General features: G+C 43.7%; 3 protein-coding genes across 3 annotated transcripts; all 3 read right to left on the bottom strand.

Annotated features, from left to right (window-relative positions):
- Positions 1-8,178: 8,178 nt before the first annotated feature.
- On the bottom strand, positions 8,179-57,478 carry LOC311135225 (protein MON2 homolog). Its single transcript, XM_084169164.1, has 33 exons — positions 57,018-57,478; positions 48,367-48,430; positions 48,026-48,153; positions 44,408-44,539; positions 43,874-44,003; positions 43,208-43,305; positions 39,954-40,079; positions 38,259-38,453; positions 36,330-36,454; positions 35,989-36,128; positions 35,587-35,740; positions 34,639-34,829; positions 34,237-34,318; positions 32,305-32,486; positions 27,709-27,821; positions 27,475-27,579; positions 27,138-27,218; positions 26,730-26,894; positions 23,555-23,656; positions 20,807-20,917; positions 20,307-20,482; positions 19,937-20,099; positions 19,425-19,718; positions 18,945-19,143; positions 18,016-18,671; positions 17,538-17,681; positions 14,833-14,961; positions 13,030-13,220; positions 12,352-12,412; positions 12,122-12,245; positions 11,624-11,831; positions 9,519-9,601; positions 8,179-8,961 (listed from the first exon to the last, which is right to left on the bottom strand). Exons 1-33 carry the CDS (start codon positions 57,123-57,125, stop codon positions 8,798-8,800), a joined length of 5,124 nt encoding a protein of 1,707 aa, XP_084025290.1. The 5' UTR covers positions 57,126-57,478; the 3' UTR covers positions 8,179-8,797.
- Positions 57,479-61,596: 4,118 nt separating this feature from the next.
- LOC311134549 (sodium- and chloride-dependent GABA transporter 2-like) lies at positions 61,597-82,601 on the bottom strand (the record flags this gene model as incomplete). Its single annotated transcript, XM_084168251.1, has 14 exons — positions 61,597-61,761; positions 61,986-62,156; positions 62,399-62,499; positions 68,816-68,918; positions 69,888-70,025; positions 70,307-70,419; positions 70,899-71,023; positions 72,164-72,267; positions 78,300-78,434; positions 79,205-79,337; positions 79,691-79,775; positions 80,181-80,321; positions 80,808-80,942; positions 82,406-82,601. 14 exons carry the CDS (start codon positions 82,599-82,601, stop codon positions 61,597-61,599), a joined length of 1,845 nt encoding a protein of 614 aa, XP_084024377.1.
- Positions 82,602-100,822: 18,221 nt separating this feature from the next.
- Positions 100,823-104,434, bottom strand: LOC311135450 (aldo-keto reductase family 1 member D1-like). The gene is made up of 8 exons (XM_084169412.1): positions 104,237-104,434; positions 103,572-103,739; positions 103,055-103,171; positions 102,839-102,916; positions 102,314-102,436; positions 101,929-102,204; positions 101,171-101,253; positions 100,823-101,084 (listed from the first exon to the last, which is right to left on the bottom strand). Exons 1-8 carry the CDS (start codon positions 104,327-104,329, stop codon positions 101,042-101,044), a joined length of 981 nt encoding a protein of 326 aa, XP_084025538.1. The 5' UTR covers positions 104,330-104,434; the 3' UTR covers positions 100,823-101,041.
- Between the last annotated feature and the right edge of the window lie 10,223 nt (positions 104,435-114,657).

Below are 114,657 nucleotides of genomic sequence, written 5' to 3'. Positions count from 1 at the left end.
TCCACCGTTTGTGTCCAGCATGCGCCTGGTGCATTTTCTTGGACAAAAGCAAGAGTATTGCGCTAGAGCAGCAACGACTCCTGCGTTTTTTGTAACGGGAGGCCCCCTACCTCATTAACGGCTATCTTTGGGTAGTGGAGGCTATTGTATTGGAAAATATAATAGCAAGGGTTACAGCCCGGAAGGCTACCTCTTGGGCACTGTTTCTAAGGCATCTCGTTATGGGAGGTTAGCATTTTGGAATGTGTGGCCACCCCTCATACTTTTATGAGGTCTTTACCGACTGGATGTCACTGCACCTTCTTTGGAGCGATGCTGTTGGTACTACCCTGGCTTCAGAGAGCATGACTGCTTTACAGGAGTTGGCCATATCCCATAATTAGACATCAAAACGAGTATTTGAAATAGAACTCAAGGTTACTTACGTAAACCCTGGTTCTATGAGAATATGAGTGAGATGTCTCACCACTTTTCCCTGCTCGCAAGAGCACAAGGAAGAGAGGCGTGCTTGACAATGACCAGTTGGCGGGTGAGTGCCTCCCTTTATGGAGGAGATGGACTTGCCTCATTCGCCACTCGACCTGTCTGTCTCCAACAGACTCTGTGTGATTGAATACTTCAAACTTATAGACAAGCCCAAGCAAATCCCATAATGCAACATCTCACTCATATTCTCATCGAACCGGGGTTACGCAAGTAACCTTGAGTTATGGAGCACCAGTGACCATTATACTGTATTGTTATTATCAGACCACATTATCCTATCATTGAGTAGTGATTAAAACACGTGCACACAAAACCATGCACCCACGTACATATGCACGCACACACACAGACACACACAATCTATATTGGATATCAAAGTGCTGTAGTGGGAGTCTGACACTCCCAGGTACTCTGCAGGAGTCTGAGAGCCATCTGGCCCATACCACCCTTATCCCACCCATACCCATACAGTCAGACCAACATTTATCTGGCAATCCACTCCTACTCTCCCCATGCGTGTGTGGTCCAGATTGTTTGACAGCGATGACACAGTCAGTCACTCCTGTGTGTGGGTGGGTTGTTTTTCCAAGGTCCACACATAGCTCCACAGCAGAGAACAGAACCAAGGGAGTAGCTATCAGACTGGGCAAGGCAATGGTCGATTCTCATCATCCCTGCCTGCCGCTGTGAATGCGATGAGGGTACAGGTACGCCCAGGCAGGCAGTAGGCACCTCACAATCAATAACTGGATCAATGACTGTATAGGGAAACTGCATAGATATTTTGAGCCCCCAAGCTAGAGAAACATGGGAGCAGAGTGAGGGGGGGAAGAAAACAGTCACATGTGAGGCATGTGCGCTATGGGCCCGATTCAGACTTAGTAAATGTATGTCTTTCATACGCACTTCTCAGCAGTTGGTATTTAGACTTACCTTATGCAGGTGCGTAACAGGCGTGGTTCCCTTGTGTGCGCTGAATACAATAGGGGTTGAACAGTAGTCCTATAAGTCTGCACACCAACTACTGAGAAGTGTGTAGGAAAGGTTTGTGTAGTAAAGGTGTACATTTCCTAGATTTGAATCGGGCCTGTGTTGAACCTATAAAGGTTGACATTTTGGGGCTACAGGGCCAGAAAAAGAGAAAAGCTCTAAAAGGTGAAACATTTGTGGATGGCACGTCTTTGTTAGCGTCTTGTAGTGCCAACTGTCCCATCTTTCCTTTTGTCTGTGCTTTCAGGACACCTTTCCTTTTGACTATAATGTTACAGTGTTGTAAGCAATACAAAGGCATGTTGGGAATGTAGAGAATGTTTAGTTTACACACCAAGAGGCAGATCCTCCAGTCTGGTCCATCAGAGGAAGCTGTAGCAGGGGAGGCCGCGGCAGCCGGTTCTGTTCCAGGGTGCAGATGTGATGATAATCATAGGAGGGAGCAGGCTGATTTTCCACAGGGAATGGGCTCTAATTTATTGCCTTGGGGCCTGAATGGCCTGAAGCTGATTTATCTGCAGCCTGACTCAAATGTGAACGTCCACACAAGATGGATGACGGGGATTGGATAGGCCGAGCTGGAGAGGCTGTCCTGCATAACTCCTACAGTACCCTATAGCTACCCACACTGCCTTGTTCTGACTGCTCTTTACTCCACTCACTTTACACTGTGTGCACAATTATTAGGCAAGTTGTATGTTTGAGGATTAATGTTATTATTGAACAACTACAGTGCTCTCGGTCAATCCAAAATGTTAATAAACCTGAATATTTAAGAAAGTAAAAGTGAGGTTTTGGCTTTCTTTGGAGAATATCTGTGCGCACAATTATTGGGCAACTATTAGTGTGCAGAATTATTATGCAACTAAATGAAAAACAAAAAGTTCCCCATCTCACTTGTTTATTTTCATCTGTTAAAGTGAGAATAATAAACAAACTCAAAATTGACAAATAAACATTTCAACAAACAAAAAAAAACAGTGACCAATATAGTGACCCTTCTTTTCAATAACACTCATAGGCCTTCCATCCATGGAGTCTGTCAGTTTCTTGATCTGTTGACAATCAACTTTTTGTGCAGCAGCAACCACAGCCTACCAGACACTGGTCAGAGAGGTGTAATGTTTTCCTTCCCCGTAAATCGACCGTTTAAGAAGGGACCACAAGTTCTCAATAGGGTTTAGGTCAGGTGAGGAAGGGGGCCATGTCATTCTTTTTTCATCTTTAAGGCCCTTACTGGCTAGCCACGCAGTGGAGTACTTCGATGCATGTGATGGAGCATTGTCCTGCATAAAAATCATGGTCTTCTTGAAAGATGCAGACTTTTTCCTGTACCACTGCTTGAAGAAAGTGTCTTCTAAAAACTGGCAGTAGGTTTGGCAGTTGAGTTTGAGTCCATCTTCAACCCAAAAAGGTCCAACTAGCTCATCTTTAATAATACCAGCACATACCAGTACCCCACCTACACCTTGCTGGCGTCTGAGTCGAAGTGGAGCTCCGTGCCCATTACTGATCCAGCCATGGGCCCATCCATCTGGTCCGTCAAGAGTCACTCTCATCTCATCAATCGATAACACCTTTGACAAATCTGTCTTCAGATATTTCTTGGCCCAGTCTTGACGTTTCAACTTATGTGTCTTGTTCAGCCTTCCTTACCTTGGCCATGTCTCTGAGCACTGAAGAACGTGTACTTCTGGGCACTCCAGGTAGGTTGCAGTTCTGGAATATGACAGCACTGGAGGATAATGGGTTCCTGGTAGCTTCACGTTTGATTCTTCTAAAATCTTTGACAGTTCATTTGCATCTTTTTTTCTCAACACGGTTCTTGCGACCCTGTTGACTATTTGCAACAAAACTTTTGATGGGTCTGTGATCACGCCCCAATATCTTAGCAATTTCAAGAGTGCTGCATCCCTCTGAAATACTTTTTAAAAATTTTGACTTTTCAGAGTGAGTTAAATCTTTTTTTTTGGCCCATTTTGCCTGAGGAAAAGAAGCTGCCTAATAATTATACACACCTTGATATAGGGTGTTGATCTCCTTAGGCCACACCCTCCCTCATTACACAAATACACATCACCTGATCTGCTTAAATCCAATAAGCATTCTAGTTTATACAGCTTGGAGTTGGGAAATATGCATAATAATGATGATATGGTCAAAATACTGACTTGCCTAATAATTGTGCACACAGTGTTGTTTGCCATCACTGGGAAAGATGAGGCAGAAAGTATTTGATTGCTTTCACAATGTATGTTTTGGTTGGTTAATTCTCACTTCTGCCACGTTATATTAGTGCTGATATTATTGCTGATTATGTGTATCCTGGCATGGTGTAGCCAGCTGAATCAGTAAAGGAAAGATGAGCTTAGCCTCACCAGTGTTCAATATTGTTTATACCTATGTGTAAGCTCTCTCTGAAGAGGATGGATGACATATCCATCTTGGGATCATGAAGGGACAGAGGTGGGCAAAACAAGGAGGCAGGCAGTCATGGCCCTGCAGAATTCTCCACACATTATATATCCTTCCAAAGCTCTATTACTAAAAGGTTCTGGTGTGCAACAATTGTGCCCTAAGATGTGAACATAAATCTGTCGGCACCGTGACGTATGATAAACGGTGAACCCATAGATATCGCAGTGTGTCAATGTAGGAAGGTCAAGTGTAGTAGGATCCAATCTTCAGTCAGCACAGCAGCTTCACAAAGTAGAGCAAAACACAGTATCTCTGTCTGGGCTGACGCTGGCACCCTATTTCCTATAAAGTGCACTACTTTTGTCCTGGGCCGATAGGGCTCTGTTCAAAAGTAGTGCACTGTATAGGGAATAGGGTGTTGGCCCTGGTCAAAAGTAGTGCACTATATAGGGTGCCATTTCAGACGCAGGCTCTGTCTCAGCTGAGGCTGGCAGCTCTGAATCTGAACTCCTGCTAGAGGACTTCAGCTTGCACAGTTTCACGGACAGGGGCTGCCGCCTGCTACTGCAGCCTATCAAAAACGCATTACCCATTCCAGTCCACCCCCCTCCATCACGAGACTCGGCTGCCATACTGATTCAGGGCTCAGCACAGTACAGGCAGATGCTACTGGGGGCAGTTGGCCAGCAGCTAGCTAGGGTTTAAGAGGGTAACTCACAATGCATGACCCAAATCAGCAGCCAGTCACAACATTTTAGAGACACAATGGTAATGCTGAGCTGCATTGGCCAGCTGGTCCATGTGTGTAGGTTCTCTGTAGTATGTACTGAAGCCTAAATACTGCAACTGTGTCGGTCTGTGGCACGTCAGTCAGTCTGATGATGATTTAACTGAGTTATCAGATTACGAGGTCAGTCAGTGGTGCCAAAGGAACAACACTGCACATTTTGTATCAACGTGCCTTAGTTAAATTGGCCACCTGCCTCTAGACCAGTGTTTCCCAAACTCGGTACTCGGGACCCCAAGGGGTGCACGTTTTGGTTTTTGCCCTAACACTACACAGCTGATTCAAATTATCAAAGCTTAATGATTAGTTGATTATTTGAATCAGCTGTGTAGTGCTAGGGCACAATCCAAAACATGCACCCCTTGGTGTCCCGAGGCCCGAGTTTGAGAAACTCTACTCTAGATGGTTTGCTTACAATAAGATGTCACGTGTTGCAGTATTGCTCTCTCCCCCCAGTGACTGATGGTATGCTAAACATCAACAAAGGACGTTATGGTTAGCCATAAACCTAACCTGCTTGCCTGTCTGCAGTGTTGCCAACTTAGCGACTTTGTCGCTTTATTTAGCGAGTGTTCAGACCCCTCTAGCGACACATTTTCAAAAAAGCGACTAGCGACAAATCTAGCGACTTTTTCTGGTGTTATTGGAGACTCTGACGTGAAAGCACGTATCGTTCTTACTCTTCTCAACGAGCAGCGGGTGCTGCCGTGGGCCCCACCCCCGTCCCAAAGCATTCACGGCCCAGTCCTCGCGCAGCAGTCAGAGCAGGAGATGTTCACCCCTCCGCGTCCAGACTGCAAATGAATCGCGCATGTGGGAAGCCGCCGCTGGCTGATCCCGCCCTTATTTATTTGGGGTCCATTTAGATTGGTAACGTAGATTGTATACAAAAAAATTGTTAAAATGTTATGGTTAAAAATGTTCATGTTTTACTGTGACTTGTTGTAGGCTCCTAAGTGGACCATAAGGTTAAAAACCAAACCAAACTTAAGAAAACAAAAAAAATCCTCTCTCCTACAGCTTCCATCACAATTACATGCACATGGCCAATTATGCAAATTAGGTGATGGCGTCATTTAGCGACTTTTAGGACAGCCAATAGCTACTTTCCTTACTGAGGAGTTGGCAACTGCGTCTGTCGGCTGTATCTGGCCAGTTTTACCAGTGGGCAGTAGGGGCGCCACGTCACTGCTCTCTCGCCCGATCATATAGCAACAGCATGACCTACATGCTTTCCAGATTGGAGACAGGCAGCAGCCACTTTGCCTGAGGGTAAAACCCAATATCTATACAGCTGTATGACTTCTTTGCTCCATATTTTTATCCCCGGTGTACAATCAACTTTTATTGAAAATTAGTATCTCAAACCAATCGAAAAGAGAGGCACTTTGTACATTAATTGTATGGTTTTGCAGGGAAATGCATGCATGATAACCTAGATAATATGCAATAAAAAATGCAACCAGATCAAAGTAATGAAGGATACAAAAAATTATAATACAAAAAGCTGTAGTTCATCAATGAAATGTTACATACCAAAAATTACACTCAAAAATAATTTTATTTGAGTTAAAAATCACAACTGCTGCCATCTCTGGAGCTGTCATAGACAATGTACAGTAAGACAAAACGGAAGGAATGTTGCAACAATACAGTACTACATTGTAACAACGTAACTGTTACAACATTAACATATATTTAGCTTTACCTTTTAAAACGAATAAACAGTAAACTCCTCGGCTTGAAGTCCAATACCAGCACTAGCAAGGCAGTAGTTTGCGCAGTCATCTCCATAGCGGGCAATGTCATAACCCAACCAACAGCACAAACTACTACCTCAGCCAGTACATGGTCAAATGCCGATAGAAACACACTGACATAGCAGCACTCACAAGACAAAATTGCAAATTATAACATACACATTTGGCATCTATAATTCCGATCTGATACATACGGTTCCACTCGCCTGGTACTAGGTTACATTCATCCGACCTCCTGAGCAGACAGTCGTCTCATGAGCAGAGTTGAAATTTGAGGGAAACCCCGCCCAAGACATCCCCTAGTCTACTCCTCCCCTTTTCCCTGTGCACCAGACAACACTCAGTCCTTTCCCTCATTTGACTAAACCCCAAGCTCCAATTTGTTCGCAACAATGAAACACTTAACACTCGTTTTTGCGGACTGTTACCTTGAAGAAGATACATAGACGCAACCAAATAGAACATTATTTCACTTGCCCAATATAGAGTGGCTACAATGCTGCGTTGATGTGCTAGTCGGAACTGGGACATTTTCGACTTGCTAACTGGTTGTATACTGAACATAAATATAAACGCAACATGCAACAATTTCAAAGATTTTACTGAGTTACAGTTCATATAAGGAAATCAGTCAATTGAAATAAATAAATTAGGCTCTAATCAATTTCAACATGACTGGGCAGGGGTGCAGCCATGGGTGGGCCTTGGAGGGCATTGGCCCACCCACTTGGCAGGCAGGCCCACCCACTGGGGAGCCAGGCCCTGCCAATCAGAAGTTAGTTTTTTCCCTACAAAAGGGCTTTATTACAGACAGAAATACTCCTCAGCACACCCCTCAGACGATCCCGCAGGTGAAGAAGCCGGATGTGGAGGTCCTGCGCTGGCGTGGTTAAACGTGGTCTGCGAATGTGAGGCAGGTTGGACATACTGCCAAATTCTCTAAAATGACATTGGAGGCAGCTTATGGTAGAGAAATGAACATTCAATTATCTTGCAACAGCTCTGGAGGACATTCCTGCAGTCAGCATGCTAATTGCAAGCTCCCTCAAAACTTAAGACATCTGTGGCATTGTGCTGTGTAACAAAACTGCACATTTTAAAGTTGGCTTTTGTCCCCAGCACAAGGTGTACCTGTGTAATGATAATGCGGTTTAAACAACTTCTTGATATGTCACACCTGTCAGGTGGCTGGATTGTTTTGGCAAAGTAGAAATGCTCACTAACAGGATCTAAACAAATTTGTGCACAAAATGAGAGAAATAAGCTTTTTGTGCATATGGAAAATATCTGGGATTTTTTATTTCAGCTCACAAAACATGGGACCAACACCTTACATGTTGCGTTTATATTTTTGTTCAGTGTAGTTATACACGTGCCGCTTTCAACGAATTAGCAAGTTTTATATTTCCGACTAGCATGTGAACATGGCATAATACATCCCATGACCCTCACCCAGTCACCAGAGTTCCTCTGATACAACTTCGCAGGAAACGTCAGTGAGGAGGTTACTCGTTCAGGATTGTGGGAAATGCATTTTCTATATTTTAGTCATAGAAGACCAGCAAGCTTGCCTCTCACAATGTAAACAATATTCCAGCATAAACTAGGTCTGAGATTTCCGAGACTAAGCAAGCTCTGACATACAACAATCTCACATGCTTAAGAAAATGACACAGAGCATACATTCAAATCATTTACAGGGTTAAGGACAGGACATCACTGAGGCACACACAGAAATCAGATTATTGATTGTAGAACTGTCCCATTTATTTTATACAGACAAGTACATCCATTCTCAGGCCGGCTAATAGATTACATGGAATGTCCCAGTAAGATTTTTAATAAAATCTTAGCCGTTGAAAATGTCACAAAAGGTAATCTCATATTCCCCCCCCCCCCTCTCTTTTTAAAGATACATATAGCCCAAGTACTTTGTTTTTTCTTAATTACATCATCAACACTGTCACCACACACTGTACATCGACTCTCCTTTCAGGAAATCAAAATAAAACAAACTAAACCCAAAGAAAACACATTTTTTAATTTTATTTTACTGTAGCAGTTAATACACAAGTCCAGCCAGTCAGAATGACAATGGGAGGTGGTATCAACCAAAGTGTATTAGAAGCATACATTGATGATGTCATGTGTAGAAGGTCAGTCGTCGTCATTGTGGACCGAGCTGTCGTGGGGGGAGCTCAGTTACCACGGGTTACTGTCTGTTAGATGGGCTCACGGAGTAAAAGAGCCCGTCCGTCTATCCCCCTGTCCACTTGTATGAAGAAGTGTATGTTTCGGTCTCAGGAGGACACATTCACTATGAATTTCTTCATTATAAAAAGGGGGGTTGGTCTGGTCAGGATTCTCCGTTCTGAACTCTGGAGACGGGGGGCTGCATAAAGTCTTTGAAGGGGCCCAGGGCCTCCTTCAGCGCTGAGCTGACCTCAGAGGAGGAGCAGGTGATGCACTCCACCAGGGTAGGGTACAGGGCAATCACCTGGGCCCACGTGGTCCCATCCACTGTAGGGGGGCACACACCATGGGAAGGGGTGGGGAAAGAGGGAAGCAGAGCGGAGAACATGTGCAATGAATAGGAGATGTGGGGATTGGAAAGGAGAGGAGGGCAGAGGAGAGGAGTGGGAATAGGAAAGGAGAGGAAGAGGAAAGAGGAAAGGGAGAAGGACAGAGGAGAAGAGAGGAGAGGAAGGCAGAGAAGAATAGGACAGGAGAGGTAAAGGAAGGAGAGGCAGAAGAGTGAAAGGAGAGTGAAAGGAGAGACAGACAGACGTGAGAGAGGAAGCAATTAAATAAATCATTATTTTCCATTAGAAAGCCAGAGGCAAATGTAAATGTTTTTTGTCTGGATAAATTAGGATATAAACAACCTCAAGGGTACTTTTGCATGCCTCTGTGATTCCAAAAATCAAACATTGTACATACAAATCTCTCTTCAGAATTAAATTGCATTTGCAAACATTGTCCCATTGTACTGTGACACGGTGATCTGAAATACTAGATGATCGATATAGTAAAATAATTATCTGTGTCTGTTTTCTAAGTTCTTTACTTCTACTCACCATTTTCTGGCTGGGTCTTTTTAAGTGAGTCCATCAAAGTGCTGATAGCTTTTAAGACAAAGATGATTTCTGTCACTTGTTGCCTAGAAATAAATTATAAGGAATGGAACAATTATACTTAAATATTAATGTTGTGCATTTAAAAATAATAAAATAACTTGCATTCAGCACCATACAAGGGGACCAAACAGGGGACATACAATGAGCACCAACCTTCAAATCTCCAAACAAATCATAGGTACAACGTTTTCAATAAAAACCCTATTTGCAGCAGGAGACCTGAATATATGTAATTTGTTACAGTCAGTGTGGCATTTGCTCAAGTAATAGAGAAAGACCACAGAGAAATGGGACAGGGGCAGTTTGAAAACAGAAATGTGTATCTGAAGGATGCACATTTGATTATGCTATTAACCTGAGAAGTTGGCAATCAAGCTTCATCCTCTGTCCACTACGGAAGACAGTGAAAAGACTGTTACACTACGCTGCAATGGTAAACTAACACAGAACACATTCTTGGATGACAGAGCACCTACCAGGGAATGGGCAATTCCACACTAACAGAGTGACACAGACTCAGATTTTTCAAACAAAAACCAATGACTGCAAAGTTAAACAAAGCAACAGTGAAACATGTTGTCCCCCACGAATGATGCAGCTTTTGGGCCAATTGAGATATCACGTGTGACTAACACATTTCAGTTATCGTGTGTGACCACAGATTATCCATTATATTGACCCGATGCTCAAGAGGCCACTCGAATTATGAAAATAAATGTCTTAAAAAATGGAAGGTAGTTAGCCTGGGTACCAGTCTCTTTAGCTAATCCACTCCCTCTACTCCATGTCATGTGCCAAATACTTTTTTGCAATGACAAGTAGTGGCAAGGAGTGGACTGTTCGCTATAGAGACTGTTACTCAGACTAGAAGGCAGTCAGGAGGAGGCAAGATCAGGTGGGACCATTCTAGCCAATGATAGGGCAGATACGCGTGTGAACAACAGGCACAACTCCAATATAACATGTTTTTTTTCTCAAAGTTACCGGGTTGTCGCGTGTCCTACTTATCAGTACACTCATAACAACCTAAGCACTACGAAACGTATATTAAATCAAATAAGCCACACGTAGCAAATAAGCCATTCGACACTCTCTCATTGACCACAAAAACTCCTTGCTTGGTAAAAAAAACTAAAAAACGCCACCTGCTGGAGAAGACAGATTTTGGGCCCAGTCATCCCTCTCGCTTCCTCTCTGGGTTGACTCACAAATTTCAGTTAATTGATAGCTCCCACCTTGGGCCAATCAGTGTAATTTTGTAAATACCGGATCTCTATGGCAAGACGCATCATTCACCCAAGTTTGGTCAAAATTGGGCTAGTGCTGTCTGAGATATCACGTGTGACTAACGAATGGACGAACGGGCGGAGACCGATCCACAGTCCCCTCCCCGTTTTCATCACGGGGACAACAAATCATACAACTTGACACACAAGGACTACTTTTAACAATTTCCACAGAAAATGTTACAAAAACTAATTTACTTGATGAACAGTGCAGATGCAGAGTTTGGTAACAGAATGACGGGTTGTGCTGTTTGTGCCATCATTCTGTTATCAAACTTTGCATCTGCACTGTTCTTCAAGTAAATGTGTTTTTGTACAATTTTCAGTGGAAATTGTTAAAATAATTCATTGTACATAGAGTTGTATGTTTTTTTAGAACTTTGCAATCATTGGTTTTTGTTTGAGATATATTTTAAAGTGAAAAATCTGAGTCACTGTCCCTGTTACCGTGGAATTGCCTGAATCTACCCCGTATGAATACCAAGAGAATAAAAGAGAAAGAATGAGAGAGAACCCAGAGGATTGTGGATGGAGAAACTGATGCCAGTTCTCAGCTGAAGTACCAGTGTAAGCCCTCTCTCTTGTTGAATGCTAATGTTGTGTAATATGTTCATAAACACTCTTCACAAAATCAAAATGGCCTGAGTTTTGGTGCATTTACCCTCTACTACATCCCTGTCCCGGGGGTCTTGTAGTAGCAGCAGTAGAGGTGATGGTGGTCTTCTAGGGCTCTTGTTTTAGTGGTGTTAGTGGACTCACCTGGGCAGCGGGCAGCGTCCACTCAGCCTCTCATCGTCCACGTAGCGCCTCAACACGTCCTGGGACCTTTTGAGGAGCACAGAGAGGGCCATGCGGGAGATGTAGCCTTCCTGGGGCGTGGACACCTTGTTACTGAAGGAGAACTGGAGCAGCGTCTCAAAACACACCTTGGAGAACTCCTCCCGCATCCGCACGTCTATCTCTGCCTCTGTGGATGGTAGGAAAGACATGCTTAGAGGTGATGCAGTAGAAAAGTAGAAAAGATCAGCGCTACACAGTAAAGCTTATCTCCTTATTTTCTTTAGGTGATGCTAGAAATGTCCTATTGTTATTAATTATAGCATCAGTAATTAAAGAAAAATATGATCCTATTGTTGCCAGCAGAATAAAAAGGTATTCGGGAAAAAAGGTATGGCCCCCGTTAGGGAATCTTCGGTGGAAAAAGCATGAGCTTTTGGAATAAGAGTGGGTATTTCTGACCCAGTGCTGTTTTCTTACCTGTAAATGAGGAGGACTGTGAGTGAATGGATCCTTTATTTAGCATGGTCATAATCTGACCAACAAAGTCTTTGGGGATGAAGTTGGCAAACGGTAAAATCTCTGTGCTGATCAGCTGCACCACCTACAGAACACACAGAGAAGACACAAACAGACCTCAGTGATGGGCAGTTAGTAAAGGCAGTAATCTAATTCAAAGATTGTTTGAAGTGAAGTCAGTCAGGTGTTACCTCAACGTCAATGGCTTCATTCATCTGGAACTCCTGGATGGACACATTGTCTGGAGGTGTGCTGTAAAACAACAGAAACAGAAATGCAGTCAATTAGCCATTGCTTTACCGCTAATCAAGCCCATTCCTCAATGCATTGTCTATAGTGAATCCATTACTGTTTCCTAGACTCTAAGGAATATGCAGGTGCATCAAAATGTCAGTCTGTCAGACTTGTTTTAAAGGCGCAATATTGAGAAATCGCTCCGCCATTCCCTGGTTGCTAAAATTCTATCATGTTCGCCTACTTTCCATTTATGTGACAAAACAAGCAAGTGTAGAGAATCATTGTACAATCTAAACCACGGTGAAATATTTTTCAATATCCAAAAATATTGTATTTTCAGCTGGTGTACAAAACCGAAACTAAAAGGACTCAGAAGCGAAAACTTAAGAATGGGAAGCATAGAAATAGTGCACATAGAACAAATCTACCTCTTACCAGACTTGCTTTCAATGAGAATAACAGATCTATAACATTAATTTCTATGTGAATCTGCTCAAGTTGCCCAGAGAGCTACATACTAGACCTCTAAACTCTTTGAATAAGAAAATACCAATACAACACAAGCTTTTTAAAAGGTAAAAGGGAGTGCCTCAGATATTTTTGATGAACTTCCTGAGAAATGGGGTACCTACCTTTTGGTGAAGAGGAAGTCTTCAAAGGCGTTGGCCAGCTCTGGCCACATGGTTTCAAACATTCCAGAGGAGGCATGCTGGCGGGCCACGGGCAGTCCGATGGACAACACCTTGAGCAGGGACGAAACGGCCAGCTTCCATGTGCTCTCTGACGGACATGCATACTTCAGGCCCAGGGGCATCCGCAGGGTCTATGCAGTGGTGGAAAAAGTACCTAATTGTCATACTTGAGTAAAAGTGAAGATACCTTAAAAGAAAAGGACTCAAGTAAAAGTCACCCAGTAAAATACTACTTGAGTAAAAGTCTAAAAGTATTTGGTTTTAAATGTACTTAAGTATCAAAAGTAAATGTAATCGCTAAAATATACTTAAGTATCAAAAGTAAAAGTATGAATTATTTCAAATTCCTTATATTAAGCAAACCAGACAGCACGATTTTCTTGTTTTTAAAATTTACGAATAGCCAGGGGCACACTTCAACACTCAGACATAATTTACAAATGAAGCATTTGTGTTTAGTGAGTCTGCCAGATCAGAGGCAGTAGGGATGACCAGGGATGTTCTCTTGATAAGTGTGTGAATGAGAGAATTTCCCTGTCCTGCTAAGCATTCAAAATGTAGCTAGTACTTTTGGGTGTCAAGGAAAATGTAAGGAGTAAAAAGTACATTATTTTCTTTAGGAATGTTGTAGTGGAGTAAAAGTAGCCAAATATATAAATAGTACAGTAAAATACAGATACCCCCAAAAACGACTTAAGTATTACTTTAAAGTATTTTTACTTAAGTACTTTACACCACTGGGTCTATGGAGGAAGGAGAAAAAGAGCTGGGTTAGAACACAATGGGAGTCTTCAAAGTAGGGCCTAGCCTGCTTGCCAGGTCTGTTGGTGCTTTAGCAAACGCCTAGCCTCGATTTCCAGGCTATTTCCTCAGGATCCAAGGAGAGAGAGGGTAAAGGGGAAATTAAGATCACTAGGGTTAATATTTAGATGTAGTGTGATTGAGATAATGTGTAGCATATTCAGAGTCTCTGTAACAAGAGGGGGAGGGCTAATGGTAACACAATGGGAGTCTTCAACATATGGACATGCCTGGTGCCAGATCTGCTATTGCAGTTGAACAATTACACTGACAGACTCAGAGGAACACTGAGGGGGAAAAAGTATTCCTGATGGTGTTGTGTGTGACTCAGTAATGACGCAGAGACCTACAGGTGTATCATCAACCACAGACGCATCTAAACTAAACAACTGGAGCTGTTGAGGCATTGACGTTAATGCGTTTTAGTCTCAAAAACATGGAAAAATAAGCAACGGAACAGAAACAGACAAGGTTTTATGGTTATGACCTTTCTCAGGAGAGGGAGAGGAGGATGGGGTTGGTTTGAACATATCCATAGGGAAACTCGTAATGAGTTCTTGGCAGAGTGCTCTTCTAGTTTTGGGAATTGCTTTAATAAGAAGATAATGGAAGAGAGCGGTCAGATGGTCCCACACATATATCAGGCCTCAATGAGAAAGAACTTGGTATGCCATTGACCCACAGGAAACAATAGAGGAACTCCTGACAGCTTTATGAAGGGATGTTGTTTCCAACGACAAAGAGCAGCTCGTTTATGACAGAAACACTAGTCACTGGAGTATGATGATAGACTCCAATGGGAGATAAGATATTTAGAATGGTGTAGACATTAGGGAGTAGATCCACAACCAGAACTAGGAGTTCCAGTTTTCGAGCTACTCCTTTTACATGAACACTTATGAACAAATGAATATGTCTTGATGGTAATGTTGGAGACAGTACCTTGATGATGTTCTGTAGGACTTTCTGGTTGATGACAGCTTTGTGACAGGCTGTTTTGTGGTAGAGGTCCACCACCACCTCCAGGGACCTCTCGGCAAAGGGCACGTAGTTTAAGGCAACCCATTCTGCCTGTAGAGAAAGAGAGAGAAGGAACGAGAGAGTGAGAAAGAGAAAGAGGGATTACCTAAAGTTGAAAACATCCCTCTGCGTAAATACTAAGAGGACCAAAGCACCATAAAACTTGAAATAGAAATACATGTACAAATATGGACGACACCCAAACACAGTCAGTAAGATAAGTGATATGAGGATGGGACTTGACAGGTAGGTAGTAGGGACAGATAGAGGCATCACCACTTGTTAGTGGCAGACAGAACAAAGAGGGGTAGGTAACATGGAGTGAGTGATGTAGATGAGGCTTTTCACCCACTGCATGGTAGGACCTCATCTACTGTAGTAGTGATGGGACCATTGAGCAGTAGTACACAGCTGAATACAGTTGAGTAAGAGTACTAAAGGGGGCTGAAGGAGGGAGGTGGTAACTCACCGGAGCAAACAGTTGGATCTAAAGGTTGATCCAGTGAGTAGATCGATAGTACGACACAAAAACAGAACAATGAGAAGATGGGAATTAACTTGTTTGCTGGTGCCTGGCGTTCTTATACCAACTTGTTGCCACTGACCAATTGACTGACAGTGGCAATCATTTTTGTTAATGGTTTGATTGAGCAACAGACAGTATAAAACTGACAGGTCAACTGACAGACAGACTTGGAGATTTTACTTCAGAGTGAGCGAGTAGCGTTAATTAGCATAGGTGATTCAACCACCACCATGAAAACAAAACCACTCATCAATATAGAAAAGGAGCTGGTACACCAGATTCTTAACCAAATACCAGATTTGACAGTATTCTTTTGTAAGTGTGAGAATACACAAAAGTTAGGAAAACACTGAGTAAGATCCTAGCTTTCTTTTAAAGCAGGGGTCGGCAACAGGCGGCCCGTAATCTTTTTTGCCCCCCCCCCAAAGTTTCTAGTAAATAAATATATAATAACATATATACAGTGCTGTGAAAAAGTATTTGCCCCCTTTCTAATTTTCTCTACTTTTGCATATTTGTGATACTGAATGTTATCAGATCTTCAACCAAAACCTAATATTAGATAAAGGGAACCTGAGTAAACAAATAACACAACAATTACATACTTATTTCATTTATTTCATAAACAAAGTTATGCAAACCCACTGCCCTTGTGTGAAAAAGTAATTGCCCCCTTACACTCAATAACTGGTTGTGCCACTTTTAAATGCAAATACGCTTCCTGTAGTTGCTGATTAGTCTCTCACGTTGCTGTGGAGGAATTTTGGCCCACTCTTCCATGCAGAACTGCTGTAACTCAGCGACATTTGTGGGTTTTCAAGCATGAACTGCTCGTTTCAAGTCCTGCCACAACATCTCAATTGGGATTAGGTCTGGACTTTGACTAGGCCATTCCAAAATGTAAAATGTGTTGCTTTCTAGCCATTTTCATGTAGACTTGATTGTGTGTTTTGGATCATTGTTTTGCCGCATGACGCAGCTGCGCTTCAGCTTCAGCTCACAGACGGATGGTCTGACATTCTCCTGTAGAATTCTCTGATACAGAGCAGAATTCATGGTTCCTTCTATTAAGGCAAGTCGTCCAGGTCCTGAGGCAGCAATGCATTCCCAAACCATTACACTACCACCACGCCTGACAGTTGGTATGAGGTTGTTACTGTGGAAAGCAGTGTTTGGTTTGCTCTGCATTAGAGAATTCTACAGGAGAATGTCAGGCCGTCTGTGAGCTGAAGCGCAGCTGGGTCATGCAGGGGAATTGGGTGTTGCATAACTTTGTTATTTAAATAAAATAAATAAGTATCTTTTTTTTCCCTTATTTGTAAACTCAGGTTCCCTTATCTAATATTAGGTTTTGGTTGAACATCTGATAACATTCAGTATCAAAAATATGCAAAAATAGAGTAAATCAGAAATGGGGCTTCGTTGTGGTAAATTTGCATTGTACAAATTATTATAATTATGTTCCGGCCCCATTTCTGATTTAATCCCCCCCCAAAAAAAAATTATCGGCCCGCGGCTGAGTCTAGTTGCCTACCCGTTTTAAAGATTCCCTTCTGTTTTGAACTTAGCGTGAACAAAGACGGTATCATCAACTAGCCTACAAAAAAAGGGCTTGTACGAGTTAAGTGAATCAATAAAAACGTAGACTTCATAGGGTCTAATTTGTCCTTCATTCTGAGAAAAGGGAAGAATCATGAACTTGGTCTGTGACCTGCCAAAAACCTGAAAAAAGTAACCTAGCGGCTAGCGTGCTGCCAGCCTGAAGGGCTAGCGTGAATGAGAGAGAAAGAAGAGGGATGGTTTAGGGCTGCTGCTGCGGTTTGAAAGACCCAGCTATATGTCATGTGATTAGGACAATAGGGAACGGCAGGGCACATGAGGACCAGACGAAAGCAACGGGAGGAGCTTCATGAACGTCAGAGAGGGGGAATGACCATGTTCAGAAAGTGTGGAGAGAAATGGACGACAGGCGTTTCAACAACATTCCATTCATGAAAATATCGGAGATATTTAGACAACGAGAGAGAAAGAGAGAGGAAGACAAACTTGCACACAAAGCGATAGAGAAAGACAACGGCAGAGAGAGCTTGTGATTCGTTACCTGGTTGTATTTAGCGTTGGCCACATGTTTGGTTTCCAGCTTGCCGTACTGGGGGGGTTTGCAGGAGAACTCGACAAAGAGGAGCAGCTGTTCGAATATGGCCGGGTACATGACCTGCAGGTTCTCTGGGCCCACACAGATGGCCTGCAGAGGGAGAGACAGGAACCTTACTCACTACTGACCTCACTAGAACCAGGTGAACTCACTCACTACTGACTCCCAATCATATATTGTTCCATCAGCTTCAATAGCACATTAAGTGCAGGAGAAAAATAACATTTTCCAAAATTGCCATGCTAGTTTCTATAACACAGAGGACAAAGAAGTGGAAACATCTACTCAAAAGGGACCTTTTGGAGCTTGGAACAGTGTGTGGATCAGACTACTAGCTAAATTCAGCTCCTGGAAAATGCCTTTGGCTGTTCATATAACAACCCTTTATAAAAAAGTTATGTATCTGGTGTGGCAGCCCACCCACCTTCTGCAGCACGTCGAGTGCTGTGAGTACAGCCTCCTGGAGGCTGGTGAGAACAGCCTCGGTGTAGGAGGGTAGGATGAAGGGCGAGGCATCACTGCTGATCGGTATGGACACGGCCCCATGGAGGATCACCCCCAGCTTCTTCAGGTCCTCCATGCTGAAGCCAGTCTTAATGTGCTGGTAGAGGGCAGGGAAGATCTGGACTAACGCTGTCAGAAAGGGCTGGCTGGGGATGAAGGAGGGTCTGTCTGTCCCCGTCCCGCCAATAGGGGGCCTCGTGCTGTCCGTGCCCGTCCGGTACCAAGTGTTCCATGCTGACCACCACAGAGCTGCGTCCTCCAGCGCTGACTCCTCCCCCGGGGGAGGGGCCTGGAGTTCAGCTCCATTGTAGCGCGTCAGCCTCTCAAGCATCGAGTCGGAGCGCAGCAGGGGTCTGCCGGGGCCCGAGGCGCTGAGGGGGTCGATGAGGACAGGGGGGACGCCCATGACGGCCAGGGCGAGGGCCTCGGTGGGCATGGCGGAGTCCTTGACAGGTGTGCCAATCTGGAGGATCTCTTGGAAGGACTTGAGTGCGGCCAGGGAGACCTCGCTGTTCTTACTGAGGGCAGCAGACTGGATGTGGTCCAGCAGCACTTCCCACGCCTTGAAGAAGTCACCTGTGGAGTGGACACACAATCAGATAAGAAGGTAATTGTTGGGCTTAATTTATTAAAGTTATTCTATTGATTGTATTGTATTAAAGGTATTGTATTGCAGATGCGTGGAGACAGGATAAATGCATTGACAGGAGTAGGAGTACCATCCGTAGAGCACAATATCTTTATTATTTACCATTGTCAACTGAGTTAGAAACTAGACTGACGGCTTTATGAGATCATATCTATCTACAGTAGCAGGCAACTGATGCAGACGCACGCACACACACACACCTAGCTGCTGCAGCAGGTATCTCCTGGTGTTGAAGATACGAGCTACCCCTGCCAGCGTCAGCACCCAGGTCTCCGCCCACTGTTTCTCAGCCGTGTCCCGTGAGTGGTGGATGAGGATGTTCCCGCCCCCTGACTCAATCTTCTCCTTATCGGCCGTGGAGGAAGACTTCCTCACACAGTCTAGCAGGTGGAACAGTACCTGGTTTTACACAGACATAAATGTAGTCAATATGGACCGCAAGAGGGCAGATTACAAATAAGGTTGTTACAAGCATACTGGGTATAAAGTATTAGCTTCAGCACTTGATCACGTATGATCATTCAATTGATAGATCCCAAAAGTACAATTCCATGATAGACGAGGCCCAGTGACTGAACATTTGATTACCTTTCGGTACATCATAGGAGTCTACAGCCAGAGACATGCATTATTCAGGACTAACTTTCTCTATGATTATTGTAATTGACTGAACGGAATACCTTCCAGGCGACGATGTGCCATGTGGGCTGCTGCAGCAGGGTGCCGTGGGCAGCGATGGTGGAGAACATGGTCTGACCAGCGCTCTTCCTCACGGCAGGCCGGGGATCCACACACAGCTGGCCCAGCTTGGCGTACAGACACAGCCACAGGCAGTCGAAGGGAGGGGCCGGGTGGAAGGGCCTGTTCAGGGGCTCACCCTTCTCATGGGCCTGCTTCTGCAACGCTGCCTCCTCCCTCTCTAGCTCCTGGGTGATGGCCTCGCCCCTCTGGAAGAAGTAGTCTGAGATGTTCCACTTTTGGGGAAAACAGGGAGAGAGAGAGGTTGATTAAATCACTAGTACAGACTGTCACTTTCAAAGATCATGTTGAAATACTAGAAAGGTAACGATTTGGGGGGACGCAACAGCAATTATAAGCTTTGTATAACCGCAGCAGCAATATGAACTAGAATGAAGTAAAAACTCAATACAATATAGAATATAAAACAATATGCAATACGCTGCAGTTGTACCAGGAGTCCTATGGAGGTGAGGCTGATGTTGAGCTCCTGGTTCTGGAGGCCGAAGCTGCCGGCTACATCCACCACGATCTGGAGGCACGTGCAAGGCATGGTGGGGAGGAAGTCAGTCACCACCAACTGCAGGCACTGGAAGGCTGTTCGGATCAACGACTCTCTAGGCGACAGGGGATAGACAGACACTTGTCAGACTCCTACACAAACACAGAGAGACTAGCCAACTACTAGACAACAGAGGAAATACAGCATGTTAAGCTGAAATAGGTTTTAAAAAGGGTTTCATCTCAGCTTTAAAATATCAAGGAGCTTTTCCCTCTGCTTCATCCATCCCCCTGTCACTCCCCCTCTCCCTCCTCTCTCTCACCCCTGGTTGTTGCGGATGGCCCCTATGACCCCCAGCACTAAGGGCCAGCCGGGCCCCAGACTGTCCCCCTGGCTCTGGAGGATCTGCAGCACGCTCTCAAGCTGCTTCTGACGGATGTCTGCATGGAGCACGTTGGACAGCTCCTTCAAAGGGTTCAACAGCAGGAGCTGCAGCCTCTGTCAGAGGGACAGAGAGACAGAGAGACAGAGAGAGAGAGAGAGAGAGAGAGAGCGGGAAAGAAAGGGACAGAGGGAGAGGATAGGGAGTGGTTATAATACATAAACAACGACAAGCATACAAACCACTGCCTTAAGATATATAATGTCAACTATGTGTTGGTGGGTTGGCATGGTGAAGCTGGCTAATAGCAAGTCATCTTATCACCTTCCATTGCATTGTAACAGTCATCCGACTTCTAGATAGAATAGGTTACAGTAGTCCCTGTATTTGGGTTACTATGTGACTGGGTGAAGATGAGAGAGATGGGGTAGTAGTAGTACCTGGTTCTGTGCTAAAGGGGGATTGTGCTTGTAGGCCAGGCCAGCTTTGATGAGGGCGGTAACAGCCTCAGCCCCCCACTCTCTCATCCTGGCGTTGTGATGCTGGCAGACCTGCAGCAGATAACATCATAGGGTAGGGTACACACACACACAGGAGCACGGAGAGAGAGAGAGAGAGAGAGAGAGAGAGAGAGAGAGATCAGACACATCACACAGTACACACACACAGGCATTGCAGAGGGAGGGGGGGAAAGAGAGCGTGGGGAGGGGGGAGAAAGCGGGAGAGAGGAAGGGATGGGAGAGAGAAAAGAGAGAATGAAAGAGAGCGATATTGATAGAGAGAGAGCAAGGGATCTGAGTCAGGGGCTGTTCAAACAGTATGTCCACCTGTTTTTCACAGCAGGTTAAAACAGAGACTGTATGCCTGTGATTTTCTGTTCGCCCAACATTGAAATTAAGGTAATTCCATTTGACAGACACATAACCATGAAAGCTCTGGTAAAATCAGCTAGCTTTCGTTGCTTTGCATTGCTGCACATTTCACTATTCCCCTGGGCTGTTAGCTACACCAACAGTGAGTGAGATGCCATATTGGCATCATCCTTTACAGCCCACAAGTGTCTGTGTTGTCTACTTGTTGGCCAACGTGAAACAAGTGTGTGACTTGCCTAGAAAGGCTGGCATATCATGAGAGCTGATAAGGTAAGATGCATTAAATGTGCAGGTATCTGTATATGGAGGACTAAAAGTGCCACAATTAAATAAATAAATACACCATTAAATAATTACTTAAATGTGTCATTAATTAATTCAAATTAGAATTAAATACATAAATGTGTAATTAAATGTATCATTAATTAATTCAAATACCGATTCATTTTATGTAAAATACATATATAATTATTTCACTATTTACATTTACATTTCATGATCCTGCATTGCAGTGATTCATGAATTACTTAAAACTGTCAAACTGACCCATCAAAGTCAGTGGGCGGGGCTAACGCGAATCTAGTCTGATCCATTGCTTTGGTCTGAAGTAGAGTAGGCCAACCTGGATAGAGACAATGGAGGATCTCCGTGAACTTTCCAGGGAGTTGGTTAGAGACATTTTAAACTTAGCAGAGGATGTAGAAGCAGGACCTGCTGACATTATCCGGAATTGATTTGTCTTGGCTTGATGCAGAGGGTAACCAATCAGGCGTTAGGTTCCGCCTACCAACTTTTGATGGGTCAGTTTGACAGTTTTAAGTAATTCAGGAAGCACTCCAACGCAGGACCATGAAATGTAAATGTAAATAGTGAAATTATTATATATGTATTTTACATAAAATGAATCGGTATTTGAATTAATTAATGACACATTTAATAACACATTTATGTATTTAATTCTAATTTTAATTAATTAATGACACATTTAAGTAATTATTTAATGGTGTATTTATTTATTTAATTGTGGCACTTTTAGTCCTCCATATCTGTATAGTATGCATACAAACAAACACAAGAGTTCCAAAAATGCAACTCATGTGTGCGAGGACATTTTGATCAAACATAACAGCGAAGCAAACATAAATCTGTTGCAAGCTGCACACTCTCAGCTCCAACACCTTGATGCCAGGCGGAGACAGACGGAATGAAAGAGAAAGAGAGAGAAAGCAAATGATTGGGAGGAGAAGTTTCCGAGCTTACCTTCTGCAAAACAGACATGGGTTGCAAAAGAGAGGGAGATAGAGAAAAGACAACTTAAAGAGAACCGTTTGTTTCAGACAAACACACACCCATACACACAGAACCGATACAGTCAAATATATTGGCACCCTTGCACTTCACAATGGAGTGCAATATTATTATTATTTTTTAAATTTATTTCACCTTTATTTAATCAGGTAAGCCAGGTGAGAACAAGTTCTCATTTACAACGCAATGAAGCAGAATGCTCTGTTTTCTCTTTTCAAAACTGGTTGAATCGCTATTTTTACCCTGCAACTTACCACAGGTGAGGTAAATTACACATAAACGAGAATCACTTATCTCCAACGAAATTAATTCACATTTATTTTTATTTTATTTAACCAGGAAAAGCCCATTGAGACCCAGAGTCTCTTTTTCAAGGGAGACCTGGCCAAGAAGGCAGCAACAATCAATACATTACAGAATTAAAACATACAACAACATGATCCACTCCTCTGTAACAGAGTCTCCCATCAAAATGTTAAATTCATCCAGTGGCACAGTAAATCATTTAGTCCAGGCCTTTTTTGACTTTGAAAAATCGCATTTGCAGTTTATATATTTTTCTTCTTATTTGTGCAGTTGAAAATCAAACAAATACACATGTGAACACAAAGTGTTTTCAATTTTAACTTATTTTTTGAAGAAACAGGGAATCGTGTAAGGGTGGCAATATATTTGACCGCATTTGTAAAGCTATATCACTATGACTAAATAGCATTAGAAATGGGAGAGTCCCTACCATGATATGAGAGGGCTTGAAAAGTATGTACCAAAGGACATACAGCTACATGCTACAGCATATCCAAAAAACCCACTTCACTAACCTGGCCCCAGATCCGTTTGTGCTCTTTTACTAGCAGCAACTCCATTGCTGCCATTGTCAAGGCATGACAATTCCAGAAGGAGTTGGCAAGAGAACAGAAACAGACTTGCACACAGTCTACCACTTCACTACCCTCTTCTTCCATTACAAGGTCTAAAGTAGACTATAATGTTGACTATAAGACATACCTCCAGCAGATGTCCAGTGAGGGGCCTCCACAGGATCTCTATACGGTCCATGTTGACCAGGCCAGTCTCCAGCAGCTTGGCCACCGCAAACAGAGACGGCTCCTTGACACAGGACGAGAACAGAACATAGGAGTGATTCGTTTGGAGGATATAGGTATTAAGCAATAAGGCCCGAGGAGGTATGGTATATGGCCAAAAAAGTATTTAGTCAGCCACAAATTGTGCAAGTTCTCCCACTTAAAAAAGATGAAAGAGGCCTGTAATTTTCATCATAGGTACACGTCAACTATGACAGACAAAATGAGGGGAAAAAATCCAGAAAATCACATTGTAGGATTTTTTATGAATTTATTTGCAAATTATGGTGGAAAATAAGTATTTGGTCACCTACAAACAAGCAAGATTTCTGGCTCTCACAGACCTGTAACTTCTTCTTTAAGAGGCTCCTCTGTCCTCCACTCGTTACCTGTATTAATGGCACCTGTTTGAACTTGTTATCAGTATAAAAGACACCTGTCCACAACCTCAAACAGTCACACTCCAAACTCCACTATGGCCAAGACCAAAGAGCTGTCAAAGGACACCAGAAACAAAATTGTAGACCTGCATCAGGCTGGGAAGACTGAATCTGCAATAGGTAAGCAGCTTGGTTTGAAGAAATCAACTGTGGGAGCAATTATTAGGAAATGGAAGACATACAAGACTACTGATAATCTCCCTCGATCTGGGGCTCCACGCAAGATCTCACCCCGTGGGGTCAAAATGATCACAAGAACGGTGAGCAAAAATCCCAGAACCACACGGGGGGACCTAGTGAATGACCTGCAGAGAGCTGGGACCAAAGTAACAAAGCCTACCATCAGTAACGCACTACGCCGCCAGGGACTCAAATCCTGCAGTGCCAGACGTGTCCCCCTGCTTAAGCCAGTACATGTCCAGGCCCGTCTGAAGTTTGCTAGAGTGCATTTGGATGATCCAGAAGAGGATTGGGAGAATGTCATATGGTCAGATGAAACCAAAATAGAACTTTTTGGTAAAAACTCAACTCGTCGTGTTTGGAGGACAAACAATGCTGAGTTGCATCCAAAGAACACCATACCTACTGTGAAGCATGGGGGTGGAAACATCATGCTTTGGGGCTGTTTTTCTGCAAAGGGACCAGGACGACTGATCCGTGTAAAGGAAAGAATGAATGGGGCCATGTATCGTGAGATTTTGAGTGAAAACCTCCTTCCATCAGCAAGGGCATTGAAGATGAAACGTGGCTGGGTCTTTCAGCATGACAATGATTCCAAACACACCGCCCGGGCAACGAAGGAGTGGCTTCGTAAGAAGCATTTCAAGGTCCTTGAGTGGCCAAGCTAGTCTCCAGATCTCAACCCCATAGAAAATCTTTGGAGGGAGTTGAAAGTCCGTGTTGCCCAGCGACAGCCCCAAAACATCACTGCTCTAGAGGAGATCTGCATGGAGGAATGGGCCAAAATACCAGCAACAGTGTGGGAAAACCTTGTGAAGACTTACAGAAAACGTTTGACCTGTGTCATTGCCAACAAAGGGTATATAACAAAGTATTGAGAAACTTTTGTTATTGACTAAATACTTATTTTCCACCATAATTTGCAAATAAATTCATTAAAAATCCTACAATGTGATTTTCTGGAGTTTTTTTTCTCATTTTGTCTGTCATAGTTGACGTGTACCTATGATGAAAATTACAGGCCTCTCTCATCTTTTTAAGTGGGAGAACTTGCACAATTGGTGTCTGACTAAATACTTTTTTCCCCCCACTGTACCATGGCTAATGGCTGTTCTTACGCACGACGCAACGTGGAGTGCCTGGATACATTTACATTTTAGTCATTTAGCAGACCCTCTTATCTAGAGCAACTTAGAGTTTGTGTATTCATCTTAAGATGGCTAGGTGGGACAACCTCATATCACATTCATAGTAAGTAAAATCCTCAGTGAAGTAGCTATCAGCAAAGTCAGCGGGGGGGTGGGGGTGCGAGGGGGGTTTGTGGGATTATTTAAGATACTCTTTGAAGAGGAGATAGGCTTTCAGATGTTTTCGGGAAGATGGGCAGGGACTCTGCTGTCCTAGCTTCAGGTGGAAGCTGGTTCCACCATTGGGGTGCCAGGACAGAGAAGAGCTTGGACTGGGCTGAGCGGGACTGTCCTTCTGTAGGGGTGGGAGGGCCAAGAGACCAGAGGTGGCGTGTAGGGTTTGGACATAGCCTCCGTAGACAAGTACCATGGTCTTGTAGTGGATGCGAGCTTCGACTGGAAGCGAGTGGAGTGTGTGGAGGAGTGAGGTGACATGGGAGAACTTTGGAAGCTTGAACACCAGGTGTTGCGTTCTGGATAAACTGCAGGGGTTTGATTGCACAAGCAGGGAGCCCAGCCAACAGCGAGTTGCAGTAGCCAGACGGGAGATGACAAGTGCCTGGGTTAGAACCTGCACCGCTTCCTGTGTGAGGTAAGGTTGCACTCTACGGATGTTATAGAGGATAGATACAGCATGGAGCATGGATACAGCCCTTAGCCGTGGTATATTGGCCATATATCACAAACCCCTGAGGTGCCTTACTGCTATTATAAACTGGTTACCAACGTAATTAGAGCAGTACAAATAAATGTTTTGTCATACCCGTGGTATATGAGTCTGATATACCACGGCTGTCAGCCAATCAGCAATCAGGGCTCGAACCACCCAGTTTATAATGTCTGGGGGTTTGTGGTATATGGCCAATATACCACGGCTAAGGGCTATAACCAGGCACTCCCCGTTGCATCATGCATAAGAACAGCCCTTAGCCGTGGTATATTGGCCGTATACCACATCCCCTCGTGCATTGTTGCTTAAACATACCACAGCTTCCAGCCAATCAAAATCCAGGACCCAAACTACCCGGTTTCTAATACACATTAAGTAACACAAGGCTCATACAGAAGATAGAGAGGTCATACGTTGTCGCTCTGGTTACATCTACAATAATGAAGTGCATGTGTAGCTCAGTTGGTAGAGTATGGCATTTGCAACGGCAGGGTTGTGGGTTCGATTCCCACGGGGGCCAGTATGAAACATTTATGCACTCACTAACTGTAAGTCGCTCTGGATAAGAGCGTCTGCTAAATGACTAAAATGTAAAAATGTAAATGTATGTGTAGTAATTACCTTGTTAGTCCCATAGGCCATCTCCATAGCCTCCAGAGAGAGGGAGCACAGTGCGTTGATCAGGTGATGCAGTGACACATCATCTAGGTACTGGGAGCTCTCAAAGAGTCTCGACAGGATGTTGGAGATGAAAGGCAGGTCCGTCATCACAGCCGTGGTCAGCACCTGTAACACACAGACAACATGGGGGAGTCAGATAGCTGAAAGGTGAAGCTGGTGGGCTGTGGTTCATCTGTACGATCCAGCAGAGCAATGTAAACCTTAGGTTGACGTTTGGTGTGTTTAGCTTTAAAGGCTGAAGAGGAGTAGCGAATAGCCAATGAAACCCTATGGGAGTTGTTGCTAATTGATGCAGAGAATTAAACTCATTACAGTGTGACTGCGTAAGGCAGGGAGATAGAATCTTACCGTGCTGGGCCCCTCTACTGCACGACCAGGCTTCAGAGCACCTCCAACCCCAGGCTTCAGGCCTAGGATCCACACCAGGTGCTGGGGGAGGAGAGGGAAGGGAGAGATGGATGGAGAACAGGAAGGGCAGAGAAGGTGGTGAGAAAAGTCAGAGAGAGAGAGAGAGTGATTCACTTAGACCACTTCCACTATATAATACAAAAAATAAAAATGTTTTAATTGAAATATTTAGCCTTGTCAATAGACGAAAAAGACAGGAAATCCCAGTTTGGCTATAATATGCTGTAGAGCTGTGCCAGTGCGTGTGTGTGGTGGGTACAGTATGGTGGTACTGTACCTGCAGCGTGGCCAGCACCAGCTGCCAAGAGGTGCCCAGCACTGCCCCGTGGCAGTGGGCCAGGTTCAACAGGGTCCGCATACACTGGATATTCTTAGCTGTCAGCTGAGAGAGAGAGAGAGAGAGAGAGAGAGAGACACTGTTATATCACACTACTGTCTCTACTGTATATGTGAACATCTAACGTGCCCTCTTGTTGTGTTGTTGTAGTAATGTTGTGTAGAGGTCCCTTACCACCACAGTGCCTTGGGGCTGTACAGTGAGAGGCTGTCCCACAGCCACCACCTGCTGATGAGACTCACTGGAGGGACTGATGATCTGCACACTCTGGCCCTGGATAGAGTAGGCTGAGGAGAACAGGAAAACACACACACATTTAATTAGAGTCCTCAACGAAAGCAATGATCACAAGGTCCAAATCATTTGGAGGTCAATCAATATATTTACTCCTTAGTCCATTAGTCTTTTTTTTTATCCTCACAATGTAGCTCAAAAAGACACCCCTGATAATAACAATGACAGTAATTTCCATTCATATACTCAGGGGCGCAACTTACACTGGGGATGGGGGGGGGGGGGACATCTGAAATTGCATTTTTGTCCCCCCCAGTTTTATCATTGGAATGTGACAAAACAAGACAACGGTGTGCTTTAGGACCATGCGGATGCCTCCGAACGGTCGGGTAGGCTGTTTGGAGTGTTTATCCAACTGGATTTTAAAAAACATTAATATAAAAAAAAATGTCCCCCTCACTTTTTAAACCAAAGTTGCGCCCCTGCATATACTAGACTGAGTGACAGAGACAAGCCAGCTACATGCAAGAGACTTGATTAATTAACTCCTAAGGCAAAAACCCATCCTGCTGAAGCCAATTTGCAAGCTTTATCTCTCACAGCAAATATGCAAATAGTGTGTGTGTGTGAGAGAGAGCATGTTTGTGACTGTACATACCCCCCTGACACATTAATCTTGGTGATACTAATTAGAGGGAACAGGGAAACAGTTGAGGCACAGCCAGGATTAATGACATACAGTGGGGAGAACAAGTATTTGATACACTGCAGATTTTGCAGGTTTTCCTACTTACAAAGCATGTAGAGGTCTGTAATTTTTATCATAGGTACACTTCAACTGTGAGAGACGGAATCTAAAACAAAAATCCAGAAAATTACATTGTATGATTTTTAAGTAATTAATTTGCATTTTATTGCATGACATAAGTATTTGATCACCTACCAACCAGTAAGAATTCCGTCTCTCACAGACCTGTTAGTTTTTCTTAAAGAAGCCCTCCTGTTCTCCACTCATTACCTGTATTAACTGTACCTGTTTGAACTCGTTACCTGTATAAAAGACACCTGTCCACACACTCAATCAAACAGACTCCAACCTCTCCACAATGGCCAAGACCAGAGCGCTGTGTAAGGACATCAGGGTTAAAATTGTAGACCTGCACAAGGCTGGGATGGGCTACAGGACAATAGGCAAGCAGCTTGGTGAGAAGGCAACAACTGTTGGCGCAATTATTAGAAAATGGAAGAAGTTCAAGATGACGGTCAATCACCCTCGGTCTCACCTCGTGGGGCATCAATGATCATGAGGAAGGTGAGGGATCAGCCCAGAACTACACGGCAGGACCTGGTCAATCACCTGAAGAGAGCTGGGACCACAGTCTCAAAGGAAACCATTAGTAACACACTACGCCGTCATGGATTAAAATCCTGCAGCGCACGCAAGGTCCCCCTGCTCAAGCCAGCGCATGTCCAGGCCCGTCTGAAGTTTGCCAATGACCATCTGGATGATCCAGAGGAGGAATGGGAGAAGGTAATGTGGTCTGATGAGACAAAAATAGAGCTTTTTGGTCTAAACTCCACTCGCCGTGTTTGGAGGAAGAAGAAGGATGAGTACAACCCCAAGAACACCATCCCAACAGTGAAGCATGGAGGTGGAAAAATCATTATTTGGGGATGCTTTTCTGCAAAGGGGACAGGACGACTGCACCGTATTGAGGGGAGGATGGAAGGGGCCATGTATCGCGAGATCTTGGCCAACAACCTCCTTCCCTCAGTAAGAGCATTGAAGATGGGTCGTGGCTGGGTCTTCCAGCATGACAACGACCTGAAACACACAGCCAGGGCAACTAAGGAGTGGCTCTGTAAGAAGCATCTCAAGGTCCTGGAGTGGCCTAGCCAGTCTCCAGACCTGAACCCAATAGAAAATCTTTGGAGGGAGCTGAAAGTCTGTACTGCCCAGCGACAGCCCCGAAACCTGAAGGATCTGGAGAAGGTCTGTATTGAGGAGTGGGCCAAAATCCCTGCTGTAGTGTGTGCAAACCTGGTCAAGACCTACAGGAAACGTATGATCTCTGTAATTGCAAACAAAGGTTTCTGTACCAAATATTAAGTTCTGCTTTTCTGATGTATCAAATACTTATGTCATGCAATAAAATGCAAATGAATTACTTAAAAATCATACAATGTGATTTTCTGGATTTTTGTTTTAGATTCTGTCTCTCACAGTTGAAGTGTACCTATGATAAAAAATTACAGACCTCTACATGCTTTGTAAGTAGGAAAACCTGCAAAATCAGCAGTGTATCAAATACTTGTTCTCCCCACTGTATGTGGAGTATCACAGTTGTTAGTATGGAGATCACGCATAGTCAGGGCTCGAGAGCAGGGTTCTCCAACTGGCGGCCCCCGGGTGGTTTATATATATATATATATATATATATATATATATATATATATATATATATATATATATATAGGGGAATTTTAATTGTTGGACATAAAAGTGTAAAAACAATAGGAAATCAGCTACAAGTTATTTTAATTTTGGAAATCTGTTCCCAAGTATTGCCATGCATAATAGAGAGACATGATTGTATACAAATGTAAATACGTTTTGAAATTATGTTTTAGTCTAATATTGTATCTGTTTGGGATTCTTGCGGTCAATTTGACATCTACGAATTATGTTCTGGCCCCCCGACCACCCGCTCAAGAAAAAAATTAAAAATGTCCCGTGGCTGAATCTAGTTGATGATCCCTGCTCTAGAGTTTCACACTCTCACACATATACACTACCGGTCAAAAGTTTTAGAACACTTACTCATTCCAGGGTTTTTCTTTATTTTGACTATTTTCTACATTGTAGAATAATAGTGAAGACATCAAAACTATGAAATAACACATATGGAATCATGTAGTAACCAAAAAAGTGTTAAACAAATCAAAATATATTTTATATTTGAGATTCTTCAAATAGCCACACTTTGCCTTTATGACAGCTTTGCACATTCTTGGCATTCTCTCAACCAGCTTCATGAGGTAGTCACCTGGAATGCATTTCAATTAACAGGTGTGCCTTCTTAAAAGTTAATTTGTGGAATTTCTTTCCTTCTTAATGCGTTTTAGCAAATCAGTTGTGTTGTGACAAGTTGGGGGGAGGGGGGTATACAGAAGATATCCCTATTTGGTAAAAGACCAAGTCCATATTATGGCAAGAACAGCTCAAATAAGCAAACAGAAACGACAGACCATCATTACTTTAAGACATGAAGGTCAGTCAATACAGAACATTTCAAGAACTTTGAATGTTTCTTCAAGTGCAGTCGCAAAAACCATCAAGCGCTATGATGAAACTGGCTCTCATGAGGACCGCCACAGGAATGGAAGACCCAGTTTTACCTCTGCTGCAGAGGACATGTTCATTAGAGTTACCAGCCTCAGAAATTGCAGCCCAAATAAATGCGTCACAGAGTTCAAGTAACAGACATCTCAACATCAACTGTTTAGAGGAGACTGTGTGAATCAGGCCTTCATGGTCGAATTGCTGCAAAGAAACCACTACTAAAGGACACCAATTAGAAGAAGAGAATTGCTTGGGCCAAGAAACACGAGCAATGGACATTTGAACGGTGGAAATTTGTCCTTTGGTCTGGAGTCCAAATTGGAGATGGTGTGGGTGAATGGATGATCTCTGCATGTGTTTTCCCCCCCGTAAAGCATGGAGGAGGTGTTATGGTGTGGGGGTGCTTTGCTGGTGACACTGTCTGTGATTTCTTTAGAATTCAAGGCACACTTAACCAGCATGGCTACCACAGAAAACTGCAGCGATACGCCATCCCGTCTGGTTTGGGATTAGTGGGACTATCATTTGTTTTTCAACAGGACAATGACCCCCTCACACCTCCAGGCTATGTAAGGGCTATTTGACCAAGAAGGAGGGTGATGAAGTGCTGCATCAGATGGCCTGGCCTCCACAATCCCCCGACCTCAACCAAATTGAGATGGTTTGGGATGAGTCAGACCGCAGAGTGAAGGAAAAGCAGACAACAAGTGCTCAGCATATGTGGGAACTCCTTCAAGACTGTTGGAAAAGCATTCCAGGTGAAGTTGGTTGAGAGAATGCCAAGAGTGTGCAAAGCTGTCAACAAGGCAAAGGGTGGCTATTTTAACAATATAAAATATATATGGTTTGTTTCTAACGCTTTTTTGGTTACTACATGATTCCATATGTGTTATTTCATAGTTTTGATGTCTTCACTATTATTCTACAATGTAGAAAATAGTCAAAATAAAGAAAAACCCTGGAATGAGTAGGTGTTCTAAATCGTTTGACAGGTAGTATACACAGAGAGACTTGGGGTGAAAAGCTAATTAAGTGTACACATAAACTACTAACTACTGGCTTATCAAGTTCCTCAGAAGCACGTAGGTTTATTATACCAGAGCTGATACCCTACTATATGTAACAAAGCCATGAGTGAAGACAGCTATGAACACACACAAACACCCTCTCTCACACACCCACAGGGTACTGACCCTTGTTGTTGAGGTTGGCTGCATTACTGCTGAGGACTGTCAGGGCATAGTGTGGGGGCAATGAGGCCTTGCAGATGGCTGTGATGAAGGCGTCGCGGGGCGTGACCAGGCCCAGACGACCACACAGAGACGCCATGGTCAGCTCCGCCTTTAGGATGCTCTCTGTCGCCGTCTCATCAGTACTGGAGGGGGACGAGACACACAGAGGGTTATGGGTTTGTAACAAACACTGAGGAATGCTTAACTGCCGCAACGTTTTGACTTGTGAAAAAAAGTCTCAGAAGACCATTTCATCGGCGGACACGTTACACAACAACCTATGGTCCACGACCATAGTTGCTGGGCGCAGTAGTTTCAAGAACTTCGGTTGCTCCTGAACTTAACACTGACCTTGAGTTTCACCCATCACACTTTCAAGTTACTTTGAGGGGATACTATACTGAACAAAAATATAAACGCAAAATGTAAAGTGTTGGTCCCATGTTTCATGAGCTGAAATACAAGATCCCAGAAATGTTCCATACGCACAAAAAGCTTATTTCTCTCAAATTGTAGACACATTTGTTTACATCCCTGTTAGTGAGCATTTCTACTTTCCCAAGATAATCCATCCACCTGACAGGTGTGGCATATCAAGAAGCTGATTAAACAGCATGATAATTACACAGGTACACCTTGTGCTGGGGACAATAAAAGGCCACTAAAATGTGCAGTATTGTCACACAACACAATGCCACAGAAGTCTCAAGTTTTGAGGGAGCGCCCAATTGGCATGCTGACTGAAGGAATGTCCACCAGAGCTGTTGCCAGAGAATTGAATGTTAATTTATCTACCATAAGCTGCCTCCAATGTCGTTTTAGAGAATTTGGCAGTACGGCCAACCGGTCTCACAACCGCAGACCACGTGTAACCACAACAGCCCAGGACCTCCACATCTGGCTTCTTCACCTGCAGGATCGTCTGAGACCAGTCACCCGGATAGCTGACGAAACTGAATTTGCACAACCAAAAAATGTCTGCACAAACTGTCAGAAACCGCATCAGGGAAGTTCATGTGCGTGCTTGTTGTACTCATCAGGGTCTTAACCTGACTGCAGTTTGGCGTCGTAACTGACTTCAGTGGGAAAATGATCACTTTCGATGGCCACTGGCACGCTGGAGAAGTGTGCTCTTCATGGATGAATCCCGGTTTCAACTGTACCGGGCAGATGGCAGACAGCATGTATGGCATCGTATGGGTGAGCGGTTTGCTGATGTCAAACTTTGTGAACAGAGTGCCCCATGGTGGCGGTGGGGTTATGGTATGGGCAGGCATAAGCTACTGACAACGAACACAATTGCATTTTATCTATGGCAATTTTAATATACAGAGCTACCGTGACGAGATCCTGAGGTCCATTGTTGTGCCATTCATCCGCCGCCATCACCTCATGTTTCAGCATGATAATGCACAGCCCCATGTCGCAAGGATCTGTACACAATTCCTGGAAGCTGAAAATGTCCCAGTTCTTCCACGTCCTGCATACTCACCAGACATGCCATCCATTGAGCATGTTTGGGATGATCTGGATTGACGTGTACGACAGCGTGTTCCAGTTCCCGCCAAAATCCAGCAACTTCGCACAGCCATTTAAGAGGAGTGGAACAATATTCTGCATGCCACAATCAACAACCTGATCAACTTTATGCGAAGGAGATGTGTCGCGCTGCATGAGGCAAAAGGTGGTCACACCAGATACTGACTGGTTTTCTGATCCACACCCCAACCTTTTTCTTTAAGGTATCTGTGACCAACAGATGCATATCTGTATTCCAAGTCATGTGAAATCCATAGATTAGGGCCTAATTTATACGAACTCAGTAAAATCTTTGAGATTATTGAATGTTGCGTTTATATTGACCTTGAGGTGATCTATAAGAAGTGTTGTTACCTGGCGTCCAATAGGAGTGAGAGGGCAGCCAGTAGACCACACCAACACGCACTGACCATCTCCTCCCAGACCAGATGGGCTCCTGACCGAGAAACAGTAGTTAGCAACAGAGTGGACAAGAAATACACATTTGTACAGATATCTATATTTAAATGCTGCTTTTGAATATATATATATCTATATATAAAATCAGAATGCTGCTTTTGAATAGGGATGATAACACATTCATCACTGTAGTAAGCCTACATTCATTAACGCCCTCAGGAACTGTAGGTATTGGATTGGCCACTAGAGGTCAATAAAATTGCAAGCTAGGGTTCGGCTTCTTGTGTTGGCCCAGAGAAGCACCCCGGTCCTAACCCCCAACCCTCCCTCATCCTCCTCCACCTCCCCTCTCTTCACCAGGCTCAGGTTGGGCGTTCTGGTCTGGGTTGGCCTCCCTGCGTACAGCCGCCTCCTCCTCCTCCTTGGCCAGTTCTCTCTCTATCATGGAGGTGATGCCTCGGACCAGGTCCAGCAGGGCACTGAAGGCCACAGACATGGCATAACCCTCTGGGATGGACGGGGGCTCCACCTTGTCCAACATCTCCAGACTGGGGCAGGGAAGGGGAAAGGGAAAGGGAAACGTATGATATGACGCATTGTGTGTGTGTGTCTGTCTACCCTACTCAGTTGTAAGAAAAAGTGTGTACGTCCAAAGGAGCTACATGCAAACAAAAACACTCATTCAGCTCCCACTAACAAACACACTCTCACTGGACTGCTGCTTAGACACCTGCAGGATCAGCTTTCCCTGGCAATGTGTTCATTACAAACACACAATGAGTTGTGTTAAGACAATGTTGACTGACAACCGTCTCTCCTGCATCAACAAACCAGCTAGTTTCATTCTCTAGTCTATCAAAACACCAGCATTGCTCAATCTCCTCATAATTACAGACAACAGATCCTATTCCCTTCCTAACCATGCATAGAGAGCAGAGCTAGGTCAACTAATCCACAGTTAAATTAACTCCTTCCTCCCCTCTTACAGGCACAGTGTGTGTCATGTGGAATCTGCTGTGTTTGTGTTCTCTCTGTTCCTGCCTTTGTCTCGGTCCCCTCACTAAAAGATAGCAGCTAGTTAGAGTAGAATAATGACAATGACAGTATTTACAGGCCAACTGTCCTCCAGGGTGTCTAGGTCTAATGATAATTCCGTCCCCTGTGGTTTAAAATCAAACCGTTTCTCTCTGGTTTAAATATCTGTCTCAAATAGATTGTGCCCCTGTGTGTGATAATTGGATGGATGATTCAAACCTAGACAGACATAGCTAGATGTCTAGTGTGTGTGTGTGTAGTACTACTCACTAGGTAGCCTTGGCGCTGCCCTGCACACTGACGGTCATGAGGGGGATCCAGGTACCGCGGTATTCGAAGGCAGCCTGAGTGGTCAGACTCCCACCCTGACCTCCTGCTCCTGGACCGCCCTGGGCAGCCGCCTGGGCCCCCGACCCAGACCCACCTAAGGAGGGACAGAGAGATTGAGGAATGGAAGGGGGGAGGGAAGGTAGAAGAGAGAGCAAAATATTAGTTAGTATTGAGCTGGAACAAAAGCCTTCGCACCCTGCAGACCAGAACCTTCCATACCCTCATGAGTTGCCTAATCCTATCCTAGATATTCATTTTCTTTATTTCCAACTACAGTCTCAAGCTGTAACACAAGTAAAGACAACAGTAGGTCCATCTCAATGTGCTCAGTGTGGTACTGACCAGCAGGGGCATTGGTGGCAGCAGGGTTGCCTGTGTTGGGGATGATGAAGAGGGACTGGATGAAGGAGCCCAGAGCGTTGACGATGTCCCGGAACACCTTGGTGGAGTGCTGCTTCATGTCATAGGACTGGCAGAAAGATCTGGAGGGGATATAGACAGGGTTGATAGGAAGTTTGGTAAAAAATATATAATATGGAGGAGATTGTTGAGGTTATGTGCGCTGAGGTTTTGCGGTAATGTTAGTGATGTGTGTTTGTGTGTGCTATAAGGTTAGTGTCAGAGGTGTATGGTGAGGTCAGTGATATGTGTGTTGAGGGTGCGTGTGCGCTCCTCCTCTTCACCGTAGCAGGTGTGGCTGTACACACAGCCTGTGGACTGACTCCACGGCCACGGCTCTGAGCCACTGAGGCTTCTCTCCATCCAGGAACTTCACCAGCAGGGACAGGAAGATCTCACACTCCGTCACCTACAACCACAACACAGACAAACACACCTCAATCCTCAGCTCCCCAAGCTAACTACCCACATATGTACACATATGTCGAAAGTTTTAGAACACCTACTCATTCAAGGGTTTTTCTTTATTTTTACTATTTTCTACATTGTAGAATAATAGTGAAGACATCAAAACTATGAAATAACACATACGGAATCATGTAGTAACCAAAAAAGTGTTAAACCAATCAAAATATATATTATATAATTGAGATTCTTCAAATAGCCACCCTTCGCCTTGATGACAGCTTTGCACACTCTTGGCATTCTCTCAACCAGCTTCATGAGGTAGTCACCTGGAATGCATTTCAATTAACAGGTGTGCCTTCTTAAAAGTTAATTTGTGGAATTTCTTTCTTAATGCGTTTGAGCCAATCAGTTGTGTTGTGAAAAGGTAGGGCGGGTACACAGAAGATAGCCCTATTTGGTAAAAAGAACAAGTCCATATTATGGCAAGAACAGCTCAAATAAGCAAAGAGAAACGACAGTCCTTCGTTATTTTAAGACTTGAAGGTCAGTCAATACGGAAAATGTCAAGAACTTTGAAAGTTTTTTCAAGTGCAGTCGCAAAAACCATCAAGCACTATGATGAAACTGGTTCTTATGAGGACCGCCACAGGAATGGAAGACCCAGAGAATGGAAGACCCAAATAAATGCTTCACAGAGTTCAAGTAACAGACACATCTCAACATCAACTGTTCAGAGGAGACTGTGTGAATCAGGCCTTCGTGGTCAAATTGCTGCAAAGAAACCGCTACTAAAGGACACCAATAAGAAGAAGAGACTTGCTTGGGCCAAGAAACACGAGCAATGGACATTAGACCGGTGGAACTTTGTCCTTTGGTCTGGAGTCCAAATTTGAGATTTTTGGTTCCAACCGCCGTGTCTTGTGAGACGCTGTGTGGGTGAACGGATGATCTCTGCATGTGTATTTCCCGCCGTAAAGCATGGAGGAGGTGGTGTTATGGTGTGGGGGTACTTTGCTGGTGACACTGTCTGTGATTGATTTAGAATTCAAGGCACACTTAACCAGCATGGCTACCACAGCATTCTGCAGCAATACGCCATCTGGTTTGGGATTAGTGGGACTATCATTTGTTTTTCAACAGGACAATGACCCAACATACCTCCAGGCTGTGTAAGGGCTACCAAGAAGTAGAGTGATGGAGTGCTGCATCAGATGACCTGGCCTCCACAATCCCCTGACCTCAACCAAATTGAGATGGTTTGGGATGAGTCAGACCGCAGAGTTTTAGGAAAAGCAGCCAACAAGTGCTCAGCATATGTGAGAACTCCTTCAAGACGGTTGGAAAAGCATTCCAAGTGAAGCTGGTTGAGAGAATGCCAAGAGTGTGCAAAGCTGTCATCAAGGCAAAGGATGGCTATTTGAAGAATCTCAAATATAAAATATATTTTGATTTGTTTAACACTTTTTTGGTTACTACATGATTACATGTGTTATTTCATAGTTTTGATGTCTTCACTATTATTCTACAATGTAAAAAATAAAGAAAAACCCTTGAATGAGTAGGTGTTCTAAAACCTTTGGCCGGTAGTATATATCTCTACAATAAGAAGACAACAGGATGAATTTCAGTTAACCTCCTGAATTGACTGAATTCAAATGGAATTTACCCAAACTATAGTTCCTGCCTTGGCTCACACCACTAAACTGTAGTTGTGTTTGATGATTTAGACAGTACTAGGTAATAGCTAGCTGTAACTGACTTTCACCAGTGGGCTGTAGAAGTGTTTGATAACCACAGGGACTCACCAGTAGGCTGTAGAAGTGTTTGATGAGCACAGACACCACTCTGAGCAGCCTCATGCAGATGGGGAAGTAGGGTTTCTCTACAGGGGCAGGCGAGGAGGCGCTGCTGCTGCCCTGGCGGAACTTGATGTTGGGGGAGAACAGCTTGATGACCAGCGGACAAACACGCTCCTTCAGCAGGAAGCTGAACTCCTGGTGCTATACAGTGGTCAGAGGGCAACAGGTGGGATAAGCAGGAGGTGGGGGTCAGACACACACACCTACAGTGAGATGACATATTGTATTCTATTTCAATGCATATAATACTTAATTGTATTGAATTATATTGTACTGTATTGTACTATACTTTACTGTATCACGTTGTCACTGTCGTACTGGACCCCCCACGCAAGGCGGGAGGGCCCACGAGCTCTGGCTCTTATTCATCGGTCTTTTATTCATTTATTTATTTATTGAATTGATCATTTTGACAGTAACCCTCCAAAAAGTCATTCATAAACCTTTTTAATTTCCATATGTACTAGGAAGCAAAGTGTTCTTCAGGAATGTGACTGAAATGTGACTGAAAAAGTGCCTCAGGCCTTGGAAAAATAAAAAATTTAACTGATTGAAAGTATAAGAGGATCTCCGTGAACAAATGCCGTGGCAAGGCTACGACGGTGCCAGTGCAATGAGGGGAGCTTACTCAGGTGTTCAAAGGTGCATATCAGACCGAGAGCCTAATGCTTCTTTGGTAGTTCTTAGTAGAGTTTAAGATCAGAAAATAATTTATCTGCAGAAGCGACAGTTACAGGGATGGTAAAAACAGCTTGATTGCCATAATAACATCAGGGAAACTGGGCAGAAGGGAGTGGTGCTTCAAATACAGCCGTTTTGCAACATCTTTAATTGAGCCTTTCATTCTCCTTAATTGCAGGCCTCAACATGTTACGGAAAGAGATTAACTGTATAGGAATCTCTGAGGACAGGTCGTCTGGATACTGGACAGCCAATAAAATGCCAGATGCAAACAGATTATCATCTTTAGCGGACAACAGTTCTAGAGGCCTTGAACAAAAAAATCAGTTTGTAATTTCGTTCATACTGGTGAACCGGCGTATTAGTTGCGTGATTGCAAATATTAACAGTCCCTTATCTCTTCTATATCTTGGCATGCATCATTCAAGACTATGTTTAAATTGTGTGCAGCGCAATGGACATATAATGCACAATATGTCTCAGGAAAGACTATGGGTTGGCAATACTCAGTATAGGACAGTTGGGCCCACAACCTGGACCTACATGTTATATAGAATAGAAGATATTCTATTTGTTATTTTAGTTGTTTTACCAGTTATCAACATATTGTTCAGTGTTTAAGAAAATAAAGCCAGCGGTTATTCTGTGACTTTAGCTAATACATGGATTTTTTTTTGTTATTGAGTATGGTTTTGGTATTGAGTATAATTTCAGTATCGAGTATCGTTTTGGTATTGAGTATCATTTCGGTTTCAAGTATCGTGATACTAAACCTGCTCTCGAAGTCAAAATTCTGGTATAGTGACAAAACTAGACTGTTTTATGCAGAAATCTATTTTTCTAATGATTGGTCAAAATTGCAAGCCCTCGCTTGGGGAATTGTTGATTTAGCAAAAACAAAATTGGGATTGCAAAATCCTGGAGGGACTGTGTATTATGTTGTGTGTACTGTGTGTTTACCTGCAGGAAGACCCCAGGGAAGTCATTGAGGACTGACTCCAGGAGCTCCAGACCAAATGTCCGCGTCATCTCTGTCATCCCCACCAGCCAGTAGGGGGCGTCAGCATTCACTAGCTGACATAGGTCCTGGATAGACACACACGAAGATGGGGATATATAGACATGCACATAGGACAGCTGGAGACAGCTACTAGCATTGCCTCTGTGATACAGTCTGGAAGTCTAGGCTGTACATACACTACATGACCAAAAGTATGTGGACACCTGCTCGTCAAACATCTCGTTCCAAAATCTTGGGCATTAATATGGAGTTGGTCCTCCCTTTACTGCTATACCAGCCTCAACTCTTCTGGGAAGGCTTTCCACTAGATGTTGGAACATTGTTGCAGGGACTTGCTTCCATTCAGCCACAAGAGCATTAGTGAGGTCAGGCGATTAGGCCTGGCTTGTAGTCGGCATTCCAATTCATCCCAAAGGTGTTCGATGGGGTTGAGGTCAGGGCTCTGCGCAGGCCAGTCAAGTTCTTCCACACCGATCTCGACAAACTATTTCTGTATGGACCTCGCTTTGTGCACGTGGGCATTGTCATGCTGAAACAGGAAAGGACCTTCCCCAAACTGTTGCCACAAAGTTGGAAGCACAGAATCGTCTAGAATGTCATTGTATGCTGTAGCGTTAAGATTTCCCTTCACCGGAACTAAGGGGCCTAGCCAGAACCATGAAAAACAGCCCCAGACCATTATTCTTCCTCCACCAAACTTTACAGTTGGCACTATGCATTCGGTCAGGTAGCATTCTCCTGGCATCTGCCAAACCCAGATTCATCCATCAAACTGCCAGATGGTGAAGCGTGATTCATCACTCCAGAGAACGCATTTCCACTGCTCCAGAGTCCAATGGCAGCGAGCTTTACACCACTACAGCTGACACTTGGCATTGTGCATGGTGATCTTAGGCTTGTGTGCGGCTCCCCGGCCATGGAAACCCATTTCATGAAGCTCCCGACGAACAGTACTTGTGCTAATGTTGCTTCCAGAGCCAATTTGGAACTCGATAGTGAGTGTTGCAACCGAGGACAGATGATTTTTATGCGCTACGCGCTTCAGCACTCAGCGGTTCCATTGTGTGAGATTGTGTGGCCTACCACTTCGCGGCTGAGTCGTTGTTGCTCCTAGACGTTTCCACTTCACAATAACAGCACTTACAGTTGACCGGGGCAACTCTAGCAGGGCAGAAATTTGACGAACTGACTTGTTGGAAAATTGGCATCCTACGACAGTGCCACGTTGAAAGTCACTGAGCTATTCAGTAAGGCCATTCTACTGCCAATATTTGTCTATGGAGATTGCATGACCTCTCAGCAACGGGTGAGACTGAAATAGCCGAATCCACTAATTTGAAGGGGTTCCCACATACTTTTGTATATATACAGTGCCTTGCAAAAGTATTCATCCCCCTTGTCGTTTTTCCTATTTTGTTGCGTTACAACCTGTAATCTAATTGGATTTTTATTTGGATTTCATGTAATGGACATACACAAAATAGTCCAAATTGGTCAAGTGAAATGAAAAAAATAACATGTTTCAAAAAACTCTACAAAATAAATAACAGAAAAGTGGTTCGTGCATATGTATTCACCCCCTTTGCTATGAAGCCCCTAAATAAGATCTGGTGCAACCAATTACATTCAGAAGTCACATAATTAGTTAAGTAAAGTCCACCTGTGTGTAATCTAAGTGTCACATGATCTTAGTATATATACACCTGTTCTGAAAGGCCCCAGAGTCTGCAACACCACTAAGCAAGGGGCACCACCAAGCAAGCGGCACCACGAAGACCAAGGAGCTCTCCAAACAGGTCAGGGTCAAAGTTGTGGAGAAGTACAGATCAGGGTTATAAAAAAATATCAGAAACTTTGAACATCCCACGGAGCACCATTAAATCCATTATAAAAAAATGGAAAGAATATGGCACCACAACAAACCTGCCAAGAGAGGGCTGCCCACCAAAACTCACGGACCAGGCAAGGAGGGCATTAAATCAGAGGCAACAAAGAGACCAAAAATAACCCTGAAGGAGCTGCAAAGCTCCACAGCGGAGATTGGAGTACCTGTCCAAAGGACCACTTTAAGCCGTACATTCCACAGAGCTGGGCTTTATGGAAGAGAGCCAGAAAAAAGCCATTGCTTAAAGAAAAAAATAAGCAAACATGTTTGGTGTTCGCCAAAAGCCATGTGGGAGACTCCCCAAACATATGGAAGAAGGTACTCTGGTCAGAAGAGACTAAAATAGAGATTATTGGCCATCAAGGAAAACGCTATGTCTGCCGCAAACCCAACACCTCTCATCACCCCGAGAACACCATCCCCACAGTGAAGCATGGTGGTGGCAGCATCATGCTGTGGGGATGTTTTTCATTGGCAGGGACTGGGAAACTGGTCAGAATTTAAGGAATGATGGATGGCGCTAAATACAGGGAAATTCTTGAGGGAAACCTGTTTCAGTCTTCCAGAGATTTGAGACTGGGACGGAGGTTCACCTTCCAGCAGGACAATGACCCTAAGCATACTGCTAAAGCAACACTCGAGTGGTTTAAGGGGAAACATTTAAATGTCTTGGAATGGCCTAGTCAAAGCCCAGACCTCAATCCAATTGAGAATCTGTGGTATGACTTAAAGATTGCTGTACACCAGCGGAACCCATCCAACTTGAAGGAGCTGGAGCAGTTTTGCCTTGAAGAATGGGAAGAAATCCCAGTGGCTAGATGTGCCAAGCTTGTAGAGACATACCCCAAGAGACTTGCAGCTGTAATTGCTGCAAAAGATGGCTCTATAAAGTATTGACTTTGGGGGGGGTGAATAGTTATGCACGCTAAAGTTCTGTTTTTTTGTCTTATTTCTTGTTTGTTTCACAATAAAAAATATTTTGCATCTTCAAAGTGGTAGGCATGTTGTGTAAATCAAATGATACAAACTCCCCAAAAAATCGATTTTAATTCCAGGTTGTAAGGCAACAAAATAGGAAAAATGCCAAGGAGGGTGAATACTTTCGCAAGCCACTGTAGTGTATATAAAGACAGCCTGGCTGTGTTTCATTCCACAAAGTTGTTCCCTCCCTTCCCCTCCCCTCGTTCCCTCCCTTCTCCTGCCCTCGTTCACAGGGTAAACCCTATCTACACCCCCTCTTCTGATGGGCGAGAGGGTGTAGGTGGGGTACAGTGAGAGGTATGGAGGACTGTCTCCTGGTGGACGTACCTGGAACAGCATGTAGGCGTCTTTAGCGCTGGGCCGCAGGGTGCTGACAGACCTCCGGTTAGTGTTACCTTGAACTGGAGTAGGCTGCTCCACGATGCCTAGAGGAGAGAGGAAGGTGAGGAGGGGGGGAAGGAGGAGAGGGGGAGGGGAGAAGAGAGTGAGCGGAAGAGAGAGGGGGAAAGGGGGGAGAGAACACATGGGAGAGACAGTCATTGGACACAGCTGTGGCTACAAGCCTGGAGGGATCAATCGCTCACACTCAAACAAACACACAAACCACAAAACACATTCCACCAAACAACACACTCTCAGAAAAGGCCGGTCCAACACCTACTACAAAAAGGAAAAGTCACTTAATTAAATAGTGATTCCCAATCCCAAGATGCAGAGTGGGAAGACAGCAGTGTGAAATCTTAAGGGGCAGAACAAAAACCTCAACAAAAACGAATTATGTATTCATTGAACTCAGGCTTAAATCATGGGATAAGCAGCTTTAGGCAATCTAAGGAGAAACTAACTCCCTTCCCTTACTCTGTGACAGGGTCAAAGTTAGAGGAGGAGGAGGGTAAAAGAGGAAGTGTGTGTGATGCAGAATACTGAAGGACAGAAACAGAAATGGTTCAGTCCTAGAAGAACTCCATTTCCCATGAGCACTCTGACCCTGACCTTTGAAGCGCTCATCCTCTGCGACCATCCTCTCAAAGACCACGGTGACGACCTGTCTCACGGTGGCGGCGGCCGTGTTGTTGGTGATGTTGTCCTTGGTGAAGTGCAGGCGGAAACACAGCACGATAGCCTGGGAGGGAGGGACGAGGGGAGAGGAGACACAGGCTCTGTTACAATATCCAGAAAAACATAGGCTACCACCAAGGATCAAGCCATGTATTGGGGAATACATTCTAAGCGGTACACTAGTATGGACAATTGAACGTAGACAGATTTACTAAGGCACACATCTGGATTCACATGCATGTGGAAACAGACTTGGAATAGTACATGACTCCTCGGGCAAATATGAGACGTTTGTGGGACTAAGAATGTGCTATCTGACTGGACTGTGAATATATGAAATGTCTGCAATGGTTGTGCAAATATCAACCTTCTGTGACACGAGGCAAGATACCTGTGTTTGTATTGTGTACAACTGTGTACATGCATGACAACATTTGGTGTTTGTATACAGTGCGCAGTTTATGGTACCTTGGAGAGTATTTCGTCATGTACTACAGTGTTGGTGGTGAGCAGCACTAGGACAGTCTGCAGCAGCTTCAGTTCCTCCAGCCCATTCTCCATCAACTGCCACAGCATGTTAATGATGTTCCCTGCTGCAGCCTGATGAACACACACACACAGTTAATTTATTTATTTATTTTACCTTTAACTAGGCAAGTCAGTTAAGAACAAATTCTTATTTACAATGACGGCCTACACCGGCCAAACCCAGACGACGCTGGGCCAATTGTGCACCGCCCTATGGGACTCCCAATCACGGCTGGTTGTGATACAGCCTGGAATCGAACCAGGGGGTCTGTAGTGACGCCTCAAGCACTGAGATGCAGTGCCTTAGACCGCTGCGCCACTCGGGAGCCTTGTAGCCTACTTGTACATCAAGGAGGCAGTGACAGTCACGGTCACAATCAACTGGAATGTGACAGAACAGAGCAAGTGACAGCAGCACTAGAGCTCACAGACAGACATGTACACACCGATAAACAAAGAATTAGACACAGACACACAGCGGAGCAGCCGATCGGACCAGCCCACAGCTCTGAACGCATCAGGGTCAGTGAGTCACATGTACCTTCATTCCGCCAAACATTTACAGTGGGGAGAACAAGTATTTGATACACTGCCGATTTTGCATTTTTTCCTACTTACAAAGCATGTAGAGGTCTGTAATTTTTATCATAGCTACACTTCAACTGTGAGAGACGGAATCTAAAACAAAAATCCAGAAAATCACATTGTATGATTTTTAAGTAATTAATTTGAATTTTATCGCATGACATAAGTATTTGATACATCAGAAAAGCAGAACTTAATATTTGGTACAGAAACCTTTGTTTGCAATTACAGAGATCATACGTTTCCTGTAGGTCTTGACCAGGTTTGCACACACTGCAGCAGGGATTTTGGCCCACTCCTCCATACAGACCTTCAGGTTTCGGGGCTGTCGCTGGGCAATACGGACTTTCAGCTCCCTCCAAAGATTTTCTATTGGGTTCAGGTCTGGAGACTGGCTAGGCCACTCCAGGACCTTGAGATGATTCTTACGGAGACACTCCTTAGTTGCCCTGGCTGTGTGTTTCGGGTCGTTGTCATGCTGGAAGACCCAGCCACGACCCATCTTCAATGCTCTTACTGAGGGAAGGAGGTTGTTGGCCAAGATCTCGCGATACATGGCCCCATCCATCCTCCCCTCAATACGGTGCAGTCGTCCTGTCCCCTTTGCAGAAAAGCATCCCCAAAGAATGACGTTTCCACCTCCATGCTTCACGGTTGGGATGGTGTTCTTGGGGTTATACTCATCCTTCTTCTTCCTCCAAACACGGCGAGTGGAGTTTAGACCAAAAAGCTCTATTTTTGTCTCATCAGACCACATGACCTTCTCCCTTTCCTCCTTTGGATCATCCAGATGGTCATTGGCAAACTTCAGATGGGCCTGGACATGCGCTGGCTTGAGCAGGGGGACCTTGCGTGCGCTGCAGGATTTTAATCCATGACGGCGTAGTGTGTTACTAATGGTTTTCTTTGAGACTGTGGTCCCAGCTCTCTTCAGGTCGTTGACCAGGTCCTGCCGTGTAGTTCTGGGCTGATCCCTCACCTTCCTCATGATCATTGATGCCCCACGAGGTGAGATCTTGCATGGAGCCCCAGACCGAGGGTGATTGACCGTCATCTTCAACTTCTTCCATTTTCTAATAATTGCGCCAACAGTTGTTGCCTTCTCACCAAGCTGCTTGCCTATTGTCCTGTAGCCCATCCCAGCCTTGTGCAGGTCTACAATTGTATCCCTGATGTCCTTACACAGCTCTCTGGTCTTGGCCATTGTGGAGAGGTTAGAGTCTGTTTGATTGAGTGTGTGGACAGGTGTCTTTTATACAGGTAACGAGTTCAAACAGGTGCAGTTAATACAGGTAATGAGTGGAGAACAGGAGTGCTTCTTAAAGAAAAACTAACAGGTCTGTGAGAGCCGGAATTCTTACTGGTAGGTAGGTGATCAAATACTTATGTCATGCAATAAAATGCAAATTAATTACTGAAAACTCATACAATGTGATTTTCTGGATTTTTGTTTTAGATTCCGTCTCTCACAGTTGAAGTGTACCTATGATAAAAATTACAGACCTCTACATGCTTTGTAAGTAGGAAAACCTGCAAAATCGGCAGTGTATCAAATACTTGTTCTCCCCACTGTACATTGCCACTGTGGCACTCCAGGGCAGTGACTCCACACACATTGTCCTTGTGTCACATCCTGAGGTCAGAACAACCCAACAGAACTCGTACAAAACCAATGGAACTGGGGGAAGTCGAACCAGTTGAAGAAAAAAAGAACCTGTCCTTCAAAAGAGGGGGCAATACCATGACAGGTCATTTACTTCCTGAGGCAAAAATGACTCCCGTTCACTCATACAAACCAAGACATTTAATCAATACTGCGGTAGATTCGTTCCTCTTCCCCATCCATGTCCAGTGTTTCCCCTAAGATATTTTTCTGCAGTGGTGGCAAGGAAAGCTGGAGGCAGGTGGGGGCAGGGTTTCAATGCATTGCTACTAAACAGGGGGAGTGGGGTGCATTGCTACTAGCGTTAGCGCAATGACATGCTAGCTGTTCCCATAGACGTGGGAGCCAACAACTACCCATTTAAAAGCGCATCCTACTAGTTAAGCCCTGGGCTTACAGACACACAGACGGTGATATATAGAGGGGAGGTGCTGGAGCATGGCAGAAAGCCTCTGTTGAAAGGCTCCAAGCAGGGTGTCTGCTGATAGCACGTAAACACAGCCAGCCAGCCAGGCATGCACGGCAGGGTGTACACAGTCAGTCAGGCAGGGAGCCAGTCAGTCAGGGAGTTGTTATTCACACAGTAGGCCTGGCTAGCTAGCTAGCTAGCTGGTCGTTCAAGGTGTCCCTGATAACACCAGGCAAGTCAAGGAAATTGGCCGCAATCGGGGAGTGAAGGGCCAGTCAGAATAGCCTGGGTTCCATGTTGAGGTTTAGTGGATAAAGGGCCAGTCACAATAGCCTGGGTTCCATGTTGAGGTGTAGGTAGCGGTTCTACAGAGATGGGGATTTGCACTGCAGTGTGAAGTAAAAAGTAGAAAACCCACCCTCTCAGATAGAGTTGGTGGTATTTAAACTTGTATAAGCCCAGGGTCATAATAATGTGCTCCCCCTGCCCTGACTTCAAATGTAGGCCTTCATCCAGACCAAAGCACTGTTCAATGGGCTTAGAATGAAAGCGTAGAAGTCTTTTGTGTTGTAGCGACCATGCAGGAACAGAGAGTACACTTTCACTTTCAATTGTCCAGGCGTTTAGTACAGTGTGTTTTGTACTAGCCTTAAAATATATGAGTCACAGCAGGTTTGATATCAGCTAGGACCATTTCCCTCCTAAATAATTCATTTCAGCCTTCTCAATCAACACCGTACATGCATTATACGCATTGATAATGCAATATTAATCAAAGAGACTATAAAGAGTTATAGGGGCGAGCCTAAAACATCCACTTAGTCTCCCACTGACATCAATACATGACTAAGTGAAAAATCGGAAGTTAGAATTAGACCCATAGCGGTCCTGTGTTCCTTACCTCAGACACCACCTCGTGGGACATGAGTCTCTGGATAGCAGTCAGACACAGCTGGGTGATCTTGGGCTCCTTGGTGCCACAGCCCATCAGGAACGGCTGCACCACCTCCGAGCTGTTCTCCTTCAGAGCTAAGGGGGAGACGATACATGGGCGCAGTCAGGCAGCTGTTATAGAACAAAAACACACCTAGAACAACTCTCTTAGAATGCATTCTTCTTTCCTTTGCTTGTTTGAATTAGGTCTAAATCACTGATCTGTACGTGGATAATTGGTTCAGCCAAAACATCTTTCTCGCACAAACAAGGCATTTAAGGGTGTCCCTCCCTCCCTCCTTCACTCACTCGCCAAGATGTCTGTATTCCTCGCGGCGATGGTCTTGATCTTGACAATCCCCGACTCGGCAGCCTAGGAAAGCACAGACAAGAGGCCCATTAAGATTACATTGACCTATATGTTCCTTATGAGACCGCTGACGATGCGTTACCACCTCTATATCCACTGTTATACCTGAGGTAGACATCTCCCAGTCCTTATTAATGATCCTCAGAGGAGAGGGCAGAGAAGACAAGCGTGGCCAGAAACATTGAGGGCTGTAATCAGTTAACCCTAAGTCCCTTTACCTGAGAGGAGACACAGAGGGAACCATAGTGATTTCTCTTGTGTGGAGCTGTGCTGCCTAACATAGTGAGAGGCTAAGATCCGGATGGGGGAGATATGGAGGGAGGAGAGGGAGAGAAGGGGGGAAAGCGAAAGATGGGGGAAGAGAAGAGCGACTGAGGGGAAGGGAGTGAGAAAGAGAAAGCAAGGGAGTGAGGGAAGGAGAGGGTGAGGAAAGGAGAGAGAGAGAGAGGAGAGGGAAGGAGAGAGAGGAGAGGGAAGGAGAGAGAGGGAAGGAGAGAGAGGAGAGGGAAGGAGAGAGAGGAGAGGGAAGGAGAGAGAGGAGAGGGAAGGAGAGAGAGGAGAGGGAAGGAGAGAGAGAGAGAGAGAGGAGAGGGAAGGAGAGAGAGAGAGAGAGGAGAGGGAAGGAGAGAGAGAGAGAGGAGAGGGAAGGAGAGAGAGAGCATGCTGTGCTTTCAGCAGTCAACAGAGGCCTCTTTATATCTCTACAGCAACTGCAGCTCTGTCAAGATATTCTCCCTCTCTCCAACTTCGCCCCCTCGTTCTCCTCTTTTCTGTGCTTCTCTTGCCTTGTTCTTTTCTTCCCATTCCTAAACCAACCACAACAGCAAGCAGATCATTAACAATTGCCTATGCACTGTGATACGGACTGGGCCTATAGCCTACATAAACATACTGTCAGTGTCCAATATTTCATAGGCTGACTCGACCATGAAAATGCCCTTTCTGAAGAACACACCAAAAAACAAAGGCCTATTAACATACACTCCCTGCATTTAATAATCATAATTGAAATGATGTCAAGTGCCACAATTGACAGCAAGAAGTGCTTTGACATTGAGCGATTGTTTCTTGGCAACTGCTCACAATTCTAGTCCCAAGTTAAATTGAAAAAATATTGGATTGGTGTTCCAAGTTCAAGACATCCTGTTCTAGTCACTGCCTCTCCTTCATACTCAAACATGCATAGCCTAGCAGGGTTTCTTTCAGGTAACATCTGACCACAAAGGGCCTAGCTTGAGAACAGTGTGCGAGACCTCAGCAGGTCATTCATAGGATATGAATAACAAGAAGCAGTCACCCCCTATTCATATGATGTTAAACCACTTAGGAAGACAGAGCGTGAGAAACACTTGCCGTTGTTGTTCTTTCTGACCGTGGCTACTGTGCTGTGGTGTTTCACCTCTCCTAGCTTTTATACAGTCATATCACTTAATATTTCATTTGAACTGCAACAAGGCCGCACAGAAGACGGGAGTCAACGGGACAGGACGCGACCTTTTGAACCTCTTGGTTACCAGGCAACAGGGCCTTAATACTTCGGAGTGTGGACTGAGCCAAACTGTGTAGAACTACAGGCCCGATCACCACGCCACACCGCGACTTTAAAGTTAATCTGGAGAAATGCAAGTCTCCCTCATCTCCTTTGTTCTCAGTGTGGAGCGAGGCTGAGGGCTTTAACAGGGTAATAAACCAACATACAGAACTTTCTTTAATAATCATTCCGTTCCTGCTGGTGTAGCCACTTTTAAAGCTTGCCCAAACTGAGATATAAATACAGCCATTGGTGCTACGAAGTGAATGAAAATAATATTCAATAGGCTGCGGCTCATATTCAAAATGGGAGGCAGGCAGGACGTTTTTTTGTTGAGAACATTAACTCTCTGCCACAAACATGGTTAGGCCTCCACAAAAGGACAATAAAATCTGTGTTGGGGGGGGGAAAGGGGCAATATAGGGCCGTTGAGTTCTTATTCTAGGTGTTGTTGATAGGGGGTGGCTGGATAAGCAGCAGCTGCTGAGCTGACACTTCCTCATCATGAAGTTAGTCTTGTTATCTTGGCTAATGAAGTTACAGCAGTTGGCACTGGACAAGGTTTCTCAGGGCGCTGGTTCTCGCCATACATTATAACAGGTTGACCATAACCACGCTCTTAAACCATTGATATTCCTTGTGGCATGACAGAAATTCTTTCCAAAGTGAATTTGACCAAAGTGCTGTTGAGTTAAACTAGGCAAGGCTGTGTTCTCTATGAAGGCTGTGTTATCTATGAAGGCTGTGTTATCTATGAAGGCCGTGTTATAAACAGCCTTTAAAAGGTCCTTCTCAACCCCTCCTCACACACCATCCATTGTGGTTAGGTGGGACTAGCACTAGCAGCGATCAGAGACGCCACAGTGAATGGACCCTGTATGCAATGTAAACGGGAGCCACTCATGGCAGGAAGATGACGACGGTGGTGGTGATGAGGATGATTACAAAAATGTATAACAATGAGGCTGTAGTCTAACATGCCTGGTTTAAAAATAAACTTAGTATGGGTTCTGCAATCCGGGCAAACAATGAACTGCCTCCTACTGAAACCTTGAAGGAAGATCAAGATCATTGAACTCCATACAGAGATTTCAACCGGTCACATAACAAAGCAAGTCAGAGAGCCTTGAATCAGAAGCAGATTGCTGGGATTTCAATGGAGAGTCAATGGAGAGGGTAGGGTTGCAAAGCTACCAGTAATTTACCAAAGTTACCGGAATCTTCAGTAATTTTGGTAATTAACAGAAAATCTATGGCAATCTATCGTAAAAGCAATCTATCGTTTGGTAACTTAGCATCTGCACTGTTCAAGTAAATGTGTTTTTGTACGATTTTCGGAGGAATCCAAAGTAATTGTCAAATGCCAACCACGGACCCCCCACACACCACGCCAATCCGTGGATGGCTTTGACAATTACTTTGGATTCCTCATGTCTAATTCATTGTTAGAAAAAAGTTTGGTCCAAATCGGATTTTGGGTACTATATTTATTCAATATTATATGAATCCTATAAATTAAAAAATTGCCAATTTGGCTGCAATTAATTAGCTGGTAGGTACTATAATTCTTGAATATAATAGGAATATAATAATAGGAATCTATGAATTAAAATAGCCAATTAGGGTGCAATTAATGAGCTTAATTTCTCAGAGACTAAATTATATTTCAACAAGATAATGCTTAACTTATCTGTTTTTAACTGTCATGGCTTGCTGAAATTACATGGAACGACCCTATTATTTTATCTGAATGGAGTTGTTGTAGACAAGAACGAGAAGTGCAGCAAAACGGCCTCAACTAGCCTACGTAAGCTAGCTAGCTAGCTTAGTTCTTTACATCGATTTGATGCAGTCAAGACAGACACTACTAGATGGGATGATAGATAACCTACGGCATCTACAAGTTTGTCTAACTAGCGCAAGTCTGTATGGCTACTCTCTCTCTCCCGTGTCAAACACACCGGCCCATGCCCATCACCGCTGCAAGCGAGCAGAGCGGCACCTCTCTCCCAAGTCACGCAGGCTGCGCCACAAGCCAGTTCGGATATGTGAAAAAATGTTATGATATTATTTGAATAGTGAAATTATTTCAAATGCCCATCCCTACTTCCCTCAAAAGACCAGCATCATTAGGTCAGCCGCTCATCGGCGGTCTCAGAACATGCTGAGAGAGAAAAACACTGCAGATTTTAGCATTGGTTCTGCTGCTGCATAGCCAACATTGAAGGGGCTTATTCAATGAATCCAAACCTTAGTCTCACATTTAGTCAGTTCTTCTTAACGTCCCAGTGCAGTCAAAAACTAGATTTGTGTGTTTTATATACATTTCTACACCACGAGGTTGGAATAATACTGTGAAATTGTGGAAATTATGATAATGCCCTTTTAGTATAAGAGCTGTTTGAAGAGACCGCCTTAAATTTCAGCCTGTTTGGTGGGATGGAGTTTTGGCCTGCCTGGTGACATCCCCAGGCGGTAATTTACAAACTTCTCTACCAATAACAGTAGGTTTTCAGTTTTCCCCTCAGACCACTCCCAGACAGTCCTAGCAGAATTCTTGCTTGAGAAATTGCTCTTTGCTAAGAAGCTATTTGTTTATTTTTGACTATTTTAATTTATTACGATCACAGTAAGGTACTTAAATGTTACTCAGAAATTATTAGATGAAAACGGCTGCATTGGACCTTTAAGTTTCTACTCTTCTGCTTGTTATTTTGTCAGACTGTATGAAATCTGTGTGGCAAATTCAGCCATACAGGCAGGGTGTAAAGCAGGAGGCTGCATGATCCTTTTCATTAATACTGCAGTATTCCTGGAGATGCCAGGTTTCACATACAGTCGACAGACACAGCAAGGGCAATTCTGTGGGAAAGTCAACCTGAGCATCCACAGGTCAGTCATTTACAAATGGAACCCTGTTCTAATTATCCTTAATGTCTATATCAGGGTTGGGCAACTCCAGTCTTCGGGGGCCTGATTGGTGTCACACTTCTGCCTCAGCCCCAAACACACCTGACTCCAATAATTCATGAATAATCATCTTCAGTTTAGAATGCAATTCGTTTAAATCAGCTGTGTTTGCTCGGGATGGGGAAAAAGTGTGACACCACTCCGGCCCCCAAGGACTGGAGTTGGCCATCCCTTGTCTAGGCTATATGTTGGAGTTACAGAGTAGGATGCCAAAACTCAAAAAAGGCTTTTCAGTCAATCATATTTCATGGCTTTTAGAAAGGACCCACAGAGATTGTTTTTCCACTCACAGCTGTTCCCCAGTGTTAGTTATGAACACTAAGGAGAGGACATCTACTCGAAACTGTGCCCGAGGAAGGCCTCCAGCATCATCTTAGCACACATGCACTCACTCATCCACACACACAGCTACCAGACTCTTATTATGATTGCTAAATACTGCACAATTTAAAAACATTTGCCCCCCAATCCCCCCTTCCCCAAAACATGTAAATATTGGACTATAAATTGTGCCTTCCTGTATTATACTTATGTTAAGATGTTTATTATATTCTACCGAGCCATTTACATTATGTTCATATTCTTATCTTTTCTTATTGTTGTTACATTATCGAGACGGAACCTGCAAGTAGGTATTTCGTTGGACAGTGTATACCATTGTATATGTACGGGATACACATACAACTAATAACATTTGATATGTGAAACTTAAAAATGATATGTTAATGAAGCAATACAGACCAAATTGAAGTGTCTTGACTTCTGTTTGCGTGTTCTACAGTCTTGTAAAGATAGGGGGTTACTTGGAGAGGCAATGTAACATCCCAGATGACAACAAATGTGTTTTAACAGATTTTGATCAAGACATCTTTAAGATTTGAATGTCTATTTCAGACTCTGTAACATCCAGAACGGAGGGTGTAACATCCATAACGGCCGTTTTTGCTCTCTAAAGTAATAATGGAAATGACTATATTTTCAAAATTATTGTTTTTGTGTTCAGCCAAGCCTGAATCTATGGCTATCCATATTTTGACCTAAGACTTACAAACTCAGACTTTCACTAATATGTTGTTTAGCCATTCTGTGAGACATTAAGGTTATGATTTTGCGTGCAAACGTAACATCCATTACCCTGGAATCACCGGTAAATCATCAGAGAGAGCTGCTGTGTGTGTGTGTGTTTGTGTTTTGTCAGACTATAGTGATCAGAGCACAACAAACAGAGAATCTCCCATGGAGATTAGAAGGAAAGGTCTTGAAGCTGTGATGTAGAGCGTGAAGCTGTGATGTAGAAAAATCAATGGGATTCTTCTCAGCCCTTTTTAACCCAGAAAAACCATAAAGAAAACGGCTGCTTTGCAGTGTGTCAGAGGTAAATGAATGGGAGAGGGGTGTGTGAGACTGGTCAAGTTGGTGTCTCGTACCTGGCTATCTGAGTGAAAAGAGAAGGGTCAAGGGCACACTAAGATTCTCAGTTCCCATGGAAAGGTAAGATAATTCCAATATGTTGATCAAAATGTAAAAGTTTGCGCCTACTTAGAAAGCCCAGCAAAGGTTAGACTTCGTATAACCAGATTCTAGCCACGAAACAAAAGACTGAAATATTAGGCTACTGTAGAGGTATTTTCCCCAGAGCAGTGCTGAGTCTTTCACTCCCTTACACATGGTAAGGTCTGAGGAAAAACAAACAAAGCCAGGGAGAGTTATACCTGGCGGCCTGCTGCCCAGCAGTGGCTGACTCACCTCAGTCTAGAGTGGAGGCCCACAGGCTCAACATAAAGGAGCAGTCATTTAAATGTGGAGACAGCATTACTTCTCCTCTGACAGCTAGGCCTACACTGGCATGACATCATAAAGGTGGTGTGGATTTTCCTAGTGGGATAATTGTAATAGAAACATGACAATTAAGGCCTTGTTTTTATCTAGATGAAAACATGTCCTAAAGAGATTACTATTATAGGCCCTCAATCAGAATCTCAAAAGCAAGTGAAGACTGGTCATTAACAAGTTAATCAGATTGTCTTAGGCTAATTTCTTTGACCTATAAATGAGAGTTGAAAGGAGAATGCAGTCAATTCCTGTCATATAGGCCAGGGGTTTTCAAACTGGAGTTTGAAGCAGGTCCGCGATTTTTGTTTTTGTTGAGTTAAAAATATATATATATTTGTTGGGATTTTTTATGTGAAAAATATTTATTTTATGAATATTGCTAGCGGCAACAGAATACGATCGTGGATACCATTTTTATGTCTCTGCGTCCAGTATGAAGGAAGTTAGAGGCAGTTTCATGAGCCAATGCTAACTAGCGTCAGCTCAATGACTGGAAGTCTACAGGAACATCCGACTCTGGGGAAGTAGATAAATGGCTTCATTGCCAAAATCTCGAACTAACATTATAGTCATTGGAGCTAATTACAGGTATTTTTCTTAGGCGGGCTGTCTAAGGGTTAATTTTCTTAATTGAAAAACAGTTTCAGTGTCAACTTAAATGACCAAAACCAGATAGAAAACATGCAGAAATTATACTTTTATTTGTATAATACCATCTTTGAGAACTAACAATCAAATAAAAGCTCAGGGAGAATTTAAAATTCCAAAAACCGGGCGTGGCGTTCAGGGCACATGCCCATTGATTTTGTTATAATGTTTGAGCAGTGGAACACAGAATTAGCCATAGCAAAATGCATAGAATTGCAGGATATTAGCTTTAAATTTGTAAAATTGTTTCTCAGCTCTATGCCAAACTGTGTAGAATCGCTGGAAATTAGCTTCAAAACCGCAAAATTCTCTCTCTGCTCAATGATATTGCCCATACCACAACCCCACCGCCACCATGGTGCACTCAGTTCACATGAGCAAACCACTCACCGATCTGCCTGGTACAGTTGAAACCGGGTTTCATCTGTGAAGAGCACACTTTACAGCATGCCAGAGGCCATCGAAGGTGAGCATTTTCCCACTAAAGTCGGTTTCGACGCCAAACTGCAGTCAGGTCAAGACCCTGGTGAGGATGACGAGCATGCAGATGAGCTTCCCTGAGACTGTTTCTGACAGTTTGTGCAGAAATTCTTCAGTTGTTCAAGCCCACAGTTTCATCAGCTGTCCGGGTGGCTGGTTTCAGACGATCCTGCAGGTGAAGAAGCCTAATGTGGAGGTCCTGGGCTGGCGTGGTTACACGTGGTCTGTGGTTGTGAGGCCGGTTGGATGCACTGCCAAATTCTCTAAAACGACGCTGGAGGCAGCTTATGGTAGAGAAATGAACATTCAATTCTCTGGTAACAGCTCTGCACATTTTAGAGTGGCCTTTTATTGTCCCCAGCACAAGGTGCACCTGTGTAATGATCTTGCTGTTTAATCAGCTTTTTGATAGGCCACACCTGTCAGGTGAATGAATTATCTTGGCAAAGGAGAAATGCTCACTAACAGGGATGTAAACACATTTGTGCACAAAATTTGAGGAAAATACGCTTTTTGTGGGTATGGAAAATGTTGGGGATCTTTATTTCAGCACATGAAACATGGGACCAACACTTTACATGTTGCGTTTATATTTTTGTTAAGTATATTTAGCCACATGAAGTAGAGGACCACCATAGCCTTCATGTCAGTAGTTAAACCCGGAAGAGAAGTACTCTGCCTTCAATCACAACGTTTTGGATGTGGCATTTCTGACCAATGCAGTGACAACACAAAGCATCCTCATTGTGTGAATTATTAAAGATATGTGAAAAAATGTGATCTTGACATCCACACAAAACAACGCACGTCCCACCATTGAATGTAAAGTCATTATTTGACAACTGACAATATAAACATGCTATGGATCAAGCCCAACGTTAACGTTACACCGTGGCACAGCATCCATGCAGCCGTCACAACTGGATATTATGCACCCCCTGATACACCATGTCGCGTTGCGCTCGCATTACTTGATGCACTTGATGACAACATCAGCAATTGCATCAAAATGTATTATCACTGGTGAGGTGGCAAATCATCACAACACCACATAACACACAGAGTGAAACTGAGCGAAAGCTAGATAGAGATTGCTAGCTAAAGTTAGCTAGACAGCCATATATCTACCTCTTTGACTGGGGGGAATTTCTTCTTGCATTCCATGGACAGGGACCGCAGATCTGTCTGCATGTTCTCGAGTAATTTCTTCACCGCTTCGGGGGTGCTGGTCGACATTTTGGATTATGTATTCGACCTAAATATCAAAAGCTTGAAATAATAAGGAACGCAAATGCAATCCTAGGATACTGGTCCCCGGCCTACTTATTCAGCTCTTTTGAAAAAAGAAAAACGCTGTGGACCTCCGCACAAGTGTCCATTGACACAATATTACAGTTTTCTGCTTTGCCCTATCCGTCTGTATGCAGAATCGAAGCGATGACAAGGGCATAAACCTGTCTTCAACAAAAAGCCTAGACGTTAGTGTGATAGATTAGCACAATTCTAGCTACTAGTGCCATTCATATGGTTAATCTTTCTCCGTTTCAGCCGTAGGTTTTACGGCTCCAGCCGTCACCATTGCAAGCACCGTTTCGTTCCCACAATGCTTTGGTAGACATTGACACGTCACTTTGACTTCCGTAAACATGACCGGATTCCAGCAGAATGAATACAGTGTCCCCTGGTGGAGTATTGCAAACAAATTGATGGTACGTCCAACTCTGACGTCACCCCATTGAAGTGGAAATGTAAAATGGTAAGGTTAAGGTTAAGGTTAAGGTAAGTTTTATGGTTAAGGTTAAGGTTAAGGTTAGGGTTTAGGGTATGGACGCCCCAAGGATTCCAGAGAGCACTAACCTTTCTGTAGAGCAATGTACAGGTAACTGCCAAAATTATGGAAACACATGAGTAAATGTGTGGTTCATGAGTTAATTAAGCAATTAACATCCCATAGGGACACGCATAGGGTCATGTATAAAAACGCTGGCTGGCCATTATTTTGGCTACCGTGGCTATGCCCCCATCCATAGGGCATGAGTGGTCACTGAAAGGTTTGATGAGCATGAAAATGATGTAAACCAAATGCCATGGCTGTCACAGTCATCAGATCTCAACCCAATTGAACACTTATGGGATATTCTGGAGGGGTGCCTGAGACAGTATTTTCCACCACCATCAACAAAACACCAATTCATGGAATTTCTCGTGGAAGAATGGTGTCGCATCTCTTCAGTAGAGTTCCAGACACTTGTAGAATCTATGCCAAGGTGCATTGAAGCTGTTCTGGCTCGTGGCGGCTCAATGCCCTATTAGGACAGTTTTATGTTGGTGTTTCTGTTAATTTGGCAGTTAGCCTAGTGGTTAGAGTGTTGGGCCAATAACTGAATGGTTGCTAGTTTGAATACTTGAGCAGAAAAGGTAAAAAAATCTGTCTGTGCCCTTGAGCAATCTACTTAATCCTAATTTGCTCCAGGGGCACCGTACTGCTATGGTTGACCCTGTAAAAACAACACATTTCACTGCACCTATCTGGTGTACAATGAGTGTACAAAAGATTAGGAACACCTGCTCTTTCCATGACATAGGCTGTATAGGTGAAAGATATGATCCCTTATTGACGTCACTTGTTGAATCCAGTTCAATCATTGTATATGAAGGGGAGGAGACAGGTTAAAGAATGATTTTTAAGCCTTGAGACAGTGGAGACATGGATTGTGTATGTGTGCCATTCAGAGGGTGAATGGGCAAGACAAAATATTTAAGTGCCTTTGAACGGTTTGAGTGTGCTTGGTTTTTAATGCTCAACAGTTTCCTGTGTGTATCAAGAATAGTCCACCACCCAAAGGACATCCAGCCAACTTGACACAACTGTGGGAAGCATTGGAGTCAACATGGGCCAGCATCCATGTGGAACGCTTTCGACAACTGTAGAGTCTATGCCCCGACAAATTGAGGCTATTCTGAGGGCAAAAGGGGGTGCAACTCAATATTAGGAAGGCGTTCCCTAGTGTTTTGTACACTCAGTGTATGTGACAATAAAGATTTTTTTTTTTGTCAGTTACCTGTATGTGCTCAATAGTAAACACACACATATACTAAATATGTTACATTAGAGATTTCTTTGAGGAAAAAATAAAGGCATACAGCACACACATACCTCAATAGATTGATTTCAGTTGGTTATTGACATACTCTGATGTTGATACTCTGCTACCATCTGCCGGCCATTAGAATGTATTAACGTTTTCTCTCTCTCTCTCTCTCTCTCTCTCTCTCTCTCTCGCTCTCTCTCTCTCTCTCTCTCTCTCTCTCTCTCTGGGTTTTGGATCTCTCTCTCTCTTGCTCTCTCTCTGGGTTTTGGATGGAACAGTTATCAAATATCTCTTGTTGTAAAAATGCCATGATATTTTTATGAATTTTTTATTTTACCTTTATTTAACTAGGCAAGTCAGTTAAGAACAAATTCTTTATTTACAATGACGACCTACACCGGCCAAACCCAGACGACACTGGGCCAATTGTGCGCCGCCCTATGGGACTCCCAATCACGGCCGGTTGTGATACAGCCTGGAATCAAACCAGGGGGTCTGTAGTGATACCTCAAGCACTGAGATGCAGTGCCTTAGACCACTGCGCCAATATGACACATATTTCTTTACAATTTTTAATACTAATCTTTTTATTTTACAATGTCAGTTGTAATGATACATGTGAACGGTATTCAGCTTTGCACTTCACTAGACATGGCCTTAGCAATACTGACAAACACATATTGGTAAGCGTAAGAGCTTATCCTTTTCAAAGTTGTTATTGTTTGCTAAGGCAAAAGATGATTATATCATTAATTAATGAATAGACAACAATACAAGCAAATAACAAAGACTATCTAGCATTGTGTGTGTAAACATAAAAGGTATGAAACTCAAGTTCAGTATTACCAGACAAGTCTCTCTGGTCTGTCACCTCTAAGCTGCTCACTATGATGGTATACTATTGTACTGTACAATGATTTCCAATGCAACATTTTGTAAAAAATATATTGAACACAATCCATACTTTCACTAGTTTTGAAACCATGTTTATCATGTGCTTTATCACATTTTCGACTTGGTATACAACTTAGAAATATATACGATTGTATACCGTTTTTAAAAAATCAAGCCGAGGAGTAGCGCAATGCAAATATCATTGTATTACATTTCAGAATAATTAAAACTGACGTAAAACTATGATTAAAATGCTAATACACAATTATTATATTTCCAAGTAAGCTTTTGAATCAAATGCAATACATTTACAGTAAGTCCTACTCCATCCTAATCTCAAACAATAACCTCAGGCTAGCATAGCCTACTATTCAGTCTCCTACGGTTACTACAATAGAAACAGAGAGTTGGGCTTATTTTTGACATAAATCTGGATATTAAACTGTACAGGTTGTGTGTAACATATTAGCACATGCACATAGCATATTTTAATCTGAAGTCACAGTGTTCGTATGAGAAATTGTTAAAGGTCCAATGCAGTCATTTCTATCTCAATATCAAGTCATTTCTAGGTAACAATAAAGTACCATACAATGATTGTTTTCAATTAAGATGGTCAAAAATAAACAAAATTGCTTCTTAGCAAAGAGCAATTTCTCAAGCAAGAATTTTTCTAAGACTGTCTGGGAGTGGTCTGAGTGGCGAGAGGAAAACTGAAAACTAGCTGTTATTGGCAGAGTGGTTTGGAACTCTCTTTCTTATTGGTCTATTAACTAATTTACCGCCTGGTGATGTCACCAAAACAGGCTGAAATTCCAGGTGGTCTTTTCAAACAGCTCTTACACTAAAAAGGCATTATCATCATTTTCACAATTTCACATTATTATTCCAACCTCATAGTGTGGAAATATATACAAAGCACAGGAAAATCTAGTTTTTGACTGCACTGGGCCTTTAAATGATGTATTACTTCTTGTAACCACAATGACATGATGCTTTTAGTTGGCATGTGCCTATCTGATTCCTTCATTTGTCATGTAAAAATGTTGTCAGTTAAGGTTTAGCACATTCAGGTAAATTAACAAACATTGATTAGAATGATGTATTACATTCAACTCATATGACTTCAGCGAGTTCGACATAATGCACTAAAAGAATACCTAATCATAGCAAATTGTGTACACATATGCCGAGAGATGTCCATGAAAAAAGGAAAATAAAAGATGCTTCCTTAGAAAGCAGGTCTAATCATCAGACAAACATTCTCAAGTCTCAACCACGATGGACATATAACAAATCACTGAATCACACCATTTCAATGTCTGCTCAACTTTAGCCATTGGTGAAAGAAATCAGCAAAACCCAGCTAAAGTTCCTGGTTGATAAGGCAACAGTGGGAGAGAGAAGTGGAGACCGACTCTCCCGTGGATGGAAGTGTAGATGGCGGAGAGCCAGTAGCATTGTGTGTGTAAACATAAGTATATACACGATTTAACAACAGGACAGCACCTGAAGCAGTAGTCTGTGCTGTCTGAGAGACCTTGCAGGAGAGAAAGAGCCAGGGCACAGCAGCACCAGTGTCACTGCATCCATGCTCATTTGGCCGCAGTTGAGCAGTTATGAGGTATTGTTGAGGAGAGGTTTCGGACGGGGCCAAAGCAGAGGCCATGTCAAGGGAATGGACATGGGACCTCGTAAGGTCTGGGTCCACGTTCCTAGCTCTAGCAGTTGGACTCCTTCTCGTTGACGGGGAAGTAGCCTTCCTTGGTGGGAGGGTGTCTCTGACGGAGGCTGTCCCCATCGCCAGCAAAGATGGCCAGCAGCTTCTCTTGCTCCTTCTTGGTTTTAGGTAAGTCAGTGGATGCCGTGGTCAGGATTGTAAAGCGCTACAGAACAACAGAGGAAATAGACAACAACTATTATAGATGCTTTATTGTCACATACACCAGATAGGTGCAGGACACGATTGGTTTGTTATACTGGTTTGTATTGATTTCTAAGTAACAGTAGCTTAAGCCATGACATACTTAGGAGACATGAGACAAAAGCAAGCAGAGGGAAAAGTCAGTGGGGTTAAGGGGTGAAACAGTGGGTGGTGTGTGTGACTTACCTCTTTTAGGGTGCCTTCCACAGAACACATTTTGATGACCACCCAGAGGGGAACACAGAGCATGGAGGACAGGGCCAGGAGCCAGCCCAAGCCGTAGCCCCACCAGGGGTACACATACTCATTGTTGTACTTCAGAGGGGTGTACTTGATCAGGGAGAAGGCAAAGGTACCCTGCAGAGGCAAATAAATGCCTGGTTGCTAGGCTTTTTTCGCATTGATTTAAAAACAACAATACTGACTTGCTTTCATTGGGGTCTTATCCTCTTTTTGAACCTTTACCACTTTCTACAAAATCTTTGTGAATTTGTTTAGCCTTGCTGTGCAATGCCAGATGCTTTTTCAATAGTAACCACCAGTGGGCACCCCTCAGTCAAGAGACATAACAGGGTTTAGTTCAAAAGACAAATACTCACTAAGCAGGTAGCAGGAGTGAAGAACATCCAGCAGTATTTGATAATAGGTCCGGGACGGTAGCCAATCATGTCCTCAATGTTGTCATAGAAACGGTCAGCACCTACAGGAACAGTGAGGAAAGAGAAGAAGAATGGGGCAGGTGTCAGCAACGGACAGATACTCATTAAAGTTTCAAGTTTTATTAGTTGTATGGACGGGATACACACGGTATACACAGAGTATACCAAACATTAGGAACACCTTCCTAATATTGAGCTGCACCCCACTGTCCTTTTGCCCTCAGAACAGACTCAATTCATCGGGGCATGGACTCTACAAGGTGTTAAAAGCGTTCCACAGGGATGGCTGGCCCATGTTGACTCTAATGCTTCCGACAGTTGTGTCAAGTTGGCTGGATGTCCTTTGGGTGTATGGACCATTCTTGATACACACAGGAAACTTTTGAGCGTGAAAAACCCATCAGCGTTGCAATTCTTGACACAAACCGGTACGCCTGGCATCTACTACCATACCCCGTTCAAAAGGCACTTAAATATTTTGTCTGCGCCCATTCACCCTCTGAATAGCACACATGCACAATCCATGTCTCAATTGTCTCAAAGGTTAAAAATCCTTCTTTAATCTGTTTCCTCCCCTTCATCTACACTGATCGAAGTGGATTTAACAAGTGGCATCAATAAGGGATCATTGCTTTCACCTGGATTCACCTGGTCAGTCTGTCATGGAAAGAGCAGGTGTTCTTAATGTTTTGTATACTCAGTGTATACCGTCCAATGATATGCATATTTGCAGGTTCCCTCGACAGTGCAATAACAAATCATAAAAGATAAGAATACGAACATAAAGTAAATGGTTCAGTAGTATAGAATAAACATTTTTGCATAAGTATAATACAGGAAGGCACAATTTATAGTCCAATATTTACACATGTTTTGAGGGAGGGGGGATTGGGGTGCAAGTGTTTAAATTGCGCAGTAATTAGCAATCATAATAAGAGTCTGCTAGCAGCAGTTATGATGCGTGTAGGATCAATGTATATGTGTGTGTGTGTGTGTGTGTGTGTGTGTCTGTGTTGGTGAGTGCATGAGTGAGTGCATGCACTGTAAACCCCAAGGCATTTTTAACTCAAATACTTCTAGTAATGAAAAGTCATTATTACTTAAAATGCTTATGTGGTACTGACTCAAAACTAAATGAGAAGTCACATCAAGTCTATTTGTTAAAGTTATGATAACAAATTAACTGCAGGTCGATTTTTTGTAATTGTTTTAAGTTCAGTGTAAATACATTATATTCTACCATACCACATTGTCAGGTACTAAACTAAATGCACTATATTGTACCATACCACATCATCAGGTACTAAACTAAATGCACTATATTCTACCATACCACATCATCGGGTACTAAACTAAATACACTATATTCTACCCTCCCGCGGGGGCACATCTATCCTCTCTCGCATGCAGAGACCGAAGCCATGGAGGTCTACATCCAGGAGGCGCTGGCCCAAGGATACCTCCGTCCGTCCACCTCTCCGGCCTCTTCCAGCTTCTTTTAGGTGAAGAAGAAGGATAGGGGTCTCCGCCCCTGTATCGATTACCGGACACTGAATAAGGCTACGGTTAAATTGAGTTATCCCCTGCCTCTCGTACTCACTGTGATCGAACAGATGCACGGTGCTAAGTACTTTACCAAATTGGATTTATGCAGTGCCTACAACCTGGTGTGCATCAGAGAGGGAGATGAATGGAAGACCGCCTTCAGCACCGTGCACTACGAATACAGGGTAATGCCCTACGGCCTGACAAATGCACCCTCTGTGTTCCAATCCTTCATTAACGAGGTGTTTAGAGACATGTTGGGTCGCTCTGTAGTGGTGTACATAGACGACATCTTGGTGTACTCCACTACACGCGAGCAACATGTCTCTCATGTCAGGTCTGTTTTGGAGAGGCTGACAGGGCATCACCTGTACGCCAAGGCGGAGAAGTGCCTTTTCTTCCAGCAGGCGGTCTCCATCCTGGGCTATCGGATATCCACCGTGGGAGTGGAGATGGAAGTACAGAGGGTCAGTGCAGTACGGTCGTGGCCTGTTCCCTCCAACATCAAGGCGGTGCAGCGCTTCCTAGGTTTTGCCAAGTATTTCAGGCGCTTCATTAGGGGTTTCAGCACAGTGGTGGCCCCTCTCACCTCCCTCCTGAAGGGAGGTCCTCGACAGCTGCGCTGGACTTGGGAGGCCAACAAAGCTTTTCGTGCGCTCAAGGAACGGTTTAAGAACGCACCGGTTCTGGCTCACCCTGACCCGTCTCTGCCCTTCATCGTGGAGGTGGATGCCTCCGAGTTTGGAGTAGGGGCTGTTCTCTCCCAACGTACTGGATCGCCGCCTAAACTCCATCCTTGCGCCTTCTACTCACGGAAGCCGTCTCCCGCTGAGCGGAATTACGACGTAGGGGATTGTGAGTTGTTGGCCGTCAAGAAGGCGCTGAAGGCATGGCGGCACTGGCTGGAGGGTGCTCAACACCCATTCCTTGTCTGGACGGACCACCGGATCCTAGAGTACATTCGAGCAGCGAAGAGGCTTAACCCGCGTCAGGCCAGCTGGGCCCAATTCTTCACCAGGTTTGACTTTACCCTCTCCTACCGGCCGGGATCTAAGAATGTTAAGGCCGATGCGTTGTCCCGGGTGCATGACACAGAGGATTGGAGGGAGGAAGTGACACCCATTATTCCCCTGTCCCGCATTGTGGCTCCTGTTGTGTGGAATGTGGACGCGGACATCCGTCGAGCCCTGCGACAGGAGCCCTCACCTGCTCACTGTCCCGAGGGGCATATATACTTGCTCTCTGATGTGCGGGACCGTCTCCTCGCCTGGGCACACACAGCACCTGTTTCGGGGCACCCGGGTATAGCCTTTACTATCGACTGTCTCTCCGCCAAGTACTGGTGGTCCACCTTGGCCCGGGATGTCCGGGTTTACGTCTCTTCTTGCTCCACCTGCGCACAGAGCAAGACACCTCCCCTATGGCAAACTCCACCCGCTGCCGGTCCCATCTCACTGTGGACTTTGTCACAGACCTTCCCCCCCCTCGGAGGGACACCATCCTGGTCGTTGTGGACCGGTTTTCCAAAGCCTGTCATTTGATTCCTCTGCCTGGTCTCCCTACGGCCATGCAGACCGCGGAGGCTCTCTTCTATCACGTCTTCTGGCACTACGGGTTCCCGGAGGACATCGTGTCTTACCGTGGTCCTCAGTTCACCTCCCGTGTCTGGAAGGCCTTCATGGAACGACTGGGGGTCATGGTCACCTCCGGGTACCGTCCCCAATCAAATGGGCAGGTGGAAAGGGTAAATCAGGAACTGGGTAGGTACCTTCGTAGTTACTGTCAGGACCGGCCGGGAGAGTGGGCTACGTTTCTGCCTTGGGCAGAATACGCACAAAACTCCCTCTGTCACTCCTCCACTAACCTCACACCGATCATCACCGCAGTGTGGCCCCGGTCTTTCACCCCGGTGACAGGGTCTGGCTTTCTACGAAGGACCTGCCCCTCTGCCTGCCCTGCCGGAAGCATCTGGTCCTTTGGCTAGTGCTGGACCCCACAACACACCTCCCCCTCCCTTGGACGTCGAGGGAGCCCCGGCGTATTCCGTCCGCAGCCTGTTGGACTCTAGGCGTCGTGGGGGGGGTACTGTCACACCAGCCTTTACGTTGGCTCCCCCTCCTGTCCAGCTCAGGCGTTCGGCGTCGCCGGCCTTCTAGCTGCTGCCGAACCTGCTGCTGGCAAACGCTCTTCACTCATCAACCCCGGACTTGTCTCGTCATCATTACACACACCTGGTTCCAATCCCCACTCTATCACTGTATAAATACTCCCTCTGTCATTTGTCTTTGTCAGTTATTGTATATGTTGCTTGTTTTCCTGAGAGGAATCTCTCCTACTATTTCCTGAGTACATTATATTTTGCGCTTTGGGTTTCGTCTGCTTTAAGCTATGGTGCTTTAATAAATTCAGTAGTTCTAAACCTGCGACTGCCTCCTGCCTACTGCTCTCTACACTTGTGACAATTATAATGGTAATATACGCCTAGGAACTCACTTGGTGAAGGCCACAGGACTGAAAATAAACAAATTCAACAACCATACAGTGGGGAGAACAAGTATTTGATACACTGCCGATTTTGCAGGTTTTCCTATTTACAAAGCATGTAGAGGTCTGTAATTTTTATCATAGGTACACTTCAACTGTGAGAGACGGAATCTAAAATCAATCAAAAATCCAGAAAATCACATTGTATGATTTTTAAGTAATTCATTTGCATTTTATTGCATGACATAAGTATTTGATACATCAGAAAAGCAGAACTTCATATTTGCTACAGAAACCTTTGTTTGCAATTACAGAGATCATACGTTTCCTGTAGGTCTTGACCAGGTTTGCACACACTGCAGCAGGGATTTTGGCCCACTCCTCCATACATACCTTCTCCAGATCCTTCAGATTTCGGGGCTGTTGCTGGGCAATATGGACTTTCAGCTCCCTCTAAAGATTTTCTATTGGGTTCAGGTCTGGAGACTGGCTAGGTCACTCCAGGACCTTGAGATGCTTCTTACGGAGCCACTCCTTAGTTGCCCTGGCTGTATGTTTCGGGTCGTTGTCATGCTGGAAGACCCAGCCACGACCCATCTTCAATGCTCTTACTGAGGGAAGGAGGTTGTTGGCCAAGATCTCGCGATACATGGCCCCATCCATCCTCCCCTCAATATGGTGCAGTTGTCCTGTCCCCTTTGCAGAAAAGCATCCCCAAAGAATGATGTTTCCACCTCCATGCTTCACGGTTGGGATGGTGTTCTTGAGGTTGTACTCATCCTTCTTCTTCCTCCAAACACGGCGAGTGGAGTTTAGACCAAAAAGCTCTATTTTTGTCTCATCAGACCACATGACCTTCTCCCATTCCTCCTCTGGATCATCCAGATGGTCATTGGCAAACTTCAGACGGGCCTGGACATGCGCTGGCTTGAGCAGGGGGACCTTGCGTGCACTGCAGGATTTTAATCCATGACGGCGTAGTGTGTTACTAATGGTTTTCTTTGAGACTGTGGTCCCAGCTCTCTTCAGGTCATTGACCAGGTCCTGTCCGTGTAGTTCTCACCTTCCTCATGATCATTGATGCCCCACGAGGTGAGATCTTGCATGGAGCCCCAGACCAAGGTTGATTGACCGTCATCTTGAACTTCTTCCATTTTCTAATAATTGCGCCAACAGTTGTTGCCTTCTCACCAAGCTGCTTGCCTATTGTCCTGTAGCCCATCCCAGCCTTGTGCAGGTCTACACTTTTATCCCTGATGTCCTTACACAGCTCTCTGGTCTTGACCATTGTGGAGAGGTTGGAGTCTGTTTGATTGAGTGTGTGGACAGGTGTCTTTTATACAGGTAACGAGTTCAAACAGGTGCAGTTAATACAGGTAATGTGTGGAGAACAGGAGGGCTTCTTAAAGAAAAACTAACAGGTCTGTGAGAGCCGGAATTCTTACTGGTTGGTAGGTGATCAAATACTTATGTCATGCAATAAAATGCAAATTAATTAATTAAAAATCATACAATGTGATTTTCTGGATTTTTGTTTTAGATTCCGTCTCTCACAGTTGAAGTGTACCTATGATAAAAATTACAGACCTCTACATGCTTTGTAAGTAGGAAAACCTGCAAAATCAGCAGTGTATCAAATACTTGTTCTCCCCACTGTATATCTGTCACTAACAAATACAGTTATGGGTGTTAACTGTACAATTCACTCAAAAAGGCAAGGCACACTGGGAAATTATATTGGAGGCATGGTTTAGTGGGGGCGCTACTCAACATTTTCAAGCTGATACAACTCAAATCTGGACCACCTACATGGTCACAGTGACTATCGGTTTGAGTAATGGCTACAAAATGTATTTAAATAACTGTACTCAGATATATTTAGTGCAACAGGTTTCCTCCAAAGTTTTGAGTAATGACAGCACATTGGGGTTTACAGTGTGCGGAGAATCAGAATTGGTGGTCAGTCCAGTTCAAGTGTTCAGCAGTCTGATGGACTGTTGATATAAACTGTCTCTGAGCCTGTTGGTATCAGACTTCATGCTCCGATATCATCTGCTGTGGGCCTTGCTCAGGCACCGTTTCGGTACGCAATACTAATTTGTTACATCTAACTGGTCGCTCAAAGTAGTATCAATCTCTTTTTTTTTCCTTTTTCAAAATGGTCTAATAATATCACATTCAGCTAGTTGTTCCTCTCCCAGAGGCCCTTTCACTTCTATTAATAGCAGACTACTGATGGAGGGCAGAGGATGGCTCAATGAAAATACTGCCTTTGTCATGCTAATGTCCCCCTCAATGCATTCCCTCATAACTTAGCTAAACACTCACCATAAATCCAAGCAATGCAAACAGTCTCAAAGACAGCCACAAAGAGCAGGCACATCCCACTGGCAGCATAGTAGTCAAAGAGTTGGAAGACGTACATGCCTCCCTGGAGAGAGAAACGTGTTACGTTACGGCAGGGCAGCTTGGGACACTTTCTCTATTTCATCATCCCATGCACCTCCAAGACCACATGTAGAACAACATGTAGAGCATGTATTATGCCTCGATCACACCGACAGCATCATTGCATTTTGGTACACCAGAAGTACATTTGTTTCCAATGGAACGCTGCGTTTGACTTGCAACATTGCATTGCAGAGGCAGTTGCAGTGCGTTCTTTGTGGTGCATACATTGGATTTATCAAACGTATGTGTCAAACTGTATGCTAAGACGGCTTGACAGAAATGGTAGCGGAAGGTGAATGTTGAACTTTTGTTGCATACATATCCAGATGATTGCTGCGTACCATTTTGCGCAATAACACTTTAGGTCTGATCGAGGCATTAGAGAGGCTAAACATCATGCACAGAATAAAGGTTCCTGATTTCAGTAACCTATAGTATGTGGCTGTTTTTCTTACCAACGTGACAATGTGACAGTCTCCTTCTGTAACTCAGTTGGTTTAGCATGGCACTTGTAATGCCAAGGTAGTGGGTTCGATTCCTGTGGTCCACCCATATGTAAAATGTATGCACGCATGACTGTAAGTCGCTTTGGATAAAAGCGTCTGCTAAATGGCATATGTTATGTTACAAGAAACAAAGCCCTAAATGAAAACATTTGGGATTTCGTTCTTGTTGATGAAAATATGTGAACGTTTCTGCTACTGTGCAGTTCTGAGACATGACCATAGGTAATAATAATAATAAAAATAATAATAATAATAATAATAATAATAATAATTTAGGTAGGTGCTTATATTTGTCCTATTAGTACTTGTGTGTATTTTGTTTTGCATATCCCAACTCCCCCTGAGACACCCGTGGAGAGTTGGGGTCAGAGCCAGGGTCAGCCATTTTACCAGTGTCCATGAACCAGTTGGGGTCCTGGGGGGCACTGTGGGCTGTGGCCTACCTCTGTCAGCATGATAAGACCCATGAGGAAGGAAACAATGGCCACCGCCAAGATGAAGAGCTCTCTGCGGTTCTTACGACGAAAAGTTTTAGGGTACATGTCCACCATGGCCGTCACCAGACTCTCCACACAGACAAACTACAGCAGGGGAGAGAACAGATGGGATGCTGTGTCACTGATTTAAAAAACACCACAGTGGACACTGTTAGAGCAGAGTTTACAAGCATATTGTGTGTGTGTGTGTCAGAAAGAAAGTGAATGAGTGAGAGAGTGAGAGAGTGAGAGAGAGAGAGAGAGAGAGAGAGAGAGAGAGAGAGAGAGAGAGAGAGAGAGAGAGCGAGAGAGAGAGAGAGCGAGAGAAAGAGAGCGAGAGAAAGAGAGAGAGAGAGAGAGGAGACAGAGTGCTGTTCTAGCCTCACCTGGCTGTCCAGCCCCAAAAAGACAATCATGATGAAGAAGAAACAGGCCCAGAGAGGAGAGAAGGGCATCATAGACACTGCACGGGGGTAGGCTATGAAGGCCAGACCAGGACCTGGTACACAAACAGTTAATACAGGTTTATAACAGGTCATAGAGTCCTAACAGGTCATAACAGGTCACTACAGAATTGTCATCCTGTGAGCAGGACTTTGGATCCACATTGCAACAACGACCTCCACCCGATTGTATTGTAAAACTACTAGGTTATCTTTGGATTCTCTGAACCTTGAAAGTTGACTTGTAAAGATTAACATGTCATTATCATGGAAAGGCCATTACAGCACAGTTTAACAAAGTGTTTTTCTCTTGAACAGTGTGGGAAATGTACAGTTACTAACCTCTTAAGTGGGCAGGAGCGTTTCTACTAATTCACATACCAAAATATATTGCTAACATGTCACAGATGATTACATATGACAACACAAGTGCATACAGTAAAATACATGTTGAATTATGGAAAATCATGACCATTTTCCTAATGATTAACTGTCTAGAATGGTCTATGTGTGTCTGTTAAAAATGACTACCAACCAGATTCTGCCACCTCTGAGATGGGCACGTTCTGCTCGTAAGACATGAAGCCCAGGATGGAGAAGATAGCAAAGCCTGCCACGAAGCTGGTCCCACTGTTCAGGAAGCATAACGCCAAGCAATCTCTGTAACCCCAGAGAGACAGTCGTCAGCCAGGCATAGATACCAGCCACAACAGATATACTGTATGTATGACAAAGTAAAACATAACAACTTCAAAGCAAAATCAATACTATATTGTGAAACAAATACTGTACAAAATACAGATAAAGATACAGAACAAATGGTTCTGACAACCTGTTATTAGCTTACTAGGTTAACTTATTATGGTGTAAAACAGAACAAATCACTTATCAGTCTTAGAAGTCTAAGCCTTTGGGGAGGGGGGGGGGGGGGGGGGTCTTCTAAGCTAATATATGGAATTGTTTTAAGATGGTCATACCATGAATCATTTAGCTATTTGATTTTGAATTTTAGGACCCATGTAGGTATCCCCCCCAAATATTTTAAAATTATTTGATAAAATATTTAATTTAGCCTTTACTGCTATAGCCCATATAAATGCATTGAATAGCACATTCATAAATGGCTAAACATACAGTCAAAAAATAAATAATATGGAATAAGGTTTTGAAGTGTCTGTCCTATATCTAGGAGATATAAGAAAGCTCAGGATTTTTGTTTTTTGTTTTCCATACTTCCATTCATTTTTTTAACCGGTACCAGGTTACCTTCAGACGAGTCACGTGACACTTGTAGGGGTCGTAGAACAACAATAACAACAAACGTTTGTGTTCGTGAGAGTCTAGTGGGGTCATGTTAGTTTGTAGCCCAAACGGTTTGGACGCTACAGACTGAAGTTGGCACATAGGTGGTACCGACTTCAGAGTCCATTTGGGCTTGTGGGGGTCATAGAGCAAAACGGTGAACACCATCGTGTCCGTTCGGATGCTATAGACATTTTCGTGAGAAGACCAATTTTCAGGATGTCAGGATGACATAGAAGATTGTGGTGGATTGGACATAGAAGATTGTGGTGGATTGAGACGCAGCCCATGCAATAAAATTGACATCGCTAGATTAAATAGACAGATTTCTATGGGGATTTTTGTATTATATTAATTAGATTGACGCATGGGTGCGTCAATCGACTCTAGGTTGGTTTAAGACAGAGATACACCTGCTTATTGTTGGGTGTCAGTCATTTCTGACTAGGGTAAGTAGGAGGTGTAGGTGTAAGTGTCTGTCCTGAGGTGAGCACTGACCTGTAGCAGTTGTTGTTGTACTTGTTGTAGCTTCCCAGAGCAGTCAGACACCCCAGACAGATGGCATAGGAGAAGAAGATCTGAGTCCCTGCATCCATCCATACCTAGAAAGAAGAGGGAGAAACCATACCAATGCCTTTTCATTTGCTGGGAGAAACCATGGCATTGCTCCTGGCTAATACCTTTATTTCTATGAAGCACATCACTTTAGTCAAAGACAGCTATAAACCCCTTCCGGTGAGACATTTGGTGTGTACATATGACCTACACATTCCTCATTCTGTGGTAAAACCTGTCACCCCATTTCTCGTCACTTATGTGACCACCCACAATGGCCACCCCAGTATGCTGGCTCTCCATCTCTATGGCTCCCCAGCACCAAGTGTGGTACTTTTCCACCACAGACTCTGTGAACAACCAGCGCAACACAGTTCCAATTTAAATTAGGGTGCCCTTTGTTCTCCCTATTCACCAAAGTCGTGCTGAAGCACAGAGGGCACGTTTCAATTAGCTGCCTGGCAGCCAGGAATACTTCTTCCTGAGTCCCAAATGGCACCCTATTGCCTATGTAGTGCATTACTTTTGACCAGTGCCTATAGGGCTCTGGTCAAAAGTAGTGCACTTTATAGAGAATATGTTGCCATTGGGACACAGCTTTTGATTCAGCCAGTCCAGTGCAAAGACACAAGCCTGGCCATAGCCACTTAGGCAGATGTTCCCATCATACAGACAGCTTGCCTCCATTTGTTGAATGGGGGCCAAAATTGAGAAGTGGTTGTGAAATCTCTCTCTCTCTCTTTCACTTTTATTTATACAGGTAAGTCAATTAAGAACACATTTTATTTACAATGACATCAGGGAGCGAGCGCAGCACGTATATAACACACAAATAGGTTAAACAATATCATCCAAACAAACAGTCAAAAATACTAAAAAATCACAGTCAGTAAAACTCTCTCTCTCTCTCTCTCTCTCTCTCTCTCTCTCTCTCTCTCTCTCTCTCTCTCTCTCTCTCTCTCTCTCTCTCTCTCTCTCTCTCTCTCTCTCTCTCTCTCTCTCTCTCTCTCTCTCTCTCTCTCTCTCTCTCGCTCTCTCGCTCTCTCTCGCTCTCTCGCTCTCATAACCAGACGAGAACTAGCCTAGGAGCTGTGCTTGCTGACCACATTCCTCATGCCGCCGTTCATGAGACATCACCCGTCCACTCGTCAAATATTCCTAGGGACTGCCAACTTTACAGATTCAGTCATTCTCTGGCACAGCATTAGTTTGCGAGACAATGTCCTCCTGGTTTTTCCCATGTCATGTTCTTCTCATGATCAGACATTTATATGTTTTATTTATTGTTTATTCTTTTATATATATATTTTTCTTTAAAAAAAAGAGGGTAGATCAGCTTTAATATTGCAGATAGATTGTAACTTCCATCAATGTAATTGTCTGCATCACTTCCAATCCCCCATATGTTTCTTTCTCGCAAATATATATATATATACACTGCTCAAAAAAAAAGGGAACACCTAAACAACACAATGTAACTCCAAGTCAATCACACTTCTGTGAAATCAAACTGTCCACTTAGGAAGCAACACTGATTGACAATACATTTCACATGCTGTTGTGCAAATGGAATAGACAACAGGTGGAAATGATAGGTAATTAGCAAGACACCCCCCAATAAAGGACTGGTTTTGCAGGTGGTGACCACAGACCACTTCTCAGTTCCTATGCTTCCTGGCTGATGTTTTGGTCACTTTTGAATGCTGGCGGTGCTTTCACTCTAGTGGTAGCATGAGACGGTGTCTACAACCCACACAAGTGGCTCAGGTAGTGCAGCTCATCCAGGATGGCAAATCAATGCGAGCTGTGGCAAGAAGGTTTGCTGTGTCTGTCAGCGTAGTGTCCAGAGCATGGAGGCGCTACCAGGAGACATGCCAGTACATCAGGAGACGTGGAGGAGGCCGTAGGAGGGCAACAACCAAGCAGCAGGACTGCTACCTCCGCCTTTGTGCAAGGAGGAGCAGGAGGAGCACTGCCAGAGCCCTGCAAAATGACCTCCAGCAGGCCACAAATGTGCATGTGTCTGCTCAAACGGTCAGAAACAGACTCCATGAGGGTGGTATGAGGGCCCGACGTCCACAGGTGGGGGTTGTGCTTACAGCCCAACACCGTGCAGGACGTTTGGCATTTGCCAGAGAACACCAAGATTGGCAAATTCGCCACTGGCGCCCTGTGCTCTTCACAGATGAAAGCAGGTTCACACTGAGCACATGTGACAGACGTGACAGAGTCTGGAGACGCCGTGGAGAACGTTCTGCTGCATGCAACATCCTCCAGCATGACCGGTTTGGCGGTGGGTCAGTCATGGTGTGGGGTGGCATTTCTTTGGGGGGCCGCACAGCCCTCCATGTGCTCGCCAGAGGTAGCCTGACTGCCATTAGGTACCGAGATGAGATCCTCAGACCCCTTGTGAGACCATATGCTGGTGCGGTTGGCCCTGGGTTCCTCCTAATGCAAGACAATGCTAGACCTCATGTGGCTGGAGTGTGTCAGCAGTTCCTGCAAGAGGAAGGCATTGATGCTATGGACTGGCCCGCCCGTTCCCCAGACCTGAATCCAATTGAGCACATCTGGGACATCATGTCTCGCTCCATCCACCAACGCCACGTTGCACCACAGACTGTCCAGGAGTTGGCGGATGCTTTAGTCCAGGTCTGGGAGGAGATCCCTCAGGAGACCATCCGCCACCTCATCAGGAGCATGCCCAGGCGTTGTAGGGAAGTTATACAGGCACACACACTACTGAGCCTAATTTTGACTTGTTTTAAGGACATTACATTAAAGTTGGATCAGCCTGTAGTGTGGTTTTCCACTTTAATTTTGAGGGTGACTCCAAATCCAGACCTCCATGGGTTGATAAATTTGATTTCCATTGATAATTTTTGTGTGATTTTGTTGTCAGCACATTCAACTATGTAAAGAAAAAAGTATTTAATAAGATTATTTCATTCATTCAGATCTAGGATGTGTTATTTTAGTGTTCCCTTAATTTTTTTGAGCAGTGTATATACATATACATATACATACATACAATCGTGGTCAAAAGTTTTGAGAATGACACAAATATTAATTTTCACAAAGTCTGCTGCCTCAGTTTTTATAATGGCAATTTGCATATACTCCAGAATGTTATGAAGAGTGATCAGATGAATTGCAATTAATTGCAAAGTCCCTCTTTGCCATGAAAATGAACTTAATCCCAAAAAAACATTTCCACTGCATTTCAGCCCTGCCACAAATGGACCTGCTGACATCATGTCAGCGATTCTCTCGTTAACACAGGTGAGAGTGTTGATGACGACAAGGCTGGAGATCACTCTGTCATGCTGATTGAGTTAGAATAACAGACTGGAAGCTTTAAAAGGAGGGTGGTGCTTGAAATCATTGTTCTTCCTCTGTTAACCATAGTTACCTGCAAGGAAACACGTGCCGTCATCATTGCTTTGCACAAAAAGGGCTTCACAGGCAAGGATATTGCTGCTAGTAAGATTGCACCTAAATCAACCATTTATCGGATCATCAAGAACTTCAAGGAGAGAGGTTCAATTGTTCTGAAGAAGGCTTCAGCGCGCCCAAGAAAGTCCAGCAAGCGCCAGGACCGTCTCCTAAAGTTGATTCAGCTGCGGGATCGGGGCACCACCAGTGCAGAGCTTGCTCAGGAATGGCAGCAGGCGGTGTGAGTGCATCTGCACGCACAGTGAGGCGAAGACTTTTGGAGGATGGCCTGGTGTCAAGAAGGGCAGCGAGGAAGCCACTTCTCTCCAGGAAAAACATCAGGGACAGACTGATATTCTGCAAAAGGTACAGGGATTGGACTGCTGAGGACTGGGGTAAAGTCATTTTCTCTGATGAATCCCCTTTCCGATTGTTTGGGGCATCCGGAAAACACTTTGTCCGGAGAAGACAAGGTGAGCGCTACCATCAGTGCTGTGTCATGCCAACAGTAAAGCATCCTGAGACCATTCATGTGTGGGGTTGCTTATCAGCCAAGGGAGTGGGCTCACTCACAATTTTGCCTAAGAACACAGCCATGAATAAAGAATGGTACCAACACATCTTCTGAGAGCAACTTCTCCCAACCATCCAAGAACAGTTTGGTGACAAACAATGCCTTTTCCAGCATGATGGAGCACCTTGCCATGAGGCAAAAGTGATAACTAAGTGGCTCGGGGAACAAAACATCGACATTTTGGGTCCATGGCCAGGAAACTCCCCAGACCTTAATCCCATTGAGAACTTGTGGTCAATCCTCAAGAGGCGGGTGGACAAACAAAAACCCACAAATTCTGACAAAGCATTGATTATGCAAGAATGGGCTGCCATCAGCCATAATAAATAGATATGCCGATAGTGGACAACCTTGTTTTACTCCTCTTGACAGTTTAAAACTTTCTGAGAAATAGCCATTATTTACTATTTTACACCTAAGGTTACTATACATGATTTTAACCCATTTTATAAGAGATTGTCCAAAATTGAAATGCTCCAGGCATTTATATATAAACCCCAGTCGTACTTTATCAAAAGCCTTTTCAAAGTCAGCTATGAATAGCAGGCCTGGTTTTCCAGATTTTTCATAGTGTTTTATTGTTTCCTGTACTTGCCTTATATTATCTCCAATGTACTAACTGTAAGTCGCTCTGGATAAGAGCGTCTGCTAAATGACTAAAATGTAAAATGTAAATGTATCGTCCATGTAAAAAACCTGTCTGATTAGAATGAATAATGTCCGACAATTCCTTTTTAATTCTATGTGCTATACATTTTGCTAGAATTTTTGCATCACAACACTGAAGTGTAACGGGCCTCGATCTTTACATTTCCCAGTTATATCCTGATTCATTAATAATAATATCAGACATTCTTCTTGAGTGTCTGATAATCTACCATTTACATAGGAGTGGTTAAAACATGCCAATAACGGTCCTCTGACTATATCAAAAAAGGTTTGGTATACCTCAACTGGTATGCCATTCAACCCTGGAGTTTTCCCGGACTTAAAGTCTTTAATTGCATCCAGAAGTTCCTCCTCTGCAATTTCACCTTCACATGAGTCTTTCTGTATGGCTGTTAACATTATCAATATAAAAAAAACACCTACAATTAGCTTCAGTTAGAGGAGATGGAGCCGGATGAAATGAAAACATATGCTTAAAGTACTTTGCTTCCTCCTTCAAAATATAATTTGGTGAATCATGGGTGACTCCGTCATTTGCAACCAGTTTCAGTCAATTCTTTTTGGTAGCATTTCTATGTTGAAGACTAAAAAAGAATTTGGTGCATTTTTCCCCATATTCCATCCAGTTTGCTTTATTTTTATAACATATTACACTTGATCTTTCTTGAATAAGTTCCTCCATTTCTTTTTGTTAATCATAGAGTGTTGTATTGCTTGCAGGGTTGATAATTTTCAAAGAAGTGTGGATCATCATTATTTGGTCCGTAAAGGTTAATGAGCCATATCTATTTATGTTCAATAACATATTTAAAATCATCCATCTACCTTGCGGATCTGTTTGGACAATTTGCACATTCGGATCAAAATTACTGTTAATTAATATCATCATATTTTTATTTGTTAATGATCAATCTTGATAATCTTGATAACAATCTTGGTGATATTGAGTTAGTTCCCTCAAATTCCTAAGCACAGTATAATAATCACTTCAACAGCTCAACTAATGAAATTAATAATTAATTGTCCAAACTCTATGTGGCTACACATATTGTAGTCATAAACTAGGTACAAGAAGTGTGACTGTGAGAGGTGTTTTAATGCTGACAGGCAGAGGTCAGAGGAACACTAGGTAAGTCTATAGGGTCATTGTGTCAAACACTGTGGGTTTTTCCACTTCCCACAGTGATGGTATGGGTGTGTTTGTATGTATAATGTGTGTGCGTGTGTGTGTGTGTGGGGGGGGGGGGGGGGGTTGGTTCCTCTATCCTTGTGGGGACATAAAATCCCCTTGTGTGTGTGTGAAAGGGCTGTGTGGGTTTTCCACTTCCCAAAGATATGATGGTATGGGTGTGTTTGTACATATAATGTGTGTGTGTACATGTGTCTGTACAATACATGTACCTGTGGATCTGACAGGCGTCCCAGGTCTGGGTAGAGGTAGAACTTGATTCCTATGAATGCTCCTGGCAGGGTGACCCCTCTGATGAGCAGGATAGACAGCATGATGTAGGGGAAGGTAGCTGTGAAATATACCACCTGAGAGGGGTGGAATGGGGTTAGGCTTAGGGTTAAATTGTGCAGACATGCTGCTACAGTATGTACAGTGCAGTACAGTACAGCACCAAGAGTCACAGATGGATTAACCAGTGGTCTATTCATAACAAAAAGCAAAAAGGTCAATGAATGGTCTCTAGTCATCTCAGCTATCACATTATCTGCCAGACTTCAAAAGGACCACATATCTAGAATACTTGGCTGTCCAAAGGTATTAAGCAACATTGAGAAAATGCATAAGAATACTTAGAAAATGTCCTGAAAAAGTCACCTGACTGACCAGGAGCAACTCTTAGTCATGTTCATTGCCATAGACTCTGATATTGACTGTTTCAAATTTAAGAGCCTATCCTGTAAGAACACCTTTCTATATTCCGGCGCTGTTAAGGGGAACAAACTACCACAACAACTTAAAGCTATACCTAGCAGATCGTATTTTAAAAAGTATGTCAAAAGCTGGCTGATGACCAAACCATAGACCCATTTTCATGTCTGTATCTACAGTATGTAATGTATCCAAGTCGGCATCTATGTAATGTGTTGCACCATGCACTTTAAGGAACCACAATGGAAATAAGTCATTGACTTTATTGTATAATCCCTGTCAAGGTTTTCAAAAGTATGTACTGTGTGTATATGCATACTGTGTGTATATGCAATTAATCAATCAATGAACGGCCCAGAGGTTCTTCCTGGTCAGAAACTGCATTAGGGAGGCTCACAGAGAGAGACTGTAGAGTAGAGCCATTTACCTTGCCAGTGGACTTGACTCCCTTCCAGATACAGAAGTAGACTAGTACCCAGGCTATGGCCAGACACAGCACCAGGTCCCAGTTGAGAGATCCTATATGATCTATGCCAGAGGAGATACGCAGAACCCTCCGCCTACACACACATGCACACACACAAACACACACACACGCACAAGCAAATATGACTTTCAGTGTGATCATTATTTAGATATGAATATCTAACATGAATACTAAGCTCTGATATTCCAGCAAAAGTAATGTGGATGCTTGTTAACTATTTACATTAGGGGGGCATATCCTGTATACTATTTGTCAGGACATAACACAACCCTCCAATTCAGCCTCAAGCCAGCCTGTTTTTGTATTCAGCAGCGCTACACTAGTTGGCAAGACAACGGCCAGTTGGCCGAGGAATAAACATTAGGCCAACCAGGCTCCTTAAGGAGATGGAGAAACAATAGACTCTAAGCAGCACTTAGTACTTACTCCCAGAACTCAATGACAGGAGACGTGGCGTTCAGACGTGGCTGATTGAAAGAGTCATTCCTCCTCTGGAACTCCATGCAGGAATCTTGAGAACAGAGATGCACAACAAGTTCACACACACGTTTACTGAGAACACCAGCTATGTGGTTTTTCTATTGTAACATTACGTAAGGCTACATGAGACACCAAGTAGTCAGGGATGTTTCGGCTCAGCCACTGTCTGTGTATGGTGGCAGATTGGAGTTTTCCTTATTCAGTCTTGTTTCGAGGGCAGCTCTGCCTCGAGGGCAGAAACAATGTGAATGTTTAGGCAAGAAATATGATTGGTTAAATTGAAGTAATCCCAATTGGTTAGGGTTGGTTTAGCGGTTGGGTAACATTCGAACTAGCAACCTTGCCCGTAAGCTGTTCACATTAGTTCTGCCTTTTGGCAGAACTTCAACAAGATTGAATAAGGAAAAGTCCACTGAGTGTATGGTGGATCTCTGACCTGTGTTCCATGTGTTGTTGCAGGAGGCCCAGGGCAGGTCCCAGGTGAAGGAGTAGGACAGGTAGAAGATGGCCCAGGCCAGGACGATGATGTAATAGAAGTTCAACAGAGCCACAATGACTTGTGTGGCGTAGCCCACTCCTGCAGCAAGGACAAAGGGGAGCATTGTGGTTAGCTATGATAATGCCATTCAATGTTGAATACAATGACACATGAATACAACGACACACACATGAAAACCATGACTTCATTCGCATTGCTTTTGCATGTCCAACTCCACCATTTCTCACCCGGTAGCCTATCTGGCTACAGTCATATTGTCCTTCTTGGGGGGCCAATTGAATTATGAAAGCGATGGATACTTGGAAGTCTGCCAGTGTTGGTGGAATGCCAACCATTACATCAACCCCCTCCTACTAGCCTACATACTGGCAGACGCATGCACAAACACACACATGCACTCACACACACGCACTCAGATCGTTCTCAGAATTCCTTCTCTTATTCTATTCAGTAATGTAGACAGGCAGCAGACATGCCTGGGTGTAGTTACCTTGAAAGGCATTCCTATACAGTGCACATTAAACAAAATGGAGTTCTAAACAGTAGATGTGAGAGGATGATCACCTTCAAACAGTGGAGTGATCTTCCTCCAGCAGGTAATGCCTCCCTCGCTGGTGAACTGTCCCAGGGCTGTCTCCAGGAAGAACACTGGGATCCCACAGGTGAACAGGAAGATGAGGTAGGGGATGAAGAAAGCACCTGTTTGATAGAGGGGGAAGAAGAGAAGTTAACAAGGTGTTTACGCATGCACTAGAACTCCCCTGTGATATGAGGTCAGAAGAGATAACCAATCAACAAGGACGCTTTTGAGGCAGCATTTCATGGCTGGACATTAAAATTGCAATATCCCAAAGGTACCTATAAATGCTACCTTGATTTTCAATTTTTTTTTAAGTCAGCATCTTCGCCGGGTAGGACTTCTGTTTGGAGTCCCCGTTTGGAGAAACATTTCCAGAAGAATGAGGAGTGACTTTGTAAAATGTGAGTATTACATTTATTTATTCAGCAAATATATAATAATAATATGCCATTTAGCAGACGCTTTTATCCAAAGCGACTTACAGTCATGCGTGCATACATTTTTTGTGTGTGGGTGGTCCCGGGGATCGAACCCACTACCTTGGCGTTACAAGCGCCGTGCTCTACCAGCTGAGCTACAGAGGACCACCCATATTAAAATGTTGATCACATTTTTGGGACAATGGCGAGTTTGCTGTTATCAACCCGCTAACCAAGCTAGCTAGCTAACGATTCAATTTGACCAAGATATTAGAAATGGGAGCTAGACATATAGGCCTACCCACTGGGCAAAAACTGGTTGAATCAACATTGTTTCCACATCATTTCAACCAAAAAATTATATGTGATGACTTTGAATCAACGTGGAAAATTGATTGGATTTGCAAAAAGTAATCAACGTAAGGGAATTTCGTTATTTTTTTACTCAAATTTTTACCTAAATCCAATGACAGGGTGACATTTTTGGTTGATTTCGCATTGAATTCACATTAGTTGACAACTCAACCAAATGTAAATCAAACCTAGACGTTGAACTGACATCTGTGCCCAGTGGGTATGCATCAACCATTTTTCCTGATGAAATGATAAAGTATCTTCACCTTAAAGGTCTAGAGATATACAAACTATCAAGTATTATACAAACTATTAAGAGACCCAGAACTACTTTGTGCACTTGAGAAAAGTTGCTCCAGAGAAGAAACAAAGACAACCTTAGTCAACAGCAATGAACTTTAAACCTTGACCTGGGCAAGCCCCCGACCAGCTTGACATCAGAGTATCACATAGCGTAGCCCAACCAACAATACAGTAGGACAGCCAGTATGTATTTATCCCTAATTTCACAACATATTGGCATATAACATTTTTTTTTACGTAAACGAGCAATTCCAAAGTATTCAGCCTGTTGAAAAACTTGCCAATAATTGGTGCCTCCATAATGTTGTTGGATATAACAAATTCAACGAAACTAGTGTTGATCTTATGACTTCTTGCCAACCCAAACAGGAGTGTGTTGTTTGCTACTATTGGATTGCATGTTTAATATGTTTTATGAATCTAGTCTTGGCAGGCAGCAAAGAAGCATAAATACATATACATCTAAAAATAGCAATTGTTATACACACTGTGATGTTAACACCCACCTCCTCCATTCTTGTAGCACAGGTAAGGGAAGCGCCACACATTGCCCAGTCCTATGATCTCCCCGGCAACAGAGAGGACAAACTCCACCTTGTTGCCCCACTGGCCCCTCTCCTTCATCTTCTCATCGCTCTGCGGCACAATGTCCAGGGGTCGACTGTGGTCGTTGGAGGGGTCCATCTTGGGCAGGCTCTCCATGTCGCCTGAGGAAGCAACACGTTAAAGTGAGTTTAGGAGAGGTTGGACACTGGGAGAGTACCGCTATTGTGCATCATTATATAGGCTAACCCCACAGCCTTGTATTGACTGTGTAGTTATTGTGAGCAGGGGAGGGGTTTCTATGTATCTTTATCCCACCACTCCCAGATCAATAGGCTTATCATAAAGTAAACACAACATTACAGTCCCTAAGCCTCCCTGGGGACCATCTCCTGGAAATGAAGAATGGGAGGAGACAAAGGCCTTTGAATGTGGCTCAAGAACATGGGGGTTATAGGGGACATTATATGGACTCAAACTCTAAGTCATGCAGACTCCTAAGACAACAGCATAGAATACTACAAACTAATGCAAAACTTCAGCTGTGCATGCATCCCCTTTGAATGTTTGGAACAAAGGTCAAGCAGCAAGAGGTGTGAGACAAGGAAGAATTTCAAGACTTTCTGTAGTTCTCATGGAGGATTTATGGCAGGCACGAAAGTGTCAAACATCAAGTGGTGGGAAAAGTAAAGATACCTTAATAGAAAAGGACTCAAGTAAAAGTGAAAGTCACCCAATAAAATACTACTTGAGTAAAGGTCTAAAAGTATTTGGTTTTAAATATACTGAGAACGCCAAGTCTCAAGTATCAAAAGTAAAAGTAAAAGTACAAATCATTTCAAATTCCTTATATTAAGCAAATCAGGCGGCACAATTTCTTTTTTTTTGTATTTACGGATAGCCAGGTGCACACTCCAACACTCAGACATAATTTACAAATGAAGCGTTTATGTTTAGTGAGTCCACCAGATCAGAGGCAGTAGCGATGACCAGGGATTTTCTCTTGATAAGTGCGTGAATTCAACCACTTTACGGTCCTGTTAAGCATTAAAAATGTAACGAGTACTTTTGGGTGTCAGCTAAAATGTATGGAGTAAAAAGTACATTATTTTCTTGTAGTGGAGTAAAAGTAAAAGTAGTCAAAAATATAAATAGCAAAGTAAAGTATAGATACCCCAAACGACTACTTAAGTAGTACTTTAAAGTAGTTTCACTTAAGTCCTTTACACCACTGTAAAACATGCATAGTCAAATTGACATGTCATTTATGCCACTCTGTCTCTCACTGGCTAGAATGGGTCCCCGGCTGTACGAGCTGGACAACTCGTAGCCGGCCAATGTTTAGGGCCAGTGATGCTGAAAGAGTTTCTCTCTGTGCAGGAAACAGAGAGCTCACTGACCGTGCTCACTGCTCTCATGTCTCATTAACAAGGCCTCTCGCTGCCCTCTCTCTTTCGCTTTGTTTCTCTTTCACTCTCTCTCTCTCCCTTCTCTCTCTTCATCCCTCTCTCTCACTCTTTCTCTCGCCCCCTCGCTCTTTTCATCTCGCTATGTCACTCTATCTCGCTCTCTGCCACCCTTCTCTCTTCCTCTCTCCACTTTGGCTAGTCCAGTGGCCAGTCCTGTCACAGATCAAACCAAACAAATTAAAGTTGAGTTTAAGTCCGCAAAAACAGGAGAGATGGCTACCCCGCTGTGCCAGAAGCCTTGGGAATGCGCTCTCAGCTCAGCTCAGCCTCTCGCTGGCAGAGCAGGGTGGGGTGGATCGGATGGAGGGGAGAGAGCAAACATTTTCTGAGCCTGGGCCAAATTGTGGCCAGCGGTAAAAATAGAGTCCCTTGTTTTCAGAAGGTGCTTGGTGGGAATGAAGGCTTTGCATCCTAAAGGACTGGAGCCCCTTATTGGCCAGGGGCTTCTTTGTGCTGCTGTGAAGGAGAGGAGAGCTCCAGGCTGCCAGGAAGCCTGATCACACTTTACCTTCGTTTTCACAGGCTCAGTGTGGGCCAAGGGGGCAGTGTGAGCCACAAGTGAAATTCCTTCACACTGAGATCTCTCCAGACTCCAGTCTAGGGGAGCAGTCCCCACTTTTTTTTTACTAGGTGAGAATAAATATTTGCCACATTTTTAGTAACAGGACAGGACAGAAATAGCCACTTTGCAGATAGATGTTTACAGAGAAGCTAGGGGAAGTGTGGGCTGTGAGAAATGAAGACCAAGACTGAGGAGGACTGAGCACGCCAAGCCTCAAGCCAAGCCACTGGGCCAGCATTCACGTCTCTCATAAAGGCCTGCACTATAACAGACTCACTGACTGACTACAGCGGGTAGCCGACTGGATATCACTCTTTCTGTCACCGTACTGATGGAAAGTCACAAAGCTGCTTTCCACCCTTTAGTCATCACTTTGATGATCAAAACACAACACAATATAGCTAACTACGATGTTAGGGTTTCATCATGGTTTGTGTTTAGGCTACAGTTAGTTATTTCAATCATCGACAGACCATAGATGGATGAAGGACTACAGATTTCAGAAAAAAAAGAAGCATGCTTCTAAGTGTTATATGTCACAAATAATCAAAACCCTTAAGTTGTGCCCGATCAATATATTGTTTCACCAATATATCGATATTGGACAATAATTCCATGATATTCTACAAATAGGATGAAAAAAAGTATGTTCCTTTTTTCAACTTTATTATTATGGTTAGGAGGCTCAAACACTAAGTTACCACAGGATAACGGCAAGTCACTTTCTCAGCAAAACCTCTCACAGACCTAGCCTGGTTCCAAATCTGCATGTGCTTCAGAAAAGAGAACAGAGCTGTGAAGTAGCACAGAGCCATGAAGGAATGACTGTTCAGCTGCAGTGTTTTTCCTGTAAAACCCAGGGGTTATTATTTGACTGTGCGTGCATGTTTGTGTTCATGTTGTGTTCCTAATTTAGTGTCAGAATCTGTTTGTGGGTTTGGATGCGTTTGTGTGTTCATGTGTGTTCAATCATGTGGTTTTCCTAGGTGTGGACTGATGCTGGCCCTCAGATCTTATTCTCCTATGTCATTGGCACCTATGCTGCTATGGAATTCATGAAATGTGAAATAATCAATGGCTGTTGTGAATATAGGTGATTACGATTCTTGGCATCATAACAACGATAGTCAGAGGAGTTGGACTGGAAGTTCCAACAGAATCACCTATATTCACAACAGCCCTATTTTCCTGACAGTTTTTCCTTAGGCGTTATAGGTGTGCCACAAAGCACCGCACGTTACCGTTAATGTTGGCACACAAAGCAGAAAAATATTTGAATTTTGGAACTAGATGTACACTTGTTTGAAGAACGATGTAGCATGTCATCACATCTACCAGCGCTGAGAGCCCACTGTAGCTGTTATTTCCATGATCTATGCCTAAATTGGTTTTAGGTGGTTTTAACGACCAGTTAATATACACTGAGTATACAAAACATTAAGAACACCTGCTCTTTCCATTACATAGACTGACCAGGTGAATCCAGGTAAAAGCTATGATCCACTTCAATAAGTGTAGATGAAGGGGAGGAGACAGGTTAAAGAAGGATTTTTAAGCCTTGAGACAACTGAGACATGGATTGTGTATGTGTGCCATTCAGAGGGTGAATGGGAAAGACAAAATATTTAAGTGCCTTTGAACTGAGTATGGTAGTAGGTGCCAGGCGCACCGGTTAGAGTCAAGAACTGCAACGCTTCTGGGTATTTCAAGCTCAACAGTTTCCTCTGTGTATCAAGAATGGTCCACCACTCAAAGGACATCCAGCCAACTTGACACAACTGTGGGAAGCATTGGAGTCAACATAGGCCAGCATCTTTAATCCTTCGACACCTTGTAGAGTCCATGGCGCAACGAATTGAGGCTGTTTTGAGGGAAAAAGGTGGGGGGGTGCAACTCAATATTAGGAAGGTGTTCCTAATGTTTGGTCTGCTCAGTGCACTTAACGCAGTCATAGCGTTGCCTCTGTGCTTCTTTATTAAGAGACCTCATAACATAATAATACTCAGTCAATCAGTTAAAGACACACTGACAGATGACAGACTGTAAAGTCTCCAAACGTCAGGTTTATGCACATGTTAACTGTTAACGTTTGTACAGTGGAAAATGCCAAGCATGATCTCAGTTACCTGGCATATTCCAACACGCTAGAAGAATGTAGTATTTTCAGATTGCCTGGCAGGTGTATTGGATTTCAATTATGCAACCCATTACCAAACCCATTTTAAAATTATAAAAAAGTTAGATGATTTAACATCTCTGATAAAATTATTCAACAAATCTGTCTGGAATTATTTAACTTTTTATTTAAGACTTTCCATTGTATGTGTGATACTGTACATCAATGTTCAAATTCTCCAATATCTGAGTCCCATTGTTTGTTCGAGATAAGTTAAGTCAATACTTAGATCTGGGTGAAAACCCACCATATTGATTGTGATCAAAATGTACTGTCAAGGCACAAGTTCCTGGATCAGTTGAGGACACAACTAAGTGAAAACCACCAGTGAAAATGAAAACAATGAAATTGATTTCCACCACAGGATCAGATCAGATCTGCTAATAGGGCCCCGTATCATAGAGCTAAAAAGCAGAATGTTTTAAGAACCAGAAAAATACAAACCACATTCAAAACTATTACTAAAACTATTACTGTACTCAATCTATTTGTATGCCCCTCACTCTGTCCGTCTGACAGAACAAAACAATAATATTCTAGATCGGTCCCATTATCCAGAAAAGTGCAGCAGCTAAGGATGGGCAACATACAGAGAATGACTTCCCCTGTGGCTCTGACTGCATCTATTATGGTAATACATTACATATGGATGATCTCACTGTATTCCTGTTGAGTAATTCTGCAGTTACTCTAGCAACAATATTATATCAACAATATTGTTGCTAAGCTACAATTACTAAGCTACAATACAATACAGTACAATACAATCTTGTAATTGCATGATGGAGTTGGGGGATGGTCCCACTTTAAAATAACTACAACTTATAAATGCTTTATATAGCACACATAGTCTTCGTAAGCATGGCATAAACCCAAACTATCTATAAGCTTATGTCTTTATGTATTAAGGGTGTATAAAGGGTGACATAACATCTCCTTATGTAGGTTGCATTGCCAAATAAGCCAATATAAATGTAACTCTAAAGACAAAAGAGCAAGGTAATTCATGCATGCTTCCAAAGTTATTCATTAGCCAAGGTTAACCAGGTCAGTAGGTATTGTTAATAATAATCCCTATACAGTAACACATTGCATTTAAAATGGTTTAGATGTTTAATGCATTTGTATGTGGTCACCAATAGAAGAGCTGTCAACCTTCACTTCTTAGAGTATATCCATGACTTGAATATCTTAAAGACTGGACACGTTCCATGGACATGAGCTCCACTCAATAGATCAACTATTCCGAACATCAGCTACAGTTTTCAACATTATACAATCAGAAAAGTGCCAAATAATGTGTCACCAAATGCCCCAATAAGGAAGCATCACCAAACCAGATGAGATATCTTCATAAAGACAAACCAAGCATGAAGCAGAGCCAACATCTAGGATTCCACAATACTCACAGAATATTCATTAAACTTAACCATTGAACAAACTGTTATTTTTAGAAGAGCCAAACTCATGCCAACCTAAAATAAAGCAGGAAATATGTCACTGTAATTGTGCATGATGCTTTCATCAGTACAGATGCATGAGAAAGTAAGCATTTTCTTCACCCAGTGGTACTTACCTTTCATAGTGATGTAAAGACAGTCTTATGGTTTGAATGGTTAGCCAGATATTGGCCTGTTGGTGTCCAGGTTTCACTATATAACGTGCATGGAGGGGTGGGGATCTCGGTAACTCCAAACCGTAGTTCAGCCTTTAATGAGCTTCTCGTCTACTTTGCTCTGCACCCTCTTCTACCCCCCCCCCCCTCCTCTAGTCCCATTCAGAAACCCCTACACACTCTCTCTCACACACAAACACACACACGCTCCATGCAGCACACTAGAGGTCTGTGCCGTCTCAGTGTGGTGGGCCGATTGCATAACCTTCAACACACATTCTCCCAGGGTCTCTCTTTCGGCCTATACACTCTTAGAATAAGGGTACGGTATCGTTCCCTTGGGTACAAAAATATCAAAATACACATAATGTACCATCAGAGGTACACATAATGATCTTACATTTTAGGGTACACACAGAGTATAATGGTAAATGTTTGTACCCTATATTTTGAATATAAAGGTACAATCATCACAGTCTCACTTACAAAAATTGGGTACAATGTGAAGGTACATTTCTGTTTCCCAGGGTAAAAACGATTTTTTTGTACCCTCAATATCCTTAATAATACCCAACATAAGGTACAATTATGAATTTTTGCCACCTCAAGGGAACTAATGGCTTTGTCGCTGGGGTGGTACCCCAAAAAAGGCAAATTTGTACCATAATTATTATCATCATCATATAATAATAAGCCATTTAGCAGACGCTTTTATCCAAAGCGACTTACAGTCATGCGTGCATAAATTTTTGTGTATGGGTGGTCCCGGGGATGGAACCCACTACCTTGGCATTACAAGCGCCGTGCTCTACCAGCTGAGCTACAGAGGATCATATCACATATGCTCTACTGCAGGTTAATGAATGAATGTGTTTTTGCATGTACATTGATTGATTGATTAATCTTATGCTACACAAAGATACATAACATACATTTTTCTCAACTAATCGAATCAGTTAGTTAGATTTTTTGCACCCTTTAGTGAAATGGTTGTCCAGCTTAAACCCTTACAGTCATTATGAATGCAGGTTGCAGGTGAATAAAAATTCCAACTGTTGGATATCCTAACTTTGGCTGGATTCCAATAGGAATTGCAAATCACTTTGCAAGCCAGCATAATGTGACTTGCAGGTAGGGTTGCACATTTCTCGTAACGTTCACAAACTTCCCAAGTTTTCCAGAAATCCAGGTTGGAAAAGTCCTGGAAACAGTAGGGAATAAGCAGGAATTCCTTCAAGCAGGATTTTTTGAAAATCTGGGAATTTAGCAAGCCTACTTGCAGGCCTGATGTGGCCTGTAACCCAGGAGTTTCAGGCTGTTGTATTAGCGTTAAGCTACACCTAAAAATAAGCCCTTAAGAAATATTTGATGTAGTGGCATAAGAGTTTCATTCTAATGATAATATGCTGTATGCCCAGGAACTCACTTGGTGTAGGTCACAGGACAAAAAATGAACTAATTCAACAACATGTCTCTGTCACTAACAAATACAGTCATGGGTGGTAACTCAACAATGCACTCGAAAAGGCAAGGCACATTGGGAAATTATATTGGAGGCGTGGTTTACTGCGAGAATGGCTTTCAGATTGTTCTTTTGGCCACCCTTTATTGGAAGTGTTGTGCCAGTTTAACTGGTCTATGGTAGAGGTACATTTTTGCCACTTATAAGGAACAAATGGCTTTGTGACTGTGGTTGTACTATATAAAGTTCAAACAGAAATGTGCATCCTGTAGCACTAACTCCAAAAAGTTTTGGGACACTGTAAAGTCCATGGAGAATAAGAGCACCTCCTCCCAGCTACCCACTGCACTGAGGCTAGAAAACACTGTCACCACCGATAAATCTACGATAATCGAGAATTTCAATAAGCATTTTGCTATGGCTGGCCATGCTTTCCACCTGGCTACCCCTGCCCCGGCCACCAGCTCTGCACCCTCCGCTGCAACTTGCCCAAGGCGACTCAATTACCACCCCATCGACAGGGGGATTGTGCGATAAACCTCCAGGTAGGTGCTGCACTTCCCCGGAGTCACGTGTATCCTCTGTCACAGAAGGAGACGGCGGCTATGGAAACATATGTCACCGAATCTCTGAGACAAGGATACATTTGGCCATCCACTTCCCCTGTGTCATCGAGTTTCTTTTTTGTGAAGAAGAAGGATGGTGGCTTACGCCCGTGCATTGACTACCGTCGTCTAAATCAGATCACTGTAAAATACAGCTATCCATTACCTCTGATTGCGAGCATGACGGAGTCATTGCACGGGGCGCGCTTCTTCACGAAATTGGATCTCAGGAGCGCGTACAACCTGGTGCGTATCCGGGAGGGAGATGAGTGGAAGACGGCATTTAGTACCACCTCGGGGCACTATGAGTACCTCGTCATGCCACACTGCCCTACCCTATGCTTTGACTTCTTTCTCCCCTCTCTCTCCAGATAAAATCTTGCGACTTGTGACGGCAGGCCGACCAACAACCTGCCCGCTTGACCCTATCCCCTCCTCTCTTCTCCAGACCATCTCCGGTGACCTTCTCCCTTACCTCACCTCGCTGATCAACTCATCCTTGACCGCTGGCTATGTCCCTTCCGTCTTCAAGAGAGCGAGAGTTGCACCCCTTCTCAAAAAACCAACACTCGATCCCTCTGATGTCAACAACTACAGACCAGTATCCCTTCTTTATTTTCTCTCCAAAACTATTGAGCGTGCCGTCTTTAGCCAACTCTCTTGCTATCTCTCTCAGAATGACCTTCTTGATCCAAACCAGTCAGGTTTCAAGACTGGTCATTCAACTGAGACTGCTCTTCTCTGTGTCACAGAAGCTCTCCGCACTGCTAAAGCTAACTCTCTCTCCTCTGCTCTTGTCCTCCTAGACCTGTCTGCTGCCTTTGATACTGTGAACCATCAGATCCTCCTCTCCACCCTCTCCGAGCTGGGCATCTCCGGCGTGGCTCACTCTTGGATTGCGTCCTACCTGACCGGTCGCTCCTACCATGTGGCGTGGCGAGAAGCTGTCTCCGCACCACGTGCTCTCACCACTGGTGTCCCCCAGGGCTCAGTTCTAGGCCCTCTCCTATTCTCGCTATACACCAAGTCACTTGGCTCTGTCATATCCTCACATGGCCTCTCCTATCATTGCTACGCTGACGACACACAACTAATCTTCTCCTTTCCCCCTTCTGATAACCAGGTGGCGAATCGCATCTCTGCATGTCTGGCAGACATATCAGTATGGATGACGGATCACCACCTCAAGCTGAATCTCGGCAAGACGGAGCTGCTCTTCCTCCCGGGAAAGGACTGCCCGTTCCATGATCTCGCCATCACGGTTGACAACTCCGTTGTGTCCTCCTCCCAGAGTGCGAAGAGCCTTGGCGTGACCCTGGACAACACCCTGTCGTTCTCCGCTAACATCAAGGCGGTGACCCGATCCTGTAGGTTCATGCTCTACAACCTTCGGAGAGTACGACCCTGCCTTACACAGGAAGCGGCACAGGTCCTAATCCAGGCACTTGTCATCTCCCGTCTGGATTACTGCAACTCGCTGTTGACCGGGCTCCCTGCCTGTGCCATTAAACCCCTACAACTCATCCAGAATGCCGCAGCCCGTCTGGTGTTCAACCTTCCCAAGTTCTCTCACGTCACCCCGCTCCTCCGCACACTCCACTGGCTTCCAGTCGAAGCTCGCATCTGCTACAAGACCATGGTGCTTGCCTACGGAGCTGTGAGGGGAACGGCACCTCCGTACCTTCAGGCTCTGATCAGTCCCTACACCCAAACTAGGGCACTGCGTTCATCCACCTCTGGCCTGCTGGCTCCCCTACCTCTGCGGAAGCATAGTTCCCGCTCAGCCCAGTCAAAACTGTTCGCTGCTCTGGCACCCCAATGGTGGAACAAGCTCCCTCACGACGCCAGTACAGCGGAGTCACTCACCACTTTCCGGAGACATTTGAAACCCCACCTCTTTAAGGAATACCTGTGATAGGATAAAGTAATCCTTCTACCCCCCCCCCTAAAAAAAATAATAATAATAATAAAATAAAATAAAATAAACATTGTAAAGTGGTTATCCCACTGGCTATAAGGTGAATGCACCTATTTGTAAGTCGCTCTGGATAAGAGTGTCTGCTAAATGACGAAAATGTAAATGTAATGAATGCTCCTTCAGTCTTCCAATCTTTTGTTGATGAGATTTTCAGGGATCTGCATGGACAGGGTGTAGTGGTGTATATTGATGACATTCTCATATACTCCGCTACATGGGCCGAGCATGTGTCCCTGGAGCGTCAGGTGCTTGGTCGACTGTTGGAGCATGACCTGTATGTGAAGGCGGAGAAATGTCTGTTCTTCCAAGAGTCCATCTCCTTCCTAGGACACCGCCTGTCCGCGTCAGGTGTGGAGATGGAGATTGACCGCATTTCGGCCGTGCGTAATTGGCTGACTCCAACCACGGTGAAGGAGGTGCAGAGATTCTTGGGTTTTGCCAATTACTACCGGAGGTTTATCCGGGGCTTTGGTCAGGTAGCGGCTCCCATTACCTCCTTGCTAAAGGGAGGACCGGTGCGTCTACAGTGGTCAGCTGAGGCGGATAGGGCTTTTGGGCATCTGAAGGACCTGTTTACTTCGGCTCCGGTGCTGGCTCATCCGGATCCCTCCTTGGCATTCCAGGTTGAGGTGGACGCGTCCGAGGCTGGGATTGGAGCTGTACTGTCTCAGCGCTCGGGTACGCCACCAAAACTCCGCCCCTGTGCTTTCTTTTCTAAGAAGCTCAGTCCGGCGGAGCGCAACTATGATGTGGGGGACCGGGAGCTGTTAGCTGTGATTAAAGCTCTGAAAGTGTGGAGGCATTGGCTTGAGGGGGCTAAACACCCTTTTCTCATTTTGACTGACCATCGTCAGGCAAGGTGGGCCATGTTCTTCACTCGTTTTGTCTCACTTACAGACCAGGTTCCCAGAACGCTAAGGCAGACGCCCTGTCCCGACTGTATGACACAGAGGAGAGGTCCATTGAGCCCACTCCCATACTTCCGGCGTCGTGTCTGGTGGCACCGGTAGTGTGGGAGGTTGACTCGGACATCGAGCGGGCGTTACGTACCGAGCCCACTTCCCCCCAGTGTCCAGAGGGTCGGATGTACGTGCCGCTCGAGGTTCGTGATCGATTGATCTATTGGGCTCACACGTCACCCTCCTCTGGTCATCCTGGCATCGGTCGGACAGTGCACTGTCTTAGTGGGAAGTACTGGTGGCCCACTTTAGCCAAGGACGTGAGAGTTTATGTTTCCTCCTGCTCGGTGTGCGCCCAGTGTAAGGCACCTAGACACCTGCCCAGAGGGAAATTACAACCCCTACCCGTTCCACAACGGCCATGGTCCCACCTATCGGTGGATTTTGTGACGGACATTCCCCCGTCACAAGGGAACACCACGATCCTGGTCGTTGTGGATCGGTTTTCCAAGTCCTGCCGTCTCATTCCTATGCCAGGTCTCCCTACAGCCCTACAAACTGCTGAGGCCCTGTTTACACACGTCTTCCGGCACTACAGGGTACCTGAGGATATTGTGTCGGATCGGGGTCCCCAGTTCACCTCAAGGGTCTGGAGGGCGTTCATGGAACTTCTGGGGGTCTCGATTAGCCTTACCTCAGGTTTTCACCCCGAGAGTAATGGGCAGGTGGAGAGAGTTAACCAGGATGTGGGTAGGTTTCTGCGGTCCTATTGCCAGGACCGGCAGGGGGAGTGGTCGGATTATATCCCCTGGGCAGAGATGGCCCAAAACTCACTCCTCTACTAACCTTACGCCTTTCCAGTGTGTGTTATGTTATCAGCTGGTCCTGGCACCTTGGCATCAGAGCCAGATCGAGGCTCCTGCGGTGGATGAGTGGTTTCAGCACTCAGAAGAGACCTGGAACGCTGCTCATGTACACCTGCAGCGGGCAATCAGGCGACAAAAGGCGAGCGCCGATCGCCACCGCAGTGAGGCTCTCGAACCGGAACCTGCCCCTTCGCCTGCCCTGCTGGAAGCTGGGTTGGCGGTTTGTGGGGCCATTTAAAGTCCTGAGGAGATTGAACGAGGTTTGTTATAGGTTACAGCTTCCTATTAATTACCGTATTAACCCCTCGTTCCATGTGTCTCTCCTCAGGCCGGTACTAGCTGGTCCATTCCAGGAGTCTGAGGTACGGGAGGTTCCTCCACCTCCACTGGACATTGAGGGGGCACCGGCGTACTCGGTCCGTTCCATATTGGAAATCGAGGCTGCCCCTCCTCCTTGCTCGGGCAGGCTTCGGCGTTCGTCGTCACCGGAGTACTAGCTGCTACTGATCCATGTATCTATGTTCGACTTGTTTTGTCTTAATTGGTCACACCTGTTTCCCATCATGTAGTTATGTCTTCCCTATTTAACCCTATGTCTCACACTGTGTGTTGTGTGTGTTTGTTCATGTTTTGGTTGTCATTAGTGTGCGGGTTTGTTCCCTCCCTGCGTGGAGGTTGTTGTTCATTCTTTTACCTACGAGTAAAGTACGCCTTTTGATTAGCTCTGTGTCCTGCGCCTGAATTCACCTACCGCATTACACTGACGCCTTGACATGCAGGAAGTAAACAGTTGTAGTGTATTTGAGGTTTAAAAAGTTTGTAATTTCCACTTTTAAATTTCAGACTTGATTTTTCCTTATGAAAAATGTATCAACCCCTACAAAAATGTCCATTAATTATAATTCACGTTCCCTGTTGCTACAGGATATTTTCCTGCTGTAGCAAACGGGCACAAATTAAGATCCTACATGTGTAGCCACACGCACACACACACACACACACACACATCAAAGAGCCCCATCCCATCCCACCCCATCCCATATTCCTTCAGTCAAGTGAGATTTCTAAGCTGTCTACACTGACTGATTGTAATTAAAACATCACTCCTGCTTAGTGAAGCCCCTGCTCCCAAACACATCCCTGATTCAACTCCCGGAAAATAGTCTTTATTCCCCGACCGGATCCCTTCCTCACAGGCCCAGCACACCATTCACAACATTTTCCCACCGCAGGGGGCTAGAGTGGCCCAGTTCAGGGCATTTGTTTGAAAGTCGTGGGTCTTAACAATCCAGAAGCCTTTTCTGAGGCTGATGTGTTTTTGCCTTTTGTGCCTTGCAGGTTCATTTGGGGTGAGCGTGTTTTTTTGAATCCTCTTTTTACCCCCATTTTCTTTTTCTTTTCAAATTGTATTATTATTCTAGTCAAAGTCGTAGAAGTTTGCTTTCCCACAACCTGTAGTTGTTTGACTTAGTTGTACTTGTTGTATTCAGGGTCTTGCAGCGACCGTAAATTAGAGATACAGATTGGCTTTGTCAGATAGCTATCTAGCTTTCCAGGAATTAACACTATGTGGAATCAACAAATGATCTATCTGGATAATATATTTTACTGTACTTCTTTACTACATCTACTCTAATGATCACTCACAGTGCTTTATATTGTATTCCAACACCAAACTGCCTCTAGTTCATACTGTATGCATAGAGATACTTGAACTGTAAATAATTTGCAACAGAACTGACTAACAGACAGAATTGAACAGTAGACAGTCTATAGCTCTGTACAGAAGACAGCAATGACAGTAACTTACATAACCAATACTGTTGTCAATGAAATTGTGTTTACCCGATACAACAACCCATTTAACCTGCCAAAAGGGTGGGACGATGTTTCAGCAGTAGTAGTAACCTTTGGCAGAGTTCTCCTAAAGCTTGCTTCTTGTAGTAGCTTGACATTGTATCCTTCATCTTCTCATTTAACTGTGTGCTGGGTCACCATGACTCAGTCCTTATACAAGGACCTAGTAATCTTCTTCTTCTTCAAGTTTTTATTGGCGGATCGCAACCAACTGACAGGTGAATACACCTGTGTGAGGCCGGTCACGACCTACCACTTTATTCTCTTAACTAACCCTGAATTTCTAATAAAATTAAATAATTCCCTACAAACCTCACTACTCCCATCACCCCCACCCAGAATAACACCCACTCTCATTCCCGTCCAACCTCTCTGACCCTGTCAAACAACCTCTCCCTTTCTACATCATACATTTCACAAAATAATAATACATGTTCAACCATTTCCTCTACCATACAGTGAGGTAAAATAGTATTTGATCCCCTGCTGATTTTGTACGTTTGCCCACTGACAAAGAAATGATCAGTCTATAATTTTAATGGTAGGTTTATTTGAACAGTGAGAGGCAGAAAAACAACAAAAAATCTAGAAAAACGCATGTCAAAAATTTTATAAATTGATTTGCATTTTAATGAGGGAAATAATATTTGACCTCTCTGCAAAACATGACTTAGTACTTGGTGGCAAAACCCTTGTTGGCAATCACAGAGGTCAGACGTTTCTTGTAGTTGGCCACCAGGTTTGCACACATCTCAGGAGGGATTTTGTCCCACTCCTCTTTGCAGATCTTCTCCAAGTCATTAAGGTTTCGAGCCTGACGTTTGGCAACTCGAACCTTCAGCTCCCTCCACAGATTTTCTATGGGATTAAGGTCTGGAGACTGGCTAGGCCACTCCAGGACCTTAATGTGCTTCTTCTTGAGCCACTCCTTTGTTGCCTTAGCCGTGTGTTTTTGTCATGCTGGAATACCCATCCACGACCCATTTTCAATGCCCTGGCTGAGGGAAGGAGGTTCTCACCAAAGATTTGATGTTACATGGCGCCGTCCATCGTCCCTTTGATGTGGTGAAGTTGTCCTGTCCCCTTAGCAGAAAAACACCCCCAAAGCATAATGTTTCCACCTCCATGTTTGACGGTGGGGTTGGTGTTCTTGGGGTCATAAGCAGCATTCCTCCTCCTCCAAACACGGCGAGTTGAGTTGATGCCAAAGAGCTCCATTTTGGTCTAATCTGACCACTTTCACCCAGTTCTCCACTGAACCATTCAGATGTTCATTGGCAAACTTCAGACGGCCCTGTATATGTGCTTTCTTGAGCAGGGGGACCTTGCGGGCGCTGCAGGATTTCAATCCTTCACGGCGTAGTGTGTTACCAATTGTTTTCTTGGTGACTATGGTCCCAGCTGCCTTGAGATCATTGACAAGATCCTCCCGTGTAGTTCTGGGCTGATTCCTCACCGTTCTCATGATCACTGCAACTCCACGAAGTGAGATCTTGCATGGAGCCCCAGGCCAAGGGAGATGGACAGTTATTTTGTGTTTCTTCCATTTGCGAATAATCATACCAACTGTTGTCACCTTCTCACCAAGCTGCTTGGCGATGGTCTTTTAGCCCATTCCAGCCTTGTGTAGGTCTACAATCTTGTCCCTGACATCCTTGGAGAGCTCTTTGGTCTTGGTCAAGGTGGAGAGTTTGGAATCTGATTGATTGATTCTGTGGACAGGTGTCTTTTATACAGGTAACAAGCTGAGATTAGGAGCACTCCCTTTAAGAGTGTGCTCTAATCTCAGCTCGTTACCTGTATAAAAGACACCTGGGAGCCAGAAATCTTTCTGATTGAGAGGGGGTCAAATACTTACTCAATTTATAACATTTTTTACATGAGTTTTTCTGGATTTTTTTGTTGTTATTCTGTCTCTCACTGTTCAAATAAACCTACCATTAAAATTATAGACTGATCATTTCTTTGTCAGTGGGAAATCGTACAAAATCAGCAGGGGATCAAATACTTTTTTCCCTCACTTCCAGTACCATTCAAACCTGTATGCCCTAATCTCATCCTACACAACATAACTTCCTCCCGTCTGTTCCCATTATATGACACTATTTCCCATACAGATTTGACCTAATAATCTAAACAGGATACATCTATAAGTACAGTTTAGAGCATTGTCGGTTCGACCATGGGTATGCCCAGATCAATCAAATAGAATGATCATCCCACTGGGCACATACGTCAGTTCAACAGTTTAATAAATTATTTACATTGAATTGAGTTGTAAACTAATGTGAATTCAATGTGAAATCAACAAATATTTGAACCATGTCATTGGATTTAGGTTAAAGAAATTCAAATAATATTGAAATTCCTTTCAACGTCATCACATAAAATATTTTGGTTGAAATTACGTGGAAAAAATGTTGATTCAAGCACTTTGTGCTTAATGGGATAATATCAAATACTCCATCCACTACCTCAAGTGTATATGATCAGTATAATTTTGTTTTAAAGGTCGACTTAGACATGATAAAGGGAGTCAAGACAATGTTAGATGTTCAAAATCAAAGCAAAACAACTGCTTCAGGTCACCATAGTTCAGTCGTTCAGTTTTGTTTGCCAGTAAAGCTTAATTAAAATTGCCCGCACATTCCATTCTTTAAAAACATGTCCCAAGACCTTGTCCAGAATAATTGTCACACTTGGTGATTTCCACCGGACTAAAAAAGCACAAAGAAAAAAAGGTTCCAACATTTCCTTTCAGCTTCCTGCTGTTCTTCACTGTACTGCCACAGGTTGCTGATCAGTGTGTCTGCATCCCAAATGACACCCTATTCCCTATGTAGTGCACTACTTTTGACAAGGGCCCATAGGGCTCTGGTCAAAAGTAGTGCACTATATAGGGAATAGGCTGCTAATTAGGACTCACTGTGTCTGTCCGCCAGGCTGAAGACGCTGCCCTGTCTTTCCTTGTTACAATCAGCCTGTCTTGTTCATAACAACCACGCTGTTCATTAGGAGGTTTAAGCATGCAGCTCGAGGTCTCCTGTTGTGAAGGAAGGCAGTTTGGGCATGAACTGTAGTCTGACTGAGACACAGTGGGAAAGTTTGTCCATAAAGATTCCCATAGTGCCCTGCTTTATCTTAATTTAACCAGTTAGTTGCACTTAGAGGCCATGATTACACATCTAAATGGTCGATGGATGTAAAGTCAGTGGTTGAAAAGCATGTAGTATTATGATGAGTACTCCACGCATTTAAAACTATTGGAAATCCAGTGGCTTAGATGGACATTGAGGAATATGTAAAACTATGTCAAGTATGGGGACATTTATTACAGAGATATACAGAGTGTACAAGACATTAGGAACAACTTCCTAATATTGAGTTGCACCCCCTTTTGCCCCTCAGAACAGCCTCAATTTGTCAGGGCATGGACTCTACAATGTGTCGAAAGCGTTCCACAGGGATTCTGGCCCATGTTGACTCCAATGCTTCTCACAGTTGTGTCAGGTTGGCTGGATGTCCTTTGGGTGCTGGACCATTCTTGATACACACGGGAAACTGTTGAGCGTGAAAAACCTAGCAGTCTGTCATGGAAAGAGCAGGTGTTCCTAATGTTTTGTACACTCAGTGTAATAGAACATTATTTTTAATTGAATTGTTGTTTCTACCCCATTACCCCCTATAGGTTAGTGTGTCAGTTAGACATTGATTGGTTAGGGTTAGTGGTTAGGTAGCCTGGCCTGAGTGCCATTCTGTTTCTACTCACTTGACAACTTCTTGTCACACTAGACCAGAGTTCCCACTCAGAAGTCAGCTTGATATAGCACAAACACTAGGGGCAGCGATGTATTAACCTCTTAAGGATCGGACCCTTTTTTTCAATTTTAGCTTAAAATGACATACCCAAATCTGCTCAGGACCTGAAGCAAGATATGCATATTCTTGATACCATTTGAAAGGAAACACTTTGAAGTTTGTGGAAATGTTAAATGAATGTAGGAGAATATAACACATTAGATCTGGTAAAAGATAATACAAACAAAAATACATGCGTTTTCTAGATTTATATTTTTTATCATCTTTGAAATGCAAGAGAAAGGCAACAATATAATATTGCAGTTCAGGCGCAATTTAGAGTTTGGCAACAAAATGACAGCAGTGTGTGTGCAAAGTTTCAGATTGATCCAGTGAAGCATTGCCATACTGGACTATTTTGTATCAAATCTGCACAAATGTGCCGAATTGGTTAATTGATACATTTTCAAGTACATAACTATAGAGAACATACAAAAATGATATGGTAATACAAAATGTAAGTTTACACACTCCCAGGAATGTCATACATGATGGATCATTAGCTTATACACTAACTTTCACATATCTAGATGGCCGGGCGTGGTGGATGTGGAGCCAGAGACAGCAGGGGTTCAAACTGTAGAACCCAGTTCCTATATTTGAATATAAAAATGGATTTGATCAAACAAAACTATGCTACATTTTATCTCTGGGACCCTTAGGATGACAAATTAGAGCAAGATTACTAAATGTAGGTACATTATTTACCTTCAGAGGTGAATGTATCAAACTAGTTGCTGTGATAATTTTGTTGTTGTTGTGCACTCTCCTCAAACAATAGCATGGTATTTGTTCACTGTAATAGCTACTGCAAATTGGACAGTGCAGTTAGATTAACCTGGAAGGTTTGCTGTTCCTTACAACAGTCATGTTAGCGCACGTTAGCTCAACAGTCCCGTATACGGGACACCGATCCAGTAGAGGTCAACAGTTATGAGAGTAGTGTTACATTTCAGAACTAGGGATACTTCAGCAGTCTCCGGTTATTATTATTTTTTAAATGTGTTAAATACAATTAATGTGCAATAGGGAATGATTTCACAAACTGTTTTTAATGTAAACTGATCATTGGTTTTCATTCATTGTCAAGTAGAGCCCCCTGGTGGTCTTTTGATGAAGGGTACTGTCTCACAAAATGACAGAATTAACTCAAAGAAATGTAGGCTACTACAGTACAGTTACACACAAAAAACGAAACATGTTCAGTGAATATGTCAGGGGTACAGGAATACATGGAATTATATTGCCAGGCTTAATATTCATCGTGAAATGGGTATTCAGGATGGTCACTCCACCTGTGGGAAAAATAAACAACACTTACTGTATCAACACCCAAATATAGCAATTGACTCAATATTGCCCCATGATATATAATACTTACATTAGAAGCTCCACAAAACGGATGTCTTTGTTCAGTCCTTCAATTGCTTTCATTTCATCCTCAGTGAGTGAAAAGTCAAATATCTATAACAAAGTACAAAAAGGGGGTATAAGGACATTCATAACTGAAATAGGTCACCATGCAGTGTAAAAAACATTAGGAACAGCTTCCTAATATTGAGTTGCACCCCCCTTTGCCCTCAGAACAGACTAATTTGTCTGGGCGTGGACTCTACAAGGTGTCGAAAGCGTTCCACAGGGATGCAGGTCCATGTTGACTCCAATGCTTCCCACAGTTGTGTCACGTTGGCTGGATGTCATTTGGGTGGTGGACCATTCTTGATACACAAGGGAAACGGTTGAGCGTGAAAAACCCAGCAGCATTGCAGTTCTTGACACACTCAAACCGGTGCGCCTGGCACCTACTACCATACGCTGTTCAAAGGCACTTCAAAGCGGATTTAACAAGTGACATCATTAAGGGACCATAGCTTTCACCTCGATTCACCTGGTCAGTCTATGTCCTCGTGGTCCTCTGTAGCTCAATTGGTAGAGCATGGCGCTTGTAACGCCAGGGTAGTGGGTTCGATCCCCGGGACCACCCATACGTAAAAATGTATGCGCACATGACTAAGTCGCTTTGGATAAAAGCGTCTGCTAAATGGCATATTTTTATGTCATGGATGGAGCAGGTGTTCCTAATGTTTTGTACACTTAATGTATATTAGTGGTTGTTGACTATGTTTAATTCAGTTGAACCTGAAAGTTGTCCTTGATCCTGTGAGTGCTGAAGCTTTTGGGGATGACCACCACTCCTCTCTGGACGTTGAATCGCAGAGCCACCTGAGCACTGTTCTTTCTGTACTTCTTTGCTATGGACACCAGGACCTCATCCTCCAACAGAGGAGGGCATTTCAGGTTCACCCAGGAGGCGTCCCTTGAAGTTCCTATGGGGCTGTAGCCTACGATCACAATGTTATTCTGACGGCAGTACTCCAGCAGCTTCGGCTGAGTGAAGTACGGATGACACTCGACCTGTATTGAAAATATATATAGCACTTATTAATTATGTGCACGAATCTCAACTTCGGTTTGCAAATGTAATTGCATAAGCATCTCAGCATTGAGAGAGAGTATGTCCCACCTGGTTGGACACAGGTCTGTGTTTGAGGCCAGGCTTTCTCAGTAGGAGCTCCAGCTGTCTCCTGTTGAAGTTGGATACTCCCAGAGATTTGACCAGCCCTGCATCTTTGCAGGCCTCTAAAGCCTGTTGGAAGAGAGGAGACTTTAAAATATGTCCATTCATAATGATTTACCAGAATGAGAGCGATACCCCAGAAAAAACACAACACAAATTCTAGAGACTGTGTAGAACTTTGAAAAGAGGTTGACTGACTATTTATGGCTTTGTCCTTGACACAGAGATTAGAGCCAAGGCCATTGCAATGGTATTTACATTTGTGCCCAGAGGATTTACTCTGGGTTTTGTATATAGGCTAGTGCCTACACAGTTCTCATCCTCTGTAATACATTATTTTTCATATACTGTTCATTATAACCACCCCATAAGTATGCTGATAGTTGATATTCCTCAACTATTCTAAACACAATTGATCTTGATAATGAGACAATGATGCAATTGGCTATGGGCCTGGAAGACAAAACTCACCTCCCATGTTGCACATAGGTCTGTCTCATGGTAAATATACCGCCCATCCTCATATTTAGGATAAAACTCATCACCAGGCTGGAATTGAGATACCGTTATAAGAATGATTGACACATTTGAAAACATTGTGAGTTTACTTTAAAATAGTTGGCCTTTAAGAGGTGAGTGCAATTTCAAACTGACATCTGTAGACTACAGTAGCTACAATATGTTAACCTTGAATGCAGTGGGCATCTCGATGATGTATAGATCCACATAGTCCAGTTTCAGTGCCTTCAGTGTCCTCTCTAAGGCAGGCCTGACCAGCTCTGGAGGGTGGAAGGTGTTCCATAGCTGAGACAGGTAGAAGGAGATCGCTATGACCAACCACTATTAGCCTGACAGACCTGGGTTCAAATACTATTTGATATCATTTCAAATACTTTAGCTTTGCTTGATTGCAATAGAACCAATAGAAAAGGCCCCAAAATACAAACAAATACAAAGGTATGTAGTCTGATGTATTTGGAATACATTCAGGACCAGTTTACCGGACAAAGATTATCGCCTATTCCTGGACAAAAATGCACTTTAAATTGTGAATCACCATTGAACATTAGTCTAGTTCTAAATCAAGGACTAGGCATTTGTGCAAGGGAAAACGGCCCTTAAAATATAGGCCTACTATTGTTCTGTGATAGAAAGTTAAGTGATATTGAAGTGTGTAAATCAACCAGCAATAAAATAACTTCACCTTTCCACAGTAAAAGATGTCTTCCCTTTTGACGGTTCCATCTGCAATTTTATCTCTTATGGCTTGACCTACTTCGTGCTCATTGAAATACACCAAAGCCCCATCAAAGTGTCTGTATCCCACATCTATTGCATGCTTCACACTGTTTAATGCTGTGCCTCTGGGTGTCTGTCAAAAAACAGAGTTAAGATAGTGAATTTACATGAAATAAATAAGTTAAGTTGATTTATATGTTAAACTCAGATACATTATGTAGGCCTACTTTGTTTATCACTAGTAATAGTTAATGATTAACCAGTCAATCACAGCAGTGAACATGGACTTTATGCTCATTTGAACATGGACTCTGTGATAATTTGAACTTTGATTCTCAAAACACATTCTAATTTACAGGTGGCTGGCCTCGTCCCCAGGCTAAACGTGTCTGGGACCGAGATTAACAGGCAGCCTGCCTGTCAGTGAGAAATCCTAATTACGTTATCCAAATCAGACTGTCAGGTATATTGTACATTCTTGAAAAATAAGAAATTCCAACCCTGGTATTCTTGAATACTTAACAAACAATGTAATGTGAAGTATTCGTGCTGGAGTACATTTTATCAAACAATTTTTTCCCCATGCACCTGGTGTTCAAACTGCTCTTTTTAAAAATAGGTTTCCCTTACCGTTCGTGGGTCTCCATAAGTCCCCAGCCCAACGAGGGGAATACGGTTCCCATCACTGAGGGGAACACTGTTGTTCTCAGCAGTCAGGTTCATCTCTGAGTCTGTCTGGACTATTGGAGAAGTGAGGCTAGGGCTTATCTATGTAGGAAACTTAATGGCTGATGTATTACTGAGCTATCTTTGATCCAGAGTGCAAAATTACGCGCCCAGCGCTCAGCTCTCTGTGTCACTCAGTGCAAAATGGACTGGAAAACCCAGGGAAGAAGAACTGCCCCCTCTCATTGAAGCAATGAAGTTCAAGGCCGACTGGGGTACTGCAGGCTGTTGTTTTCAGAAAGCAGGATCCCCCATTATAGTGATTATTTATATATACACACATACACAGTTGAAGTCGGAAGTTTACATACACCTTAGCCAAATACATTTAAACTCAGTTTTTCACAATTCCTGACATTTAATCCTAATAAAAATTCCCTGTCTTAGGTCAGTTAGGATCACCACTTTATTTTAAGAATGTGAAATGTCAGAATAATAGCAGAGAGAATGATTTATTTAAGATTTTATTACTTTCATCACAGTCCGAGTGGGTCAGAAGTTTAAACACACTCAATTAGTATTTGGTAGCATTGCCTTTAAATTGTGTAACTTGGGTCAAACGTTTCGGGTAGCCTTCCACAAGCTTCCCACAATAAGTTGGGTGAATTTTGGCCCATTCCTCCTGACAGAGCTTGTGTAACTGAGTCAGGTTTGTAGGCCTCCTTGCTCGCACACACTTTTTCAGTTCTGCGCACACATTTTCTATAGGATTGAGGTCAGGGCTTTGTGATGGCCACTCCAATACCTTGACTTTGTTGTCCTTAAGCCATTTTGCCACAACTTTGGAAGTATGCTTGGTGTCATTGTCCATTTGGAAGACCCATTTGCGACCAAGCTTTAACTTCCTGACTGATGTCTTGAGATGTTGTTTCAATATATCCACATCATTTTCCTTCCTCATGATGCCATCTATTTTGTGAAGTGCACCAGTCCCTCCTGCAGCAAAGCACCCCCATAGCATGATGCTGCCACCCCCGTGCTTCATGGTTGGAATGGTGTTCTTCAGCTTGCAAGCGTTCCCCTTTTTCCCCCAAACATAACGATGGTCATTATGGCCAAACAGTTCTATTTTTGTTTCATCAGACCAGAGGACATTTCTCCAAAAAGTACGATCTTTGTCCCCATGTGCAGTTGCAAACCGTAGTCTGGCTTTTTTATGGCGGTTTTGGAGCAGTGGCTTATTCCTTGCTGAGCGGCCTTTCAGGTTATGTCGATATAGGACTCGTTTTACTGTGGATATAGATACTTTTGTACCTGTATCCTCCAGCATCTTCACAAGGTATTTTGCTGTTGTTCTGGGATTGATTTGCACTTGTCGCACCAAAGTACGTTAATCTCTAGGAGACAGAATTCGTCTCCTTCCTGAGCGGTATGACGGCTACGTGGTCCCATGGTGTTTATACTTGGGTACTATTTTTTGTACAGATGAACGTGGTACCTTCAGGCATTTGGAAATTGCTCCTAAGGATGAACCAGACTTGTGGAGGTCTACAATTTTTCTTCTGAGGTCTTGGCTGATTTCTTTTGATTTTCCCATGATGTCAAGCAAAGAGGCACTGAGTTTGAAGGTAGGCCTTGGAATACATCCACAGGTACACCTCCAATTGACTCAAATCATGTCAATTAGCCTATCAGAAGCTTCTAAAGCCATGACATAATTTTCTGGAATTTTCCAAGCTGTTTAAAGGCACAGTCAACTTAGTGTGTGTAAACTTCTGACCCACTGGAATTGTGATACAGTGAATTATAAGTGAAATAATCTGTCTGTAAACATTTGTTGGAAAAATTACTTGTGTCATGCACAAAGTAGACGTCCAAACCGACTTGCCAAAACTATAGTTTGTTATCAAGAATTTTGTGGAGTGGTTGAAAAACGAGTTTTAATGACTCCAACCTAAGTGTATGTAAACTTCTGACTTCAACTGTATATACAGTGGGGAGAACAAGTATTTGATACACTGCCGATTTTGCAGGTTTTCCTACTTACAAAGCATGTAGAGGTCTGTAATTTTTATCATAGGTACACTTCAACTGTGAGAGACAGAATCTAAAACAAAAATCCAGAAAATCACATTGTATGATTTTTAAGTCATTCATTTGCATTTTATTGCATGACATAAGTATTTGATCACCTACCAAACAATAAGAATTCAGGCTCTCACAGACCTGTTAGTTTTTCTTTAAGAAGCCCTCCTGTTCTCCACTCATTACTTATATTAACTCCACCTGTTTGAACTTGTTACCTGTATAAAAGACACCTGTCCACACACTCAATCAAACAGACTCCAACCTCTCCACAATGGCCAAGACCAGAGAGCTGTGTAAGGACATCAGGGATACAATTGTAGACCTGCACAAGGCTGGGATGGGCTACAGGACAATAGGCAAGCAGCTTGGTGAGAAGGCAACAACTGTTGGCGCAATTATTAGAAAATGGAAGAAGTTCAAGATGACGGTCAATCACCCTCGGTCTGGGGCTAAATGCAAGATCTCACCTTGTGGGGCATCAATGATCATGAGGAAGGTGAGGGATCAGCCCAGAACTACACGGCAGGACCTGGTCAATGACCTGAAGAGAGCCTGGACCACAGTCTCAAAGGAAACCATTAGTAACACACTACGCCGTCATGGATTAAAATCCTGCAGCGCACGCAAGGTCCCCCTGCTCAAGCCAGCGCATGTCCAGGCCCGTCTGAAGTTTGCCAATGACCATCTGGATGATCCAGAGGAGGAATGGGAGAAGGTCATGTGGTCTGATGAGACAAAAATAGAGCTTTTTGGTCTAAACTCCACTCGCCGTGTTTGGAGGAAGAAGAAGGATGAGTACAACCCCAAGAACACCATTCCAACAGTGAAGCATGGAGGTGGAAAAATCATTCTTTGGGGATGCTTTTCTGCAAAGGGGACAGGACGACTGCACCGTATTGAGGGGAGGATGGATGGGGCCATGTATCGCGAGATCATGGCCAACAACCTCCTTCCCTCAGTAAGAGCATTGAAGATGGGTCGTGGCTGGGTCTTCCAGCATGACAACGACCCGAAACACACAGCCAGGGCAACTAAGGAGTGGCTCCGTAAGAAGCATCTCAAGGTCCTGGAGTGGCCTAGCCAGTCTCCAGACCTGAACCCAATAGAACATCTTTGGAGGGAGCTGAAAGTCCGTATTGCCCAGCGACAACCCCGAAACCTGAAGGATCTGGAGGTCTGTATGGAGGAGTGGGCCAAAATCCCTGCTGCAGTGTGTGCAAACCTGGTCAAGACCTACAGGAAACGTATGATCTCTGTAATTGCAAACAAAGGTTTCTGTACCAAATATTAAGTTCTGCTTTTCTGATGTATCAAATACTTATGTCATGCAATAAAATGCAAATTAATTACTTAAAAATCATACAATGTGATTTTCTGGATTTTTGTTTTAGATTCCGTCTCTCACAGTTGAAGTGTAACTATGATAAAAATTACAGACCTCTACATGCTTTGTAAGTAGGAAAACCTGCAAAATCGGCAGTGTATCAAATACTTGTTCTCCCCACTGTATATATATATATATATATATATATATATACTACCAGTCAAAGTTTGGACACACCTACTCATTCAAGGGTTTTTCTTTATTTTTACTATTTTCTAAATTGTAGAATAATAGTGAATCATCAAAACTATGAAATAACACATATGGAATCATGTAGTAACCAAAAAGGTGTTAAAGAAATCAAAATATATTTTATATTTGAGATTCTTCAAATAGCCACCCTTTGCCTTGATGACAGCTTTGCCTTGATACAGTGCATTTGGCAAGTATTCAGACCCCTGACATTTTGTTACGTTTCATCCTTATTCTAAAAAAGGATTCAATTGTTTTTTTCCAAAAATACCCCATAATGACAAAGACATTATTTTTAAATTTTTTGCAAATGTATAAAAAAAAAAAAACGTTTATCACATTTACATAAGTATTCAGACCCTTTACTCAGTACTTTGTTGAAGCACCTTTGGCAGTGATTACAGCTTCGAGTCTTCTTGGGTATGACGCTACAAGCTTGGCACACCTGTATTTGGGGAGTTTCTCCCATTCTTCTCTGCAGATTCTCTCTAGCACTGTCAGGTTGGATGGGGAGCGTCGCTGCACAGCTATTTTCAGGTCTCTCCAGAGATTTTCGATCGGGTTCAAGTCCGGGCTCTGGCTGTGCCACTCAAGGACATTCAGAGACTTGTCCGAAGCCACTCCTGCGTTGTCTTGGCTGTGTGCTTAGGGTCGTTGTCCTGTTGGAAGGTGAACCTTCGCCCCAGTCTGAGGTCCTGAGCGCTCTGAAGCAGGTTTTCATCAAGGATCTCTCTGTACTTTGCTCCGTTAATCTTTCCCTCGATCCTGACTAGTCTCCCAGTCCCTGCTGCTGAAAAACATCCCCACAGCATGATGCTGCCACCACCATGCTTCACCGTAGGGATGGTGCCAGGTTTCCTCCAGACGTGACACTTAGCATACAGGCCAAAGAGTTCAATCTTGGTTTCATCAGAGTCCTTTAGGTGCCTTTTGGCAAACTCCAAGCGGGCTGTCATGTGCCTTTTACTGAGGAGTGGCTTCCGTCTGGCCACTCTACCATGAAGGTCTGATTGGTGGAGTGTTGCAGAGATGGTTGTCCTTCTGGAAGGTTCTCATATCTCCACAGAGGAACTCTAGAACTCTGTCAGAGTGACCATCGTGTTCTTGGTCACCTCCCTGACCAAGGCCCTTCTCCCCCGATTGCTCAGTTTGGCTGGGCGGCCAGCTCTAGGAAGAGTCTTGGTGGTTCCAAACTTCTTCCATTTAAGAATGATGGAGGCCACTGTTTTCTTGGGGACCTTCAATGCTGCAGACATTTTTTGGTACCCTTCTCCAGATCTGTGCTTGACACAATCCTATCTTGGAGCTCTACGGACAATTCCTTCGACCTCATGGCTTGGTTTTTGCTCTGACATGCACTGTCAACTGTGGGACCTTATATAGACAGGTGTGTGCCTTTCTAAATCATGTCCAATCAATTGAATTTACACAGGTGGACTCCAATCAAGTTGTAGAAACATCTCAAGGATGATCAATGGAAACAGGACGCACCTGAGCTAAATTTTGAGTCTCATAGCAAAAGGTCAGAATACTTACGTAAATAAGGCATTTCTGTTTTTTATTTTTAATACATTTGCAAACATTTCTAAAAATCTGTTTTTGCTTCGTCATTATGTAATACATTTTAGAATAAGGCTGTAACGTAACAAAATGTGGAAAAAGTGAAGGGGTTTGAATACTTTCCGCCAGTGGAGGCTGGTGACTTGAAAAATTGAGGAGGATGGGAGACCCATGGTATAGGCGCGGAACACAAGGAGACGTCAAAGTGTATTTCAAAAATCGGCAAAGAGTAATTATTTTAACCTAAAACATTTAATAAATACATTAATAATATAATACTATGGGGAATGGGAATGAGAGGGCTACTTACACCGTTTTGGGAAGGGATCACTGCAGTGATTGAATGAGGGTATAAGGTATGATTTGAGGTGTTCAGAGGCTTGACTTCAGTGCAGGACATGATTTGACTGGGAAGACAAAATAACAATACGCAACAAACTACACATTTAGACAAAATAACTAAGAATGAGTTAGTCCAAGCAAGGAGTAAAATCATTGATTTGTAATAATGTGATTGTGTTTGTGTATGTGATTGACTCTACATACAGTAATGAGAGAAAATTGATAGGTGTACTCACAGTGCTTGGAGAGGAAACATTAAATATGCCAGTGGATGAGCGGGCACATGAGACATGGCTTCAGTTCATGTCAGGAGAGAGTTGACAATGGTGGTGTAGTGGAGTGGTCATCACTTCTTAAATCAGGGAACAGGGGGGGACTTAGCTGGAAATACAAATAGCAGATACATTCCATTACAGCTGCGCCATTATAGGTTTGAACAACAAGTTTGTCCGTGAAGTTAAACACAGACTGCGCATCTCGCCCACTTGACACATCAATGTAGCCCAAGAAACGTTCCTGAATAAAGCCTTGATCATCCACATACCTGACGATAACTGATGAAAACCCTGTCAAAATGCCGCTACCTTATACTTGTTCATATTAATTATATATAGATTAGATTAGGTGGGGGATTTCCTCTACCCAGACACAGAGACAGCAACTGATAGACAATAGTACTCACAGGGCTGAGCTTGCTTTATGCATGTTTGCATCATGCAGGCCTATGCAACTGTAGGCCTTGTAAAAAATTAACTCACATCTGTCATCACTATTATGCTGATTGATTAATTACAGTTAATAATTTGGGATTGAAAACGTATAGGCAGCCTAGCCAGCCCAATTTTGAAAACAAACCAAATTTGATCACGTTCACATTTTCTCCTGACACACAAATGGACTATAAATAACTTTACCAATTAGTTACCCTGAACAAATGAATAGCGCACATAGGCTGTATGCATCTGCTCTTATTAGTAGCCTACAGTTGATCAGACTGAACATTTTTCTCATTTTCATCCCATACAGCATGTCAAATCTCTAATGTTTAGGTGTAGCCTAGGCTGCTGCAACATTTATGTAATGTGTTTTTGCTTGTGTCTGTCTGGAGTGATTATGTGTTATCATCTTTGCTAAATAAATACAGGAGGAAAGTGGAAAGCCTACTTGAGCGCGCGCAAAAAAATTAACTGCGTCAACATCTCTCTTTAATCTAACTTTTAATGGATGATGTGATGGAAGCAATCAAATCATTCTGAATTGATTTCGACATCCCAGAAAATACATTAGAAAGTTCCATATGTTCAGCAAGTAACGTGCAATTAACACTGCAACCTCCTTGTAGTTGCACTTGTTAGCGGAACTTTCCCTATTGTCGTGTCCTGTAAAAGCCAATTATTGCATGCCCAAAAACGCAGTGGTGTTGATAAGCCGCTTGAGAACATCCCTGTTTCGTCTTACTTTCTTGCTGTGTTGCGCAGTTTGAATACGCAGACCTTCGTCATGATCGATACTGCTTTTTCCCCAGAAGCTTCAATCTGATGTGGGCATTTATATGCTCCCTGCTTTTGTTTTGCCATTTAGCTGAACGATTGATGTTCTTCAGGTCACTGTACCCCTCTTTCGCCCAAGTCTCAGTCTTTCCAAGAAGCAGGCAAGGCCAGCAATACAGGCGGCTTGATGAAAGGCTCACTGCTAACCAGCTATACTTTTGATACCAATTATTCATCCTTCTTCATGAAACTGATCTCAGGCAGAGTTCGACCCTCGGTTTTAATTCACACCTTTTCCGTGTGCCCCAGAGAATGAAAGGGGTTCTTCAACAAAATTTACTGTAGTGTTGGTGGCGAAAGGTGCACACTCGAGCTGGTAGCTAGCTACTTGCTACTGAAGTTAGCAAGGCAAATTGAAATAAATTGCACTAACTGGTTATAAAACCAAGAAAACAATTTATAATCTACCTCCTCCATCTCCTGTAATTTGAAGAAACTAATTTGAATTGAATAATATCCCAAAAATGCTCAACTATCACTTTTCAGTCTCTATCCAATAATGTCACCAAGCTTCTCAACACATAGAACCCCCCAATAATGCTCTGCGGCTCAACCCCAATACAACATACTAGGTTCATTCTCTGATCCTAATCCTATGATTGGATGGACAACATGTCAGTTCATACTGAAAAAGCTTTGATTGGTTGAATGACGTCCTCCGGAAGTGGTCATCATTACCATGTACAGTGAGGGAAAAAAGTATTTGATCCCCTGCTGATTTTGTAAGTTTGCCCACTGACAAAGACATGATCAGTCTATAATTTTAATGGTAGGTTTATTTGAACAGTGAGAGGCAGAAAAACAACAACAAAATCTAGAAAAACGCATGTCAAAAATTTTATAAATTGATTTGCATTTTAATGAGGGAAATAATATTTGACCTCTCTGCAAAACATGACTTAGTACTTGGTGGCAAAACCTTATTGGCAATCACAGAGGTCAGACGTTTCTTGTAGTTGGCCACCAGGTTTGCACACATCTCAGGAGGGATTTTGTCCCACTCCTCTTTGCAGATCTTCTCCAAGTCATTAAGGTTTCGAGCCTGACGTTTGGCAACTCGAACCTTCAGCTCCCTCCACAGATTTTCTATGGGATTAAGGTCTGGAGACTGGCTAGGCCACTCCAGGACCTTAATGTGCTTCTTCTTGAGCCACTCCTTTGTTGCCTTAGCCGTGTGTTTTTGTCATGCTGGAATACCCATCCAAGACCCATTTTCAATGCCCTGGCTGAGGGAAGGAGGTTCTCACCAAAGATTTGATGTTACATGGCGCCGTCCATCGTCCCTTTGATGTGGTGAAGTTGTCCTGTCCCCTTAGCAGAAAAACACCCCCAAAGCATAATGTTTCCACCTCCATGTTTGACGGTGGGGTTGGTGTTCTTGGGGTCATAGGCAGCATTCCTCCTCCTCCAAACACGGCGAGTTGAGTTGATGCCAAAGAGCTCCATTTTGGTCTAATCTGACCACTTTCACCCAGTTCTCCTCTGAACTTTAATGAGGGAAATAAGTATTTGACCACCTCTCAATCAGAAAGATTTCTGGCTCCCAGGTGTCTTTTATACAGGTAACAAGCTCAGATTAGGAGCACACTCTTAAAAGGGACTGCTCCTAATCTCAGTTTGTTACCTGTATAAAAGACACCTGTCCACAAGGCTGGAATGGGCTACAAGACCATCGCCAAGCAGCTTGGTGAGAAGGAGACAACAGTTGGTGCGATTATTCGCAAATGGAAGAAAAACAAAAGACCTGTCAATCTCCCTCGGCCTGGGGCTCCATGCAAAATCTCACCTCGTGGAGTTGCAATGATCATGAGAACGGTGAGGAATTAGCCCAGAACTACACGGGAGGATCTTGTCAATGATCTCAAGGCAGCTGGGACCATAGTCACCAAGAAAACAATTGGTAACACACTACGCCGTGAAGGACTGAAATCCTACAGCACCCACAAGGTCCCCCTGCTCAAGAAAGCACATATACAGGCCCGTCTGAAGTTTGACAATGAACATCTGAATGATGTTCATTGGAAATAATAAAAAAAATAATGTATGCACTCACTAACTGTAAGTCGCTCTGGATAAGAGCGTCTGCTAAATTACTAAAATGTAAATGTATTTCAGAGGAGAACTGGGTGAAAGTGTTGTGCTCAGATGAGACCAAAATCGAGCTCTTTGGCATCAACTCAACTCGCCGTGTTTGGAGGAGGAGGAATGCTGCCTATGACCCCAAGAACACCATCCCCACCGTCAAACATGGAGGTGGAAACATTATGCTTTGGGGGTGTTTTTCTCCTAAGGGGACAGGACAACTTCACCACATCAAAGGGACGATGGACGGGGCCATGTACCGTCAAATCTTGGGTGAGAACCTCCTTCCCTCAGCCAGGGCATTGAAAATGGGTCGTGGGTGGGTATTACAGCATGACAATGACCCAAAACACACGGCCAAGGCAACAAAGGAGCGGCTCAAGAAGAAGCACATTAAGGTCCTGGAGTGGCCTAGCCAGTCTCCAGACCTTAATCCCATAGAAAATCTGTGGAGGGAGCTGAAGGTTCGAGTTGCCAAACGTCAGGCTCGAAACCTTAATGACTTGGAGAAGATCTGCAAAGAGGAGTGGGACAAAATCCCTCCTGAGATGTGTGCAAACCTGGTGGCCAACTACAAGAAACGTCTGACCTCTGATTGCCAACAAGGGTTTTGCCACCAAGTACTCAGTCATGTTTTGCAGAGGTGTCAAATACTTATTTCCCTCATTAAAATGCAAATCAATTTATAAAATTTTTGACATGCATTTTTCTGGACTTTTTTGTTGTTATTCTGTCTCTCACTGTTCAAATAAACCTATCATTAAACTTATAGACTGGTCATGTCTTTGTCAGTGGGCAAACGTACAAAATCAGCAGGGGATCAAATACTTTTTTCCCTCACTGTAGGTCTATGGATGGGGGTGAGGCCTACGAGCCTCCTAGGTTTTGTATTGAAGTCAATGTACACAGAGGAGGACAGAAGCTAGCTGTCCTCCGGCTACACCATGGTGCTACCCCAGAGAGTACTGTTGAAGTTACTATAGACCTTCATTGCAAAACAGTGTGTTTTAATCAATTATTGGGTGTATTTATATATATTATAAATTTAGTATGGTCTATTCTATAAAATATAACTTTTTTAGTGTTTCACTATTTTTATTTTTATGAAATAATTTTGGATATTTGGAGACAAAAAAACCCTGACCTACAGTAGTGAGATATACAGGGAGGAGACTTAATCAAGCTAG

The sequence above is a fragment of the Coregonus lavaretus genome (genome assembly GCF_964263955.1).
Source record: "Coregonus lavaretus genome assembly, chromosome: 9".
Classification (NCBI taxonomy): Eukaryota; Metazoa; Chordata; class Actinopteri; order Salmoniformes; family Salmonidae; genus Coregonus; species Coregonus lavaretus.
The sequence above is the reverse complement of the archived record's forward strand: the minus strand, read 5'-3'. Positions and strand labels throughout refer to the sequence as shown.

Coding starts and splice junctions, on each gene's coding strand:
- LOC311135225 (XM_084169164.1), bottom strand. CDS start 57,125: ATGTCGACCAGCACCCCCGAAGCGGTGAAGAAATTACTCGAGAACATG. Junction 34,830..35,586: donor GGCAGCGCCAAGGCTACCTA/GTGAGTAGTACT, acceptor TCCCTGCCCCAG/TCTGGAGATGTTGGACAAGG. Junction 34,319..34,638: donor GAACGCCCAACCTGAGCCTG/GTGAAGAGAGGG, acceptor TTTCTCGGTCAG/GAGCCCATCTGGTCTGGGAG.
- LOC311135450 (XM_084169412.1), bottom strand. CDS start 104,329: ATGAACCTGACTGCTGAGAACAACAGTGTTCCCCTCAGTGATGGGAAC. Junction 103,740..104,236: donor CTTATGGAGACCCACGAACG/GTAAGGGAAACC, acceptor GTTTTTTGACAG/ACACCCAGAGGCACAGCATT. Junction 101,085..101,170: donor CGTTTTGTGGAGCTTCTAAT/GTAAGTATTATA, acceptor TTTTTCCCACAG/GTGGAGTGACCATCCTGAAT.